Genomic DNA, 125678 nt, shown 5'->3' with positions numbered 1-125678 from the left:
CACCAAAGAGCTTGTAAAATGAACACGTGCTAGCTTTTAAAAGCATGGAAGCGTCTCTTAAACTAGTAGGCCTAAACATGTACTATGCAAAATCTCTAAATCATTCAATAAGCGATGTGTATATCCAAATTTGAATATTAGAAAAAAAGTAATCACTTTTCCACACTATTTGGGTTGAAAAAAATCTCTTTGAAGCATAGAGTCGAAGGTGGAATCGTCTAAGAAAAGGGCAAGCTTTTAGCTCATATGCCAACTTTGTGTGTATCAAACACTTCAAAAGGCATTATGCACCACTTACAATAATTTTTGAAAGTTATTTGGTCAAAAGGACATAGCAAGTGCCAATTACCAACCTAGAACTAATTGATTTTCATTATATCAATATCAAAAGTGTCCCATTTTGATTAGTTTTTTTCTCTTCAAAAGAATTTGTTTGTTTGTTTGTTTGTGTGTGTGTGTGTGTGTGTGGGTGTGTGTGTGTGTGTGTGTGTGAGAGAGAGAGAGAGAGAGAGAGCAAATAGATGAAACTCACACTAGATCTATAAGCAACGCTCATGTGTACAATGAAATGGTACATATAGAAAACCCAAGGATTGATGACTCTATTGCTTTGGTTAAAGATAAGGAGCTTCCACAGAGTGGGCTCCCCCAAGTATATGCCTTGCATGGGTGAGAAATTAACCAACATTCCCTCGTTTAGCTCATGGGTAAAGTGAATCCTTTGAGATCACACCTTTTGGGAAAAGAGGATTGCCTAAAATGATAAAAAGGGAAGGAACATCGAACAAGGAACAAGGAACAAAACTAGCATGGTCTAATAGATTCAGTAGTGATGCACATCAATATGATTAGAGGTAATCATGCATGGTTCAGAGACTAAACTAAAGCAAGTATATCTCACAAGCATGTGCGCTTGATATAGAGGTTGAGCCTTACATGATCTTTATGCTTTGACTTAGAGGCTAACTAACATTTCCACGTACAAAAAAACCCTTGAGGAAAAAAACAGCAAAATCGTTTCTTTACAACGAAGGTAGTCTTACCTCAAGAAATAGACATGGGCATTGTCTAAGTTGACTTTACTTGCCATATTTACAAGTCAAAGGTGGTAATTTTGTGAGAAGGAGCCTTTAATTTATTAAGAAAATGCTAGTAAAAACTAAATTTCTTGGATTCTAGAGTTAAGTTGATTGGTTCCCAAATTAGTTCTTTAGAGGAAGCTTTAAACCTTGTTGGATCCATTTTTTATACCTATTCTTGTTCATCCAACTCTTTAATTGTGGTGCCATAGCTCAAGGTGTGAGGAGAGGAGTCGTCCCAATTTGACAGCAATAGCTATCTCATTGTATCATCGCCTTATATGCCAGGGCACTACTAATATATTGCAAGCTCAATACTTTTTCTCACCTATAGCACTTATGGAAACAACTGCTTGCAATATCTAGTGTTAAATATGTGAGCCTTGGTTGAAGATGTAGGAGAATTGTTTAGTGGTGCATGAAATTTGGGATGACATAATGGTGTAGATAGTAAAATATTGGACAATAGACAAGGCATCATAGAAACTTTTAGCTAGATATAATCTATTGTGAAAAGGAAATGGTTAATTATTTACCATGAGATAGCATTAATATAGTACTAGTAAAAGAATAAGAACCTCTTCTTGGAATAATTGGATGAAATTTAGATGCCTCAATGAGATCCTTGGATATGTGGCAATATATACAAAAAAGATTTTGGAAAGGCAAGAATAGAGGATGACCTATGTATGGTAGCACAATGAAATGAGAGTATGTGGTTTGTGTGTGTGTGTGTGTGTTGTCAAGAGATAGAGAAGGAGAGAGCTTGAGCTCTTGCAAGCACACACACGTGCACACACACACACACACACACACACAAAGATGGAGGCAAAAGACTATACTTCTTCTTCTTCACAAACTCAAGATAAGAGGTCTACAAAACATAAGAAAAACTACAACATAAAAGAGGAACTAGTACAATGGTCTAGTATAAACCGCTAGTGCGTGACGTGAGTAGATAAGTGTGCCATCACTCCGGTAGGTAGACCAAATCAGTGTAGTCCAACTGTAATATCACTGGCGAAGATATGTGTATCCACCAAGGTGCGCCAGTGATGATGACTGTCGATGGTAGTCATATATGAGTCGTACATGTCAAGCTTGACATAACACTCCCCCTCAAGCTCAACGCCATCTCTTGTATGCCAAGCATCACTCAAAACCACCGTAGCTTTGCTGCTCCAAGGGCCTTCATGAAAATATCTCCAACCTGCTCATCCGTCGCCAGGTGCTCCAAGTCGATGTCGTTTTCTAAGACCCTCTCTTTGCTGAAGTGATAGTCCACCTCAATGTGCTTTGTCTTGGAATGAAACACTGGGTTTCATGCCGACTGTATGATGCTAAGGTTGTCACAATAAATAACAACCGGCGTCTGTACCTGTACTCCAAAGTCGTGAAGTAGAATCCCAACCATGCTACCTCACATGCCGCCACTGCAGCACCCTTGTACTATGCCTCTGTACTTGAAAGAGCAATCGTAGGTTGCGTCTTGCTGCTCCATGTGATAGCAACACTCCCAAGTGAGAACATGAATCTGTTGGTAGAACTACGATCGTACGTACTACTAGCCCAATCCGCATCTGTGTAGCCATAGAGCTACAACTCCACATTTGCCCTATTACAGAGTGCATAATCCAACGTAGCACTCACATAGTTCAAAGTGCACCTCATTGCATCCAAGTGTGGTTTCCTGGGAGATTGCATAAACTAACTTACCAATCCAACTGTGTAGCTCAAGTCTGGATGTGAGATAGTCAAGTAGATAAAGCTCCCCACAATCTTCCTGTACATGGTAGCATTAACAAGCACTTGACCTGCATCATTTCTCTACTTCAAATTCTAATCTAAGGACATTTCAATTGGCTTACAATTAGCCATACCATACTTTTTTAACATATCCAAAGCATATTGCCTTTGTGATAGCCATACACCTTCTTCTGTGCGAATAATTTCAATGCCCAAAAAATACCTCAAGTCTCCCAAGTCTTTCATGTCAAACTCCTGCATCAGTAGAGCCTTCACACCCTCTACTTCATGCACATTATCACCTCCAACAATCAAATCATCCACATAGATACATATTACCACAATTCCTGCCTCGTTCTTCCACACATACAATGAATGGTCTGCATCAGACATCTCAAAGCCCAATGAAATGAGCAATGCCACAATCCTCTCATACCAAGCTCTAGGTGCTTGCTTCAACCCATACGATGCTTTCTTTAACATGCATACAAGGTCCCGTAGCTTCATATTTGCATAACCTTGTGGCTGCTCCATATACACAGTTTCCTCCAAGTCTCCATTCAAAAATGCATTTTTTACATCCATTTGTTCAACACCCATTTTAATGCGGCAGCCACTGCAATAAACACACGAGCGGTAGCCATCTTAGCTACGGGCTAAACGTCTCCTCATAATCAATCCCATAAGTTTGGGCATAACCTTTGGCCACAAGTCTAGCCTTGTACCTACTGATACTACCATTAGCAATATGCTCTCTTTTGTAAACCCACTTACATCCAATTGCCTTCTTATCCTTTGGTAATGGCACCCATTCCCATGTTCCATTTGCATCAAGTACAACTATTTCTTCATCCATAGCTTGCCGCCATTTTTCATCCTTAACAGCATCCTCAAAACATGTGGGTTCTACTTTCTCTGTAATCTTCGCCATAAATGCACAATGACGAGCCACATAACTGTCATAAGTCAATCTGTGCACATGATTTCTTTCTCTTTCTGACCTACGTGGTCTAGGATAACTTCCAGGTGCCCTATTCCCTACTTGCATTCTTCTTGCACTTGAGTCTTCAGAGAGGGTATGCCAAACTCCTCATCCAAACTCTGCTCAGAACCACTGTTATCGCCATCATCATAACCAGCACTCGAAGTTGGAAAGGTAGGGGCATCTTTGAGTTTTTCCTTTCCTTGCCTTGATACATTTGAAGAATTTGCAAGACTCACTTTTTCACGTAACTTGCCGCTCCATGGACTCTCACCATGACTTGCACTAGAAGAACCTTGCGGCCCACTTAAGACTTGTCGCTGTGCACTTGTATTTCTGCAGCCACATTCTTTCTCCCCAACTCATCTTTTACATCAGCATATCAACTTGCCATTTCATTAAAAATGACATCCTTGCTCACCCTCACTTTACCCGTGACAAGATTGTAACACTTGTACCCTTTTTGCTCAAGGGAATAGCCAACAAACACGCATTTTTTTGCTTTTGGATCAAGCTTATCTCCTAGCTCATCGGGCACATGCACATAAGCAATACATCCAAACACTTTAAAATATGATACATCTGGTTTTTCACCATTGAACTTTTCTTCAGGTGTCATATCATGTATTGCAGCAGTAGGGATCTTGTTCATAATGTAGACACCTATAGCAACAGCCTCAACCCAATAACAACGAGGCATGTTCTTCTCATTCATCAATGCTCTAGCCACTTCTACAATATGCCTGTTCTTTTGCTCAGCAACACCATTTTGCTGCGGAGTATACATGCATGAAAACTGCTTCTAAATTCCATGCTTTTTCAAAAAACCATTGAATTCATTGGAGAAGTATTCCCCCCCTCCATCTGATCTCAGGCACTTCACATGTTTTCCAGTTTGTTTTTCAACCATAACTTTGAAATTCTGAAAATGCATAAACACCTCATCTTTTTGCTTCATGAAGTAAACCCATACCTTCCTTTTATAGTCGTCAATGAAACTCACATAATATCTACATCCACCCATCGATGCAGTTTTTGTCGGACCCCATACATTTGTATGCACTAAATCCAATGCATTCATGCTTATCATGAGAAAAGGATGCCTTTGCCTGCTTTCCAAATTGACAAACTTCACATACTTTCTGCATTTTAGCAACTCAAAACATAGGTAAACTTGTAACCATCTCTTTAGTCTGCATCATTTTCAGCCTTCGCAAATTTACATGACCAATACATTGTTGGACGCATTTTTGACACCCCGTTTTTTGTAAATTTGTACATAAGGAAATGACACCCAATGTCAAAAGGGTGTGTGGGATTTTGTTTTGTGGGTTTTTGAGCTTGCTTTAGCAAGCACATGTACATGCACGGAAAGTCACTAGCATAGCGCCAATTGTCAGGTTACTGTATGTGTCCGTTAGTGAGTTTTTTTGAAGCGAGATTTGTCTTTAACTAAAACTCATAAAAAAACTAATAAAAGGTTCAGCCAAAGTCAAGAAATTTGCAAGTTTTAGCTCGTTGTGCCTCCTTGATGGTATTTGATGCAGCTTTTGCACTCGCCTTGCCTTCTCTACGTGTAGTCGTATTGGGATAGCTCTCTGTTCGCGTCAATTTTTCATGTAGCGGCATGTGGATTCAATTTTGGTAATATTCATATTTATTTCCAGTCATTTGTGCCCCAATCGGAGTTGTGCTCTTCAGGTTACGACTAGTTCTCTGCAGGGTTATAGCTATGGCAGTTTATTGATGATAAATTGTGTGCATGCATATTGGGAGGGCATGTATCTATGAATTGTGGAGTTGATGTTGAAATTGTGGGTTTGTGATGTTCAATTGTGAAATGGGAGGCCCTTGTACTCATATGCATTGGTCTGCATGTGTTGTAAATTTATGCTTTGACAGGGTTTTGCTCCTATGTGCTATGGTCCTTTGGGTGGGTGTGTGTTTGTAAATTCCCAAGGGAGCACATGCGTTTTGGTTGGGGTTTACTAACATTGGTTTTGGTTTATTTTTTGGTGTTGAGGTCGAAGTTTGAACGCTCTTGGGCTATAAAGCTATAGAGGTGTCCCACTTTTGCTTTTGCCCTGGTGCCCGCCACCGAGGAATTGCTTCAGGCTACCTTCAATTTACAGGTTTTGAAAGACATGGCATTTAGTTTTCTGGAGTTTAGTGGGAAATCAAATGAAAGTGCCAAAGGTTTCATTGAGCGAATGGAGTTTGCTTGCCTTCTTACTGACAAGCAAGACCCAGCATTGGTGCTGCGAATCTTCTACTTCTATTTGAAGGGAGATATTAGGGAATGGTTGGAAGGCTACGAAAACGAGTTACAATCAGCCCAACCTCCTCAAGTTATGACATATGAAATGGTAAGACATGCTTTTCTTACACACTTTCAATAGGTATAAGACCCACAAAAGGTATTGCAGTCTATTCAAGGCTTGGTACAAGGTGAAGGCCAAACCATAGAAGACTTTGTGAGGGCATTCAATGCGTTATGGACTAAGTGGTGTACATATTTGGGGACTAAAATTCCTCCATCATGCTAAAGAAGAATAGTTTTCTTGCAAGTCTGCGAAGTAGTTTGTGCTTGAAGGTAGAGATTAAGCAGTGAAGGACCTTTGAGGGGGCAATTGAAATTGCAAAGAATAAAGAGTGGAAAGCGAAGCGTCTTCATCAACTTGGAATCAATGTCGAGTCATAGGTTGAAGTGAAATCTTAGTGTGCATATGATGGGAGGTGGAAGAGGTCCAATATATGGATATGGTTGTGGCTATGGAAGCAACGAGGGGTTTGCAAGTGGTAGAGGAAGAGGCATGCCTGGAAGAGGGAATATCTTTCAATGTTACAACTGTCGTGAATGGGGTCATAAAAGCCCTCAATGTGACAAGCCAAAAAGAATGGGTTGTGACATGTTTCCTCTTCCTTCACAAATTCCTTCCCGAGCTCAAGATTATGGTATTGAGATTAAAGGGGAAGCAAGACGAAGTGGTTTGACAACTGAAGAGAAGGGCAAAACAAAGGTGGTAAACATAATCCGTTTGGAGAAGAAAGAGGATGATTTGGGAGCTATGGTTATGCCTGTAGGTAAGAGGGTTACAAGAGATCATGACATGAGTGATGCAAATCCTAGCCATAAAAGAGGGAAACAAGTTGAAACACGCACATGTAAAGAGAAGAAGAAGAGAAAACCCAAGGAACATTATAATGCATCCAACTTTCCTTCGGGAGAAGGGAAACCAAATTATAGTTCAAGGGTTGATTTGGTGAGTAGAATTGTTGATGTTACCTTTGGGCAACTCATGGAGATGTGTCCTAAGCTAAAGAGGCAATGGAAGTATGTAGTCAACCCCATGAAGAAGGAGCCTGCAAGGGGGTCTGTGGCCTGTCTTTCAATAAGGTACCTGATACATGCCCTGCTATGGATGCATGGCATAAGAGAAAGTGCATTGGAGAGGCATATATTAATGGAGGTGCACATGTATGTGTTATTGCTCAAGCTTGTGTATCAAAGTTGGGACTCAACATGGTGAAGAATTCAGGTTTTTGCATAAAGCTTTCCAACCAATCAAGGATGAAGTGCTTGGGAGTTATAAGGACTTGGAGGTGGATTTATTTGATGTTAAAGTGCTGGTCAATTGTCATGTTATGCCTGGAGGTATTGGTGCTTTCTGTCTCATCCTTGGAAGACCATGGTTACAGGCAACCAAAACTGTACAAGATTGGGGACATGGTACCATCACTCTCTACAATAGAAGGGTGATAAGAAGAGGTTTGACATAGCTAGCAAGCAATCTTTGGATGCTGATTTTGATGAGAAAAATGATAAATAAGAGTACTCAAGTGAAGAAGAAGACAATGGGGATGATGATAGTGAGGTGAAAGATATCAACGATAGTGATCTAGATGTTTCCTCCTTGTTTCTTAAAGAAGAAGATCATGATGAGAAACAAAGATTTCTTGGCCTTATGGAAAATGAGGATATCTCTGGTCCTTATGAGAAAATTGAAGAGCTGATGCAGCCCAAAGTTCAACCTAATGTCAAATAGGAGCTGATACAAGGTATGTTGTCTCCCTTGAGAAGTCATGAGAAGGGTGAGTACCTATGCATGATACAACAATTTCCCAATTTATTCATCACTTCTTATGAGGAAATTAGAGGCTTCAAAGGAGAGGAAATCCACATTCCAATCAAGAAAGGATCTCAGCCCATACGCCAAAAGCTAAGGAGAATGGGACAGGTACAACTTTATGCTTCAAAGGAAGAGGTAAACAACCTTCTCAAAGCAGGTTTCATATATCCTGTGAGTACTACAAAATGGGTGTGCCTTGTTGTTGTCACACCCAAGAAGGATGGAAAGTGGAGGATATGTGTTGATTTTAAGCTTCTAAACGTAGCCATGAAGAGAGATCCATACCCTCTTTCTTTCATAGATGGTATACTTGATTCTATTGCAGGGCATAGAGGTATACTGTATGTGATGGATTCTTTGGATATTTTCAACTCACCTTGGCTTTAGAAGATCAAAAGAAGACCACATTTATCACACCATGGGGGTGCTTTTGTTATTGTGTGCTTCCTTTTGGTCTTATGAATGGTTGTGCGTGGTACGAAAAGCACGTCAATAAGGTGTTCTCTCCCTTTCTTGGCAAGTTAGTGAAGGATCTTATTGATTATTTTTGTGTTTATAGCTCTAGAAAGAATCATTGTGTAAAGCTTGGGATGGCATGGAAGAAATATGATGAAAGTGGAGGTCAACTCAACCCAAAGAAGTGTCATCTAACCAAGAGTGAAGTTTTTGGGGCATATGACCTGAGAGAATGGGATTGAAGTGGATCCTGACAAAGTGAAGGCTTTGGTGCTCCTCCCATCACCTAAGGATACAAAGAAACTTGCCTACTTTTATTCAAAAGGTAAAGTATATGTCAAGGTTCATTCCTTTGTCCTCTCAACTTATTTATCCTCCACAGCAAGTAGCAAGGTTGGATCCTCTACAATGTTACACTCACATGTCCCTCGGGTAGTTTTGATGTGAACCGTTTTCCTATACACGGGCACTTTTTACTCTAGTGCTGGCTAGAGGTTTTTTCCCTATGTAACCACATATACACACTATATGCATGTGTGGTGGTACTCACACTTGAACTCTTCATAACAAAGTGAGGGAGCTTCAAGCTATCAAGCTTCTTGTTGTGTGTGTGTGCATCTACGGGTGTGTGTGTGTGTGTGCGCGTCTATAGCTTCCCTCACTCCCTTCTTCACCCAAGAATGGTATCAGAGCAGGCTCTTTAGCTCCCACAAGCATTCTCCTTCCTCCATACCTCATATTAGGTTTTGTAGGAGGTGCAGCCTCGAGACAGCTAGTCACTATTTTGCTCGCCACGAGTGCTCCGGGTGTCCGTTTTGCTCAACCTAGGACTCAAAACAAAGCTAAGAACAAGTACTACGCAACAATATCACGAATCAGCATTTTTGGACACATTAAGGCTTTGTTGTAACAGCATTTATAGGTTTGCATATTTTCTGCAGGTTTTGGCGAGAGTGCATTTCTTGCCAATTTATTGCTCGTGGGTGCTATGGCAAGCAACAATGACTTGTTTGGCATGATTCAAGCTGAGGATAAGCTTGATGGGACCAATTATCCGATGTGTTCTTACATGATGAAACATGTGTTTGTTGCAAAGCAACTATGGAACATTGTGGCGGATGTAGACAAGAGACATGGCAGTTCTACTTCTACTATTACAGATGCAAGTAGCTCTTCAACAGTTGTTTCTTCATCTTCTCCACCTACACAGGATTAGCTTAGATAGGATGGAAAGGATGCCCAAGCACATGCTTTGATTACTCTTTCCGTGAAGCGTCATATTGTTTCGCACATTCGGTCTTGCACTTCATCCAAGCAAGCTTGGGATGTACTTGCTTCTTTGTATGCCGGGTGCAATGAAGTCCGTGTGGCTTACTTGAGGAAGCAACTTGAGAAAATGCATATAGTTGAAGGTGAGTCCGTTGATGTGTATGTTACAAAGATTAAGGATTTGAAAGAGCAATTGGCAAACATAGATGAGATTATCTCGGACAATTCTCTCATCTCCACTTTGCTTAAAGGGTTGCCAGATTCTTTTCAAAGCTTTGCTACTACTCTTCGTTTGGTTGCAAAAGGAAATCCCAACATGTATACTTTTGATGAGGTTGTGTCACTTCTCTTACAAGAAGAGAAATCTAGAATGAATAGAAGTGGTTTGATTGAGGGAACTCAAGCACTTGCTATCTCTCAAAGAGGTAAAAGCAAGTCCGGACCAGCTTTGGGCACATAAAAAACAGAGCCCCAAACTCCCTCTTCCACTAGTTCTTCTAGTGATGGTGATTCACAAAAAAAGAAGAGATGCAAGTATTGCCGGAAGTCGGGACATATCATTGAGGAATGTAGAAAGCTTGCAAAGCGTAATGATAAGAAGAAGCAATCGTGCATGTCTATCATTGAGAGCACGAGTAATGCAAAGGATGATGAAACAAATCTTGCTCAAGATGTTTGGACTTGTGTTGTTACATGTACATATGATTCTTCATTACATTCTACATGTATGACAGTGCGTGAGGCTGATCTTGATTGGTACTTTGATAGTGGTGCTTCCAAGCACATAACATCATGTAAGAAGTTTTTTGTGTCCTTGCAAGATGCACCAAAGAGGGCATGTTGTTTGCGCAAATAATGCCTCTTACCCTATCATTGGAGTTGGGAACATAAAGCTTACGGTTGCAAATGGGGGTGTTGTGACTCTCAAGAACGCCTTGTATGTGCCAGGCATAAAGAAGAACTTGCTTTCAGTTCCTACCATTGCCTCTTCGGGTCTTCATGTACATTTTGTGGATGCCAAATGTATGGTTCATGACTTCAGCAATGGTGATGTTATTGTTATGTCTGGGACGTTATGCAATGGCTTGTATCGCATGGATACTTATGAGAGACATGCATCAAATGCCTTGCTTGTTCGTACTCCTTCTATGGCTGAAACGGAGTTATAGCATGCACGTTTTGGTCATTTAAACTTCAATAGCTTGCTCTATTTACAAAAGCGTGATATGGTTGTTGGTTTGCCCACACTTGGCTCCATTGAGAAGCATGATTGTGAAGGTTGTATACTTGGCAAAATGCATTGTGCCTCTTTTCCGAAGGATGGTTCTATTCATGCTACAAAAAAATTACAGCTTGTACACAGTGATGTATGTGGTCCTGTGAAGACTCCATCTTTTGGAAAATATGTATATTTTGTTACCTTCATAGATGATGCTACTCGCCATACTTGGGTGTATCCATTGAAAACAAAGAATGAAGTTTTTGCATGCTTTAAAAGCTTTGTGACTATGGCTGAAAATTTCAGTGGCAACAAACTTATTACTCTTTGCACAGATCGTCGTGGGGAATATATGTCGCATGAGTTTAATGTTTTTCTTCGTGACAAAGATATTATGCATCAATGTACTTTGCCATATACACCTTAGCAAAATGGTGTTGCCGAGCGTAAGAATCGTATTCTCTTGGAAATGGCACATTGTATGGTTACAGGAAAGCAGCTTCTTGATAAGTTTTGGATGGAAGCGCTCATGTGTCCAAACTATGTTTTGAATAGATGTCCCACTAAAGCTTTGAGAGTTGTTACACCTTATGAGGCTTGGAACGGTCAAAAGCCAATGGTGAGCCATATGCGTGTGTTTGATTGTTTGGCATATGCTCTTGTGCCTTCACAACAACGTCACAAACTGCAAGACAAGTCTATAAAATATATCTTTGTGGGGTATAGTGCTGAAAGTAAAGGTTATCGTTTGTATCATCCATTAACGAACCAGATTGTTGTAAGTCGTGATGTGGTATTTGCTAAAAATTCAGCCCATCCCTTGCTTGAATGTAAAACGTATCCAACTATTGGGTCACAAGATATGTTTGATACACTTATGTCTTTGTTTCAAAGTGGTACATTGGATAATGACCATGTAGAGCAGCCAAATGAGGTTCAAAGAGCTGAAAATTTACATCCAAACATGGCTGAAAATAAGCATGAAGTTCAGCCCATTGATGATGTACAAGTTGATCATGAATTACATAAGGAACGCACTTCTATCAGGGATGCACAAGCAATGCCAAGATGGCTGAAGCAAACTTTACAAGATAGTAAGTTGAGTGCTCCTTTGCGTGGTAGAACAAGATCATCTACTCGCCATGTATCGAGTGATTTTGTGGATGTAGCTCTTATTGCAACAACATGTAATGAAGAACCACTATCTTTTGAAGATGCATCTAAAAATTAGGAGTGGATGGCTGCTATGCAATCCGAATTGGATTCGATTTCCAAGAATGGTACCTGGGAGTTATGTGACTTACCTAAAGGTAAGCATGCAATCGGAACTAAGAGGGTTTACAAAGTTAAGCAAAAGTCTAATGGTAGTATTGAATGCTACAAAGCGAGACTTGTTGCAAAAGGTTATGCGCAACAATATGGTATTGACTATGAGGAGACTTTTGTGCCTACTTCACGCATGACTACCATTCGTACTGTGGTTACATTGGCTACTCATCGTGGTTGGAAACTGCATCAATCGGATGTGATAACTGCATTTTTGAATGGTGACTTACATGAAGAGGTTTATGTCAAACAACCTCCTAGTTTTGCCATTAAAGGTCAGGAGCATAAAGTATTATCGCTTGCGAAAGGCTTTGTATGGACTTAAGCAAGCATCATGTGCATGGTATGAGAAAATGCATCGGCACTTGATTGCTCTTGGTTTCCAATGTAGTCCAATTGAGAACACACTTTATGTACACAAAGATGGCAATGACTTGATTGTGCTTGTTCTTTATGTTGATGATATGATTTTGACTGGGTCATGTGAGCTGAAAATTGAGGAACTAAAGGCTAATTTGCAACAAGCCTTCGAGATCAAAAATCTTGGTCATTTGAGCTATTATTTTGGTATCTAGTTTGTTTTCGTTGAGGGGGGTATTATCATGCATCAAGAAAAATACATTGAGAAGCTGCTTCATCGTTTTTGTTTTGAGGATTGCAAGTCCATTTCAACTCCTGTTGAGACAGGATTCACATTCTCAATTGAGGATTGTAATGATGCATTTGACACTTCTCTCTACTAACAAGCTGTGGGATGCTTAATTTATGTATGCAACACTCGGCTAGACATACAATATGTTGTTTCCCAATTGAGCAGGTTTATGCATAGCCCCGGCACTAAGCATTGGCAAGCTGTGAAGCGTGTCTTTAGATACCTCAAAGGCACTATGAACTTTGATCTCTTCTATGGTAGAGATAATCAGCCATGCTTGCATGCATTTACAGATAGTGATTGGTCTGGTTGTTATGATACACGAGTGTCCACTAGTGGCAATTGCTTTCTTCTTGGAAAATCATGCATATCATGGTTGAGTAAGAAGCAACCAACTGTGGCCACATCCAGTTGTGAGGCTGAGTACAGGGCAACAACATTCACGGCTACGGTGAGTGTGTATGGATCAGACGTCTCTTGATGGATCTATGCATGAAGCCACATAAGTCTACGACCATTTTCACTGACAGTCAGAGTGCATTGGCATTTGCGAGGAATCCAATGTTTCATGCTCGCACAAAACACATTACATTATCACTATGTCAGAGAGCGGCTACATGCAAGAGTTGTTGATTTGGCGTATGTACCTACACAAGACAATGTGGTAGACTTGTTCACCAAAGCTCTTCCAAGGGAAAAGTTTGAAGCTTTTTGCAAAGCTTTAGGCTTGTTACCATGTGGGGCTGATCTGTCACCTCCTTGTACATGTTCACATCATTCACTCCAGGGGGGTTTGTTACACTCACGTGTCCCTCGAGTAGTTTTGATGTGAACCGTTTCCCTATACACGGGCACTTTTTACTCTAGTGGTGGCTAGAGGTTTTTTGCCCGTATAACCACATATACACACTATACGCATGTGTGGTGGTACGTTGTACTTAGGGAGACTCGTATCTTTCTCTCATACTCACACTTGAACTCTTTATAACAAAGTGAGGGAGCTTCAAGCTATCAAGCTTCTTGCTGTGTGTGTGCATCTACGAGTGTGTGTGTGCGCGTCTATAGCTTCCCTCACTCCCTTCTTCACCCAACATACAATGGACAAATGAATGTGAAGAGGTTTTTCAAGGTATCAAAGAGGTTCTTGGTTCTCTTCCTACTATGCAAGCTCCTTACTGGGATAAGGAGCTTCATGTGAATCCATCAGTAGGTGAGGATGCTATTGGAGTTATGCTTCTTCAACGAGGTAATAACTCCCACTACATGAAGCCTATCTATTGTGCTAGCAGGGTGAAGCTAGAGGTTGGAAGAGGCTATATTGAGGTGGATATCATCATGGTGAGTGTGACTTATTCATGTAGAAAGTTTAGGCACTACCTTCTCCCCAAACCATTCACATTTCTCACTAGCTACACTCTTCTACCTCAATTGGTGAATAACCCTACTTTTTCAAAGAGGCTCATGAAGTGGATTGTGAGCTACAAGAATTCCAATTCTCTTTTCTTGTTGAGGAGAGTACAAGGGCTATGTTGGCTGATTTTCTTACTTATAAGAAAATCCCTCTTCTTCTTAAGAAGGATATGGTGAAGAAGCAACACATGGAAGCTCCTGACATAGACAATGCCTATCTATTGTTTTTTGATGTCTCTTACATGAAAGCGCATGGTGAAGCTTCAGAAGGTGTTTTAATTTATGATCCTCAAGGTGCTTTGGTAACTAAAAGGAGTTTGAAGCTTACATCACAAAGCAACAATGAAGTTGAGTATGCTACTTTAGAGAAAGGGCTCAACCTTTGCCTTGAGCTTGGCATTCATCGTGTGAGGGTAAGAGGTGATGCCCTTTTGGTGGTTAAGAAAGTACTTGGGGTGTGGAAAAGTAAGAACCCAGGCTGAAAAATATGTGCTTTCAAGTGAAGAATCTGCTTAAGTGTTTTGAAGCTTGGAGTTCAAGCATGTGGATAGGTCTCAAAATGAAAAAGCACATGGTGCAGCACAAGCTTCAATTGGCCAATTGTATGTGATAAGGGCTGATTCTTCTCTTTATTTGGGAAGGGAAGCTTTGGAGAGGGAGGAAGAGTTTCTACAAACAGGTATGCTTCCATCAGAGTTGGAGAAATCAAAGAAGTATGCCTTTCTTCGTTGGTCCAAAAGGTATGTTCTACTTGGTGATGCCTTATATATGAAGGGGGTTGATCTTGTGATGAGAAAGTGACTTGGAAAGAGAAAATTTACAAAATTTTAGAGTATAATCATGAGGGTTCTTGTCGTGTTCACTTTGCTTCAAAGGTCACTTTGCATAAAGTATTGCAGGAGGGGTATGTGTGACCAAGCATTCAACTGATGTTCATCATTGGTTCAAGTCTTGTAAAGAGTGCCACAGAATGGAAAATAGGATTCTCAAATAAAAAATTAGAGGCACCATTGTGGCTTATGATGTGTTTGAGAAGTGGAGAATTGATGCAGTAGGTCCTCTACCTATGACAGCTAGAGGCAAATGTTACATACTTACTGTTGTTGATTATCTATCCAGGTGGACCGAAGTCAAAGCTGTTAAGAAAATCATGAGTAAAGATGTTTCCTTATTTGTATATGAAGATATTTTTTGAAAATTTGGCATGCCATTGGAGTTACTTTCTAACAAGGGTACAGGTTTCAGGGGAGAGCTGGTGGATTATCTATGTGAGAAGCTTCATGTGCATCGCAGGTTTACTACTCCCATATCATCCCCAATGCAATGGAATGAATGAGAGGTTTAATGGAGAGCTCATAAGGAGGCTTACAAAGATAACAAGAAACAATGTGAAGACTTGGGATTTAGAGCTACCTTGTGCTCTATGGGCTTATAAGACTGCCATCAAATCAGGTACTGGTTTCTCTCCCTTCCGTCTAGTTTTTGGCAAAGTGGCTTTTGAAGAGAGCCTAATGATGCAGTCAAGGAGAGGCTTCTATATTTGCAATGTGTACAATTAGACAGGTTGCTAGATTTTGAGCATTATGAACAGGTCAGGTCTTGAAGAACAATCAAGCAATGACAAATGAGAAGGTGAAGGACAAAGACATCAAGAAGGGTGACATGGTGATTCGTTACAATAGTAAGCTTGATAGCACTTTTAAAAAGAAGTGTCAAATCAAATGGCAAGGTCCTTTCTTGGTCTTAAATAGGTTTCCAAATGGCACATATCAGCTTGCTGACTTGGATGTTACCCCACATAAAGCACGTGTGAATGGCTACAGGTTGAAGAATTATATTGCAAGGTTGATGACTATGACTGAGGATGAGACTTATTTTGAAGAATTTTTTGGTCATGTGGCTAAGGATAAAGATAAAATGAATACTTCCTCATGTGGTTTACAGGATCTCTTTTTTGCTGTTGATCATGAATGATCTAGGAGACTGGGGTGTGGAAACTATGTTGGGCACATTTTTGACACCCCGGTTTTTGTAAATTTGTACATAAGGACATGAAGTCCAATGTCAAAAGGGTGTGTGCGATTTTGTTTTGTGGGTTTTTTAGGTTGCTTTAGAAAGCACATGTACATGCAGGGCAAGTCACTAGCATAGCGCCAGCTGTTGGGTTATGTGCCCGTTAGTGAGTTTTTTGAAGTGAGACTTGTCTATAACTAAAATCATAAAAAAACTAAAAAAAATTTCAGAAAAATTTCAAAAATTTGAAGATTTTAGCTCGGTATGTCTCCTTGATGGTTTCTAATGCAGTTTTTACCCTCGCCTTGCCTTCTCTACGTGTAGTCGTATTGGAACAGCTCTCTGTTTGCGTCAATTTTGCATGTAGCGGCATGTGGATTCAATTTTGGTCATCTTCAGCTTTCTTGCCATCCATTTTTCAAAATTTCTTCCAAGATTTAAAGTGTCCGAATTGGAGTTGTGCTCTTCAAGTTACGACTAGTTCTCTGCAGGGTTATGGCTATGGCAGCCTAGTGGTGGCAAATTGTGTGCAGACAGATTGGGAAGGCATGTATCTATGAATTGTGGAGTTGATGTTGAAATTGTGGGTTTGCGATGTTCAATTGTAAAATGGGAGGCTCTTATCTTCATATGCATTGGTCGATGTGTGTTGTAAATCCATGCTTTGACACGGTTTTCCTCCTATGTGCTATGGTCCTTTGGGTGGGTGTGTGCTTATAAATTCCCAAGGGAGCACATGCCTTTTGGTTGGGGTTTACTTAGAGTGGTTTTGGTATACTTTTTGGTGTTGTGGTCAAAGTTTGAACGCTCTTGGGCTATAAAGCTATAGAGGTGTCCCACTTTAGCTTTTGCCCAACAAAGTTTGTGCCAAATCTCGATATTTGGAACAACATCTACACCTCGTGCAAACATGGTAGGATTCACTTCAGACACATTTATATCCAAAGTAAACATTATGTCCACTTTCTTTCCTTGCGTAACCAGCCTTCTATCCTTCTTATGCTCTTTGACAAAGACCATGGGAGTTAAACCTGTAAACCCTGCTAAACCAACGGAAACCAGGTTCTTTGTAATGTTGGGTGTATATAGTACATTAGCCAAGTACTTCACTATACAATCTGTCGTAGACAATGGCACATTTCCTGTATGCATAATAGGATTTGCAGTATCATCCCCATTTTCTACATAGCCAGGACTTTGTAAAGTCTGCATTTTCTTAAACCATTCACCATGGATGGTCATGTGATTCGATGCACCAGAATCCACAGACCAGACATTATCACTGGATTTTTCCACCTTTTCTAACATAGTATTCAGCATGTGTTGCACAACAAATAGCCTCTCGGGATCATCTGCATTCTTGCTAGTAATTGTATGATTGTTTTGTTGCCTCCTATCTGGAGAATCATGTTCAAAGTGACCATGTCTTCCACAACCCCAACATACTATATTTCCGTGTTGACCAGCATTATTGTGCTACGCATTTTTGTGACCTCTTGGACTCCCCCTGCCTCGAAAGTTTCCTTGACCACCACTTGTTTTTTTACCATGATTGTTGTTCTAGTGTTGTGCTTGGTTGTTCCCTCTTCCTCGACCTCGTCTACAACCTATACCACGTTCTCTTCCTCTTCCTCTTCCTCTATTGTTGAAAAGAACCTGTTCAGTATTGTTTCCACCCTACATAGAGGAGTCTTCCTCAAGTTCCTTCTCTTCCACAATCAATAAGGACACTAAATCTGTAAACGAGGGATGCCAGTTCTCTCTAAGATGGATGCCACTTTTAAACTATTTGTACTCAGGACCCAAACCTCATAGACAGACTTCTACTTTATCATCATCATCAACTACAACACCAATTGATGCAAGTGACTCACATATGTTCTTTATCTTCAACAAATAGTCATTGATGGACATGCTTTTCTTCTGCACAATATTTAACTTAGTCTTCAACTGCAGCTTCCTTGCCTTTGTGTTGGTCAAATCCAATGACAGCAAAGTATCCAAGCCTCCTTAGGAGATTGAGCATCCTGTATATGCCCAATCATAATGTCTTGTACACTGACAAAAAGCCAATACATGACCTCATAAGCTCCCTGCTTCTTCCAATCTTTAAATGTATTAATTTGCGCAGCACTCGCACCTTCCTCTGGTAGTAGTGGTGCTACCTCATGCTCTTCATCAATGTAGTCCGAATAACCTTTGCCCATAAGGAAATTGGTCACTCATAACTTCCAAGCATGGAATTTGTTCTTGTCCACCCTCTCACTGACAACCTAGTTAAGCCCATTGTTAGCAGCAAGCTAACACAGATACCATTTTTCGGAGTTCTCATTGTAAAAACACTTATTATTTTAATAAATTGGGAATATTGTAACTCCTAATTTTTGGATAAACCTTGTAATTGATGAGCCGGGGCTACAAGCTTCCAGATTGTATCAACCTGTCATTACCCATCTTTGGTAGAACTCCCAGATTATTAGTTTTGACCACCAAAACCTTGGCTAAGGTATAAAAGCCAATTTTTGTAAGTTATTATTAAGTTTTGGATAATGAAATACATAGCGTGAGCTAACGACGCTCACTCCTCTCCTTCTCACGCTTCCTACTCCCTCCCCAATTGTCACATTGCAATCGCGTTTGTTGCATTGCAACTGTAGATAAGAGCTCTATGCATTGACGTAAGCACATCACAGTAATTTGTAGCTTTTGGCGTCGCCGACCCATGGCCTAATTTCATCATAACTAGGAATTTACACTTCGAAATCAAAAACTAAGTATAAGCGAGGTATTGGGGCATCATTGCTAAGCATTTACATGCATTCTGGGTTGAAAACGACTAGGTCAAAAATCCACTGCTATTAATAATCACGATTTTGGCACTTGACCTAAAGTGGGGTTTAAGACCATAAGCATATTTGCGTCTTTTGCTATGTAGAGGTAGCTTGGAAGTAATCGTCTGTCAAGTGCCTTTAGGACTGTAGGATTGTAGGATTAGAGTAGGATTTTGAGAATGATTGATAGACGAGACAAGTCTTAAGATCAATGCGCAGAAAATCATAAAAGACAAGAAAACGAGTGTTTGTGGACACTTTTCACAACCCCATTGCATGAGAATGTAGGAGTACGGTAAGTAGGATCTAAGGTAGATTTCAGAACATTTCTCTCTCTAAAAGAATCATTGTGAGTTATTATTGGAAGTTGCAAAATTTCAGGTCTATGACTAAAAATAGCACGAAAAGACTCCAAACCACTCAATCCGACTGGAGAGTAAGCTTAAAAGTTGTCTGAACCAGTGGGTAAGCTCAAGGACACTTTGAGGTAAAAATTTCAAGAGTTTGTCAAAACTCAGATTATTTACTTTCTCTTGACATTTTAGGCCAAATTAAGTTTTTGACTTGATTCATAGGCTTGAAATAACTCATAAAAGGATTGTCCTTGAAAAAATTACAAAAATTGGTTCATTTCAAGCCTGAAGTTAATAATCGTATTATTAACTTTCAACTCAGATTTGATCAAGGTTCATACTATTGACTCATTGCATGTGTACAAATAACTTATGTAGAGGCACAAAAGATTTGGATCACCAAACTGGCAAAAAACTGAGTAAAAACTAAAGTTTGTACTGACTTTCTGAATCTTGAGTGTAAATTGGAAAAAAGTTTGTCCAAACTTGTTGAAATTTGATTCATAGGCTTATATTGATGTGATAAATATGTGTTTATGCTCAGTTGATCAAAAAGATGTAAAAAGTTACCAGAAGTAAATAATCGTGATTATTTACATCTGTCCCATTTTTCACCTTTTTTGACCAAGTTGGCATACCACTAGCTTTATTAATAAGTCCACAAACCAAATTTGGTAAGATTTGGATCATTGGATTGAAAATTGTGACCAAATTTGCAAAGTTAGTCTGCGGACAGAAAATTGATGACCATTTGACCAAAACTTGTCCAAATTTGTTGAAACTTGGCTAGGGACCTTAAGTTGAAGTGCTTAACAGATCTGTGTCAAAGTTGGGACAAAAATTCGCAAAAATATAGCTGGAGTAAATAATCACTATTATTTGCATCTGCTTCAAAACTTGGAAATTTTGCAAATTTGAGTATACCACAAGGTCAAGCATATCAAGTAGACCCCACAAATCAATTTTGGTGAAATTTGGATCACAAAAGTGAGACTTAAGCCAGATTCTTGAAATCAGGATCTGTGGACACAAAACAATTGATAAACTTGAACAGAATTTGTCCAAACTTGTTGAAAATTGTCCAGGGACTTTAACAGGTTGTATACTTGCCAAACCAAGCCAAAAAGTGCAAAAAACTGACAGAAGTAAATAATCATGATTATTTACTACTGCTACACAAGAACACCAATTTTGGCTTTTGAACTTGTATAGTGTTCGACCAACATAATACAAAGCCACCGTGAAATTTTGAGTTCAATCGGATCCAAATTGGTACATGTTCACTTAGTTTCTAAGTTGCAGATTAATCCTTTGATTTTTTACCAAAGTCAATTGCTGACTCCCATAGCTCGACTTGAAGTGATACACATAGACCAATCATGACAGTTAGCAAAAACTATACTGTCTTTATAAAAGAATAGCTAATTTGATCAAATTTGTACAGGAATCAGGTTGCAGACGAGGAATCGTAGCTTGATAGAAAGTTGCAATCAAATCAAGTGGAAATTGACAACAAGTCAATTCAAAGGTAAGTACTCTATCCAGGGCTTCATAAGTCTATATGAACCTTAGATTTGGTCGTGTACTAGGAAATCAGGGAATACTCGGAGAAACCTCCAGCAGAGTATCCACCAAAGAAAGCGTGAATCAAGGCAATTCCTTGCACACTATTCTTGCTGAAGAAGTCTCAGACACTTTTTCAGATTCAACATCTGAAATGTCTTCTTACTTGACTCACTCGGAAACCAGAACGACAATGCGCTGTAAGAATACTCTCATTTTATAAAACTAATCGCCATGGAGCTCAGGTTTACCTGGATCCTAACGAAGAGTATGCTATTCGCATTGATGACCATGGTATTGAGTTCGAAGAAGAAATCAGGGCAAACAAAGAAGGAAAAACGTACATGGACAGAAACGGAACTCAATATTTACAAGTCAAAAACCCTGACGTAATAGACAAATGGGGGTTAGAAGTAAACACCATAATCCCAGATATGTCAGCAAAAGAAGGACCACCAACTTTAGAATTTGAGGGATACGATCAAGTAGATTTGAAGCCTTTGAAACGGCTTAGTACAGATAATCCTAGGATCGAAGTCTATTGTTGGGAGGATAGAAACATAAAAGATCTTTTGTGGACTTCGCATGCCAAATCAGGACAACTAACGGCCATGAAGATCATCTAAATCTTCAAGATCAAAGATAAGGGATCAATAGACCTACCAACCTACCTATTTAGGGATTGTTATAACAACAACTTTGTTATGATGACTCCTGAGGAGGTAGAACAAACCAAACATCAAGGGTATTCTATAAGCGATTGGATATTGGGACAAGGACCAAAAACAATTCCAAGAGATGAACACCATGAGAGATCATCTGAGAATAATGTTAAGAAACCAGAAACCACCTCATCACAAAGAAAACCGGGTGACACTAAGGCTAGTCCAGGGCTACATGAGTCACTATTTCCAACAGACTGCTTTGAAGGACTCGGAACATGACCAACTGCCAGGAGACCGAGAGTTGAATCAAACAAACGCGTTAGACCAGCTGATTTTTAGAAATGGGTCAAAAACCACTTAGCAAGCTTTAAGCAAGTGCTAAGAGCAGAGTGTATATTCGATTTTCATACTCAATTCGAGGGGTTTGAAAAGCATTGACATGGTTCTAAAACATTCCACTAAGGTCAATCATGGACTTAAACACATTAGCTCAAGGATTTGTAGTTGCTTGTTCTAAAACGGGGATCAAACATAATATGGTAGCTCAAATCTACAGATTTAAACAAAAACATGGTGAGTCTGTTAGGGATTGTGCAACTCGAATGAAACAATACATTGCCAGATGCCCAGGGCTAGAGATACCTTCAGAAGAACGACTCGTATCTTTGTTTCTAGAGGGACTGCTAAACAAAGAACTTCATGCTATACTCTATAACAAGAAGCATACAACCTTAGAAGAGTGTGTGAGAGATGCTATTGACTTAGGAGACAATTGTGATATTTTCAATGAAGAAGATGTCCCTAAGGATAACCAAAGTGAGAAAACAACATTCCACTAAACCAGCACAAGTGGGAACGGCTATTGCAGCACCGCTTTCAGCCATAGAAGACATGCTCAAAAGGATGAACGACATGATGAACAACATGCAAAAAGCACCTATGCGAGGACCAGGACAAGGGAAACCTCAACAGGGATAACCAATTAGGCCACAAAAATGGTGTGCAATCGAGAGTAAATGGACCAACCATGAGACCAATGAGTGCTACTTTCGATCAAAGTATGGTGGGAATGTTCAGTACGTGCCTATGAGTCCACAAGGACAACCCATGTACAAATATCAACCTAATATGGCCAAACTCAAAGACCACCGATGGGTATGGAAAGACCTCAACCCGTGTTGGGACGACAGCCTCCATATCCAGGACATAATGCAGTGCCTGTCAAGTACATACATCAAGAGGGAGATATAGAGGAACAATCATTAGTGTCTGTTACACCCTATGCGGAACCTAGTCCATCTACAGTAATGGTAGAGGGAGATTGGTATAATTCACATCCACCACCAATGGAGGAACCTGTGACTTATGCTCCACCAGAGTTCGTACCAATGTATTATGTAGCTAATCCAGGTGTCAGACCTCCCATGGTAAGACCCATGATTAAGCCAAGAATGGGAAACTGTCATAACTGTGGCGCAGATGATCATTGGAAAAATGAATGCCCATAACCTGACAAAAACCTCAAGCCAGTTGAAGCTTATTGCATACAATGTTGCAAAAAGGGAGGACACTTTTCGGAAGATTGTCCTAAAAATCCTTTAAACAATGATAAAACAATAGTAAACATAGTCCAAGTGATACCTAGTAGCTTATCTGAGAGTGAACCAATTGTTCCAATCAAGGTAATCACTAGAGCCCAGGCAAAGAAAAAGAAACACAACTCCTCTGATGATTTGGAAAATACAAAAGTTTCCTCTCAAAGGATCAAAACAAGCAGAAGCAAAAGATATGAAATGAGAAAACAAAAACAACATGCTAAAATCGAGGAGAAATCATAAAATCTATTCCAGGAAAAGGTGAAAGAAACTGGAAGCAAAATCAAAGAAACAACCGTGAAATCTGGAGGATCAATTTTGGTTGATAAAATTTTTGAGCCTATTAATGCAGCCTTGGAAGCTTATCAAGCGGGACTTAAAGCAGGCCAAAACATGGAAAACAAATGAAAAAACTATCCCTCTCCAGACATGGAAGCAGCTAAGCTTGAAGCTTATTAAAATTTGGTAAGAATCACGAAAGAAATGCTGGAAAAACAAAAACCCAAGCTTGAAAGTATCGCAAAACCTGAGGAGCTTGTGGTAAGAGACACTAAAGAAAAATCCAAAGTGGTGGTAGAGCCCCACCTTGAAACAAAACAACCAGAACTTATAGTTCCAGACAACGAAGATGCCTTAGACGGAACTCCATTCGTGGAGGAAGACTGGCCAGGACACTTATGTGAAAAAGTTAGAGAGATCAATGATGGGAGCCTAACTCTAAAGTCAGCTCCTATAGAGGAAGTTTGGTTAGACAACCTACCTCCTGATATGAACATGGATGTACAATCCTTGTACGGGGATTACGGATCTGAAGCTTCAGATATGTCTAAACCATTGACCTTGAAAACATTACCCTCTTACTTAGGAGATAACGAAGATGAATCCATAGTATGTAAGACCACTAGTAAAAAGAGCTGAACAGACCCTAGAAGTAGACAACATTCATTCAATCATGTCTACACCCATCCAATGCACTCTTAGTTTTAAAGAATTGTTAAAAATTAGACCGTATTTATGGAATGACCTACAGAAAACCCTAGAGAAGTTGGGGATAACAGGGCTCATCGCAAAAATTTTAAAAAATTGAAACATGAAATGGACAACAAAGAGATTCTATCTGTTCCAATGAACAAAGTCAGAGAATACTATGAAGGGAAAGAAGGAAACACCACCCTTCCATTGAAATATAATGACATTGAAACCATGGAAATACTGGATAGTGTAGCAGGCATAGCCATAGCCACGAAAGTAGTATGGGAATCCTGGGGACAACCAGCCATTAGACAAACTCAAATGAAATTGCAATTGGCTGACGGACACATTGAGAGACCATTAGGGTTGCTTGAAAAAGTGATAGTCAATTCCTGTGAGATTGAATATCAATACACTTTTGCCATAGTAGACTTTGAAAAAAAACTCAATTACGAAATCATATTGGGAAGACCTTTCATGCGACAGGTACAACTCATCCAAGATTAGAGAGACAACTATCTGTACTTGAAGCAAGTGGGATCTATAACAAGGGTTAATTTGAAAGATCACACTTATAGAGATGTCTTGAAAACACCCATACAAAGTTTGATTTAGTTTCTTCGGTTGAAACTAAGCTTCCATCCTGGTTAAACAAAGATACTCCTATTTGGATATGTGGAGCTTCATAAAACGGGAGCTTAAAACGAGAAGAATGTATCTTAGAAAGGGATTGCATAGACGAAGCCTATGTACTTGAACCCTTTTCAGAACATTTGTTTGAGCCATTTGAGTGGACTCAAATTTTAGCGACAATGGATGTGTATGTGAATACGTCTAGATGCCTACTCAATTTTGCAATGAGGACAGCTATGATATAATTCCCATCCAAATGATTTCAACCCTCAACATTGAACATGAAATTGAGGAACCCAAGGACTTGATGAAAGCTCAACAAGTCTTTCTAGACCTCTACTACGATGCAACAGATGAGTTAGATAGACACTCAGCTACCTTAGAAAATTTGGGGTCAGAAAAAGAACATGTAAGAGCTAAGTTACTCATGAAAGGAGGGGAGGATTTTTTTTTTGACTTTCCTAACTATAAATCGAGAAGAAAAAAATGGTATAGATGAAAAAGAGACACCAAAAACGTGAAAGCTAGACCTATGCCATCAATCTCCAGCAGAACACAATTCCTGATGCAGATAGATGCACATGATTGTGTCAAGGACAAAATCACTAGTAGATATCCTTCAAACAAAAATCCAGAAATGTCAAAAACATCGAGAAAAACAAAGAAGGATACTCAAGCAAAGCCAAACAAATAGGACAAGAAGCCAACCATGACACGAGTTGAGCAGAAAAAGAAGTATCAAGAGTTGAAAAAAGCTCTAAAGGAGATATATATGATCGAAATGGAAGCCACAGAAGAGGATGGTAAGGATGTAACGAGTGTTCCATCCGATTACAAAAAGTATACTCTCCAAGATCGAAAAATCATAGTTGAACAACCTGTTAGGGAATTACGAAAACAGGGTGAGTCCTACGAAGGGCCTGAGAACGTGAAAAAGATATACTTGGCTAAACCAGGGAAAGAACCCAGGCCTGCCTACATTGCAAATGACCTAACAGAGGAAGAAGAAGAGCTTTTGCTAATCTTGCTAAAAGAATACCGAGATATCTTCGCTTGGTCTTACAAGGATCTCAAGGGTGTTGATCCAGAAATCTATCAACATACCATATCCATGAGAGATGATGCGAAACCAAGTAGACAAAGGCCATACACATATAATGAAACATTTGTCATGAAAATCAAAGAAGAGATTGAGAAACTAAAGGAAGCCAAATTCATTTACGAAATTGAACACAAAGATTGGGTGTCTCCAATTGTGCTAGTACCCAAGAAGAATGAAAAATTACGAGTGTGTGGCAATCTCAAAAAAGTGAATGCAGCTACCAATACAAACAACTTTCCTCCTCCAATCACTGAGCATGTTTTAGAAGGAGTTGCAAGAAAAGAAGCTTATAGTTTCTTAGACGGCTTTTCGGGATACAATCAACTTTTGGTTCACCCAAAAGATTAGCATAAAATTGCTTTTGCGATGAAATGGGGTATTTTTACCTATTGGGTTATGCCTTTTGGGTTAACTAATGCTCCAGCCTCCTTTCAAAGATTGATGAGCCATGCTTTTAAAGAATACCTGAGAAAATTCTTGGAAGTGTATATGGATGATCTATGCGTATATTCATCAATTCGGGCTGATCATTTTGAACACCTCAAAAAGGTGTTCAAAAAATGTAGACTTTATAGGATTTTCTTAAATCCTGAAAAGTGCACATTCATGGGTAGACAAGGAAAAATTGTTGGACATATAGTGTCTAAAAACGGCATAGCTACTGATATGGAGAAAATTCATGTCATTGCTGATTTGCCTAGACCAACAACAGTCAAGGGGGTACAAGCCTTCATGGGACATTGTGGATATTACAGACGGTTCATCTACATGTACGTTATAATTGCAAAACCCATGTATAGCTTGATTACACACTTCGAGTGGACCAAGGCATGTGAAGAATCCTTCATGAAGCTTAAGCAAGCTCTCACCTCAGCTCCAATATTGAAAGCACTAGATTGGAATAAGATATTCCACATACATGTAGATGCTTTGAATTTTGCTATCGGTTGTATACTAGCTCAACCAGGAGACGGAAAAATTGACTTTCCTATTTCTTATGCTAGCCGACAGTTGCACATGGTAGTAAAAAATTACACTACCATTGAAAGAGAAGGGTTAGGAATGATCTATGCCATTAAAAAGTATAGACATTACCTATTAGCCAACAAGTTAGTGTTCTTTGTAGACCACCAAGCTTTGTTGTATTTGGTCAACAAGCCATGCAGCACAGGAAGAACAGTGAGATGGTTCATCATTCTTCTGGAATTTGATTTCACTGTGGTTGTAAAAAAGGGTACTATACATCAAAGAGCAAATCATTTGTCAAGGATTGTTTCAAGAGAATCACCTAAAGGGGTAGATGATGATCTACCAGATGCCTATTTGTTCTCCGTGGAAATGATACCTCGATGGTCGGAAAACATGGTATCATTGATGACAATAGCTCAAGTGGATTCACAAATACCACTTCCTATTACAGTCAGATTAATCGAGCAATTGGCTATGTATCAGTTACTAGCTGGTAGGCTATACAAAAGAAATCGAGATGGAATAATACTCTTATGCATTAATCCTGAAGAGAAAAACCAGTACCTTATTCAAGCACATATTACCATAGTAGGAGTTCACTTTGCGGAAGACCAAACTATGCTACGAATTTTGAGACTTGGAGTTTTTTGGCCAACTATGAGGAGTGATGTTAGTTCTTTTGTAAAGAATTGTCCTTAATGTCAAAAACAAACACCCATACTGCATGTAACCTTGTTTCAAATGTCACATGTTCCTAAGTGGAGTAACTATCTAGTTACTTACTTATCAAGCTGAACATTTTCTGAGGATATGAGTAAACATCGTCAACAATCAATTGAAAATGAAGCAGGAGACTATGCTCTTATTGGGAACCAATTGTATTGGAGAGGTAAAGGTCAACATTTGCGTCTTTGTGCAAATGAAGAAGAGTATATTCCGATTATAGAACAAGCACATGCTGGATTAGCTAGAGGTTACTTTTCTAGTGAGACCACCGCAAGAGCAATCTTAATGGCAGGCATATGGTGGCCAACACTTTTTGCAGATGCCAAAGAATATGTTCAAAGCTCTGATGCTTGTCAACAAGCAGAAATGCCAACACGTGTAGATAGCATGCCCTTAAGACCAATGATGGGAACTAGAGCTTTTGCAAAGTGGGATATAGATTTTGTTGGGCCAATATAGCCACCTGCTTATAGAACCAAAGCTCAATATATCATTGTAGCTACGGACTATTTGACCAAGTCGGCCGAGGCTAAAGTAACTCAAAAGAATGATGCCAGAACCACTACCGCATTCTTATATGAGTATGTATTCACGAGATATGGACTGCCAATAGAAATTGTCAGTGATCGGGGAACTCATTTCCTCAATGAGGTAATCGAGTATTTGCTTGATGAGTTTATGGTCATCCATAACAAACCAGCTCCCTATCACCCACAAGCAAACGAACAAGCTGAGCATACGAATAAAATACTTAGCTCGGTATTGACTAAAGTGGTTAGTTCAGGAAGGACAGACTGGAAAATGAATCTCCATGTAGCTCTATGGGCTTATCGAGTTTCATTCAAAACAGCTTTAAATGCTACACCCTTAACCTTGTTTATGGTCTTGATGCCATACTGCCAATAGAATTTTTGTTGCCGACACTAAGAGTAGCTAAAAATCTTGAGTGTACTGGACATAAATTGTCAGACTTGAAGATTTAGAAAAGATAGATGAGCAAAGGCTAACTGCCGTAGCTCACATCTATGCACAAAAGCGGAAACAAAAACAGTTTTTTGATTCCCATCTAATAACAAAAACCTTCAAGAAAAGGGACTTAGTTTTAGTCTATTCCCTTAAGCAACACATTCCCAAGTTTAAGAAAAAAGAAAACGGATCGTTTATCATTGAAGATGTATCTCCAAGTGGAGTAGTAAAGTTGTCCACCCTAAATGGTGAACCAATGGCTAATTGGATTAGTGGATGATGTTTAAAGAAATAAAATTTGCCGCTAACCAATGAATTACTAGAAAGAATGCATGCAGCCAAGCAAAGGAGGATTAAACGACAGTAGGTTATTGATGAAGCCCAAGAGGAAGCTCGGCTTCGGGTACTCAAACAGAAAGCTGCTCTCAGGAATTAACAAATACTGATTCCCATCAACACTCTAGAAATAGATGACGGACAATGGAAAATGCCTAAAGATGCAGTTTCAACAGATGATGAATGTTCAGACGGAATGGACCTACACATCAAAGTACAGCTCAACAATCATAGCACAAATGCTTTGGTCGACACGTGAGCTAGAGAAAATGCAGTCAGTTATTCCACGTACAAGCAAGCAACAAGTCAGTCGTTGACAGCAGGAATAACGACAATCAAAGGATGCAACAAGAATCCAAAACCAACATTGGGAGTAGTCAACTTGAATGAGATAGTACATGGATGTTCATGTCCTCATCAGTTTGTGTGCTTACCAGATGAACACATGAATGAGACGATGATTCTTGAAATTCCCTGGATGCGGATATACAAAGCAGTACCAGATTGGGATATAAATTAGCTCAAGCTATCACCTAAAGGCGGGCAACTCATTGTTCCAATTGCACCAAGCAAGGAGGAATGGAAAGGAAGCAATCAGCAGACCAAACCACGAAGTAATCAATCTTCTCCATCCTCTCGACAAGCAAATGCTACAAGTAGCATGCAAGGAGTCAGGCAAATTTGGATACCAAAAGCACAGCTTAAGGACAAGCCGATTCAAATCTGGGTGCCCAAAACATCACCAATAAAACCAAAGAAGGTTCCAAGGGTCAAAACACAGAGACGAGATTCTCCGGGGTGGAAGGGCAATATGTAATTAAGGGCAATGTTTGAAGAGGGAGGAAAAAGTTCGATGTTAACGTGTGATTTTTTACAAAATTACCTAATAATGCCCGTATAATTCATCATCAAGGGAAAATTCACTGATAATATCTTCTCGATGAGTGTAAATAGTGTATATACTATCAAAAAATCATGAAAAATAGTCCTTTTTTGTTATTTTTCATCATTTTTCTCGATAGTAAGACTTAAAAATGGAGAAATCCAACAAAAAACAATAAAGCTGTGTTTCTCAATGGATTTTCTTAATTATTGGATTTTCACTTTGCTTTTTTAGCGCATTTTGTTATTTTAAATAAACAGGTCAAAGATTAATAATAAATAGCAAAGGAGCTCAGATGGAAAAATGGAAGACACATTGGTATCAAAAAGACAAGGTAGACAAGCACGAAAATTTTCAATGAAATCGAAAGATGAAAGCGGGAAGCCTAAATTAGGCGGCTAGACCTACTTTTGCAAAATTCTTGCAGAATGAGCTACAGGAATCCGATCGGGGAAATTTTTGAGTTTAACATAGATTTCAGTTCTTTTTTACAGATGCCAGAATTTGGATCTGACTCCACAGACAGCTTGCCGTTGAGGTCTATATACAATGTATATGATTGGTTTCGTGAAATCAATCAAGCAAAGCCCTTGAAAAGCAAAAAACGATTCGAAGGCTACAAAGCGTCAAATTCGACATACGAGGTCAAACTCACTCCAAATGAGCCAAAATTGGATGAGTTGCTTCACAACTATGTTGTGGACAATTCCAAAGCCTCACAAGTGACAAACCAACTCAACAAGCAGTATAGTCATAGAAATCAGAGACTTCAGAGTCGACAAAGCACAAAGTGATGTCGACAAAACCAAACTTTACCAAATTCAATTTAGGACTTGTTTTAGGTGTATAGAATGTGTTGAGGTCAAAAATTTTAAGTTTTGCAAGAAAATTATGACTGCTATAAATAATCGCAATTATTTACTTTTGTACTATTTTTGCTTGGAAATTGTATTATCACCTCACCTATCATGTGTACACACCTATTACATGCCAAAAATCAAGTATGAACCAAAATGAGCACCTATAACTTGGAAAATTGCCCAAAAACGCAAAGAAGGCTTTGCAAGTCAATTTTTGAGTTATGGACCACAATTCTTGATCCAAATCACCTCATATCACATACACAGGGCCTACACAATGCGTAGAACCAAGTTGTATCAAAATATGTTGATACTGGTAGAAAAGTTAATAATTGCGATTATTTACTTTCTAGCCAAAATGAGGAATTTTGCTATTTTGCCATCATACATTCAAAGTACATAATGTGTTAATCCCACTAGCCAGGTTTGAACCAATTTGGAGCTCAAAATCTCAAATTTGCTTTATATCTACTGTTTCAGAGACCTAAAGCCAAATCTGGTACCGTTTTCACCCTGTGCATCCAAATGAGCCCATATTCACTCAAAGCATGTATTTGGTACATACTTCAAGCTTGTGATGCCAAGTTTACAAAAAGTTGGAGAAATTACTCAACTGTAAATAATCGCAATTATTTACTTTGGTTGCAAATTTTTGTTTGGACTTTACAATTTTGTTCCTTGCATGTTTTTATGCATCTATGCTTGTTCAAAAATTGATTTGAAGCAAATTGGACCAAAATTGTCAGCGTTTTAGACTAAAGGACATTTCAAAGAAAAATCCGTCAAATCTGCTAACTTTGACACTCTATTCACTAAATAGGAGCCATGCAAGCAGCAAAGAGGACCAAGAAGAAGCTCAACCAGAAAGAAAAGTTGCAAGAACTACCAGCATACCAACTGGACCTCGATTCAGTCAAAACCGCCAAGGCAACCTATCTTTCAAAAGAACAGCTTGAAGAGCATCACACCACAGTGTTCACTGGCAGATTCAAGAGTGAGGAGGGACATTAGGTAGAGTTGCAACTCCTACCAAAAGAAGTGTATGATGTCGCTGCAAAGCCCAAAACCAAAGAAGCCAACCGACGGCTAGGACTCAGAGACTTTTATGAACAAGAGCCATGTGGAGTGGACTTCCAAAAAGCTTACGAGCTTTTGTCCATGATCAAGGAAGATGGAACTGTGCAGATTTCTGACCCACAAGGGAGTAAAGTTGAAGTGGTGATCACAGAGGAAATAGTGGCAGAAGCACTCACATTGTTCACATAAGGAATGACAATGAGGGCAAGGGATAGGAAGACGGTTGAAACTTTTACAAAAAAAACCATCGCAGCCACCTTTGTAGACCTTATTCACAAACAGGTTGAAGAGCCAGCTAGGTTATACCACCAACACTTCCGTTTCCTTGCTAAGAGGCCGCCAAGGTATAAAACGCCAAACCATGCGGTTGCCACCGCCTTCACGCAAGTCCTCAAGTCAACAACCAGGCAACCGATTGACCATGCACAATATGTCTGACCACTTTGAAAGGAATAAAGAAAGAAGGAAATATCACATACCTAGGTGCACCAGAGGTGTTGACAAGAATTGCATACCATGCCATCGGCATGGCCGACAACCTACCACCTGTCCCAGATCAAAACACTTGGATAGTGTCAGCTCAACCATCTCCTCGAGCTACAAGATCTGCCAAGAGATCCTACAAGTCTGATGAAGAATCGACTAAGAGCTCGCCAGAACGGCAAAGCAGTGATAGCTCAGATAATGAAGAAAAAAAAAGAACGACACGAGGAAATGAAGAGAAAAGCTGTGGCAGCACACCAGGAAGAGCCTATTCAAAAGCAAGCCTGGTTTGAAAGAGAGAAACACTCATACCAATGCAGCCGTCAAGCGCAAGGAAAGGACCCAAAAAAGTGGGTGCCTATTGGGCTTAAAGGGCCTAGAACCAAGCATCACACTAGGAAGCAGTTTAAAGATCCCACAAAATCCTTGGAAAAGATGTACAAAGATGCAGAAGATTTGAAGCTACAGAAAGCCCAAGAAGCGGGGAGAAAAGCGAAAGAGGTGGCAGAACATCAAGAGCAAGCAGAGGAAGCCACTACACAAGGAGAAGAACAACATGCTCAAGGTGATGCGTCTCCCCGTATCTCTTCTCCTGTCTTTGAACACCAAGATCACCCAATGCCGAGTCCACCACCATTACTGGCAGTTAGAACCACAACAACTGAGCCAACAAAAGAAGTAGAACCTAAACAGGAAAAAGCAGCTGAACTTACACAAGAATCTGAACAACAAGAAGCAGCGGAAATAGCACAACAAGCAGCTATCTCTACTCAATATGCTACACAACAAGCAGCTATCTCTACTCTATATGCTACTCAAGAGTAGCATATAGAGAAAGAGCTAGAGTCAGAAAAGACAGCCAGAAGAGGACACCGCAAAGTTTGAGCACATCTAGCTACGTTCACTCCTGGAAGCACCCATTCAAACTCTTCTTGCACAACATATTGTTTCCCATGCATCTATCTGTGCCAGCATATACAATGTCCCATCATTGGACATTTGCATTAGACACGATTTGTGTTCCACCCATGCACTTACACAACAAAATGACGATGACGAAGTGGTAACAGGTTTCATGAGCATTTTCTCAACAACAATGACTCTGACTTCAAGCTATTAACACTTATCCAATGTATATCCAGTCAATAATAGTAGCCATACGGCCGTAAGTACTTTAACTCAACAAAACTCCGTTACATCAAAACATAAGTACATATAGCCTCACATTTAATTGTGACTAAAGGCATTTTTTTTCCCACTGAGTTTTTCCCTTTAGTCCTATCCAGGTATCCAAGACCTTCATTTTTTAATATACGCCGCATTTTATTTTTACTATTTTATTTTTCTTATAGAAACACAGAAAAGCAGACCAACGACATCCCCAAACAACTACATGCTCATCAACTAGAAGATCAAAGGGGAACGGCCTAGAAAATTTTCAAAAAGGCTTCAAGATTACAGGTACACATGCAGGATGACACCCAAAGAACAAACAATACATAGCTGCCAAGATAATGACTTGATGCAACAACAAACCTCACTCAACCTATTCACTCTACAACAACCAATCGGAGGGGGAGAGCTATGGCTTCAACTACACTACATGTACAAGAAAAAGGTAACTCTACAACATACAAAGCATCTAATAGAAGCAACTGCAACAACAAAAGCTTCAACCAACACCACAACATGAAGCACTCGTCAAGGCCACTGCAGACATAAGGTCTTGTCGGGGACAACAAGACTTCGGAGGGGGAGAGTGTTGACAGGTCAACCTTTCAACAACGCTTCCACAAAGATTCTCTAAAGATTCCCAATAAAGATGCTAATGAAGTGATGAAGACGAAGACGGATGTTGTAATGTGAAGATACAGGCTCATGGACATCATCGAATATCCCGTTATTATTATTTTGAGCCATTACGGCCACTTTTGAATGTTTACGGGAACTTCATATTTTAAGTCGGCAATTGTATTTTGGCCACAGATGCTTGTTGGATGAGCAAAGACAGCTCATGGTGTTGTAATTAAGCTCTATAGAAGCCTAGGGACAAATAAGGTCATTTTGGTCGGACATTAGGTTTTCTAAGGCTTAGTATATAAGCCAAAACCTAAAGCTTTGTAAGGGGACTTCTAATAATCTGATCTACTGTTTGTGAGTGAGCGTACTGTGTACGAGAGAGAGTGAGAGCTTCTTCTTGACGCTACACGCGTACCAGTGGTTAGAATCGAGTGCGTAGAAGTGTAGCGTGTTGCCCCGACGAGAGCTACGCGCCAATACCTACATTGTGCGCGTACGGTCCGGTTTTGCGAGCTCCATCTACGAGCTTCATCTGGTGATTCGGTGAGCATACATTGTTCGTTTCTGCATTTCAGCATATCCACGTGTTCGCATTGAGTAGAGCTACACATTAGGCACTTTAGTTTTTGGAAATGACGACCTGCAAATTTTGGCCAGACATCCTACGCGATTTTGCACCGGGTGTTTTGGGTTGATATTTTGGTTCATGGACCTTAGGGAGAGCGACCTATTGGTGTTAGTAGGGTCTCCTTCAAGTTCTATGGCGTTTCGAGACTATTTGATGGGTGTTTGGCTCTCGTAAGCGTTGTAGGAAATCTCTTCTTAAGCACTCTTGAAGGCTGTAAGCTTAGACATTGGGTAGAAACCTCTATAGGAATTAGTCAAGAGTCGGTCGAGTAGAGGTTGACACCCTTTGCTTGCTTCCATGCGCCTGCGGATCAAGCTCCGTCCTCAGTTGACATTATATGTTAGGTGAGTTCTCGCTATGCTGATGTCCGTCGCGGCGTATCCGTCCAACAAGAATAGGAGACATGTGTATCACATGCACATAGAGCTCTTACGAGAGTATGAACCCCTCTGCAAGAAAAAAAAATAGAAGACACTTTCTGAAGCTTCAAAGGAGAACTTAAGATCACAAGGCATGAAAAATGTGGACCTTTGGCTGGACGGTAGAATGTATCCAAAACATCCCGTCACAAACTCCAATCCACCTTTTAAGGATATTACATCGTTAGTGAACTATGTCGGAGATAGCCACCATGGCTTGTATGGCTACACTAAGCAGTTGACTGCAAGAAATGACGTTCTGCAACAAGAGAGAGATATTGTATACAGCGAGAATGTCCGCTTACACCAAAAAAGTGTGCAATGTGCTCGACAGGTTGCAAGCAGCAAGGAGACCATCTAGGAGCTTACACAACAACCCAGAGAAAAAAAACGACGGTAGGTCTTTGCCAAAGAGAAAGAAAACTAAGAGACATCGAGGACTTGAAAGTTGGCTCGGGGGAATCAAGAAAAGAGTGTAAGCCATCAAGTGAGTGCATCTATCCTTCTTAGGCTAATATTTATAAACTCTCACATCTCTTACTACTAACATGCTAGATCTTTGCTTCACCCTGACAAGGAAGTGGAGTGTAGCACAACCACCTCCTTGGCCCATTACGGGCTCATATTCAATCACAAAAACGTAGCTAACCTCTTGGATGATAAGCGCTATGGTAAGATCATTGCTAAACAGCTTGACAGCCATGACCTAAGTCACTGCTGATCAAGTCCTCCTCATCCTAGAGAGCTAGCCGTTATGGATAAGAAATGGTTTGAGAAATGGATCCAAGATGAGATGACCTATTGCAGTGCTCCATAACACCTCAGGATCGACCCGACCTACTGCCCAATCCCAAGATGGTGATTCTAGGAAACATACTACACATGGAGGAGTAGAAGGTCTTTTGTTTTGAACTACCTGGTAATCTCCAAGCCTACCAACAACAACAGACCAACATAGGCCTAGATGATCCATATTCTAAAGGTAGTGATCACTATGATGAGAGATGTGCCAAACCTCACCTGCCAGATGTTGTGCAAGATTGCAAAGATGATCCGTACATGCATCCAAGCATTCGAAGATATTGACGCGGCAGAACACCAGTGGTAGGTGTTCCTCGAAGGCACCTAGGGCATCAACTAGAACCAACCAAAGCCCCCTCAAGGAATCTGATCATTGGGATGTATGCCAAGCTGATGTTCCTCATGTCTCATTACATGCAGACCTTTAAGGAAACATTCATGACAGGGTTCTTCGAGATGGATTCTAGCATCTTCAACCCTCTTAAAAAGGATTTGTTGGCCATGCACATATCATATCAAAGCACATTGATGAACAATCCATTCAAAGATTTGTCAGTCCAGGTTGACATTATTGCCAAAGCCACCAAATTCATTACGATTACAAAGACCCTTGAAAAACAATAGGTTGACTACTAAAGAGCAGCAAGACTTGCACGAGGATGTGAAATGGCTAAAAGGGGGAAGTATTTGGTCAATGCAGCTAATGGGTGCCCTCCTAGACGACCACACCTTGCCCAAGCTCCAAAATTTTGATATAGTCTATTCTATTTTTTTGGAAAAGCCTTGTAAAAGAGTCTGTATGATTCTGAGCCAACAATGTTGTACACTCAAAGTTGTGTTCTTTTTTCATGAGCCCAAAGCTATGTAAGTTGGCCACTGGCCATATAAAATTCCCTAGGTATAAAGCTCAAAATACCCATAGTCTGAAAAATGGTAACTTTATCCTAAGTTTTGAAGAGATTTTGTACGTACAATTATGACCGACTACTCTACAACAATTTGTCATCGATTTTTCTCAAGATCTGGCAATCAGAATTCGCACTGTGTTCCTTGTCTCTTGCTCTTTCATTTAAGTATAATCATTTCCAATTTTGTTGTGGCTTTCAACTATGTGTCTATGAACTATTTTGCATATATGAGTGCCTAAATGGTTGTGTTTTGACATTCTGACCATTGGAGAGTGTTGCTAAACCTTAGGGCAACCAATCTAGATTGTTTTGTTGTAGTGTTTTTGAACTGGATGGAATGCCCCTTTTCTCTTTCTTAGATTAGCATCCAATACACCATTAGAGATTTTGGAAGATTTGAGTGGGTGTGCTAAGAGCACAACCTACTTGAATTTTGCATTGGAATCATCAAATCAAGCTTAAGGGTTATCTACATTTCCTGGCCTTATTATTAATTATTTGAGAAGTTAAATAGCAAATTGAAGCCATACAAGGTGTAACCTATATCACCGGGCCATTGATGGTTTACTTATTCATGTCCTCTCCCAAAAAGAGAATCATGTTGATTACTTACATTCTCATTGTCTCAGAAAGCAATGAGCAAGCTAGCACGCTCGATGGTGGAGCTTCAAGCTTTGCAAATCATTTAAGCAAAGGATGTAATTGAGCAAGCTTAAATGAGCTAATGCACTCTCATTCAAGTGATCTTGCAAAACTGTCACATTGATTGTTTTTGGATGTGACATCATTTATCAACCTCCACTTGGCCGATATATAATGGCATTTGTTTTCATGCTTGCGTTTTTGTTTGTTGTTGTGTTTTTTATTGTAGCCGATGTTGTTCAGGGGTTGTTCCTCCAAAAGTATATTATGGCATTTGGTTTCTAGTTTTGTATTTAGCTATTGACCTTTCTAACCTTAATTAAAGTTGGCATATTGGTGTGACTTCATGCCAATAGGACGGCTTCATGTGCAGATGCCCCTGGAGAGGGGCTCAGGAACCCAAAGACTTCATTATCATAATGTTTACCCTTGCAGAGCAATTAAGCAATGCTTATTCATAACAACAGCTACATCTCTCCAAGTCTACAGTTTTTGAAACTTCTACCATTACGTGCCATCTTTTGTGTTCAACAACATTCTACTCATAGCAATCTTGCTAACAACACACAACTCTTTGAAGACATTGCTACTATTGGGATGATGTGAAATCCTCATAAAAAGAAGACAATGGAGCCACTAGAGTAATAGATAGACGTCTTAAAGAGGGGTGCAAGGGGTCGAAGAGAAATAATGTTTTCTTGCCTAGAATTTGCACATGCTAGGTTCTCTCTCTCTCTCTCTCTCTCTCTCTCTCTCTCTCTCTCTCTCTCTCTCTCTCTCTCTCTCTCTCTCTCTCTCTCTCTCTCTCTCTCTCTCTCTCTCTCTCTCTCTCTCTCTCTCTCTCTCTCTCTCTCTCTCTCCCCCCCCCCCCCCCCCCCTCCCCCACCCATTATGGTAGGATTTTAATGTTTGTCTCTCATAGCACAGCTAATAAACAATGCCAGATCTAAGAAGCTTGCTGATGCAATCCGAAACCCTTTCAAAAGAGCATACTACTAAGCTCAATGCTTATCCCATCTATGCTTCACAATCTGGTTGCATAGAGCTAACAAGTATGACCCAAGGACTATTTTTGTCTCCTTTATTCTCCCTCTAAATCAACACTCTATCTTTCTACTATAGAAGCACCTCCACTACTTGGATGCAATCCTTGCATTTGATCTCCAAGTATGCCACAAGTAATCACCTTTATATCTTATGCTTGCCCTTGTCAAATTTGGTAGCAATGTTAGCAACTTTCAAATTTGATTTCAATTGTCATGTGTCTCGGCTCTAGTCAATTTGCACAAAAGTGGTAGAAGTTTGCAGCATTAACAACACAGTAATTCTTCAATAGCTACATCTATCTTAAAATTTGGCTCCCTAAGAATTTTTTGCAAACTTTTAGAAAATTTTCCAAAGGAGATTGGATTAGCTTACGAACAAGTAAGATTTTTCAAGACAAGGAGCCATTATGAAGCTAAGAGCTGGAGTAATATCTACTACTGTAAAACATCCATTACATTGTTCATCCATATCTTCCAGTGTGGTCATGTCCTAAGAAGGGGATGTGGCTAGCACATAGAGGGACCATATGACATTGCTCTACAAGACTGACCCCCTACGGGGTGAGCTTGAGCATAAGAATTATTAGGCCTATAGGTATTGTTGTCCAACTTCATTGGAGCACAACAAGTGGAGCATGAACCGCACCAACTTACCAACACACTCCTATCGGAGGGGAGCTATAGCACAAACGAGTCCTTATGCGAATGGGTACACTGTCTTGTTTTGTAAATTAGATGTGCGTGAACTATGTCTGAAGTTTGTGTGAGCTCGATGTGAATGCAATATGAACTAGGAGAGGTTTATGCTCTTGAGGTTTATAATATTAACTCAAAGTGAGCTCGATGTGAACTCGGTGGATGTTGGATTGACAATATACAAGAGCCTTGCTGTACACAATTGAGTGTGCATGGAATTAGTTTGGAGTCTTGGTTGTACGCATGGCGACATCCAAGCTAGTCTAAAATGTAACCTAAATAGCACTCGTACCCCACAAGGGAACAATGGTCAATTGCCTATGATAAAAGTGAATCAAATTGCCAATATAAACAAGTGATAAACTCATGAGGCATGCCCTTCAGAAGATCATAGAAGGTAAAGACCACCATTGCAATCTTTGAAAAAAATGAAGCAACATTATATAAGACATGCTAACAATGACTATACTTCCAAAATTGTAATCTTACCAAAGATGAAACAACATCATAAAAGACATACAATAACAATCTCTATTACAAAAAGCAGGTATTCACATCTCAAAAAAGTAGGATGGCGTGTTGTGACACAATTAGGGAGAAGAAAGGTAGTGAAATCTAACAGGAAGAGGAAGAGCGACAAGGGGCATGGCAATCATCAGAGGTTGGCACTTGGACAACGTGGGAGAAAAGGAAAGCTCACAAGGGGTTGCGCATGAAGGAGAGAGTGCCACAAAGCAATGAGATAGAAGGGGGTTCTGATAACGTTGATTGGGAGGTGGGTATGTTTATAATGGAAGTGGTGAGCATGGCATGAAGGCTTTGGTGGGGAAAGATTGAGGGAAAATGAGGTCCGTAATGTATGGACTAGTATTTGGATGAAGTGGTATTGAGGGGTGCTATTACATAACACCAAAGAAAGGTGAACAAGCAGTCCAAGAGGCAGCAAACTAATAAGATCTCTTGAGAGAACTGATGAGAGAGATGAGAAAAGAGGGTGCTAAAGTTGAAGGAGGCTGAGGACAGCTGGGAGAGATCAAGATCTTGGTATGCAACAATCGTAGGGGAGTGGGAGAGCCCCCATCATTTGCTTGGGGTGAGAAGAGAACTACAGGCTACGGATCTAAAAATGTTAAAGAGCAGAAGAATCCGCAATCGAGGGGAGCTGCCCTGTACTACGTTGCAAGAGGTCAGAAGGGATTAGTGCCATCAGTAGAGGGTCCTGAAGGAGCCCCTAGTTGAGGCAAATTAAAGATAGGAGTTGTTGTTCATGCAAAGGGTTGGTGAGAAGAAGAGTTCGAGGAGAATCCACATGTCTAAGTTGCACGGGGTCTTTAATGACCCCCGAGCGGTGGGATCAACGGAGGGGGTGGTTGAAGGGGGAGAATCTCGAGGGCGATGAATAGCAATGAAAAAGTCAGCGCCAGGTGTATGGAATGGGATTTAAACCCAGACGACTATTGCGAGAGGCTGGTGATCTAACCACACACATGCGCGTCCAAATGGGAAAAACAAAAACATATAAGATAAAGACAAATGTTGAAAAGTAAACTATGACCTAAAAAATAAACTCGGACAAATCCAACGGTTGAGCACCTTTTTTATTTTCGTGTCTCACTTCTCATGCGTCGATCCCACCACTCCCACATCCTTCAATACCCCTTGTTACTTAGTCTTGAGGGAGTAGAAGCTATAGGAACTAGCCCTACCTATAAATAACCTACTTCTATTTTTAAGAAAATCATTAATTTTTTTGGAGATTCTCCAATGTTTGAGTGTCCCCAATATCTTGGAAACCCCCGTGTGGTGCGCTCTTGCTGGACTCCGCCGACTAATGTCTCCTGCAACTTGGCCCCCATCCTCAGTACCCTACCGTCGTGTCCGATTGCCTTTGCTAGGCCAACATGAGCAACAAGTGATGTGGTCAGGTGATGGAGTTGGCTCCTGAAGTAGCTTAGCTTCATAGAAGGTCCTGCGCTACCCCTAAAAGCAACCAGATAAGCAAGGAGGGGGGGAGAGAGAGAGAGAGAGAGAGAGAGAGAGAGAGAGAGAGAGAGAGAGAGAGAGAGAAAGGAAAAATTACCAAATTACCCCAGTAATTTATGGAAATTCCCAAAATACCCCTCAAATTTCAAAAATTCCCAATGTACCCCTCATATTTGGTCAAAATTTCTCATAATGCCCTTCAATTTTGCCAAAACTCCCAAATTAACATCACAAACATCTCTAGAAACAATTCTTTTTGCAACTTTTCATAGGAAGATTGCTTCTCCTCAATAAAAGATGATAGAACCAGAATTTTACATGGTATTGAGGGCTCTTCACATGAAAATCGATCATCATTTTTGAACAAAGATGCATCTATTTGTGAGCTCATGATTCAAATTTTTTGTCTAAAGCATACATTTAAATCATCATAAACATTAGATTGGGGTAAATCCATCCCAAAATGTTGCAAGGGTATTTTGGGAATTTTTGAAATTTGAGGGGTATATTGAGAATTCACACAAATTATAGGGGTATTTGGGTAATTTTTCCTTTCTTTTTTACAAATTGGCACGTAGTAATTTACTCGATGAGCTGCACTAAAGACATATATATTTTTATAGATGCTTTTCATTTTTCCATGATTAAGTGCCCAATAGGTGATACCCATTTGGAAAACAAAAAGAGTGAAGAATCTTCCAAAATTCTTCAATCAGTAGGAGGCCTCATTTGTTTTCATTTGGGTAAGTTCTCTCTGCCTACAACGCGTGGTGCAGTCCCAGAAGACATACCTTCGTAATACATCTCTCTCTCTCTCTCTCTCTCTCTCTCTCTCTCTCTCTCTCTCTCTCTCTCTCTCTCTCTCTCTCTCTCTCTCTCTCTCTCTCTCTCTCTCTCTCTCACACACACACACACACACACACACACACACACACACACACACACACACACACACACACATAAAAGTCTGGATGTGAGAATTTTTTCCTATTTTAGAGGATTGCTTAGCTCACAATTACATGGTATTATTTCTTTTGGCCAGCCATGGTTCTTTTTTTCATGACCACACATGTAGGTCATTTTTTGGTTTTACATTATGTTGGCCTCACTATTAGTAGCAGTATTGTATGGCTCTGTAGAGTCAAGATCAAAACATGAAATTTCACTTGCCTGCTCATGTATGCACGATGCGCTAGATCTGTAAGTTGTGAATTTCGACCTATTTTGGAGGTCATCTGCTAGCAGTACACATGGCCCATTTATGGCAAAACGTCTTCCAACGAATGATTGGCTGAGGAGGAGCGGCAGAGCTGCATTTGGTTGTTACGAGCAGTAGTTTACTCTCAGCCTCTGATCCGTCAATCCTATATAAAGGTGAGGGTCTCCCTCACTTAGCAGGCTCGTATATACTCTCTTGGTAGTTGTTGTGGTGAGGAAGAGTTGTCTAAGTGATTGTACTCTGAGTGTGTGACACTATGGCTAAAGGGAAAGAAAAGCAACAAGCTTTGGAGGTCCATTCTCTGGCTTCTTCTTCTCAGGTGGAGTTCTTTCGCTTGATGGGCTAAGTTTTGAAAGTAGTACTTCTTTGCTTGGTAATTGGGAACTTATGGACATTTCTAAATGTGTTGTGATGTGTTTATGGCATGGGTCTGCTTGGGATTTGGATGGGCAACTCTGGTCTTGATAGGTTTTTTTATGATTAAATGAATATGGTGCGGATAACCACATTAAGGGGCTGTAAATTATATCTGCTTGTTATGGTTCTTTGAGAATTGGATCGGTGATGGCTTGGTATGTAAAACATCTCAAAGGCTTGTTTGATAAACATGCATGAAGGAATATTTTTTGGTGAAAACCTGGTACTTGTGTTGGTCGTATCAGTTAAGGGCTAAATTGTTTTTCATTGGGATGGGATGCTAAGCTGACTCAATTTGGATGAGTACCTTTGCTGGTATGCAGATGTGATTATTCTTTTGGCTTCCTTTTGGGCTGGCATGGTTATACTCTAAATTCCTTAATGCCTTTTTGGGTTTTGACCTGAGACAAAATCGGATTTTGACCTAAGACAGTTATTGTGAATTAGATTGGTGAGTTGCTTGGTATTCTCACTGGTTTGTTTGATAACAAGCATAAAAGAGTCAGTCGAGAAAACTTGCCTTCATGAGTAAATTGCTGATCTGTTCTATTTGAGCTAAGTCGTTTTTTCGAGGGATGCATTGGGTTGATAGGTTGTGTTAATTCCTTTCGCTTTTGTTGGTATGCTAATGAAACCACTCTTTTTACTTCCTACTAGACCGGCATGGGTTTACACTAAACTTCTTAGCTACAATAAGTCTCGACCTAATGCTAACTTCACCTGGCATAAGGCACTGCAACCATTAGCTGTTGATATGGGGCTGCTTTTGGTTTGTATTGATAACCATGTAATTATCCTTCTTGTTTAGAAGATATAGCTCAGCATAGGGCTTTCTTGGCTGATGTTGTATACATTAGCAAAAATAGTTTTTATTTATGGTTGTCTAAAATAATTATGCTAACTTATGACTTTTCGAAACAGTGAATGACATGGCTGGATAGATATGGTTACCGGATCTTAGCACAACTCTTATATAAAACTCCTGATTTTTATATTTTTCTGGTCATTCTCGACATAGACAATATGTATCTCTCTTTTTTTGCTTTCTACTAGTGCTTTCTACTAGACAGGCATGGGTTTACACTAAACTTCTTAGCTACAATAAGTCTCGACCTAATGCTAACTTCACCTGGTATAAGGCACCAAAACCATTTATCTTGCTGATATGGGGCTGCTTTTGGTTTGTATTGATAACCAGGTAAGTATCCTTCTTGTTTAGCAGATATAGCTCACTATAGGGCTTCTTGGCTAATGATGTATACATTAGCAAATGTAGCTGTTATTTATGTCTAATGGAATTCTGGTAACTTATGACACCTCGAAATAGTGGATGACATGGCTAGATGGATATAGTTACCGGCTCTTAGCAGGACTCTTATAGAATTAACTATTTTGTATTTTTGACTATAAAACTCCTGGTTTTTTCATTTTTCTGGTTATTCTTGACATAGATAATATGTGTGGGAACATAGACATGATTATTGTTTGTAGGTGTACTTTATCCCTTGGTTTCCTTTTTTATAAGGAGTAAGATGGAATAACTTGGTAGGACCAGACTAAGGGTAAATTTTTATTTTATTTTATTTATAAACTAGTTTGATGATTCCTTACTGTCTTGGCATGTTACTGTAGCATGTTTTGATTACTTCAAATAGCATCTGAGTAGTAAGAATCTGGGGTTCCTTAAAAGTTTGATGAAATCTGGCCATTTAGTGGCTAGTGTCGCTCACGCTTATGGCAAAACTTGTCAGGGTTCTCTTATATACAGGAGTATGTCTTTGTCTGGTTGTTAATAATGCGAGAAATGATTTGTCTATTGTTGTCAGGCTATACAAAGTTATAGGATGACTGCTCGGATGAGTACTATAGTAGATCCTATCAAGAGGGCACAGATCTTGGAAAATCTTAAAGCGGACAGGGCAAAATATGTGGCTTCTTTTGCGGCTAACAACATGGCGTGGTCGAGGAAGAGAGCCTATCTTAATAGAACCTACAAGAATAAGGAGATAAACTATAAAGACCCTTAACATAAATTCAGTCTAATAACAATCATTGGTAGTTTGTAGGCTATTGAAGTTTTTATGATGTTGTAATTGGCTACCAAAGTCTCTTAAAGTTTATCTTTCAGTGATAAGTTTACTTGCACAAAAAACAGTTGTATCTTTGTGACATAGATAAGAACTAGGATGCACGTGCATCACTTGCATACAAAGCCAATGCTAAGAGAATGTTTCTATGGGTGCAATTGAGGGCTACTCTCTTTGGTTCAGCTTTTTGGTTGCTTTACTGTTTGGAAGATTGGCTACTGGTTCGAAGTTTGTTCTATCTTTGGGATGGTGACTTGTACCAACCTCATGTTATTCATTTGTACAAAATCATGCTATCTAAGTTTTTTTTGTATAAAAAACCTTGTATTTATCTGGGTACCTTGGTCTTTGAACATGTATATGTTCGTCTATGTAGGTAATATAAGTAAATAACTAAAACACACACAAATTGCACTTAGATCCAATTTTACCATTGGGTCAGGACCAGGCTCCCAATATTGTGCTAGGTCAGGTTATTCCAGTGATATAGTCAGTCTGAGCTAGGAGGGGCTAGCCTCACACGGTCATTATGAATGTGTTCTGACCAGTTGAAGGTTGAGGTAGCTACCAGAATATTACAGTACATCATTAGCCTTATAGTTTGTTTTAGATTCTACCTTTTATAATATTTCCTTTCAATTTTTTGGGACATTTCTAACTACGCCTCCTTCATGCAATTTCCTTGTATCAGGGACTGCATTTGTCAATGGAGCCGCTTTCATGGGCTTCACTTTTGGTTCTTAGATGCATTCAAGATGCGGAAGCATCTGCTCTCATTGTGGCCTCGTTTAGTAATCGTACTACCTCCCTGATTCACACAGTCTCCTTTGACAAATGGGTCAAAACTTTGGTTGTTTTGGTTAAAAACTGTAAGGAGGGTGTCTCAATTATTACCGACATTATTGTTAATATCCCAACTATCTCTAAAGCTCATAAAGAGGACTTGGCTAAGTTCTCCTCTGATGGTGTTGAGCTTGCTAACCTTCTCAGAAAGCAATGTGGGCTCAGCCTGAGTTTTGTCATGGCCCCGACTATTTCAATTCTCCCACCTACCAGCAGTCTTTTTTGTTCAACATGTATTTTTTGGATTCCAAAAAGTATAGCTCTAATGCAAGTCTTTATGTGAGAACCAAAGGTCTCATGGAATTCAGTAAAAACAAGGATGACTATTATGCAAAATCAATTTGGAATATTTATAGACCGTATCTCAAGTGTGCTTGCAAATTTCTTGACCCTAAAGCGTCATGTGAGTCTAGCATTACATAGTATTATTTCTTTTGGCTGGCCATGGTTCTTTTTTTCATGACCACACATGTAGGATTTTTTGGTTTTACATTATGTTGGCCTCACTATTAGTAGCATTATCGTATGGCTCTGTAGAGTTAAGGTCGAAACAGGAAATTTCACTTGCCTGCACATGTATGCGCAATGAGATGGATTTGCAAGTTGTGGATTCCGCCCTATTCTGGAGGTCATCTGTTGGCAGTACACATGGCCCCATTTATGGCAAAACGTCTTCCAACTAATGATTGGTCGAGGATGAGCGAAGGAGCTGCATTCGGTTGTTACAAGCAGTAGTTTACTCTCAACCTGATCCGTCAATCCTATATAAAGGTGAGGGTCTACCTCACTTAGCAAGCTCGTATATACTCTGTTGGTAGCTATTGTAGTGAGGAAGAGTTGTCTAAGTGATTGTACTCTGAGTGTGTGACACTATGGCTAAAGGGAAAGAAAAGCAACAAGCTTTGGAGGTCCATTCTCTGGCTTCTTCTTCTCAGGTGGAGTTCTTTGGCTTGATGGGCTAAGTTTTGAAAGTAATACTTCTTTGCTTGGTAATTGGGAACTTATGGACATTTCTAAATGTGTTATGATGTGTTTATGGCATGGGTCTGCTTGCGGATTGGATGGTCGACTCTGGTCTTGATAGGTTCTATTATGAATAAATGAATATGGTGCATATTACCACATTAAGGGGCTGGAAAGTATATCTGTTTGTTATGGTTCTTTGAGAATTGGATCGGTGATGGCTTGGTATGTAAAACATCTCAAAGGCTTGTTTGATAAACATGCATGAAGGAATATTTTTTGGTGAAAACCTGGTACTTGTGTTGGTCGTATCAGTTTAGGGCTAAATTGTTTTTCATTGGGATGGTATGCTAACCTGATTCGGTTTGGATGAGTATCTTTGCTGGTATGCACATGTGATCATTCTTTTGGCTTCCTCCTAGGCTGGCATGGTTATACTCTAAATTCCTTAGCGCCTTTTTGGGTTTTGACCTGAGGCAAAATTGGATTTCAACCTAAGACGGTTATTATGAATTAGATTGGTGGGTTGCTTGGTATTCTCACTGGTCTGTTTGATAACAAGCATGAACGACTCAGTCGAGAAAACTTGCCTTCATGAATAAAGTGCTGAGTCATTTTTTTAAAGGGATGCCTTGGGTTGATAGGCTGTGCAAATTCCTTTTGGGTGAGTACCTTTTGCTGGTATGCTAATGAAACCATTCTCTTTACTTCCTACTAGACTGGCATGGGTTTACACTAAACTCCTTAGCTACAATGTCTCGACCTAATGCTAATTTCACCTGGCAAAAGGCACCAACACCATTAGCTGCTGATATGGGGCTGCTTTTGGTTTGTATTGATAACCAGGTAATTATCCTTCTTGTTTAGTAGATATAGCTCAGCATAGGGATTTCTTGGCTGATGTTGTATACATTAACAAAAATAATTGTTATTTACGGTTGTCTAAAAGAATTTTGCTAACGTATGACTCCTCAAAACAGTGAATGACTTGGCTGGATAGATATTGTTACCGGCTCCTAGTAGGACTCACTTGGTATAAGGCACCAAAACCATTTTTGTTGCTAATATGGGGCTGCTTTTGGTTTGTATTGATAACCAGGTAAGTATCCTTCTTGTTTAGCAGATATAGCTCAACATAGGGCTTCTTGGCTGATGCTGTATACATTAGCAAATATAGTTGTTATTTACGGTTGTCTAATGGAATTCTGCTAACTTATGACACCTTGAAACAGTGGATGACATGGTTGGATGTATATGGTTACCAACTCTTAGCAGGACTCTTATAGAATTAGCTATTTTCTATTTTCGAGTATAAAACTCCTGGTTTTTTTTTTTGTTTGGTTATTCTCGACATGGACAATATGTGTGGGAACATAGACATGATCTATTGTTTGTAGGTGTACTTTATCCTCTGGTTTCCTTTTCTATGAGGAGTAAGATGGAAGAACTTGGTAGGATAAGACTAAGGGTATATTTTTATTTTATTTTATTTATAAACGAGTTTGATGATTCCTTACTCTCTCAGCATGGTATTGTAGCATGTTTTGATTACTTCAAATAGCATTTGAGTAGTAAGACTCTCGGGTTCCTTAAAAGTTTGATGGGATCCAGCCATTTAGTGGCTGGTGTTGCTCACGATGATGGCAAAACCTGTCAGGGTTTTCTTATATACAAGAGTATGTATATGAAAGTTTCGTTGCTAATAATGCCAGAAATGATTTGTCTATTGTTATCAGGTTATACCAAGGTATAGGCTGGTTGCTCGGATGAGTACTATAGTCGATCCTATCAAGAGGGCACAGATCTTGGAAAATCTTAAAGCGGCTAGGGTAGAATATGTGGCTTCTTTTGCGGTTAAGAACATGGCGTGGTTGAGGAAGAGATCTTAATAGAACCTGCAAGAATAAGGAGATAAACTATAAAGACCCTTAACATAAATTGAGTCTAATGAGACAATCATTGGCAGTTTGTAGGCTGTTGAAGTTTTTATGATGTTGTAATTGGCTACCAAAGTCTCTTAAAGTTTATCTTTCAATGATAAGTTTACTTGCACAAAAAAAGTTGTACCTTTTTGACGTGGATAACAACTAGGGTGCCCATGCATCACCTACATATAGAGCCAATGCTAATAGAATGTTATGTTGTTTCTAAGGGTGCAGGTGAGGGATACTCTCTTTGGTTTAGCTTTTTGGTTGCTTTACTGTTTCGAAGATTGGCTGTTGGTTTGAAGTTTGTGAAGGAGTCTCTATCTTTTGGGATGGTGACTTGTACCAACGTGATGTTATTCATTAGTACAAGATCATGCTATCTAAGTTTGTTTTATATAATAATAAACCTTGTATTTCTCTGGGTACCTTGGTCTTTGAACATGTATATGTTTGTCTGTGGGTAATATAAGTAAATAACTTAAACACACAGAGAGAAGAGGCTCATCAAAATCTCTGGTTTCTAAAGGATCACAACCAAGCAGACATGTCTCTCACCCCTAAAATACGCAAGATCTCTCTCTCTCTCTCTCTCTCTCTCTCTCTCTCTCTCTCTCTCTCTCTCTCTCTCTCTCTCTCTCTCTCTCTCACTCTCACACACACACACACACACAAGATGCAAAAAGAAGCTTTGTGTTGTTTTCACCAAATGCAAAGGGAACCAACATGTTGCCTTGCGTTAGAGAATTCACAAGAATTGCTTATCACGGTTGACATGACTGTCTGAGGGGGTGCAAAGAGAGATAAATACAAGAACTAAGGTGCCGAATGCCTGCCATGAATTGTTTTTTGGATCTGCTTGCTTTCTAAATAGGCAGTCAACAGCCAGGCTTCAACAGGCGTAGGAGGCAGAGGCTAAAGGAGTCGGTAGCCATGCTTCAATAAGCGTAGTTCATCCTTACTAATGTGCATGCATGCATCTCTCTCTCTCTCTCTCTCTCTCTCTCTCTCTCTCTCTCTCTCTCTCTCTCTCTCTCTCTCTCTCTCTCTCTCTCTCTCTCTCTCTCTCTCACACACACACACACACACACACACACACACACACACACTAGATGAAAAAAGAAGATTTGTGCTGCTTTCACCAAATGCAAAGGGAACCAACATATTGCCTTGCGTTAGAGAATTCACAAGAAATTGCTTATCAGGGTCGACATGACTGTCTGAGGGGGTGCAAAGAGAGATAAATACAAGAACTAAGGTGTTGAATGCATGCCATGAATTGTTTTTTGGATCTGTTTGCTTTCTGAATAGGCAGTCGACAGACAGGCTTCAACAGGCATAGGAGGCAGAGGCTAAAGAAGTCGGTAGCCATGCTTCAATAAGCGCAGTTCATCCTTATGAATGTGCATGCATGCATCTCTCTCTCTCTCTCTCTCTCTCTCTCTCTCTCTCTCTCCCTGTGTGTGTGTGTGTGTGTGTGTGTGTGTGTGTGTGTGTGTGTGTGTGTGTGCAAGCATCCTATCTCTGTCATCTCTTGTTGCCCCTACCGTCTCTCGTTGTTATCATCACCATCGCTAAGGCTATATCATGACAATTCATGTAGCTGTTGATGTGGCCTTTTTAAAGCATTGCTAAGGTAAGGAAATCGTGCCAAAAATCTCCTCCACAGCTGTCTCTGCCACCATAATCATAGGAGTAGGCAATTGCTCACCCATAGGTAACTCCACCTATGGAGGGGTAAACCCTCACATCACCTGTATCTTGGCCATAGATTTTGTTGCGGGAGCGAATTACACCACACATAAAGTGCATGCAACACTACCTAGATCAACATAATGTCAATTGAGGACACATATGACACGATAGGCGCATGGAGGCAATCTCTTAGCTTGTTAGGCTGAGACCATCCCACACATACAACACTCTAGAAGGCCAACTAAACCACAATCAGGAATCTCACCGCTGTCAACTACACCACCCAACCCACATATAGACAAACGGAAGGAAACTCATCAAACCATGCTAGAATCATACGAAACTTAAAGAGGAGCTAGTAGGTAGAGAGCCAAAATGAGTACGTGCCCAATATATTTGCTTGTCTTTGTAATGAGTATTGTTTATCTCTTCCAACCAATCAAAACTATACTTTTTTTGAAAATAATCTCTTCTTTTTCATTAGCAAAAGGAGAGGCATCATTAAGGCCTTACCCCTTTGGGGCATGCCAAAAAATTGGTGGAACTATATGCAACAAATCGTGTTTCTGCTCTTGGCTATATAAACCGTTGATTTATTAGTTGTGGAGTCATCTGATCAAAGCTTTCTTTGTGTTTTATGATGAATGGTTCACAAAAATCCTACTCTTTTGAGGGAGAGAGGCAGCCCGATATTTGGTGGGTTCACAAATTTCACTTCCATTTTTTGCCCAAGCAGCTTTGAGTCAAGCCCTTGTAGCCACTTGTCTATGATCCTTGCAGCCATATGAAACCTCTCTTCGAATGGTAGGCCTACCCTAAGAGGGCTCCCCATAAACCCTGTAGGGGCAAAAGTGGAGGGCACTCAAAATGCACATCCGCGTCCCATACTCTCTCCTCCAATAGAGTGATTAGCGTGATGACTAGCACGTGAAAGCAATTTTTTCACTATGGGGTGCCTCAACCACCCCTCCATATCAATGAGGATACCTTTTAGAAGGGAAACATCCCATTATCAAATGTCAAGGAGTGAGCTTCCATCGATTGCTGTCATCACCCAAGGCTCTGAAAGCTCTGCACCTAAGGTAAGGGGGCCAATATAGTTGTTGCGACACCCTTTACAAGTGCTACTATGCCCCTATAATAGTCTAGGTAGGCTTCGATAACGCATAAGACACGTCGGTGGAGTGGCTGGCATGCCTCTCTCTTATCTCCCATGCCTATGGTTCACATTGTCTTTGCTTCTGGCTATTGGAATTCGGGTTGCAAAGAAACGCATACAGCTTGGAGAAGACAAAGAAGCTCAAGGCACACAACTGAGAGTATGTTACTTAGTGTGCAATGGAAAAGATAGATAGCCCTAGAGTGATAGGTGTATATACAAGGGGAGTAAGCCCAAAGATTTGCGAAAAGCTTCGAGCTTCTCACGAGACAATGCCTTTGTGAAAAGATCTGCAAGGTTGTCCTGTGTTGGCACATAAGCCAAGTTGATCTCTCTTGCAGAGAGCCTCTCCCTGACATAGTGGTAATGCACCTCAATGTGATTTGTGTGAGCATGAAAAACTGGGTTCCTCGCAACTGCCAATGTGCTCTGGCTGTCAATGTAGATAGTGTCATGTCCAACACCCAAATCAGCCATAAGGCGTCTGAACCATACACACTCAATCACAGCTGTGAAGACTGCCCTATACTCATCCTCACAACTAGAAGTGGCCACAGTAGGTTGCTTCTTGCTCAACCATGATATACATGAACTGCTAAGCATGAAACAAAAACCACTTGTGGACACTCGCGTGTCAAAACAACCAGCCCAATCTGAGGCCGAAAAAGCATGTAAGTCTGGCGGCAATGATCCCCCCTTGGGATAAAACAATCCAAGATGTAAAGTGCCACTAAGGTAGCGGAAAATCCTCTTGATAGCTTGCCAATGATTAGACCCTGGGCTATGCATAAATCTGCTGACCTGCGAGACTGCAAACTGAATATCCGGCCTCGTGTTGCATACATAAATGAGGCATCCAATAGCAGTTTGGTAAAGAGTGACATCTGCAGGATCACCACCATCATGAAGACTCACTTTTAAACCTGTTTCCATGGGAGTGGCAATAGGTTTGCAATCCTCAAGTTCAAACTTACATAGCAATGTCTCTATGTGACTTTTCTCACACAAGGCAATACCACCATCACACTGCTTAAACTATATGCTCAGGTAATGATGCAACAGCCCCAAATCTTTCATCTTGAAAGTAGCATTCAAATCAGCCTTAAATTCAGCAATATGTCTCTCATTTGGTCCACTGATCAGCAAATCATCTACATAAAGAACCACAATGAGAAGTACATCACCCTCACACTTTACATACAATGTGATTACTAATGGACTGTTACGAAAGCCTCGTTTGACCAAATGAGTGTCAACTTTCTCATGCCAAGCACGAGGAGATTGCTTCAACCCATACAAAGCCTTCTTACATCTGCATACTTTGTCCTCTTGTCCTTTCTTGACAAAACCGCGAGGTTGCGTTACATAAACTTCCTCAAATATGTCACCATTCAAGAAAGAAGTAACAATGTTTGATTGATGTACATCCCAACCAAAATGAGATGCCAATGCACATAGAAAACGCACAGTAGTCATACAACAAGTGGGAGAAAAAGTCTCTTTATAATCTATGCCTTTTTGTTGTGCATAACCCTTTGCAACAAGTCGAGCCTTATGGCGATCGATCTCACCATCTGGATTGCGTTTCAACTTGTAAACCCACTTCGTACCAATGGCCTTTTTGCCAGGAGGCAAATCACATAAAGTCCATGTGTCATTTTCTATAAGTGCATCATATTCTCATTGCATGGCAGCCATCCAATTTTCTGAATTCTGTGCTTCATCAAAAGATAGAGGTTCCTCAACATCATGTAAGCTAGACACAGCCAAAGCATAACAATCTGATGCATGAGATGCATGGCCAGAGCATGAACGAGTACGACTAGACAAAGTGCATCCAATTTACTCTCACGCAATGTATGCACCAGCCATTTTGGCATACCTTTAGCCTGCTCATTTCAGCCCTTTCCTCATCAAGTACATCATGTACATCTGCATCAGTAATAGGCTGATCTGTAACATTTTTGAAAACCCCCATAGGTTGTACATTTGCCTCATTGGAATTTACATTCAAACTTCCACCACTGAAAAGAGGCAACAGAGTATCATAAATGTCATGTGAGCTTACTTTAATGTCTCTAGTACATGACAACAAGGGCTGAATAGTCTCTTCCACAAACACTACATCCTGTGAAACCAAAATACGCTTTGTTTCCGGATGATACAACCTATAACCTTTGCTTTCAGCACTATAACCAACAAAAACACATTGACAACCTTATCATCCAATATTCTGCGTTGTGTTTGTGGCACCAAAGAATATGCCAAACAGCCAAAAACATGCATGTGCTCAATAAAAGGCTTTCTATCATGCCATGCTTCATATGGAGTAATAGACTGCAAAAACTTTCGTAGGACATCTGTTAAGTACATAAGTGGCACACATGATGGCCTCAAGCCAAAAAGAATGCGGCGAAGCTTGAATTTTGACCATACATTGTGCCATTTCCGTAAGTGACTTGCTTTTCCTCTTAGCAACACCATTTTGCTGAGGTGTATAAGGCACTGTACATTGGTGTTTTATCCCACGACTAGCCAGAAATGCATTAAATTCATGAGACATATACTTCCCCCCTCGATCGGAATTGAGGGTGCCCATAGTACATTTCGATACATTTTCAGCCATAGCCAGAAATTGTTTGAAGCACATAAATACTTCGGACTTCTCTTTAAGAGGAAATACCCATGCATGCCTGGAGTAATCATCAATGAAAGTCACGAAGTAAAGGTAATTGCCCAAGGACGGAGTTTGCATGGGCCCACAAACATCACTATGCACAAGCTGCAACCTACATGTGGCCCTAACTGAACCATCCTTTGGAAACTTCGAACGCTGCATCTTACCCAAAATACAGCCTTCACAAACATGTTTGACAGGTGCTTCAAGAGGCGGCAAACTGGCAAAATTTAGATGCCCAAAACGTGCATGCCACAGTTTTGCATTTGAAATAGCCCTTGAATCTGCAACTGCATTTGCAAAATTTTGTCCACACTTGTCATACAAAGTGAGCTTATACAACCCACGACACAAAAGGCCAGATGCAACAATTTCATCACCAAAATTGAGATCATGAACTATACATCTATCATCCACAAATTTGACTACAAGTCCAAGTCTAGCAAGTGTAGATATAGACAAAAGACTCTTCTTGATCCTAGGTACATAAAGTGCATCAACAAGTGTGAAAGAACTACCATTTGCAACAGTAAGCACAATCTTTCCAACCCCCTGAACCGGATAAGAGGCATTGTTGGCACAAGTGACTGAATTCCCAAGAGGGACAGACTCGAGAGAGGTGAACAATTCACGATGTGAGGTAATGTGCTTTGTAGCACCACTATCGAAATACCACACATGTGAATATGCAGCAAGTGACATGCATGCATTATGGACAACATGATTGTAAGTGCACTCTGCACTAAAAGCCCATTCTGTATCAACATTAGCATGACAGTCTCCTTTCACATAAGACTCAACAATGGCTGCATTTGTAGTGGAACCAGCATTTGCAGTGGAACCACCCTCTTTCTTCTTAGCCTCTTTGGACTTCAACTTAGGACACTGCTTGATCAAGTGATCATTAGCTTTACAATAATGGCAACACATCTTCTTTTTGCCCTTATCACCAGAATTTCCAGACGAATTGCTGCCAGAAGAAGCATTAGGAACAGAAGTTTTGCCACTCACAGCAGAACCATAAGAAGTGGCTGCATTATTGTTACCACCCTTTCTTTGAGAAGCAATAAAAGCCTGTTCAACTGCACGCTAGGCTAGTCCTATTTTTTCTGGAAAGTGACTCTTGCAACAACAATGTGCATAATGCATCAAACTTGACAACTTCAGGATTTCCTTGGGTCATCAGTCTCCAAGTACTAGCAAAAGTCTGGTATGAATTTGGTAAGGCATCAAGAACAGTCTACACAAGGGCATTGTCTGAAATGACTTCACCTGCAAAAATAAGTTGCTCATTGATATCCTTGACACCATCAAGGAAAGTGTCCATATCATCTTCCTCATGCATAATCTTTGATTCCAGCTCTTTACGCAGCAAAGCAATTTTAGCCTCATTACGACTTGCATAAAGACCAACCAAAATATCCCAAGCCTGTTTTGCAAATTTCGCTGAATGAATGTGAGGAGCAATGGTGAGCTTCATAAACAACGCAATCAATGCATGAGCCTGCACATCCTTTACATCCCAAAGAGCTTGTTCTACCGTAGGCAAAACAACTCTAATAGCAGTAATCCTTGCAGCAAGACCTGCAACATCCTCAACATCGCCTACATCCTGGGCGTACATCAATGCCCTGCACAATATTCCGAACGCCCTTCGATCCACAAGAACATGTTGTATCATGTACTCCCACATAGGGTAATTGTCCCCATCCAATCTGTCCTCAATAGCAAACATCTTGAACACATCTGTGTTATTGTTAGCCATGGAAAATGCTTGCACTTGATGTGAAAATTGCCCGAAATGAGGAGAAACTGAATGAGACCCGTGCTATATAACACAACCCACAGTAGACTGTATGGGACCTGTTATGCAGTATTTGGCACTGACAAAAATTTTGCACAAAATGACGAAATTGCCTGTGTAGACATGACTGTAGTGGAAACGGAGGCCGGAATGAGCCCGAATCAAAAATCTGAGCAGATTGAGCTCTACGAGCATGCCCGAAATTTTTGTCGACCTACGAACGCTTGCCAAAGCTCACTGAAATCGAAGAAAGTGAGTAGGCGTGTGCTGGAGCTGCTTGCAACTAAGCCCGAGAGGACGCAACCTGCTCTGATACCAATTGTTGGAATTAGGGTTGCAGAGAAATGCACACAGCTTGGAGAAGACAAAGGTAGCTCAAGGCACACAACTAAGAGTATGTTACTTAGTGTGCAATGGAAAAGATAGATAGCCCTAGAGTGATGGGCGTATTTTCAATGCACTGGGAAAAAACCTCCTAAAGAGGGAAAAAATGCCACGGTGGTCCTAGTGTGTTCACACACATCACTACCACATGTATATGATAACACTGGCCCCCGAGTGCATCATTATTTTTAGGGCTCGACTACTCGCTGAAGCTCCTCATTTCGTGACGATCAGAACACAAGAACTTTTTCTTGTCCAATGCAGCGCGCCTTGCAAAGCTAGTGAAGTATATGAAATTAGGTGAGATTGTTACGAGGCCTCAACCTCACTATTCTTTACTTGGTTGGCTTAAGGCCTTTTTTTCAAATGAGCCCCTAGGTGTGTCCACGTAGACCAGTTGCATAACGTTCGATTAGAAACCATAATTGTACGACTAACTTTTCGTTGCCTAGCTTTTTAACTCGCTTTTCAGAGTCAAGAGTATCGAATTTGATGCACCCGAGCAACAAGGAGTAGCACCAAAAACCGTGAGACGAGGGTGGACAAGTGTAGACACCCAACAAGGATCAACACAAACACCCTAGAATGCAAGGGAGGCCAACAATAGCCCTTGGCTGCCATCCATCAAGAGACATATTGGAAAAGCAGAGCATGTGTTGAAGAGTATGTTGTGACAACATCTAGCCACTGATCAATAGCCGCAAGCACTTGCTATCTGATAACAAAAGGCAACAACCGTCAAGGCCGCAAGATTTAGGAAGCGTAGGTAGAGCGATATTGTACACAGGACCTATGACAACAACAACATCAAAACACCTTTGACTCCTAGTGGAACAACACCAAGCAACATATGGCTGTACTCTTTGATCAATCCTATGTCGTTCAACTGCACCTTGAGTCCCAAGTGGCCTCTACAACGTGAGCTCCAGTTGCCCTTTGCAACCTGTATTGATTGCCACTATCCAAGAGCCACCATGCCCTAATTGACGCAACATCGCATGTTCCGACAAAGAGTTAGCAGAGTCCATCATCGATCTTTCTAGTCAAAAGCCTCAAAGTGAATGGCTCTAAGCTTCCTAAGTACTTCAACAAAAGTTTTCTCAAGAGCATTCATGATGTTCTTGCCCCTAAAAGCATGACTATTGACAAAGAGAACAATGCTAAAAAAGCCAGCAGGTCAATCAAGTAAACACATAATTAAGCATCGAGATTCAACCTTCCCTGGCTTTCTATCCTTAACGACAGAGGGAGAATCAAAGATGTGTGAAAGGAACTTGCACAACACAGAAGCAGTGGTGATGGTAGACATGATAGCAAGAGTGAATGCTATAGTCAAGACAATGTCATAAGTTGTAGAAAAGATGATGGAGATCGCAATAGACATGATTGACACAATGATGGAGATCATGCTAGTCATAGAAGTAAATCTATCCTTTCCATGAGGAAAATAGACCAGAAGACATGTCAAGATCTTTTATTGCGATGAAAAGAAGCTCATTGAATGAATGAGTAATTTAATCTCACTTGTATGAATCAACCTTCATAATTGTTCAAGCGAAACCACTACAAATAAGGTGAGTGCTCTATCTTGATGTATACATTGCACTAGTGCGTTAAAAAAAAAAAGAGAGTATTTGATTGTAACGTACCAATTACAAAATGATTTTCACATTTAAATATGTGTTGAAAATAATCTTTAATGTTCATCTTGATGTGTTATTTGCTATAAAAGTTCTGCAATAGTGTTGTATTATATCTTGAGGAAATAAATTGTCACGACAAGGCCAAGCAAGACGCTCTATCCTTCGTTCACAACGGCACCGGGTAGCCATAAAGTGTTCTCCAGCTCAGCAATCGGATTCCCATGAATTGCCTGGCCGGCCGACCGGCCGTCCGTCCCGTCCCTCCAGGAGAAAGCAGTAGCACGGCGCCACCTTGACGGAGCGCCCGTCGATCATGGGAGTTACGGAGTCCAAGCTGGCCTCCCATGGCCAGCAGCAGCAACCGTCGGTAAGTTCTTTTCCCTTTTCTGGCATCTCTTGCGACCATTTTCCGAAATCCTGGTTGCTTGCAGCCTTCGTCAGATGGTATCACAACCGTTGCCAACAGAACCCTGGAAACAGACCCCCTTCTGGAGAAACTGAAAGCGCTGGAGATTGTGAGCTCTCTCTCTCTCTCTCTCTCTCTCTATATATATATATATATCTATATATATATATATATATATAGATATATATATATATATATATATATATATATATATAGATATATATATATATATATATATCTATATATATATATATATATATATCTATATATATATATATATATATGCCACGATGTATGCGCTTCTATATGTACTTGTAGTGCTGGAATGTTTTGGCAACAAGTAGGTGAACCCTGCTCCATTTGATTGTGGCTACAATTTGATAAAAAACGTTAGATTGCACACTCGCAACAACAGTCAATCAGTGAGATTTTATGGGCTACACTGGCTGATCCAAGCGGATCTTTGCATTCAAGGACGGTAGATGGTTGAAGCTGATTCTATCCTTTTCAGAGAGGGACAAGAAACAAGGAGCACAGGGTCATAGATAGTTATACTTTTACTGCTCAATGCTTGTGCATGTAGCACACATATGTTCTCCCTGTTGTTGGGCACAAGGTCAAGAGAGCGTCAACATGTTTTGGGCTGGACAAATAGTTCGGAAAAAGTTCGATAGAGGGTCAACATCTTTTGGACTGTAAATTTTTTTCCCCCTTTTCCAGGCCACACCTTTGCTGAAGTCACCTCCCTCAGAAGTTGGGCTGAAAGACTTGCTTTTGAGGCATGTTCATAGCAGCGAACATGGTACATCTCAACACTCTTTTTGACCAGTTAGTCAGGCTTCACAATTTTTTTAAGGAAATTGTTTCCAACGGTTGGCTACTTCTATAGGGGCATTGGATCCTACTACGACGGCATCTTTGCTTACGTTGTACCATGAGTGGCAAAGAGTTACCTCTGAAAAGGTCAACAAGAATCAAGTGAGTTAGCAGTATTCTTCCACGTTTGTGACATTCTTGAAGACTAAGAATAAAGTTATGTAGATGTGATCAAGTGCACTTTTATGATATGTCCACCCTTTATGTCTATACTATTGGCTCATGATGCGGGTTTCACTTGTATTGATCTTGATGATCCTTTGGAATCCTGTTATTAAGTTGACATGCTGGACCAGTGTTAGAAAATATGCTAGTTGTTTTTTCTTCTTATTTGGATGAAGCTTTGGAGCATAGAGTTTTTGGAGGTTGCTATCTTCTTCCCTCTTTTTCCTTGGAGAGGTTGTATAGAAACTCTTTTCTCCTTATGACTCAAAACTAGTGAAGACCACAAAGATGGGCATGAGAAATTCTTTACCCTGAGTTTTATAGGCGTCACGTGTCAAAATGCAAAGCAAGAAGCATGAGTATAATATCACGAATGAGAGAAGAAAGAACAAAATTTGAGGGTCTTCTCCTTAGTTTTGTGCGTAGATCCATGGAGTGGGGGGCTTCTTTGTGGTTGTCTGGGCTTGTGAGGTTTGCCCTCCCTTGTAGAGTCAGGGACCTTGCGCTTAGAGTGCAGTGGCTGCCCTATGTATGGCATGTGACTCTTCATATTCTCTATTTATGAGTCGTGGGCATATTTTGGAGAGTCCGGCAGCCAGAAGACACTCCCTATATAGGAGGGGGGTTGTTCTAATGGGGGATATCTGGCTTCATTGTTTACTCTTTCAGTCTTGCTTAAAGGGGCTTGCAAGTTGCAGGGCTTGTCCATACTCTCTCACTTCTGTCTCTTTCTTGCACTTTCTCTCTTCATCGCTCTCCTCTGGCTGCAGTGCTTTCGCCTTCTACAAACTTTATTGCCTCTTCTTACACTTGGTGGGCAATTATACGTAGAGCATTTTGAGGCAAGAAGTCACCCTATGCGGATTTAAAAAGATTTTACAGATGACACTATTACTTATGCAGATGTACATGATGTACTTGATGAGAATTCAGGAAAGGGCAAATAATACAAGTATGCCAAAATGGGTAGTGCAGACTTTGATAGTAAATTGTGTGAGAGTGCACGTGTCGGAAGCGTGAGAGAGGAGGAGAAGAAGAAGAAGAGAGTTTTAACGTTGTAGGAAACTATCCCAAGAGACCTTAAAGATCTAGCCAACGAGGAGAGTTGAACTCAAGACCTGTTATTCAAGAGAGAGAGAGAGCCAGTAGACCACAAACGCAATGTGTAGGTAAAGGGGCGATTCCCCACTGACTGCCAGAGGAAGAGAACCTCAGTACAACAGATGATGAAAGTGGACACCCCCCTAGCCCCATAAATAGGTGCCCAAGGGGAGGTAGGGCAAAGCCTGAAAAAACCCCCCACAACCCAACAAGAAAATGATGTATGGAAATATATGAGGGCGCCCGGACAAAGTGGGCACCGACCCCAAATTCGGGCGGCCGGACCAGGTACAACCTAGACTATGGGTGGCCAGCCCGGAGACATACTAGCCATACAAATATGCCCCAGACCTGTGAAGCAGCATAGTGGTGTAAGTCTAACACCCCCTCTCAGCACCTGATGCTGAACTGTGAAGCAGCAGAGTGGTGTAAGTCTAACACCCCCTCTCAGCACTTGATGCTGAACAAACTGCGTGAAGCTAAAAATGTGAGGCAAATGATGAAGATGTCTGCTGCAATGTCTACTGAAGGACAATACTCCGGCGAACTCCGCCAGTGTAGCAGCAGTCTGGGGTGTCACGACCGCCAAGAAATCTCCATGGTAAAGTGCCGTCACGAGCAGTGCAGCAAACTGCTATGTTCCGCCAATACTGGGTGAAGATACTGCTTGAAGGTGCGGAACTGAGTGTGAAAACAAATCCTTGTCGTGAAAGAAGTGCCAATAGACGTGCAAGTGCCTCCCCAATAGGATATGTGGTGTCTATAGTCAAACCGTCTGGAGAATATGGAAAAGCCCAGGAACCGTTATGAGCATGACCGGAAGCCTGTCAATGCATGAACCTGTAACCCAGAGTGGCCAGGTGGCTAAACTGTGTAAAACTCCAAGAAGGCCAGATGTAGCAATCTGCGCCGTAAACGTCCTCCGAATCAAGGAAAGCCAGACTACACAGTCTGCATTGTATAAGTTACCGTAAGCTGCAGCAGTCATTGATAGACCGCACGAGCCACCATTGGAGGATGTCCTGTCAGTAGGTAGGGTAATCCAAGATGAGGGGAAAGCCAGACTCAACAGTCTGTGCTGTGAAGAACCTTTGAGAAGAGGTTTGGTGAGACCAAGCTGTGCATTGTGATCATCCTGTAGTAGTAGGGAAGTTAGATTGAGCAGTCTGTACTGTCTTGCGTGTATCTCCTGCCTCCAATCCTTCGGTGTTAACCAAAACAGAATCCGCACCAACGCCACCAGACCGTATCTTGGTGTGGCTCTCAATGTGAATGAGCTGGGAGTGGCCTACTGTCCAGATCGGGGGATAAGTCTGTTGTAAGGTTACCGAGAGTGAGTGTAAGCAATTTTGAAGGTAGCAATCCAAATGATCAGGAGTGTAGAAGAGCAACCGCACTACCATCCAAGCCAAGCTTTTACAAAGCCAACCAGTATGACTTTCTCGAAGATAATTGCAAGAAAGTCCGAGAGTTTAAGGGAGGTGGCCACTCGATCAAGTTTGATTCTTTTTCAGGATACTCAGATGCTTTGAAGGCTTTGTCTTTTATACAGCAGTTTGACATCGCTTTCGCGGGAGGACGCTATTCAGAGCACTCCAAGATTTGGAGAGTTGCCTCTTACTTTAAGAGGAATGCTCGTACTTGGTGGTCCACGCTTCTTTTAAACAAGACTGCGCCAGTTAAATGGCTGAAATATAAGTAGCTTTTTATTTCTTCTTGGTTGACGCAAGAATATGAACGAGATGTACGAGCTGCGTGGAACCATCTACGGATGACCAAGAAAGATACAATCAATGCTTATTGTGAAAGATTCTGGAGCTCTTTTCTACCCGCCTCTTCATTCAAGAAGATCTCGTTCAGAGAACAGATTGAGCGGTTTACCTTGGGTCTACCTACAGAGATCCGAGATCACTGCTTGGAACAGAAGTCAGCTTCTATTCAGGAGTTGATGAGTCATGCGAAGCGGGGCTTTGCCATTCACTCTGGCAGTCTGACCTACCCCACAGATGAGGCCATGACACAACGAGCCGAACAAACTTTTGGGAATGAAAGTAGAAAGAAATAAGAGCAACCCAGAGAAAAAGGATGCACACCCAAGCTTACTCTTGAGGAGAGAGCTCGCTTCATCAGAGAGGGGAAGTGCTTTGGATGCGGGGAACATGGACATATCTCCGCGAAGTGCCCTAAAAAGGCACAGAAAGAACAGAATGATAAAGACGACGACAGGCCTGAGAGTTCGAGAGCTGCTGAGGAACGTGGCAGAAAAGGCAGATAGAAAAGTAGAACTGGTACCACATGGCGTGGAACCTGCACCGAATCTAATGAATGAAAGTACAAACTTTGCCGCTTTTGGGGCAAAGTGAAGGATCATGAAGCTCTTTTGAAGGAGCCAAGGCCAACTTCTTTTCACTTGGAATTGGCGGCTCGATTTGGAATTACGCCCGATAGACTAACGCCACAGGCGGAGGTAGTTCGACTGGCACCCGGATGGGATGTTGCCATTACACCGAGCATTGGCAAACTTCGTTTGCAATGACAGGGGTGTTCAGGGCACGCGAGTGACGTTCTACTCGGAATCCCTTGGTACCACCAAAACTATGCCGTGGTTGACTACCGGGCCGAGAAAGCGACTTTGACAAATGAAGGGCTCAGAGATTGTATTTGATGAACTTCAGTTTCTTTACTCATTCTTTTGGGAGAGAACTGAACGATGGATAAAGGTTGAATATGTTTTGACTTGAACAAAAGAACGCCAAGATTTTTCCCCACACTCATGCCGATTGCTTTTTAGAGGGCGTGAAGATCAGACCATTGACTTGATACCTGGAAGCACGTCACCGAACCGGCCACCTTACCGTGTGAGCCGAGTACAGATTGAAAAGATTATGAAGTGAAAGACCTCTTGGAAATGGGTCTTGTCCAGCCTGGTACTTCACCGTACTGCTCTCCACTGTTGTTGGATTTGAAGAAAGACGGATCTTGGAGAATGTGCATTGATTATAGAGCTCTCAACAAAATCACCATCAAGAACAGATTTTCGATTCCTAGGATCGATGATATACTCGACAGGTTACAGGGATCCTCGTGCTTTAGCAGGATTGACTTGAAGAGTGGATATCATCAGATCCGAATCGTGCCAGAAGACGTCTACAAGACAGCTTTTCGGACGACTTTTGGGTTATTTGAGTTTTGGGTGATGCCTTTTGGCTTAACCAATGCTCCTGCGACATTTAACCGGATGATGGACATGATTTTTCGAGAGCACAGGCTATTTGTTGGCACTTTCTTTCATGATATCATTGTTTTCTCCAAGAATGAGGCAGAACACAGCAATCATCTGCTTCAGAGATACACTTTTTGGGACACTTTGTCTCAACAACAGGAGTGCAAATGGATCCGGCCAAGATAGACACTATATGTGATTGGCGCGATTTGAGGAATGTCCATGAAGTTAGAAGCTTCTTGGGACTGTGTTCGTACTACAAGCGGTTCATACGAAAGTTTGCAGAGGTTGCTTCCCCTTTGCATACCTTGACACAGAAAGGAGTACCTTTTTTCGTGGGGACCCACAGAGGTGACTGCCTTTTGGACATTGAAAGTGAAATTGACTACGGGACCTATTTTGACTTTGCCGGACTTGCAAAAGTCATTTGAAGTATATTGTGATGCTTGTGGTCGTAGTCTGGGTACGGTCTTGATGCAAGAAGGCCATGTCATTGCTTATGAGAGCCGATTGTTCTCTAGGCCGGAGATGACAGCACAGATATATGAGAAAGAGCTTTTGGCAGTGATCCATGCTCTTACTCAGTGGCGGCACTACCTACTCGGAGCGGATTTTACTGTCTTTACAGACCATCAGAGTTTGCGCTACTTCTTGTCACAGAAGCAGCTTTCGGAAAAGCAGATGTGGTGGGCGAACATCTTGCCACAGTTTCACTTCCAGATTGTCCATGTGCAGGGACATAAGAATGTGGTGGCAGATGCTTTGTCTAGGAATCCGCTGGTTCTGGCTATTTCTGTGATACATCATAGGAGCTTCGAGGATATGGTCAATCAGTATGCCACAGATACAGATTTTGCAGATATTGTCACACGGATATGGGATGGGGAGACAGTAGCTGGATACTCCCTTTGGGAAGGCTACTTGATGAAAAAGACTATGTTGTGCATTACACAACCGTTGAGGGAAAAGGTTATGACTGAATGCCACTGTCCACCTTTTACGAGTTACCGCGGCATTGCTACCACCATGAAGGGAGTAGAGCGGTACTTCTTTGGGCCGAGACTCAAAAAGGATGTGGAAGAGTTTGTGCGCAGTTGCTTAGTATGCCAGAAGGTCAATTTTGATAGGCATAAGGCACAGGGATTGTTAAAGCCTTTACCCATACCCACCCGCCCCTGGAAAAGTATTGAAATGGATTTCATTTTTGATCTCCCGAGAACACAGAAAGATCACGATGATTTTCCGATTACATGGCACGTTTGAGACGATTGTCTTCGTCAGAGACCCCAAATTTATGAGTTTGTTTTGGAAGGCAATTTGGGAGAACATTGGCACGCAGTTGCAGTTCTTGTCATCGTTCCACTTGCAAACTGACGGGCAATTTGAGATTGCCAATTCAGTGATTTTATATTTATTCAAGTCTTGTATCTCGGATCAGAAGACTCAATGGAAAAAGAACTTACCTTTGGTGGAATTTTCCTACAATAACACGATACACTCTTCGACGGGGAAGACGCCATGTGAGATTGTTGAAAGTGCTGCGAAGGTTCCATCCTTCCTGAACACGGAAGATTAGATATTTGAAGCGGATGAATATTCGCGAGATTTGGATACGGCTTTTGCCAAGGTTCGCGAGACTTTGCAAGAGTCTCAAGAACGACAGAAAAAGGCAGCGGATCGCCATCGTCGCGACATGAAATTGAAGGAGGATGATTGGGTGCTCTTACGTTTTGAGAAGGCACGCCTATGAAAGAAAAAGGGAAAGGAGAGGCTTTTTCCAAAGCTTAGTATGCGATACTACGGACCTTTCCAGATCACTAACAAGATAAATGATGTCTCCTTCTGATTGAAACTGCCAGATACTTGGAGGATTCACAATGCATTGCATGTGAGTCTCTTGAAACCTGTTAAGGGTGATATGCCTGATGATGGGGAGCTTGATGAGCAACCCGAAGTGGAAGAAAACGAGGAGATCCTTGTTCTTGAACAGATTTTGGCACATAATGATACGAAGAAAGGTAAAGTTCGAAGGCGGTTCTTGGTTAAGTTCAAGAACTTTCCTGCATTTGATGCGAAGTGGATGGAGGAGGAGGAGGACCTAGCAAATACTCCTCGGATTGTGAAACTTTACCTCGATGTTTTGGTTTAGCATAGTCTACTCCAAACGGAACCCAGAAATTCGGCTTGGCAATAGGGGTTAGTCAATCGGACATCGATGAGGTCTCGATTGGACCTAGATGTGATTGCTAGCTACATTGCCGATAAATCATGGTCTAAGATCCGAATGAATGTTGAATGTCATGTGATGTCCTGTGATGTCGTGTGATGTGACTGTCGATTTTGTACATGTGCTAGATGTGTGTTCCTAGTACGTAGGTACTAACAGTCAGTGTCTGCTAAGACGGTTTATGGGTTTTGTCGGTTTTGCAGGCGTAATCGCGGTCGATTACAATGCTTTCAAGAGGGGGGTATGTCACAAAGTGATGACGTGGCGGACAACAAAAACCCTAATTTCTGCAAGAAACCTTAAAATTCTTGCAAACCCTAATTTCTGCCAGAAACCCTAATTTTCGAAAATCGCGGAGGCTAATTTTTTGTTTATAATGATGAGCGACGCGAATCTTGCTTTTTCTCCATGCCATGAGAAAGAGAGAGAACTTGCTTTAAAAAAAAAAAAAAGAGACTCTCTAAGAGAGAGAACTGATGCTTTTTATTTTTAAAAGCTTTTGGGGCTCTGCTTTTGGGCATCCCTTGTAACCTTTAAATTAGTGGTGAGGGCCTCACTTCTCAGAGCATCTGGACGCAGAGTCTGAGAGTGAAACCCTAACCGCTCTCTTGTACTTTGATGATTGATTAATACAAAAAGAAATACCGAAAGGGGCGCCAGTCTTCGGGGCCAATATCTCTAGGCACGGAACTCCGCCGGGCCAGTGCAAATCTATTGTGATTTGTGAATTGTTTGAAGTGGTTATTTGGTGCTGTCGTGATTGATTCTTGACTTGGAGTGTCCAAGTCTGTTACAGAATCCCATATGCCATGAGCATGGCCATATCTCGTGTGAACTCCTTTGATGAGTACATAGGTGTGTCCATAGCAAATCACAAGTCACCACCCCCTCTGGAGTATGCAACCGCCGAATGATAGCTGGAATGAATGGATCTCCCAAGAATCGTACGCCCGTAGATGATCAAGCCGATGTTGAAGATACTGTGTACTGCAACAGTCATCGAGAGACCGCATGGACCACCACCGGATGGTGTCCTTGGGGGAGGTAACTTCATCCTCTGTGAAAAACGCAAACCATGTGGCTGCTGTCCACCCAAAAACGCAACTGCGAGGTGATGAAAACACTGCTGTCCAGCGATTTTCAGTGTGCTCATACGCTCCCGGCGGAAAACAAAGCGGTGCACGGGGTCTGGGGAGGATGGTGAATCCTTGGCACAACCCCAGGTGGTCTGGAAACAGAGAAAACAGCAGGTGTATATGGCTGAAATCTGTAGCAGATGAAGAGGATACTGCCGGCAAGGCACCGGCTGCCAAGCCGGTGTGGAAGGCAAGATCCATGTGGGCAAAGCTGAGCGCTGCCCCCTCTGCTGCAAAAACGCAGCAAGGTGTAAAAAACGCAAGCTGTCCAAAAACGCAAGTGGATATGAGGGTTTTCCGGCGACGGAAATGTCCAGAAAGGTAGCGTGTGCTAGGCCTGATCAGCAAAAACACAGGTGGAGGAAGGTCCTCCGCGACGAAAAACTGCAAATTTCGTCGCTTGCCTGGCTCATGCAAAAACGCTGGCAGATCTGTTGGTTATTGCAAAAACGCTAGCTAATTTGATCTTGGGAGGAGTACCTGATGCGATGGTGAAGCGCTGATCCCATGGAGAGCCTGAAGCTGCTGATACCATGTGAGTGCGCGTGTGCGGAAGCGTGAGAGAGGAGAGAGAGAGAGACAGTAGACCACAAACGCAATGTGTAGGAAAGGGGTGATCAACCCCCCACTCACTGACTACCAGAGCAAGAGAACCTCAATACAACAGATGATGGAAGTGGGCCCCCCCTGGCCCCATAAATAGGTGCCCAAGGGGAGGTAGGGCAAAGCCTGAAAAAATCCCCAACAACCCAACAAGAAAATGATAGATGGAAATATATGAGGGCGCCCAGACAAAGTGAGCGGCCGGCCCCAAACTCGGGCGGCCGGACCAGGTACAACCTAGACTATGGGTGGCCAGCCCGGAGACATACTATCCGTACAAGTATGCCCTAGACCTGTGAAGTAGCAGAGTGGTGTAAGTCTAACAAATTGGATGCATTTCTTTCTAGTCGTACTTTTTTAGGGTTCTCAACATGCCTCTCATGCATTAGATTGTTTTGCTTTGGTTATTTCAAGTATGTGCAATGTGGAGGAACCTATTTTGTTTCGATGAGGTAGAAAATTTTGGCGACTTACAGTTGCTTTTTTGTAGGGGAGGAGCATTTCTCTCCAACGTTTTGCATCCTAGAGGAGGCTGCGGATGCTCTAAATGTTTGCATCCTGAAGAAGTGCCTTAAAGGTTCTTTTTTAAGCCAGGAATCAGAGTAATCTGCGTTTTTGGACATAGTGGTAGGAGGTCTTGGATTGGTATTTTGTCCGAGTGTTTTTGACACGACAAAGAGGTCTTGTACCTGCATTTTTCAGCGACTTACAGGAGGTTTGTGTTTTTAGCTGGCACCTTTTTGAAATCGCTGTGATTAGGTCCTGGCTAACAAAGATCTCTTCTTGAGAGGTTTGTTTGCTGCATTCTCAGCATTGATCACAATCCACACCTGTCCATGGCAAATATTCTCTCGTGTCTTCACATGGACTTGATATGTTGGAGAGCGATGGAGATTCTATTCTTTAGTACATTGTTTGAGATAATATGGTGGCTACAAATTGCGTTGGAATTGGAAGGTTTCTACATCAGGACGTGTTGTTGGAGACAGTTTCAGGGAATGGGCATTTTCAGGTATCTGTTCTTTGTTCCGTGTTTCATATGTGAGTATTTGAAACAGGGAATGGCATTTCATGGCTGTTGCCGTTCCCCATTCCCCGTTCCGATGTCCCGTTCCAAGTAACTATGGTTGGGGATGGTTGGATGCGGTACCTGTTCTCTTTGGAAAACGATGAATGATATGCTATCAAGATTTTGTTCAAATTATGCATCTAAAGCGAATGCCCAATGCAATCCTATTTATTTATTTTGTGATTTGTGTGGAGACAAGACCTGCAAGGTCCGGCAACAACAGGTGGAATCAACTTCAGGATGACGAGGTTATTCAAACATGCGTTGATTGGAATGTGAGTACTGTGAAGGCAATGTTTGCCATTCTTTGGGCACTCATGAAGGAAATTTCTCCTGTGGTATTGTAACGGGAGGGCACCACGTGCCAATGGAAAAGAACAGACAAAACAAACTTTAAGCAGTTCAAAACAACTGCTTTGAAAGAGATGCACGACACACGAGACACGGAGTGGCGGAATTCCACCTCAAGAGAGCACTGTTCCCAAATGATGGTGCCCCTTCCGGTATTTCTTTATATTGCTTGAACAATTTACCAACTCAGTGGCTCTGTTCTGCATCTGCCGACAATAGAATCCAGAAGAAGAAGAAGAAGAAGAAGAAGAAGAAGAAGAAGAAGAAGAAGAGTATTTTAACGTCGCAGGATAACTATCCCAAGAGACCTTAAAGATCTCTCCAGAGAGAGAGCCCACCGTAGGTAATCAAAGGCCCATGGCCATTCAAACGCAGTTACATGAAAAGCATCGAACTCAAAAGTATCAGATCTCCAAAATCTAGCGCTAAAGCAGCCAGCACTATTCGCGGAAATCCGTACACTGCCACATCTGCATGTCAACGCGTTTTGTGGGTGCTCGTACAGTCCGCCGCGTCAGCATGTTAGCGTGTTTTGTGGACGGTCCATTCAACAGTGCCACCTCATCAGCTTTTACGCCTAGTCTTTGTGTGTGTGTGCTGATCTTTAAGGCCCTGTCGGATGGGGTGCCATAAGCTGGAAAACCTTCATAATTAGGCCCACTTGGTAAAGACTTCTTCTTTTGCTTCTACTAGGGTTTAGGCCCCTCGGCCGGGATTTGCAAGTCGGTTAGGGTTAGGCTCAGGGAGCCCTAACCCAATTGGTCTTCAGTGGCTTGACATGTCAGCAGTTTGTGACATCCCCCCTTCCTAAAAGAGAGTAATCATCCGCAATTGCATTATATCTACAAAACAACTCAAGTTAGCTCAAAATATCCGAGGGTCATTCAGTTTTCTCATTCCATATTGGAGTTCTTGATATTATGGCGTAGCAAAATTAGCCATCACACCCAAACCGTGCTGATCTGTAACGGGTGTCTTGATGCACTAAAATTACTTACGGAGGCAATCTCACCCAATTAAGAATATTCAATGGTTGATACATCACAATGCAACACAAATTCTCACAGATGCATGCTACAAGACACAACAAATAGCGCCGTTGAGCACTCTTTCCAGACAAACAGTCTTAGGCATGAAGCTACTCAATGACATTAAAAGTTGTAAATCATTGAAAGTTGCATTAAAACTAGAATCAAGCAATTCTCAAATTGGCACCAAGACAGGTTTAAAATAGATACATTCCATTTCAAACAAATTTCAAACAGTTTTTTGTCAAACAAAGCTCAAAAGGTATCTAAATACAAAGCAATTAGAAAGTTCATTCAAGGTTTTGTTTTGGACAGTCGAACTTTGAGGACGAGTGGCTTGTCCTTCTGCATCATGGTGATTGTACGGTTTCGGATATGGAGTGTGGGTTCATTCTTGTCGTGCCAAGGCATGCGCAAGAGAGCATCGCAATTGCCCAACTTCATGATGTGGAAATCTGCTTTTCCCTGGTATCCTTGGATGGTCACCAAGAGAGCACCATTGAGCGGTACCACCTTCTCAATTTTCCCAATGGGTAGCTCCGCCTCAAGTTCTCCAACGTGTGAATCATAGTCACAATCCATTTGCTTGAGGAAGTGGGGATGGATGAAATTCTCAGTAGCTCCTGGGTCAAAAAATATTAGAGCTTTCAAGCCGTTGATTTTTCCATATGCTTTGCACAATTCATTAGAACTTTAAGATTAATGCCATAAATATCAAGGACAGGTCCAATGGCGAGTCTAGTTCTCTTAGTCGGAGGTGGCCCTGTGGGTCTATCTGCTCAGGATTGTCAGTATGCCCTGTCTGAAATTATTCAAAGCGTTGGCCTTCTTGTAACAGGGTGTCTTATTGACGCTGTGTCAAACGAGGCCTTTGAGGTTGACTTTCACGAGATTCGCAGGGATTGTCCGTTGTTGTCGAGAGTTTTGATTGTTCGCCGGAGTCTCCTCTGTAGTAAACTCGAGCTTCCCTTTCATAAGCTTGTAGCCAACCGTAGCATGGTCCATAAGCTCTTGCATTGTTGATACTTGTTTAGACAAGTGATGGTAGTCCAATGGTATATCAATCGCATTGGTCCCCTAAGGGAATCAACATGAAGAAAGACACCGGAAGGTAGACGTCGAGGAACCTTTGGTTGTAGTCTTCCATGGTCTTTGTGGCAAGCTGTTTCAAGTTCCCCATTCTAATAAAATCTGGACTTCAAATAGGGAGGTCATATAACTGCGTGCAAAAATAGTCTTGAAAGCTTTCCAAGTCCTTGGAGCATGCGGTTGTGTAGCGATTGAGCTCCATCATTGCATAGCAGTATTTTTGATAAATTGCGTAGCTTGAGAAACCTTTGATTCTTTAGTGTAGTTCCCCAAAGCATAGATATTGTCGAATTATTGGAGGAACTGGAAAGCTTTCTTCCGATCCTTCACTCTAGAAAAGTGAAAAAATTTGACTATCGTGCCGCCATCCTTGAAATCCTTTGGTTAATTGCTCCACCGTTGTACTCAGGTGGCTGTGGCGGTGGCGGTGGCAACGACGGTGGTAGAGGTGGTTGCACTGGATCAGGGTAGACGGTTGCACCACGTTCCTAAAGACTCCCCTTATAGGAACAAAGGCTGAGAGGGTTGTCGGTTGGAAGCTATTGTACTTTCTGGTGCCGGAGGAGGTGGTATCACCTAGGCATTAGACGAGGTAATATGTAGTTCATCAACTATTGAAAACTTTGCAACTTTGGGAGATTTTGCTGCGGATGCCGCGAAAGTATGTCGTGAAGCTCTTCGAGAAGAAACTTCAGGTACTCTGTAGAATCCAGAAATGCCATTGTGCTCTGTTTGTTCTTGGTAGGGCCGGTATGCTTTCAAAATAGCACACGACTTGACAAGGTTGGAGTGTCACAAAACGGGAGTGTACACGAGCACTTAGAAAATCTGAAAATTGTAATACTTTGCAAACATGAGAGAAGGGAGAAGATCGACACAGTATTGGGGACCAGAAGATGGGCTGGTCCCCCCCCGTTCAGAGTATTCTTTTATTCAGGGAGAATTCTTATACAAGCACGAGAACCCGAGGAAACCCCTCCGTTCTGTAACCTTAGACCCGAAGGTCGTGGTTTCCCGTAAAAGGGCTTGGGTGCAAGGTCGTTCCTTCCCGTAAGGGACTTAGGCGCGAAGCCGTACTTTCTCGTAAAGGGACTTAGGCGTAAAGCCGTACTTCCCGTGAAGGGCCTTCCTGTGAGACGGGAGATTCCTGCAAAACAAACCACACAGAGCAACAATTCTCAAAGCGTATCAACACCTTATACCTGTCGCTCCTTGCTTGGAGAATCGACCTCCGTACTCAGTCGTCACGCGAACACTTGCAGTTCCGTCGCCAGTCTCTGCTCCAGAATCCTAGCGCTAGTGCTTTTCTGCTGCTTCCGGCTCTCCCAAACTGAAACGCTGGCTACCCTTTTATAGGGTCTGACACCCGGCAGGAATAGGGGTCCAAAAGCAGAGCTTGGCGCTCCTAGAGAGAGGAGAGAGAGAGAGATCGCAAATCAGCCCCCTGCCTTGGTTTTAGCGCTGGTTTTCTTTATAAGGGCCTTGCTTGCTTTTTTTATTAATAAAGGGGCTGGTCACTTTAAAAATAAAGTGTGAACCTGTTCAAACTTTAAAAACTCACTCAGTTAGTTAAAATAATGCTACACGGACACATTCCATGCGTCCCCGGGTGCAGGACACGACACAGATGAAATGCAGACACAGACTCCTCGCGGAAAAACATCTGATCTCCCGTGACTCTTCCTGCTTTTCGTAAAAAGCTTCATTGGACCCATCTTTATTCTTGTGCTTGCGTTCTTACGCGTATTTTCTTACTCAGTTCGGATTTCCTCCTTAGCCTACGGGATGCCCCCTTACTGATGCACCCGTCACCCATCATGTGACGCATCAGAGGCATTCGTAACCCGGCCCTTTCCACCGAACTTACGGAAACTCCTTCGCGATGTTTACCGTCACCCATCAAATGACACATCAGAGTTGTCCGTTCTTGATGACAGTTCCTGTAGCTACAATCTTTTAACAGTTCTTAGTGCACATAATAAAATATCCTAAAAAGAGATTAATCATTAAAAATAAGAAAATAGTCCAATTAGCAACATCCCTCTGGCTTCTAAACAGTTGACCTCAACTGTAGTGCTTGGACATATATCTACAGTATCTCGGGATAAGCTGCTAGTTCCTCCTGCGTCATCCACTGAGCATCTAAATTCGAGTAGTTCTTAAACTTAACCAAATACTTCCGTGTTATCTTTCCGGATTTGAGAGACCGCTCCTGATGACTTACTATCTGCTCCGGTTGGAGTATTTCTTCTGTTTCTTCAACCTCAGGAGGTTCCTCAGCACTAGGCTGGCTTGGAGGCGGTCCCACATACGGCCGGAGTAAACTGACATGGAAAGCATTATGGATCTTCCAATTAGGCGGTAGCTCTAATCGGAAAGCGACATCATTCACTCGCTCAGTAATCTTAAACGGCCCATAATAACGGGTAGAAAGTTTTACCACTTTCCCCTTATGAGACGCTTGTTTCTTAAGTCTTGCCTTCTCAAACTTGAGTAAGACTAACTGTCCGACTGTTAAGTCTAGATTCCTTTTGTGCTTGTCTGCAGCTTTCTTATGCTTTTCCTGAGAGCGTAGGATAGCTCTCCTAACTTGCCCGTAGGCGGTGTCCAAATCCCAGACAAATTCATATGCTGCAAAGATCTTATCCTTAGTTAAAAGGATGGGTGGAAGCAAAGGCTTACCATAAAGAATCTCAAAAGGTGCTTTCCCCGTCGATGAGTGTATGGTATTGTTATACGCATACTCGACAAGAGGCAAATATTTCTCCCAGTCAGATTGCCGGTCTGACACAAGCTTTTAACATATCCAATACTGTGGAATTGGCTATCTCACTTTGCCCGTCCGTTTGAGGATGGTAGGCAGATGAAAAATTCAGCTTTGTACCAAGATTATCCATCAAGGCACGCCAAAAATTTCCTGTCATGCGAGGATCTCGATCACTCACAATAGACTTAGGCATTCCATGATGCTTAAAGATCTGTGCTAGAAAGACCCTAGCCATATGATCTGCTTTGATCGTTTTCTTGACTGGTATAAAGTGTGCTTGCTTGCTAAACCTGTCCACAATGGTCCAGATTGCGTCATTTCCAGTCTGAGTTCTAGGGAGGTCCATGATGAAGTCCATGGCAATACTTTCCCAAGGTTCATTAGGCACAGGCAAAGGTGTAGCAACCCAGGCGTCTTATGCCGATCATACTTCACTTTTTGGCAAACCAAGCATTCCCTGACATACTTATCAATGTCTGCTTTAAGGCTAGGCCAAAAGAAATATCTTTCCATTGCTAAGGTTGTAGGGAGAATACCCCGATGACCCGCATAAGGCGAAGCGTGTGCTTCATCCATGATCTTCTTTCTTAATGGTTCCGCCACACATATGGCCTGACGGTGGTAGAGATAACCGTCCCGAATGGAATAGGGAAACTCATTCTCTCCACGATGTAGCTTTCCCCAAATGGTGGAGAAGTCTGGATCATTCGGATACAAATCCGGTAGTGCTTCTAATTCTTGGTGATACACCGAAGTGATAGCGTTCACCCTTGGCCGCCTAGACAATGCGTCTGCGACTACATTCTTACTCCCAGCCGTGTGAAGGATCTGGAAGTGAAACATAGACAAAAAGTTTGCCCACCTCATCTGCTTCTCAGATAGTTTCCTTTGCGTAAGAAAATACCGCAAACTCTGGTGATCAGTCTTGATCACAAAATCTGCTCCTAGAAGATAGTGCTTCCAGTTGGATAAGGCGTGAATCACAGCCGAGAGTTCCTTTTCGTAGATTGATGCATGCAACTCTGCATCCTTAAGCCGTCTGCTTTCATAAGCCACTGCATGGCCTTCTTGGTTTAACACTGCTCCGATGCAATCGCCTGAAGCATCGCAGTGAACCTCAAATGGTTTCCTTAAGTCAGGCACTATCAAAATAGGTCCATGGCTTAGCAAGTATTTGAGCCGATCAAAAGCTCCTTGTTGTCTCGATCCCCATCTGAAAGGAATCTTCTTCTTTGTCAAATCATGAAGTGGTCCTGCTACATGAGCAAATCCTCGGACAAACCTTCGATAATACGAACATAATCCCAGGAAGCTACGTACATCATGTACCATAGTGGGAATAGGCCAATCTTCTACCACTCGGATCTTGGCAGGATCCATACTCACTTGATTGTGAGAGACTATATGGCCGAGATAGTGTATCTCTGAGAGAAAGAACTCGCTCTTCTTTGCATTCACATGCAACTCATGCTTTCGCAATTCTTGAAACACTAAGTCCAAGTGCTTCCGATGTTCCTCTTCTGACTTAGAGAAGATGAGTATGTCGTCAAAGAATACTCCCGTAAAAGCTCGATACGGGCTGAAAATGCGGTCCATCATGCGATTGAACGTCGCAGGAGCATTGGTCAAGCCGAAAGGCATTACCAAAAATTCATATATTCCAAAGGTCGTGCGGAAAGCAGTCTTATGGACATCCTCAGGGGCGATCCGTATCTGATGATACCCACTCTTGAAGTCTATGCGACTAAAAACACTTGCACCCTGCAACTTATCAAGTATATCATCAATCCGAGGGATCGGAAAGCGATTCTTGATCGTGATCTTGTTTAAAGACCTGTAGTCTATGCACATTCGAAACGTGCCATCTTTTTTCTGCACCAGTAGAACTGGAGAGCAGTAGGGTGAAGCACTGGGCCGTACTAACCCTTTCTCTAGAAGCTCGTTGACTTGCTTCAAAATTTCTTCTTGCTGAGCAAGACTTACCCGATAAGGGGGTTGATTGGGAGGCGAGCTACCCGGTATGAGATCTATGCGGTGATCTTCCAGGCGTACCGGAAGGAGTTCATCAGGAAGTGTTTCCGTGAAACAATCCTTGTACTTTTAAATAAATTGAAGACGCTTAATTTCCAGACTAGAGAGAGAGTCCCTACTAGTTTTATCCTTTGCAAAAATCAAGTAAGCAGAAACACACTTCTTCATTTCTTTCTTAATGGAGATATGGCTTACAATTGGGAACTGCCAATCTCCTGCATCAGCTTGAATCTTTATTTTCTTACCCCCATGATCAAAAGTGAGGGTCTTTTCCACATAATCGGGAATAGGTGTCATGTGAAAGTGCCATGGCATACCCAAGATGATATCACATCCCTCGATGGGTGCCATCAAAAATGATTCGCGGTCCTTGTACTCGCCAATCTGAAGATTGAGCTGTCCTTGCACGGGAGTTGCATTGGTTGTCAACCCCTCGAATGCCGATCCGGATGTAACCGGTGTGCCAAGCTGAGCCGGTGTAAGGCACAAACGTTCTACAGTTGAAGTTATCCGTGGATCCTTGATCATAAAGAATCAGTACTTGCTGGTTGTTCAAAGACCCCCAGCCCTTCAGAAGTTGACGCTTCCCTTTCTCTGTTTTTGTGTTTCCTTGTACATCTGGAATTGAGTTCGAGCTTGGTGGTGCGGGTTCCTTCCTTGCTTTCTCTTGCCTCGTAGAGGCTTGTTCTTGCCGTTGCTGCTTTAGCGGGCAATCCGGTTTCATATGTCCTTTCTCGCCACAGTAGAAGCATCTTCCTTCCTCTCTGAAAGTTTGAAGTTGAGTAGGAGAAAGATACTTAGTTCGCTTGCCAGTGCCCTCTGGCTTCTTAGAATGATCATCGTCTCTAGATGGAGGACGTTTTCTTCCTTGGCCCCCTTGGTCATCGTAGACCCCTCTTTGTCTTGCACGGTAAGTGCTATGCTCCATCTTTCTGGGTGTCCCAGTTGAGTGCAAATCCTCAGCAATGATTGTTGACTCCATCATCCTTTGAAGAGTATCATGCGGATACACCTTCATACTCTTTCGAAGCTACGGTTGGAGACCCGCTTCGAACTTTTTTTTCTTTTCCTCGTCGGCAATCTTCATGAAGGGAGTGACCTTCAGAAGAAACGACCAATACTTGTCCACACAAGTCGTTACTCTTTCATGTTCCTTCTGGGCAAGCTAGTCCCATTCCTTCCGTATGTCCTGCTCGAAGTCAGGTGGAAGAAATTGTTCATAAAATTCAGATTTGAAGCTCTCCCAATATCTGGCCTGAGAACCTTCCAGAATCTTGGCTAACCACCAATTACTTGCCGTTTCCTTGAGGTGCATCCCCATATGGCGTAATTTGGATTTTTCTGTGAAGTGCCCATTGGTAAAGGCAACTTCAAACTGTCTGATGAAGGACAGTGCTTTGGAGATGTCTCTCCGTCCGTTGTAGGTTTCGAACTTGATGTCCTTGTCGCCCGATTTGAAGACTCTCATGCGATGTTGAGACTTGCGACCATGCTTCTTGAATCGAGGCTTATCTTTAGGTTGATGTAGGGTAGTGGCAGTAGTAGCGGCTTCCTTCTTCTGACGAGATGATCGAGAGGTAGAAGTATAATCAGGAGAGTAAGATGGAGATGAGTTAGAGATGTCCTTGCTCTCGTCTAGCAAAGAGAGCGCTTTTTCCTGGCCTTTCTTTGAAGTAGGCCGTTCATTCCGATCCGAAGATCCTTTGTGCACCTCGGCACGTTCTTCTTCTCTTGCCTCCTGTGGTCTCACGTCAACAGTGTTGTCTGGATGCTTGGCTGCATCAGTTCCATTCTTTTTCTTCATTCCGCCCAAAAGCTTTTGGACGTCTGGCAACAGTAAGATTTGTTGCAACTCCGCAAGCTGAGCTTGCACTTGTTGAAGCTCCTCTTCAACGCTTCTCCCTTGGCTCGACATGGTTCTTTCCGTTCTTCCCGGAATCGTCCTTCTTTGCAGAGAAAGAGAGGAGTCTGAGCTCTGATACCACTGTCACAAAACGGGAGCGTACACGAGCACTTAGAAAATCTGAAAATTGTAATACTTTGCAAACATGAGAGAAGGGAGAAGATCGACACAGTATTGGGGACCAGAAGATGGGCTGGTCCCCCCCCGTTCAGAGTATTCTTTTATTCAGGGAGAATTCTTATACAAGCACGAGAACCCGAGGAAACCCCTCCGTTCTGTAACCTTAGACCCGAAGGTCGTGCTTTCCCGTAAAAGGGCTTGGGTGCAAGGCCGCTCCTTCCCGTAAGGGACTTAGGCGCGAAGCCGTACTTTCTCGTAAAGGGACTTAGGCGTAAAGCCGTACTTCCCGTGAAGGGCCTTCCCGTGAGACGGGAGATTCCTGCAAAACAAACCACACAGAGCAACAATTCTCAATGCGTATCAACACCTTATACCTGTCGCTCCTTGCTTGGAGAATCGACCTCCGTACTCAGTCGTCACGCGAACACTTGCAGTTCCGTCGCCAGTCTCTGCTCCAGAATCCTAGCGCTAGTGCTTTTCTGCTGCTTCCGGCTCTCCCAAACTGAAACGTTGGCTACCCTTTTATAGGGTCTGACACCCGGCAGGAATAGGGGTCCAAAAGCAGAGCTTGGCGCTCCTAGAGAGAGGAGAGAGAAAATCGCGTTTTCTAGAGAGAGGAGAGAGAAAATCGCGTTTTTCTAGAGAGAGGAGAGAGAGAGATCGCAAATCAGCCCCCTTCCTTGGTTTTAGCGCTAGTTTTCTTTATAAGGGCCTTGCTTGCTATTCTTATTAATAAAGGGGCTGGTCACTTTAAAAATAAAGTGTGAACCTGTTCAAACTTTAAAAACTCACTCAGTTAGTTAAAATAATGCTACACGGACACATTCCAGGCGTCCCCGGGTATAGGACACGACACAGATGAAATGCAGACACAGACTCCTCGCGGGAAAACATCTGTCCTCCCGCGACTCTTCCTGCTTTTCGTAAAAAGCTTCATTGAACCCATCTTTATTCTTGTGCTTGCGTTCTTACGCGTATTTTCTTACTCAGTTTGGATTTCCTCCTTAGTCTACGGGATGCCCCCTTACTGATGCACCCGTCGCCCATCATGTGACGCATCAGAGGCATTCGTAACCCGGCCCTTTCCACCGAACTTACGGAAACTCCTTCGCGATGTTTACCGTCACCCATCAAATGACACATCAGAGTTGTCCGTTCTTGATGACAGTTCCTGTAGCTACAATCTTTTAACAGTTCTTAGTGCACATAATAAAATATCCTAAAAAGAGATTAATCATTAAAAATAAGAAAATAGTCCAATTAGCAACATGGACAGTATGTCCGTATAGTACGGATCCGTTCTGAAGCCGGCCCGTGGGGCGGTAGGCGTTGGCTTTCACTCGAAATTCTTTACTTTAGACACACATAGAGCACTTTGCAAAAGTAACCTGTAACGGGGATTAACACCTAAGTACACACACGGCTCAGAAGCTAGAATGCTCCGAGCAAACGCCGACAACCTGTAGGCCCCAAAATTGGCACCCCTTTTGGTATTTCTTTATTCTTTAACAGAGGGAATAAAACTTGTGATCTCCTACGAGCTGCCTTGCACAATCCAGGCTAAGAAACACCTGTTCTGGTCCGATTTCGGCAGCATAATTGTATTAGGACGCTTCACAGTACGCAATAAATGACTTTCCCGACGCATACGGACACTTTGCAAAACCTGGCGAGAATCTGCAGCACGCTGAATTCTCTGTTTTCTGCCCCGAAAATGCACTAGATCACTTGTACAGCGGTCCCCTCGTGTCCCCGAACCTCCTGGGGGTATACTGGTTGGCCTAGAAGGTAGGGAAACACCACAATAAGGGTTACCCAGCCAGTATGTTCTATTTTGCAGATGAACCGAGCCTCCTTAAGCTTCTCAATCTCTTCCTTGATCTTTTTGGCAAATGTCTCAGTGTATGATCTATGTCTGTTGGGCTTAGGATCATCTCTCATACGGATAGTGTAATTACATATTGCAAGATCAACCCCCTTGAGGTTTTTATAGCACCAAGCAGAGACATCTCTAAACCCATTTACTTTGCGAACATAGCGGGTGAACATAATTGAAGATAACAACAAATACATAGCAATTAGTTAACTTGGCATGAACAATACTTTTGCAAGAGAGAGAATTTAGAGAACATGACAACAATTGAAGATCGGATTTATGTGGAGCCGGTCCCCCTCCAATAGGCATTTGTATTATGATTTCTCCCATTAAGAGAGACTTGTTACAATACATTCTTTGTGTTCCTTGTGACCTAGGATGGAAAGTAGGTACGGAAAATTGAGTAAGTTTGCATATAAGCAAACCTAGACTAGCACTAATTGGCAGAAGAGGCAGCAGGAGCACACGCTCAACAGACACCTTCTCAGCAGAACCCCCCAAGAGACCTAGCGTTTTTGGAGCAGATCCAGTACTTAGCGTTTTCAACACCAGATCAGCCACCGATTTGCACTTGCAGATTCCGGCGACAGCAAAACATGAGACCAGCCTAGCGTTTTGCATTTGCAAGACAAACGGCGACAGATTCCAGATTTTCAGCCCTAGCGTTTTTGCATCTGCATTCAACCCTAGCGTTTTGCAGATTCTCCGCGACGGAAACTCAAGGAACATCAGCGTTTTCAGTTTTCAGCCTTTAGACACCGCAGATCAAGTCCCGAACCTCGCATACCTCACCTTCCCGCAGCAGTTCCTCGCCGCAAGGTCAGTTTCCGCAAGGTTTACAGTTTCAACCCGGAAAACGCAGATTTCAGCATCTGCGTTTTCAGCGCGTCGTCGTCGCATCGTCATCATTGACATCGTCACCGACATAGAGTCAGAATTCAACAGATAGAAGATTTGCAGATTTCAGCCCTTAGAGTTTTCAGATTTCAGCCCATCTCGTCGTCGTCGACATCGTCGGCTAACTCCAAGCATTGTAGAGATTTGTGCAATCATAAGTAGACCGCTCTCGCCATAGAGAGTGGGGCCTTCGGAGGAGGGTTTTACAACGTCTCTGGTGTCGTATTCTCTTCTCTATCTCTCAGTCTCATGCACTTCCATTCACAGTGTCCATTCACTTTGTTTGTGTCCATTGCACTCTCTCACTAAAGGAACGGAAGGCTCTCCCTTCCGTAAGTAAAAGGAACCTTGAGCACAGTTCGGAGCACTCATCTTGAGCAAAGTTCAAACATTCATTCCGTTGCACCTTACATTGGTATCAGAGCTTTGGCAGTGTTCTGTATCACTCAAGGAAAGAACCACAAGAATTTTTTTTGCTTGTTGCGGTCGCACGAACCCAAGTTCGCTTGGGCGTGTCGATTCCTAATCTTGTTTTTGAAGAGTGATAGGAATCCCAAGAAAGAAGGGCTTGTCCAACCTCCCCTTGTGCCTCTTTTCACTCATTGAGAGCGGACAGTGCACATAGCGGCCGGCCAATCGACGTGAGATGGGAAAAAGCAACCTTGGTGTGAGCGCAAGGCCGCCAAGGGGTGCGCCCGCGGAAAAGAGCAGAACTCGGGTGAAGAGAAGATCCTTCTCAAACACAGATTGCAAGCGAAAGAAGAACCTCAAGAACCTCAAGAACCTCAAGAACCTCAAGACCCGCAAGAACCTCAAGAACTCAAGAACCCAAGAACCTCAAGACACCCAAGAACCCAAGTTCCTCGTGAACTTAAGAACCCAAGACCACAAGAACCCTCAAGAACCCACAAGAACCCACGACTTCAGAATGGTCATCACTCAAAGCGGAATGGATACTTCGCTTAGAGGCGATGAGCATGAGAGAGGCGAAGAAGAAATTTTCCCACCAGGAGGTTTTTTCGAACCTCCCCCTTCCCCATCTACGCCAAGGATTGCTTTGGACCATATGTTTATGGAAAGGAAGTTAGAACTTGAAGCAAGAAATGCAGAAAGAAAGGCAGAAATGGATAGCAGACACGCAGAAAGAAGAGCAGAAATGGAGCGTAAACACCAAGAAAGAATGGCAGCCGCCGTCAAAGAAAAGAGCGACCAACACATGAAAGAGTTCTTGCGACTCTTTTCTCAAGTGCAGGCACAAATGCAAGAGATTCGGGAAAAGGAGACTCTCTCAGTCTCTTCTTCTCCAAAGCATGATACACAGGATTTGCATGATGAGAAGCATGATGATTTGAATGATAATGATGAGCATGATGTTTTGGATGATAATGATAAGCATGATGATTTGAATGACAATGACAAGCATGATGATTTGCAAGATCAAGATGTGATTTCTCACAAGCATGATGATTTTCATGAAGATGATGTGATTGCTCACAAGGATGATGTGTTAGTAAATGCTTTTTCTAGCGAAGCTAACCTTGTTGCAGAGTTACAGTATTAAGCAACCAACTTCTTATCGGAATCATCAGCAACAGAAGCAACAGAAGAACATCAGCGATATCAAGATGGGCTGGCTTAGTGGCACATATATTCGACCCTAGTCGAGTACTCGATCGTGCATGCCGCGATGTTGGACAAGTTCCCCCTCGTGAGCCACGCCCTACATTTAAGTCTTTCTTGTCTGATGGTGGTACAATTGAAGATTTATTGATTCTTTCCTTGTGCAAGAGGATCCTTCAGAGGTCCAAGAGGCAACAACTCCCTCAACCTCCCCCTTCTCAATTGGAAGCCTTAATACCTGCTGAGAAAGCTGAAGGTTTAGAAGATTCCGGTTCTTGTGTGACAACAGATAAGCACATAACCCCTTCATCGACCGTGATCCAGGCAGGAAAATTCGCCTCGCCACCGCACTTGTAGAATACAATCCTTGTCTCTGAACAGATACCAAATGCAATGGTGAATGATAATTTTTTTCAAACTTGATGACACCAGTCCTTACGTTCAACGATATAAATGATAAATCAATGCAGACTCTTGCAGCACGACTTCAGTTGTTGCATTGAATCTTTGGACACAACTTGTTCCAGTGATAAACCTTTATAGATGGATATATCTCCAAACACTACTCTGTTTCAGTCTATGACATCCCTTCAGGAGGATTTTACTTTTTTCAGACAAACCAATGGAATACCTTACAGATTTCACGTGCTCGCTACTACTGCCCGCCCCCCTCCCTCTCTGCGCCATCGCTCTCCCCCCCCCCCCCCTTGCTGCCTCCCGTCCCCTGCCTCCCCTCGCTGTGCCGCCCTGCCTGCCCGCCTGCTCGTGCACGCAGCCTCTCCAGCCCACCCCTCCTGTCCCCGCTGGCAGCCGCTTGCTGCCCCGCCTCCCGCCGCCTCCCCGCTGGCAGCCGCTTGCTCCCGCCGCCTCCCTGCCAGCTCGTAGAGCCCCCCTTCTCACGCCGCCATCCCCCCCCCCCTTTTCCTCGCTTTGCTCTCTTTCTTCTTTCCCCCCCCCCCCCGTCTTCGTCAATCTTGAAGGACCTGCACTTGGCTCTGCATCTTTGTTACTTCAAGCAGTGCTCGGAGTGCTCAGTTTGCAGAGCGCCTTTGCCGACCGCTTCTTCGCCACAACAGTAGACACAGATGGAGGCTCCAGCTCCGCCTCAGAGGGACTCATCCGAAGCCCCCTCGCCCGACCCCGCTGAGCCCACCATTCGACTTGCTCTTTCGCCGACAGAGCAAGCGACCCTTGCCGCAGAGGTAGAGCGCTTGCAGGCGACTTCTGTCATCTGCAAGGTTCTCGGCACCCGTCCTAGCAGAGGAGAGCTGCGAGACCTTCTCCAGGCCCGCCTTCTTGCAGAGGTGGGCAAGATTTTGGATGTCCAGATCCTCGGACGAGGGTACTACCAGATTGAGTTCGAGACGTCCGAGATGGCCTCCAAGGTCATAGCTATGAGTCCAATGGCCATCCGAGCATCACGCGCCCACTTTCGACAGTGGCGACATGGTTTCGACCCGACTTCGGATGTGCTAGTAGAGGAGGCAAACATCCCCATCTCAGTCTGCTTTCCGGGTTTACGGAGGGAGTACCTTCCACTTCTTTCTAGGATTGGCTCCGCCATCGGGACTGTCCTGGAGACACCTCGTACGGCAGCATCAGTAGCTGCCAAGGCGGCTGGCATCCCTTCAGTTCGAGTTTTGGTCAGAGATACCCACACGCTCCCGAAGGTCATCCTTCTGCCTCGGGTGAGTGGGGGTTGGTTTAGACAGAGTGTGGAGTACTCGGGTCTTTCGAACCAGTGCTTCATTTGCAGACAGATGGGCCATCTAGGGAAGGCTTGTCCACGAAGGAGGCCACGTCCTGCACCTCAGCCTCAGCCCCAGCCTCAGTCCCAGCCTACCAAGGCTGGGCCGCAGCCACAGCCAGCGGCACAGCGCACAGATTCTGAGCCACCCTCCGAGCCTGGGGCTCCAGCGGAGGAGGGATGGCAGCAGGCCCGTGGCCGTCGACTCCAGGGGCCACAGCGGCAGCCTGGCACTCAGAGTGGCCCTCAGGTGCCTACTCAGTAGCATTGGGTTCCCACGGGGAACCGTTTTGGTCCTCTTGAGCAGGAGGAGCCCCCTACGCCAGCCTCCACTTCCGCTTCACCCTCGCCAGCCACCCCACCTTCAGATCTCTCCTCTTCCTCCTCATCCCCTCCCCCGCCCTTTGCTCCCGCCCACTCCCCTCCTCGCCCCCCTGTCTTTGTCGCCCCACCCCGCTTCGCTTCTCCTCCGCCTCCCCCAGCTCCTTCTCCCCCTCCTCCTGCTTCAGTGCCACAGTCGACTCAGGAGACTGGTCCCTCACCGGCGGCTAGGAGATCTCTTGGCAGCGCCTTTGCCACGAGTCGCCTAGCGAGAGAGGGTCAGCCCTTCTTGCGGCCCCCTCTGCAGATTCAGACTTCTTTCCTTGCAGCTATCCCTCGCGGTCTGACGAGCATTGACCTCCGACGCCGCTGGGATTTCTTCGATTACGGATTCACTCGCTTTCTCGGCGATTCCGCAGCAGACCACGAGGCAGCCTGCTTCAGGGTCCACGCTCTGTTCCTCGCCGCTAGGGGGACAGAGGCCTTGGACTCAGCAGTTGGTTTCTCCTTTCCCCTCTGTGGTCGGACCGAGACAGAGTGGTCCCTAGACTCAGTGGAGGGATGGTTGCATACACAGGTTCTCGAGTTCTCTCACCACATGGGAGAGCTTGGAGTTACAGATTTGCTGCAGACTTTGTGGCCACTGGCCAAGTTTGCGGTGACACCTCCAGACTCAGCAGGATGTAGGCACATTGTGGTGTACTTTTTTGCTGATACGCAGTGTTTACCTTGCTATGTATTCATTCATGAGGACTCCTGGACAGAGGAGGTTGCTTTACGCACGGCTCGTTCTGCATGGGCTTGGGCCAGGCACTCACTACAGGCTCGCCTATCTAGAGAACGCTCGGATGCGGATTACTCCCCATCCAAGCCTGCCTCGAAGATAGCCCGTCTTGCTGTTGCGGCAGCATCTGTTCTCTCTCGCTCCCCATGAGGATCGTCTCGTGGAACGTGCAGGGATTAGGTGGGCCCCAGTTTCAGCGACAGCGGGGCCGATTGCGTCAGGAGCTTCAGCGTTGCCTTGTGGGAGGAGAGATTGATCTCCTTATGCTTCAGGAGCACCATTTGTCTGAGAGCCGCATTCGGCGATGTGGTCAGATTTTGCGGGGACGTTATGATACCTTTTGGTCAGCTGCTTTTGGACCTGGAGGCATCCAGGGTGGGGTATGTATGACTATTGTGGACTCATTGCAGCAGGCCATTGTGGGCAGAGGGATTATTGTGCCAGGCAGGGCTCGATGGATTACTTTACAGGTTCAGGGTGGCCTTGTGGGCTTCCTGAACATCTATGCGCCCAATGTGGCGAGTGCTCGTGCAGAGTTTTGGTCACAGATTGTTGAGTCTTTGCCACAGGTTGACCATTGGTGTGTAGGAGGGGACTTCAACATGTTGGAGGACCCCTCGGACAGGATCGGAGGCAGCCATGCTACTGTACATGGAGTCGAGTTAGCAGCTTGGGAGAGATTGTGTATGACTTTGAGGGTCTCGGATACATGGCAGCATTCTGGCTTTGTGAGGCCTCCAGAGAGTCTTGCCTTCTCTAGATCGGACCGCAGAGTGGGAGGAGTGAATCTATCGCGGATAGATCGCTTCTACACTAGTGACCACTTCAGTGACTTGGGGGGATCAGTGGGCATCCTGGCAGGGACATCCTTCTCGGACCATGCACCAGTGATCCTCACAGTGGCAGACAGGCAGAGGAGTGGGAGCACGATGCTTCGCATCCCAGAGCGGGTCTTGCTGGACTCAGCACTCAGAGAGAGGGTAGAGGCTCTCTGGACAGAGGGTATGGACAGCCAGGCTCTACCTGCAGACAGAGTGGCCTTTGGCCTAGCTCAGCTTAGCCACTTTTTTCTCCAGGAGTCTTTGGCTCGACGGGCTGCAGCGAGAGAGGAGGAGCAGCGTCTCAGACGAGGCATTGCTTCACTACAGAGGATGCAGGAGCAGCATCCAGACAGTCCATGGTTGGAGGAGCAGTTACAGCAGGCTCGACAGGAGCTTGCTTGCACAGAGGAGAGGCGCCATGAGTTTGCCTTTCACCGACAAGCCTCTCAGTGGACTCAGGTGGGTGACAGAGTGACAGGTGCTTTTTTTGAGACAGTGGGACCTCGGCACTCGCATGCCAAGGTCAATCAGCTGAGGAGACCCGATGGGTCAGTTGTTTGTGAGCCCGAGGATATGCGTGCAGTTGCTATTGACTTTTACCGTGAGCTACTGTCGGCTGAGCCCTAGTCAGAGAGACAGGATGCATGCAGGGAGCAGGTTTGGGCGCAGATGCCTTGCCTTGTGACTGAGGAGATGCGCCAGAGGCTAGAGCTACCTCTTCAGCTTGAGGAGCTGCACACGGCTCTTAGGGCCCTCCCTCGTGGTAGCTGTCCAGGTGAGGATGGGCTGACTCCCAGCTTCTTCTTGGAGTATTGGGACCTGCTTGGCCCAGATCTTTGTAGTGCCTTTCAGTACATTCTGCACACAGGAGTGATGCCGGATAGCATGAGTGAGGGCCTGATTTACCTCATTCCGAAGGAGGGTGGCTCCTTGGATGAGATTCGACAGTGGCGCCCCATCACCATTCTCAACTCAGCCTACAAAATTCTTGCCAAGGCTCTGAGTTTGAGGATTCAGCCACTTTTGGAGAGCCTTATACATGGGACTCAGACAGGCTTTGTCAAGGAACGCAGTATCCTTGACAACATCTTCACTTTCTGGGAGGCTTCTGCCCTGGCACGGCTCCGTGGGGAGGACCTTGTGATTCTTCTTCTCGATTTTGAGAAGGCATACGATAGAGTTGACTGGGACTTTCTAGAGGGCACTCTACGCAGGATGGGCTTCTCAGATGCTTGGATCAGAGGGGTGTCAGCTTTGTACAGACAGGCTCACAGTCAGGTGCTTTTGGCAAGAGGTAGAGGTGAGCGCTTCATGCTCACACGATCGGTCAGACAGGGTTGTCCTCTTGCCCCCTTTCTCTTTCTATTCTATGCGGAGGCGATGAGCAGATTTTTGGTGTCTCAGCAGGTTGGTCTGAGGGGCCTTGCACTCCCTATACGGGGAGATGAGCTTCTGGCCGCTGAGTTTGCCGACGACTCAGCCTTGTACTTAGAGGGCCAGGAGGCCAATCTACACAGATGTGAGCAGGCTTTGGCGACCTTCTGCTGTGCATCGGGCGCACTGATCAACTGGAGAAAGATAGTGGCTTTCTCGGTTGGCAGTGCTCCTGTGCCAGATTGGATGCCAGGAGAGGGTTTCAGGTGGATTCCTCCAGGGACTGTAGTTCGGTACTTGGGTTGTCAGGTTGGTTTGGATTTGTCCCCCGAGCAGCAGATTGCTCCTCTTCTCCTGTCCATCAGGACAAAGCTGTTACATTGGAGCTCAGCACGACTATCGTTGGCTGGTAGAGTAGTAGTTGCCAACCAGGTGTTGTTGGCGACTATGTGGTACATCACTTCCTGCTGGATCTTCTCGAGTTCTTGCATCAGCCAGGTAGAGAGGCTGATCAGGAACTTCGTTTGGTCAGGTTGCGACACTCAGATTGCCCGAGCCAAGGTGGCTTGGTCGGTCATCACACTTCCTTGTTCTCAGGGAGGGCTTGGGATCATTGATCCAGCACAGCAGAGCAGAGCCCTTCTTGGGAAGTTCGTCGTCAGAGGACTTCTTCCAGGCGAGGAGCCTTGGAAGGAGTTCTTGCTGCAGAGGCTTCGTGCCAGGGTGCCTCAGTCAGGAGGCCCTTGGCAATCTTCGACCAAATGGATCTTTACAGAGCTGCGCCGAGTTGGTTTGAGCAAGAGACTGGAGGACCGATTCGCTGTGAGTTTGCTTCGTTCTTGGGAGCTCTTACGGTGTGGCCTAGAGCAGAGACAGCCGACGTGCATGGAGGAGCGCCTACGGCAGCCCCTCGTCTGGAACCCCATGGTTAGCACTCAGAGAGGCCACTTGGTTGGGAGTAGGCCTCATGTTTCTTGGGGTCCCATGGCAGCAGGTCCAGCGTGCTCTCTAGGTGACTGGCTAGAGTTCACAGGTTTGTAAGAGGAGGTGCAGGCTGTCCAGCTACAGGGCATGAGAGGGGTTCAGAGCATGTGTCAGGACATCTCAGAGTCAGTTCTAGCTGAGTGGCTCACGCCTCTCGAGATAGTAGCCCCCCGGTGGATGGGAGCCTTCACACGACTGGAGGTTCTCATTTCAGTCAGGGCTTGCTCAGAGACTGTCCCAGCCCTGTTCTTCGAGCTTCAGGGTGGGGGACGATTACAGCGAGTTGCAGTCGAGGCCCCGCATGTAGCAGAGTGCTGTTTCCAGAGGATCCGAGTTGTGGGCATCTGTGGGAGGACTTGCGTCATAGACCCTGACCCAACAGCTCTTGAGACTGGACATTGGAGGCTATGGGCTTGGGAGTGCTGTCCACTGGCACGAGTACAGTGGGATCCTGGTGAGTGGCTTTGGAGGGACCCCCTCTCTTCTGCAGACCGCCCAGGAGTTCCTTTCTTCAGTACACTGTTCGGCTTGGACGTCATATACTTGCAGCACAGAGAGAGGCCCGCCCCGCTGCAGCACGTCATTGGCAGGAGGAGGGCCTCACAGTTGAGTTCTTGGCAGCTTTTTGGCAGAGGATGTGGGACTCCAGACAGCCAAGGCGCGTCACTTTGTTCCAGTGGTTGGTTGCACACAGAGCCACAACAGTAGGGAGCTGGCTTGTGCATAGTGGTCTCTCGGCCGCATGTACAGCCTGTGACCAGTTGGTGGAGTGTCAGCGACACTGTCTTTGGGACTGTCCCTCGGCCCAGCAGGTGTGGCTACGTGTTCTGCGGCTGATGCCTGCCCTCTCCACGGCTCGACAATACACTTGGGGGACAACGGCTTGGTCCACCCTCACGGGCCCGGCACTTCAGTTTGAGCTATCTTCCACCAGCAGGATGATAGTGATACAGGGGGGGCGACCTACACTCCAGCCTGCTACAGACCTTACTCCACAGGAGTGGTGCGGTGAGAGAGATGAGTGGTTGGAGCTCATCAACGGCCTAGCTCTCTGGTTTATCTGGCGGTCCCGTTGTTTCCGCATCTTTGAGGCTCGCCCCGTGCCACCAACAGAGACTGTTCGTGACTTTTGGCTAGAGCTGATCCATACTCTCAGAGGATAGCTTGAGGGACTACAGGGCAGCTCCGACCGCATGCGGGAGCGCCGCGAGGCTTTCCTTCGACTCTGGCGCCCTGGGCCTTTCTTCACCATGGTCCAGGGGGTGCTCAGATGGCACTACTGTCCACCTGTGTGGCTTTTCCCTCCTCCCATCTCTTGATTTAGCCCCATTGCAGAAATGCTTTTTTTTCATTGGGAGAGTCTCCCCATCATGCTTGTTGTAGCCCTCTCTTGTAGAGGTGGATGTAGCCCTATGGGCAGTTTTCATTAACTAATAGAAGGATCTTTTTCTCGGAAAAAAAAATACCTTACAGATTTCCAACAAATGGTCATCACTCAACAAAAAACTCAAGTCAGTTTACCAATAGTTTCACTTGAAGCATATAAAGATTCAATCTCAAAGCTCGAAGTTACAAATGACTTTGACAAAAGTACTAATCAAGTTGCAGGTGTACTTTCGACAAAGATGAGACAAGTTGCAGATATGATCAGTTTTCAGTTTGGCAAAATAGTTATGGTCAATAACAATGCCATGACATGGGACTTAACAATTAGAGCTTTTGATGCAGAAGCAAGTAGAAATACATTTTCCTTCTTCCGGAGTTTCTTCTACTACCTTGGGCTTTATTTTAAATGGGAGGGAACGTCACAATTGTGACGTATTCTGTCTTGTATTACCTTCATCACTTGATTCTTTTGCGGATATGAAGATGCACTAGATCTGGGACCCCGATTCTCCAAAAAGGATGCGTCTCTTCGCCCAAGAGTCGCACCTGTTCAGCAAATAGCCATGCCTCTTCAACAAATGGATGCTCGAAGGGTCACGACTCTATATCAGAGGGATACGACTATTGGCCTAGAGTCATGTCTTTTGACCTATGGTCACGTCTTTTCATCGTGTCTCTTCAGTTTCTATATAAGGACACCCTTGTAACAGATTTCATTCATTCAATCAATCAAACACAGAGTCTTCTGAGTCTTGTCTCTGAAGTTTCTTAAGTCTTAATCATGACTTTAAGTACTTAATTAAGGATTAGTAACGAGAATCCTTACATCCACACCAAAATACGCAATCAATTGAGCACTACAGGACTAGAGAGGTTGGTTTACTGTAGAGCCAACATGAAGCTTGTGCGAGCCTACGATGCTTTGGGGACACCAAAGCAGGTAATCTGTGATTGTGTTCAGTGTTAACTCTTTGATTTTACTCTACGATCGAACTCTTTGTAACGGAGGTTCGGTTGGTTTTCCTATGAGTAGGTATATCCCACATAGGTGAAGATGGTGCCTGATCTTACTACAAAGGACATTGACTAGCAGACAAGAGATGAACAGGAGATTCTTCGGCTCCTTCATAGAGAGTGTGGATCGGTGTGTGACTAGATCACGAGCATGGGCATACAACATTCCACTCCAGGAGCGAGTTCTAGATCCAGATAGTGCACGGCGTGAGAGCATTCATAGAGGAAAGCTTCCTAGCCGCAAAGTAGGGGCCATGTAAATGAGGCCGTTCGTTTCTTTCACGCTACAAAGGAGGATCTTCAGGATGTTGCAGAGCAACCACAGGTGTCTATGATGGTGGAGCCAGAGTACGACGACGAGGGCAATGTCTCTCTCTCTCTCTCTCTCGTGCAATCTCTCTCTATCTCTACGCTTCCGTGATGTCGACTGTGACAACTTTACGTGGCCTACTTGCTTCGAGTGGTGTGTTACGGGTTTTAGGGTTAGGGTTTCTACGTCAAGGTCAAAGACGCAGTTGATCATTGCGTTTGTCAAGCCAGTCACATATTCTCTCTCTAGAAAGGTGATCTGTGGTAAACTCTAGCTTTCCCTTCATCAGTTTGTAGCCGACCACGGCATGGTCCATAAGCTCTTGCATGGTGGAGACTTGCTTGGAGAGACAATATTCTTGCAATGGTGTATCGCTCACATTGGGCCTGCAAGGGAACGGACCTAAAGAAGGACACACGAAGGTACACGTCGAGAAACCTTTGGTTATAGTCGTCCATGGTTTCGGTGGCAAGCATTTTAAGTTGCCCCCCTCTGCCAAAATCTGGACTTCAAAGAGAGAAGTCATGTAACTGCGTCCAAAGACTGTCTTGAAAGCTTGCCGGGTCCTTGGAGCATGCGGTTGTGTCACGACTAAACTCCACCACTGCATCGCAATATCTTTAAGAAATCCCGCTGCTCGATAAATCTTGGATTCTTATGTATAACTTCCCAAAGCATAAATGCTGTCAAATTGCTGTAGGAATTGCAATGCTTTCTTTTGATCTTTCACAAGACGGCACCACGTGCCAACGGAAAAGAACACTGCAAGTGAACGAGCGAAGCCAGTACACAGGAGTGCGCTTTTGCGTGTTTGGAGCGACGGGTATCAATTGTGAATTTTCCATACGAATTGTTGTTTCGTGTTTGTGCTTTTGTAGGTGCTCCATCATAGAGAAGAAGCAATAAGGCCTCGGCGTATGCTCAGAGGATTCCGTTTCGGAATCGGGAACTATATATAGTGCTTTTTCGCTCTAGGAACATAATGGAAACCATAATTGAGAGCTTGTCTCTTGGGAATTTCCCGCTTGGGAAGGAATTGACCATTGAATCGAAAGATCTAGAACGGAGGGGTCACTTCGATTCTTGTGCCTGTAAAAAGATTCTCCCTAATAAAGCTCTCTTTTGGGGGGGGGGGGGGGGGGGGGGGGGGGGGACCAACCCATCTTCTGGTCCCAAATGCCAAGGGCCTTTAAATTTGTGCGGAGGGCTCATTCTCTGGCATGCTTCAGTGTGAAGGTGCAGGGATTGGAGTATCGGTATTGTACTCAGTTGAAGCAATATGAAGAAATACCGAAAGGGGCGCCAATGTTTGGGGCCAATACTCTCTGGGGTCGAATTCGGCCACTCTGTCGCGTCTGCTCTCTCTCTCTCTCTCTCTCTCTCTCTCTCTCTCTCTCTCTCTCTCTCTTTCAATTCAATTGTTGTTGAAGTGCTAAAGGTCTATCGATTTGTTCTTTTCTGTTGGCACGGGGTGTCCGTCTCGTGACAGTGGTATGCACAGCTGTGATACCACACTCACGAGACGAGCACCACGTGCCAACGGAAAAGAACAGACTGAACAGACTTTTAGCACTTCTTCAACAATTGAAGAGAGAGAGAGAGAGAGAGAGAGAGAGAGAGAGAGAGAGAGAGAGAGAGAGAGAGAGAGTGGCGGAATTCCACCCTAGAGAGTATTGGCCCCAAACCTTGGCGTCTCTTTCGGTATTTCTTTATATTACTTGAACTCAGTACAATGCCCGTACTCGCGCTTTGCATCTTCACCCAGAAGAGTGCCAGAGGTTGATCCCTTTGCACATATTTAAAGGCCCTTGGCCTCAAAAGCAGTTACATGAAAAGCAGTAAACTCAAAAGCATATGGTCCAAAAGCATTGCAGCAAAAAGCTGCTAGCGCGTTTTACAAAAATCCGCACAGGCTGCCACGTCAGCACAGTCAGTGCGAATTGCAAAATTCCGTTCTGTTTGCCACGTCAACAGTCCAACGAAGAATTGGGAAATCTGTCAGAAGTGCCACGTTATCAGCTCTCCGCGCTTGTGTATGTGGGCTTGCTTTTGTTTTTAATGCCTTTCAATCACTTGGGCCCCATCGGACGGGGTCCCATAAGTTGGCGGGAACTTCTCTTTAAAAATAGGCCTCTCGGCAAGACTTTGCAAGTTGATAAAACTTCTTATGCTGCTTCTGCTTCTTCACTTAGGGTTTAGGCCCCTCAGCCGGGATCTAAAGGTTGGCTCCGTTCTTCAATGACTTGACACGTCAGCAGTTTGTGACATCGGAGCGCACAAGAATAATCAACAAGCTGAAAATAAATAAACTTTTAACTAAAAGAGTCGAGGGAGAAGATCGACATAGTATTTGGGACCAGAAGATGGGCTGGTCCCCCCCCTTAAAGAGAATCTTTACTAGGGAGAATCTTTTTACAAGCACAAGAACTGGAGTGACCCCTCCGTTCTAGATCTTCCGACTCGATGGTCAATTTCCTTCCCGTTCGAGAATTTCCCGAGAGATGAGCTCTCAAATCTGTTTCCATATGTTCCCAGAGCGTGAAGCTCTACAGATCATTCCCGATTTTGTTCCCGGAATCTCTGGGCATAGGCCGAGGCCTCGCTGCTCCTTCTCCGTGATGGAGTACTTGCAAAAGCACAAACATGAAACAAGAACGCGAATTGCGAATTCACAATTGGTACCTGCTGCTCCAAGTGAGGGAAACGAAACCTTGCGCACTGCCTTCGCTCGATCACTTGCAGGTTCCTGCCGGTACTTCTCCTTGCTACTAGCGCTGTAATTTCTGTCTGGTTGAGAGAGAGAAAGGTTTGCTTTTATAGGCTCCCGCACCTAGCAGGAATAACCGGTGTGGTGCCGGCCAAATTACGGGAGCAGGTAGCACTAGAGGGGAGGAGGGGGTTGTGACTGTTTTTGGCCAATGCAGATGGAGAGAGATCATTGTTTTTCAGCCAACGCTGGATTTTTTGATTAGCCATGCTTTATTTTTTTATGGGCTGCCCACTTAATAAGTGGGCAGCCTGTCACATTTTTAAAAAAAAAGTGAAGAAAACTCAATAAAACTGAGAGAGCTGAAAATTGATGCTATGCAATCACATTCCAGGCGTCCCCACGTGCAGTTCTCATGCACAGATGCAATGCAAACACAGATTCCTCGCGCGAAAGTGTTTGCTTTTCTCGGAAAACACTTAAAAATATTCTGCTTTTTAGGAAAAGCTTCTTAGAACCCATCTTCATTCTTGTGCTTGCATCTTTAGGCGTATTCCTTTTTCCAGTTCGGGTTTCCTGTCAGACCAACGGAATATTCCCTTTCCGATGCTCCCGTCACCCATCTCTTTGTGAGAGTGCGCGTGTGCGGAAGCGTGAGAGAGGAGAGAGAGAGAGGGAGAGAGAGTAGACACAAACGCCAGAGATGGTGAAGAGGGGGCGATCAGCCCACCATGACTACCATGAGTAGAAGACCCAATACAATCAGATTTGTGATCTCTGTGAGATGAGAGATGTGGAAGTGGGTACACCCCTGGCCCTATAAATAGGTGCCCAAGGGGAGGTAGGGCAAAGCTTGATAAAAATCCCCACAACCCAACAAAAAAATGATTAATGGAAATATATGTGGGCACCCGGACAAAGTGGGCGGCCGGACCAGGAGCAACCTAGGCTATGGGTGGCCAGCCCGGAGACATACTAGCCATACAAGTATGCCCTAGACCTGTGAAGCAGCAGAGTGGTGTAAGTCTAACACCCCCTCTCAGTACTTCATGCTGAACAAACCGCATGAAGCCGAAGATGTGAGGCAAATGATGAAGATGTAGCAGCAGTTTGGGGTGTCCCGACCGCCAAGAAATCTCCGTGGAAAGATGGCGTCACGAGTAGTGTAGCAAACTGCTGTACTCCGCCGATATAGGGTGAAGATACTGCGTGAAGGTCCCGAACTGAGTGTGAAAACAATTCCTTATTGTAAAAGAAGTGCCAATAAACCTGCAAGTGTCTTGCCCAATAGGATCTGTGGTGTCTGTAGTCAAACCGTCTGGAGAAAATGGAAAAGCCCAAGAACCGTCATGAAAATGACCGGAAGCCTGTCAATGCATGAAACTGCAACCCAAGGTGGCCAGGTGGCTAAGCTGTGTAAAACTCTAGGAAGGCCAGATGTAGTAATCTGCGCCGTTAACGTCCTCCAAATCAAGGAAAGCGAGACTAAGTAATCTGCATTGTAGAAGCTATCGTAAGCTGCAGCAGTCACCGAGAGACCGCACGGACCACCACTGGATGGTGTCCTGTCAGTAGGTAGGGTAATCCAAGATGAGGGGAAAGCCAGACTCAACAGTCTGCGCTGTGTACGACCTTTGAGAAGAGGTGTGGTCAGACCAAGCTGTCTGCACCGTGATGCCTGTATCTCCTGCCTCCAATCCTCCGATATCAACCAAAACAGAATCCACGCCAACAACGCCACTATCCGCATCTCGGTGTGGCTCTCAACGTGAATGAGCTGGGAGTGGCCTATTGCCCAGGTCGGCGGAAAAGTTTGTTGTAAGGTTACCAAGGGTGAGTGTAATAATTGGGAGTGTAGAAGAGCAACTGCACTACCATCCAAGCCAAGCTCCTGGTGACTCCGAATGTAGTCGCGTAATGATGACTGATCTCCCGCAGCTCGCGGCGGGTAAACTCTCCAAGAGAGTCCAAAGAACTGATGTCTCACTCCAGTTTGTAGATCCAAGCAATGAACCTATCTAAGAAGAGATCCAAGATCCTCTCCCTAAGTCCATGAAGATGCTCCTGTGTTAGCAAGTGATCTGACGTGTCGAGGTCAAGTGGTAAGTGTCTGTCCACCAAAGATGGTGGTGTCCTCTCTAGAATGTCGGTATCCCATATGCCATGAGCATGGCCATATCTCGTGTGAACTCCTCTGATGAGTGTGTAAGTGTGTCCATAGCAAACCACAAGTCACCACCCCCTCTGGAGTGCGCAACCGCCGAATGATGGCTGGAACGAATGGATCTCCCAAGGATCGTACGCCCGTAGATGATCAAGCCGATGTCAAAGATACCGTGTAGTGCAACAGTCACTGAGAGACCGCATGGACCACCACCGGATGGTGTCTTAGCAGGAAGTAACTTCATCGTTTGTGAAAAACACAAGCCATGTGGCTGCTGTCCACCCAAAAACGCAACTGCGAGGTGATGAAAACGCTGCTGTCCAGCGATTTTCAGCCTGCTCGTACGCTCCCGGCATGGTCCGGAGTGGTGCAGAGGAGTATGGGAAGGGTGGTGAATCACTGTCACTGCCCCAGATGGGCTGAAAACAGAGAAAACAGCAAGGGGTAATGGCTGAAATCTGATGAAGTTGGAGAGGATACTCGCCGGCAATGCGGCAGATGCAAAGCCGGGTAGGTGGTGGCGAGATCCAGGGTCCAGAAGCTGAGCGTTGCCCTCCTGCTGCAAAAACGCAGGTCAATTTGCAGTCCACTTTTGCTGCACTTTTTGGCACCAAAAGCCTTTTGTTTGCTGAAAAAACAAAGGCTTGATGGGTACCCTAGGTGCCGAACAACTTGTGGAAGGTGTCAACGACACAAAGTGACCAATAAAACCGCTGAAAATGGGCTGAAAACCCAAAAACGCAGATGAAGGTAAAAAACGCAAATGGATCTGGAGGGGTATTCTGCGACAAAGATGTCCAGAAATGGTAGTGCTAGCAGGGAAATCAGCAAGCAAACCACAAGTCACCACCCCCTCTGGAGTGCGCAACCGCCGAATGATGGCTGGAACGAATGGATCTCCCAAGGATCGTACGCCCGTAGATGATCAAGCCGATGTCAAAGATACCGTGTAGTGCAACAGTCACTGAGAGACCGCATGGACCACCACCGGATGGTGTCTTAGCAGGAAGTAACTTCATCGTTTGTGAAAAACACAAGCCATGTGGCTGCTGTCCACCCAAAAACGCAACTGCGAGGTGATGAAAACGCTGCTGTCCAGCGATTTTCAGCCTGCTCGTACGCTCCCGGCATGGTCCGGAGTGGTGCAGAGGAGTATGGGAAGGGTGGTGAATCACTGTCACTGCCCCAGATGGGCTGAAAACAGAGAAAACAGCAAGGGGTAATGGCTGAAATCTGATGAAGTTGGAGAGGATACTCGCCGGCAATGCGGCAGATGCAAAGCCGGGTAGGTGGTGGCGAGATCCAGGGTCCAGAAGCTGAGCGTTGCCCTCCTGCTGCAAAAACGCAGGTCAATTTGCAGTCCACTTTTGCTGCACTTTTTGGCACCAAAAGCCTTTTGTTTGCTGAAAAAACAAAGGCTTGATGGGTACCCTAGGTGCCGAACAACTTGTGGAAGGTGTCAACGACACAAAGTGACCAATAAAACCGCTGAAAATGGGCTGAAAACCCAAAAACGCAGATGAAGGTAAAAAACGCAAATGGATCTGGAGGGGTATTCTGCGACAAAGATGTCCAGAAATGGTAGTGCTAGCAGGGAAATCAGCAGATCTGATTTTTCTTGCAAAAAATGTAGGTTGAGGTGAGGTCCTCCGCGACAGAAATGGCTCTCGTTTCTACGCTTGCTTGGCTGATGTAAAAACACCGGCAGATCTGGCTCCAGTTGCAGAAAGGCTTGCTGATCTAGCCCTTGGGAGAAGAACCTGATGTGATGTAGCGCCTCAGAATAGGCAGAGACTGAAGCTGCTGATACTATGTACCCTGGCGACTGATACCATGTGCACTGGGCTCTGATACCATGTGAGAGTGCTCGTGTGCGGAAGCGTGAAAGAGGAGAGAGAGAGAGGGACAGATAGTAAACACAAACGCCAGAGATGGTGAAGAGGGGGCGATCAGCCCCCCATGACTACCATGAGCAGAAGACCCAATACAATCAGATGTGTGATCTCTGTGTGATGAGAGATGTGGGAAGTGGGTACCCCCTTGGCCCTATAAATAGGTGCCCAAGGGGAGGTAGGGCAAGGCTTGATAAAAATCCCCACAACCCAATAAAAAAATGATATATGGAAATATATGTGGGCGTCCGGACAAAGTGGGCAGCCGGCCCCAAACTCGGGCGGCCGGACTAGGAGCAACCTAGGCTATGGGTGGCCAGCTCAGAGACATACTAGCCATACAAGTATGCCCTAGACCTGTGAAGCAACAAAGTGGTGTAAGTCTAACACTCCTTATGCATTAGGAATATCCGTTTCTCGGTCTATCCTACCGAACTAATGGTACAACCCCTTCGTGATGCTTAATGCCACCCATCATATGACACATCAAGGTTGTCCAATCGTGATGGCTTTTTAATAATTTTAGTAGATGTAGCTCTATGGGGCAATGTGAGAGCATGGTTCATGATGCTCAAAGGAGTAGTTAAGCAAATGTTATCTACTTTTTCCATACAGAATTTGAGTGCAAAAGTTTGTACTTGAGAGTACACCAAGAGACTTCTATGTTTGATATATGTATGGTAGCATAATGCTACATTTTCGGAAGCATGTATATTTCTGATTCCCATCATAGAATATATATGATATCAAGAGATATCGGCATGTATTATTGGTGTCACGGGGACGTGGCAGCTGTTAACTATGTCACGAGGACGTGGCAACTGCTAACTTTAGTTGTTGGTTTCTTTCCAATGGGTTTTGTTTTATTTTTGAGACCCTCTTCTTGAAGTAGCAAACGGTCGGACATTGTATGGCCAATGTGAACGGTAGTTTCACCCGCAGACGGGAAGTGGTCGGCACTGGAATTCGTATAGTAAGAGGATGTCTAGGCTCAGAGCAAGATCATATAGGTCCCCTCGTCGCACTTAGCAAGTTGGTGGATACTAGGAAGTGAACTCAATAAAGGCATAAAGTCAAGGTGGGACTACCAACTGAAAATATCCGATAGTTGGGCCACATTGCATTTTTGGATGCGGTCCCAATGAGGATAGATGGCCAGATGACCACAGGGAGCCCAACGGAATCATTTCCTAAAATTTAGGGAACTGCTATTTTGGGCCACGAAATGTGTTCGCGTCATTACCTCCGGTATGACTAGGGAAACACTTTACAACTCTTCCGCAAAGTCAACTGGGTGACTAGTCGGGAGATTTTTAGGCGGCAACCCAGAAACGGGCAAAAGCTTGTAAACGCGCCAAGTGGCAATTTTTCATGAACTTGCCTCATGGAGAAAAAAGGGCGTTGATTTTAAAGGTGGGAGAGGCTTGATTTGGGTTTTTGTCACAAGTTAAGAGCTATGGAGTGCTTTCTTTCCCTCCCATGTACAGTGTGGTGCTAAGAGTGATGCCCTGCACGCTACACACTGCTCTCTCTCTCTCCCCTATGTGCAGTTATGTGATGCCCCACAAGAGGGCTCTTCATTTGACTGATGTACAGCTGTGTGGGTTCATGCTTTTGTGCTGAGGCAAGAGCCTCCTTGAGCAGGAACAGGGGTAGCTAGCTGCTGCTCCAAAGCAGGCACCGGTGAGGGTCATAACCTCACCGTACAGGTGCAAATTCAGCGCTGTGTATACGCAGAAAATTGACTGTTTTTCAGCCATACGGACGCCAGAACCTTTGGGAATCGTGCCCCACTGGCAGACAACAGTTCGGGGACTGTTTAGGGCTGGAAACAGGGCAAAAACCAGTAAATACAGCGACCTGAATTTACTGTTTTTGGGCAGGAATCAGAGGGTTTATGCCAATGCAAGTGAGATCCAGCAGGGGAATTGATTTCGCGCAAGTTTTGGGGTTGTTATGTTGCCGAAATTTGGCCAAATCAGGTAGTATCTAGTGTGATACAGGTAAAGGATTCCAAGGACCTTACTTTGTAATTTTCCCTCTCAAAGAATAAATGAATACCGAAACGGGCGCCAATTTTGGGGCCTACAGGTTGTCAGCGTCTGCTCGGGGCATTCTAGCTTCCGAGCTGTGTGTGTATTCGAGTTTTAATTCCCGTCGCAGGTTCTCTTTGCAAAGTGCTCTGTGTGTGTGTCTAAAGTAAAGAGTTTCGGGTGAAAGCCAACGCCTACTGCCTCACGGGGCGGTTTCAAGGTTCCATTGCCGGGACAAAATAGGAAACCTACACCGCGTACGGAGCTTGTTGAGGCTCAGGCCCAAGTACTAAATGCGACTTAGCAGGAAAGGGAACACTCGCATGTTGCGGAGTCAAGGGCTCCAAAACAGGTTCCTCCTGTGCTTGAAGAGGTGGCTAGAGCGCCTATTCAACAGGTAATGCGAGTTCAGCCCACCACCTTTCGGAGTCCGTATGCTGTTTTGAATGGACAAGGATTTGGATACCAAGCTATGCACCCAGTTTTTCCACCACCCACGGTACATCCTGGGTATTTCGAGGGTGGATCAGTGTTCCAAAGTATGGCTGGTTATGCGCTTGGAAGTCAGCCGTACATGCCAGGAACAGTGTTTGGGGGTATGCAAGGCATCATGCCAAGCCCCATGTAGGTCATTTTGGACAGCAGCCAGATATCGCACCGCTGACGCAAAATGTGAATGGCCAAGATGTGGCGATCATGCCTACTACAATGCCCATGTTGCAGACCATTCCATATGACAACTTGGGGGCACTAGAGAAGCCAAAAGCTTACAAAGAAGGTGGTGCAACTGTAAAGTTCAGTACTTTCAGTTGCTTTGAAGATAAAGTAAAGGCTCTTACTTTCCTCCAGCAGTTTGATACAGCTTATGCAGGAGGGAATTTTACAGAGGCCTCGAAAGTCAGGAAAGCTGCCACTTTCTTAAAGGACAATGCGCTTACATGGTGGACGACATTGTTAATGCAAGGGCAGGCACCCGCCACTTGGGTTTACTTCAAGCAAATGTTTGCATCTGCTTGGCTTTCAAGTGAATTTGAAGCCGACGTCATGACAGATTGGCACCAACTTACTTCAGCTTCATGCAAGAGCTTGCTGGAGGACAATCGGAGGTTTTGTAAAGCGCTACTCTCAGTGACCTCCTACAGATTTGTGCCACTGACAGAGCAGATAGAGAAGTATTGTTGTGGGCTGCCTAAAGGGCTTCGTGATTATCGTACCAAGAACAGAGTGGCTACCCTCACTCAGCTTATGGAAGTTGCGAACACTGGTCTTGCCTTGTTGAAAGGAGAGGACAGTGGGTTTTCGAGCAACGAGAAAGGAGGGCAGCCAAAGAAAAATTCAGCGAAGAAGCCCTTTGTGAAAACGGCTCCTGATGCGTCACAGGGGTCAGAAAAGGCCACCAAAGATAAGAATTCAGCCGGGACTTCTGGAGCACAGGCAAAGAAACAGAAAAGGAAGCCTTTTGTGTGCGAGTCGCTCGAGGAAAAGAAGGTCCTAATGGTTGAAAAGAAATGCTTTATATGCGAGCAGCTTGGTCACTTTGCTACGAATTGTCCACAAAGGAAACGACCAACTGACTCAGATGATAAAGAAGACCAGAAAGGCAAGAAGCCTAAACCCACGGCAGGTTTGGTGCCACATGGTGGGTGACAAGCTCAGTATAGATGCCAGTGAGTTATGCAAGACATGGGGTAAAGTTAGGGATCAGATGGCACTCATCTTCTTTGATCGAGGTGCCAAAGCCAACTTTATCTCACCAGAGTTAGCTATGAAGCTAGGCATTAGAGCTGAAGAGATGGGGTACACAGCAGAGGCAGGGTTGGCATGTCCTGGCTACTCAGAGTGTGCTACTCCCATTATTGGAAATCTGCGTCTGCATATTCAGTCGTATGTGGACACAGAAGAATTCTACATCATGCCGCTGGAAGGATGTGATGCCTTGTTGGGGATCCAGTGGATGTTCTGAGTGCATGGAGTCTTGGATGCCTACAACAAAAAGATCACTGTACAACATAGGGGCAAAACTCACATCTTGGATGTAAAGCTTAAAGGAGAGTCAGTCCCTATTGTATTTGCTTTTGCTGTCACTTCTGTAATAAAGAATCATCTTTCTGTGTACTTGATTTTTGTACGTGATGTCTCAGATAGTGATCATTCAAATTTATTTGTGTTAGATAAAGAAAGGTTAGCATTTTTGCAAAAGTTTAGTGACTGTTTTTCTGATTCATTACCTTTGCAATTGCCGCCAGAGAGACCTTAGGACCATCGGATAGATTTGGTGCCAGGGTGTAGCCCACCAAATAGACCTCCCTATAGGGTTAGCGCGGCGCAGCAGAAAGAGATTATGGTCCAGGTGAGGAGTTATTAGAGAAGGGGCTGATTCAGCCTAGTTCTTCACCCTTTTGCTCCCCAGTGCTCCTAGTGCAGAAGAAGGATGGCTCATGGCGCATGTGTATTGATTACCGTGCGTTGAATAAGAATACCATCAAGAATAGGTTTCCTATTCCTAGAATTGATGATATTCTCGATCGTTTAGAGGGTACTGCAATTTTCAGCAGGATAGACCTTAAGAGTGGGTACCATCAGATTCATATAAGGCCAGAGGATGTGCACAAGATTGCGTTTAGAATGACATTTGGTCTCTATGAGTTTTTAGTGATGCCGTTTGGGCTAACAAATGCTCCTGCCACGTTCAACAAAATGATGGAGCGGATTTTCTGCTCGCATCAATAGTTTGTTGGGACGTTCTTCGATGACATGATAGTGTATTCGAAGAATGAAGAGGAGCATAGGCGTCACTTGACCATTGTGTTCAAGGAGTTGCGCAGGAACAGGTTACTTGTCAATCCTAAGAAAAGTGAATTCTTCCTCGAAGAGATCCACTTTCTTGGCCCCATAATCTCAAAAGATTGTGTTAGAATGGATCTCGCAAAGGCCGAAGCTATCAAGACATGGCCATATTTGAAGACTGTGCGCGACGTTAGAAGCTTCTTGGGATCGTGTTCCTACCATAAAAGGTTTATCAAGAATTTTACAGAGATAGCATCGCCTCTTCACGCTTTGCAAAAGAAAGAGGTCACTTTCAGATGGACCCAAAAAGAGATTTCAGCTTTTAGTCTCTTAAAGGAAAAATTGACTTCAGATCCAGTTATTATTTTGCCAGATCTCAGGAAGTCATTTTGTGGTCCAGTGTGATGTGTGGCAGTAGCATCGGAGCAGTGCTAATGCAAGACGGACCGGTAGTAGCTTATGAAAGCCGAATGATGCAAGGGCCAGAGAGGACTATGCAAGTCTATGAGAAAGAGCTCTTGGCCGTGATTCATGCGCTTTCTAGCTGGAAGCACTACCTCTTAGGTGCTGATTTTTGTTTTCCAAACAGATCATCAGACCTTGCGATATTTCTTGACACAGTCAAAGTTATTCGAAAAGCATATACGATGGGCAAACATTCTTTCCATGTTCCACTTCCAGATTATGCATGTGGAAGGTAAGAAGAATGTTGTGGCTGATGCGTTATCAAGAAAGCCACAAATTTCACCTGTGTCAATTCCTTATCATCATGAGCTAGATGACATGAAGGAACAGTATACTGCTGATGAAGATTTTGCAAGGATCTTTGAACAGTTACAAGAGGGGCAACATCACGAGCACTACCTCCTCAGAGATGGTTTTATAATGATGCATGGCAGACTTTGTGTCACTAGGCCACTGCGACATAAGGTCATGGAAGAGAGTCATGTCCCACCTTATGCAGGGCATCGTGGCATTGATGCGACAGTTAAAGCGGTAGAGACATTCTTCTATTGGCCTACCTTGAGGAGAGATGTGGATGCCTTTGTGCGAGTGTGCATAGTTTGCCAAAAGGTCAAATTTGACGGGCAAAAGGCACCAGGGTTGTTATAACCACTGCTGATTCCGGATAAGCCATGAGAAAGCATTGCTATGGACTTTATCTTTGATCTTCCAAGAACGCCAACAGGGAATGATGGTATATGGACTATTATTTGTAGGTTCAACAAGCAGGCCCATTTTATCCTTGTCAGGAAGAAGATAAAATCTGATCAGATGGCACGCTTGTTCATGTACAATGTGTTTAAGTACCATGGTATGCCACAATCGATTATCACTGATCGTGATCCTCGCATGACCAGTTTGTTCTGGAGAAGATTGTTTGAGAACATGGGCACTACGCTCAAGTTCTCGTCTTTGTTTCATCCACAAACTGATGGACAGTCAGAAGAGGCTAATTCTACTGTCTTAGATCTGTTGAAATGCTATGTGTCAGATAATAAGGGGAAGTGGGAACAGTATTTGCCTATGCTTGAATATGCGTACAATAATACGGTGCATTCGTCTACTGGCAAAGCACCTTTTGAGATTGTTGAAGGCGGCAAAAAGGTTCCTCCCATTTTGCATGCAAAGGACAAGATCTTTGAGGTAGATCGATATGTCGAGAACATGGATGAGATGTATAAGAAAATTAAAGTTGCCTTGGAGAAGACTCAGGCAAAACACAAAAAGGCTGCTGATCATCACCGTCGTGAATTGCTGTTATCACTTGGTGATTGGTTCTGTTAAGGTTCGAAAAGGCAAGGTTAAAGAAAATGAAGGGCAAGGAACGGCTGTTTCCTAAGCTCAGTATGCGTTACTATGGGCCTTTTCAAGTGCTTGACAAGATCAGCGATGTGGCTTACAAGCTGAAATTGCCTGATGCATGGAAGATTCATAATGTGTTTCACGTGAGTCTTCTAAGACCCTTCGTGGGTGATGTGCCAGATGAGGATCAGCTAGAAGTTGAGGAACTTGATGAGATCCTGGTACCTGAGCAAGTTTTGGCACATAAGGACAGAAAAGTTGAAGGACAAGTTGCAAGACGCTATTTGGTGAAGTTCAAGAACTATCCGCCTATGGATGCAAAGTGGATGGAAGAGCATGAACTGTCAGAGTCACCAAATGTATTGCAGCTTTACCTTGAAGCCTTTGGGTTACCACCTACCTATGCCCCAACCCCAACGTGTGCAAAGGAGGGTAATGATGGAGCTAGTACATCAAATGTACATATGAATTTAGTGTAATAGATGGAGATGACAAAAGTATGAAGGTCTCATTAATTCATTTGTATCTATGTGTTACAACCTCTCTTGCGGATACATGCGATGATAAAAGAGTGTTAATAGCACAAGATCATTAGTGGCGTGTATTTATGGTATGCAATCGAGGACGTTTGCGATTTCAAGAGGGGGGTATGTCACCGGACGTGGCAGTTGTTAACTATGTCATGAGGACGTGGCAACTGCTAACTTTAGTTGTTGGTTTCTTTCCAATGGGTTTTGTTTTATTTTTGAGACCCTCTTCTTGAAGTAGCAAACGGTCGGACATTGTATGGCCAATGTGAACGGTAGTTTCATCCGCAGACGGGAAGTGGTCGGCACTGGAATTCGTATAGTAAGAGGATGTCTAGGCTCAGAGCAAGATCATATAGGTCCCCTCGTCGCACTTAGCAAGTTGGTGGATACTAGGAAATGAACTCAATAAAGGCATAAAGTCAAGGTGGGACTACCAACTGAAAATATCCGACAGTTGGGCCACATTGCATTTTTAGATGCGGTCCCAAGGATAGATGGTCAGATGACCAGAGGGAGCCCAACGGAATCATTTCCTAAAATTTAGGGAACTGCTATTTTGGGCCACGAAATGTGTTCGCGTCATTACCTCCGGTATGATTAGGGGAACACTTTCCAACTCTGCTGCGAAGTCAATTGGGCGACCAGTCGGGAGATTTTTAGGCGGCAACCCCGAAACGGGCAAAAGCTTGTAAACGCGCCAAGTGGCAATTTTTCATGAACTTGCCTCATGCTGAAAACAGGGTGCTGATTTTAAAGCAGGGAGAGGCTTGATTTGGGTTTTTGTCACAAGTTAAGAGCTATGGAGTGCTTTCTTTCCCTCCCATGTACAGTGTGGTGCTAGGAGTGATGCCCTGCACGCTACACACTGCTCTCTCTCTCTCCCCTATGTGCAGTTATGTGATGCCCCACAAGAGGGCTCTTCATTTGACTGATGTACAGCTGTGTGGGTTCATGCTTTTGTGCTGAGGCAAGAGCCTCCTTGAGCAGGAACAGGAGTAGCTAGCTGCTGCTCCAAAGCAGGCACCGGTGAGGGTCATAACCTCACCGTACAGGTGCAAATTCAGCGCTGTGTATACGCAGAAAATTGACTGTTTTTCAGCCATACGGACGCCAAAACCTTTGGGAATCGTGCCCCACTGGCAGACAACAGTTCGGGGACTGTTTAGGGCTGGAAACAGGGCAAAAACTAGTAAATACAGCGACCTGAATTTACTGTTTTTGGGCAGGAATCAGAGGGTTTATGCCAATGCAAGTGAGATCCAGCAAGGAAATTGATTTCGCGCAAGTTTTGGGGTTGTTATGCTGCCGAAATTTGGCCAAATCAGGTAGTATCTAGTGTGATACAGGTAAAGGATTCCCAAGACCTTACTTTGTAATTTTCCCTCTCAAAGAATAAAAAAATACCGAAAGGGGCGCCAATTTTGGGCCCTACAGGTTGTAGGCGTCTGCTCGGGGCATTCTAGCTTCCGAGCCGTGTGTGTATTCAAGTGTTAATTCCCGTCGCAGGTTCTCTTTGCAAAGTGCTCTGTGTGTGTGTGTGTCTAAAGTAAAGAATTTCGGGTGAAAGCCAACGCCTACCGCCCCACGTGCCGGTTTCAATTGGCATGCAAGCGAGGTCGCTTGCAATATTTCAAGGGTCAGGTATGTCACCAAGAGGTGTTTTTCCGTGTTTTTCCTGTTGCCTTCTCTACATGTGTATTGCATATTTCAATTTATTCATTTTTGCTTGTTTTCACTTGGTACCCTTGAAAAGGTGCAAGTGGACATTGCTTGGCTAGTGTGAAACTTCTAGAGTCAAATGGGTATCACACTTCGGGAATTTGGGTCAGTCAATCGGTGATTGGTCGAGCCGGTTAACGGTTCAATTGCACACATTTAAATATCCTAATTTCAATAAAAAGAAATTACTTGAGAAATTAAGAAAAAAAAAAGTCCATTCAGCAACATCCCTTTGGCTTCTAAACAGTTGTCCTCAACTGTAGTGCTTGTACATATCCTTCCAGTTTCGTGGGATAGAGTGCTAATTCTTGCTCGGTTGTCCCTTGAGCATCCAAAGTGTAATCTTTCCAGACTTAAGTGACTGGTCCTGATGATGGATGGTCTGCTCCAGTTGGAGTATCTCTTCTGTAGTTAGAGTGTAGGTCCTCAGCAATGATTGTTGACTTTATCATCCTCTGAAGGGTATTATGAGGATACACACCTTCACGCTCTTCCGAAGTTGTGGTAAGAGACCTGCTTCAAATTTTTGCATCTTTTCCTGTCGGAAATCTTCATGAAGGGAGTAACCTGTAGAAGAACCGGCCAATACTTGTCAACATATGTGGTTACTTTCTCATGTTCTCTTCGGGCGAGCCAATTCCATTCCTTCTGGATGTCCTTCTCGAAATTTGGTGGAAGGAATTGTTCATAAAATTCGGCTTTGAACTGAGTCCACGTTTTGGCTTGAGAGCCTTGGCTAACCACCATTTGCTTTCCTTCTCCTTGAGATACCTCCCAACTTGCCGCAACTTGGATTTTTGGGTGAAGTTCCCGTTGGCAAAAGCAACTTCGAACTGCCTGATGAAAGACAGTGCCTTGGAGATATCTCTCCATCCTGTATAGTTGTCAAACTTCACATCCGTGTGACCGGATTTGAAAACCCGCATCTTGCGGTCACGCCTGCAGTTATCCTTCTTGAACTCGGGCTTTTCTTTAGTATTACGTAGTGAAGTAGTAGGAGTTTTCTTCTTTGGAGAAGATTTAGATACTGTATGAGAAGTAGATGTAGTAGTATGGTCAAGAGAGTATGATGGAGAAGATAGAGACCCATCCTTGCTTTCGTTAAGCAGAGAAAGTTCTTTTTCCTGGCCCTTGCTCTTGGAAGGCCGTTTGTCCTCATCTGGAGATCCCTTGTGCGTTTCAGCACCTCTTTCCGCACCATCCTCCTGTGGGTTGCTTCCAGCAACAGGATTTTCTTGACGCCCATCGGCATCTGTTCCTTGCGGCTTCTTGATTCTGTCCAAAACGTTTTGGACAGCCGGCAACGAAATAAGTTGCTACAATTCCGCGAATTGAGCTCGCACTTGCTGAAGTTCCTCTTCAGTGCTTTTGCCTTGGCCTGACATGGTTCTTCCTGTTCCTCTCGGAATCGTCCTTCTTTGCAGAGAAAGAGAGGAATCCGAGCTTTGATACCACTGTCACATGCTTGGGCACCCCAAGTCGGGAATCTGGCACGACACACGAGATAATCACTGGAAATACTTCACAACTTTATTACACTTTAAACTTGAGTTGACACGGCCGTAGTTTCGTGTCCAGAGAGATTGGCCCCAAAGATTTGGCGCCCCTTTCGGTATTTCTTTTGTATTAATGCTTGAGCAAAGTACAACACCCGGAAGGGTCCTCTGCTCTCAGACTCTACGTCCGGATGCGCTGTCTGCTCTTTTATAGGACCGGTATGCTTTGAGAAAAGCACACGCCTGATGCTCTGATATCATTGTCACGAGACGGGCATCATGTGTCAACGGAAAAGAATAGACTGAACAGACCTTTAGCACTGCAACAACAACTGAACTGAAAGAGTGAGAGAGAGCACATGTGACACGGAGTGGCGGAATTCCACCACAGAGAGTACTGGCCCCAAACGTTGGTGCCCCTTTCGGTGTTTCTTTATATTGCTTCAATCAAGTACAATGCTGGCACTCCAATCCTTGCACCTTCACATTGAAGCATGCCAGAGAACGAGCCCTATGCACAAATTTAAAGGCCCTTGGCCTTGAGAAGCAGCTACATGAAAAGCATTCAAACTCAAAAGCAACTGGTTCCAAAAGCGCTAGCACCAAAAGTTGCCAGCGCGCTTTGCGGAAATCCGTACAGCTGCCACGTCAACATGTCAGCGCAAAGTTCGGGCGTTTGTACTAGCTGCCACATCATCAATTTTTACACTTACCTTTTTGTGTGTGTGATGGTCCAGCTTTATTTTAATGCCTTCATGTCACTTGGGCCCCATCGGACGGGGTCCCATAAGTTGGTGGGAACTCTTCTTTGGCCTCTCGGCAAGACTTCGCAAGTTGGTAAAACTTCTTATGATGCTTCTTCTTCTTCACTTAGGGTTTAGGCCCCTCAGCCGGGATCTGAAGGTTGGCTCCATTCTTCAGTGTCTTGACACGTCAGCAGCTTGTGACACCATCCGATTTTCCAGAATCGTGTGATGAGCTGTCATCTGGTTTCCTTGATTCATTCTCTTCACTGGCAGACTCTTGCCCTGTTGAGGTGGATACTATCCTGTTCGTAGGATAAGTCAAGTAGCCGGCATGCATTCCAAACCGTTGCTTAGCATGTCCCATAAGTCTCTGAATAGAGTCAGACTTCTGGTTTAGACAATAGTCTCAAATCTCTTTTGGCAAACCACTGCAAAACAACTTAATCTGGTCTCTTTGGCAAATGAGTATCCCAAAACCTTTGGCAGTAGTCATCCAATGTATCTTTCTTACTCATTCTCAATGATCTCAAATGGCGCCTTCCCCGTCGAAGAATGAACTGTGTTGTTGTAGGCAAACTCCACCAAGGGCAAATACTTTTCCCATTGAGTCTTCTGATACGAAATATAAGACTTCAACAAATCCAAAACCAATGAATTGGCTATCTCAAATTGCCCATTTGTCTGGGGGTGGAAGAGGACGAGAACTGCAACCGTGTACCAATGTTCTCCTAGATTGCCCTCCAAAACAAACTAGTAAACCGGGGATATCTGTCTGAAACAATGGACTTAGGCAGGCCATGTAATCGGAAAATCTGTGAGACGAATAGTTTCGCGAAATGATCTGGCTTAACTGTTTTCTTTACCAGAATGAAGTGGGCCTATTTATTGAATCTGTCGATGACTGTCCAAATGTCACCAGCGTGTGACTACTATCTATCCTTTTTGTTGATTTCTTTCTTATTATTTATTTACTTTCACTTTTTGGAAACACCCCTCGGGAAATCTAACGGCCCTGCATTGCATAGCTAGTGTGGAACTGTCCAGAGGGAGTCCAGGCCTGAGGACAAGAGAGCACTAAGGTTGGACAAAGACTATGGTTAGCCAAAGTGGGGTCATTGACTAGCCAAAGTGGAATCCTTTGCTACAGAGGCTACATTTCAGTTTTGGGTGTGGCTACAGTATACAAAGGGGGTCAGATGACCTAGAAAGATACAATGGCAGCATCTCCTAAAATTTAGGAAATTGCTATTTTGGGACCTGAAAATGTGTTTGCGTCATTACCTCCGGAATGACAAGGGGAACATTTTCTTACTCTACCGTGAAGTCAACTGGGCAACCGGTTGGGAGATTTTTAGGCGGCAACCCCGAAACGGGAAAATGCTTGTAAATGCGCCAAGTGGCACATTTTGGTGCACTTTCCAATGCAAGGAGGAGTTGGCGCTGAATTTAGAGAAGAAAGGCTGAGTTTTCAGCTTCTGTCACAGGTTAAGAGCTATGGAATGCTTCCTTCCCTTCCTATGTACAGTACGGTGCCAGGAGTGATGCCCTGCACGCTACGCACTGCCCTCTCTCTCCCCTATGGCAGTATGTTATGCCCCTCTAGTGGGCTTTTCAATTGACCAATGTACAGTTGTGTGGGTTCATGCGCGATTGCCGAGGCAAGAGCCTCTTGCACAGGTACTGGATTAGCTAGCGGCTAATCCCCCCGTAGGTACAGGTGAATTCGGAGAGGTTTCACGCCAGAAATCTCGTCCGATTCAAAGGGCAAGTAGCCCTACAGGTGCGGGAGCTCGAGGACTTGCTACGGATGCGACCGGCACGCGAAACGGAGCCCGAAACAGTAAATTACAGCCTGCTGTGTATTTTTGCAGGTTTAGGGTTTTGGCGCTAAACGGTCCCTAATACCCCCAGGAGGTTCGGGGACGCGAGGGGACCGTTGTACAGGTGATCTGGCGCATTTTCGGGGCTGAAAACAGAGAATTCAGCGTGCTGCAGATTCTTGCCAGGTTTTGCAAAGTGCCCGTATGCGTCGGGAAAGTCAGTCAATGCGTGGGAATACTGATTGTGAAGGGTCCTAGTACAATTATGTTGCCGAAATCGGGCCAGAACAGTTGAAATTCAGCCAAGTTTGTGCGGGGCAGCTTGTAGGGAACCACAACGTTTATTCCCTCTTTTGAACAATAAAGAAATACCGAAAGGGGCGCCTAAGTTAGGGGCCAATCTGGTGTCGGTCTACTTATACAGGTGCAATCTAGCAGCCTGTATCCCTCTCCCCTTTGTTGTGTCTTGAAAGTACAGGTAAAGTGGGCGACAAATTACATGGGTGAAAGCAAATAAGGTTTAAGTCTAAAGTCTACCGCCCTTTTTGAAAGTACGGGTCAGTTTCATGGTTCCATCGCCGGGATTAAATCACTTTTCCCCATAGAAGTGAGCCTTGGTCAGGTTGGCTTGAAGACACAGGGGATCATAGACCAGACACAGGAAATAGCAGTTATGGCTGACAGACCAGATGATGTGACTGAAGAGGCTTCTTCTCTTCGCAGGGTCAACACACATGAAGTGGGTGAGTCTTCAAGACCACCACAAACGGATGATGATATATTCAGGACCGAGTTGGCTACTGCTGTGGCTATGTTCACACAAGTAATGCAGAACCCGAGGTTTTTAGCCTTTCTGCAACCTCCTCTTCCGTCTCAGTAAGTTGGGTCAATGGATCATATTCAAAAGCCTGTTAAGGCTCGAGCAGAGGTGATTCATACTGCACAGTCAATGGAAACACCTGTACACTTGACGGAGAACATGCAGTCTCCACAACCTGTGCCTAAGGTGCAAGAACAGGTGGCTGAGATGCCAGTCTTTCAAGCTGTACCAGTTCAACCAGCCACTTTTCAACAGCCTATAGCTGGTTCTAATGGGCAGGGAAGCAACCTACAGGCTATGCAACAGGTCTTCCCACCACCTTCAGTACACCCTGGCTATTTTGGAGGTGGATCGGTATTCCAGAGCATGGCTGGTCATGCACCTGGAAATCAGTTTTACACGCTAGGAACAGTGTTTGGGGGTGTTCAAACGATGATGCCTAACCCCATGTATGGTGTCACGGGCATGCTACCAGGGTTTCAGAGCACTCAGGGCCAATTTTGGGATGCCACAGGCAAATTTTGGTATGGCTGGAATTACAAATCAGTAGCCAAATATGGCATTTCCAAGTCAACTTAATTGCGGTCAGGGAACACAAATGAACCCTAACAGTGTTCCCATGTTTTAGTCACTTCCATATGACAATTTAACGCCGCTAGAGAGGCCAACTCCATACAAAGAAGGTGGCAAAGGTGTGACTTTCACGACCTTTACAGGGTTTGATGACAGGAAGAAGGCTCTCTCATTCCTCCAGCAGTTTGACAAGGCCTATGCAGGGGGAAACTTTACAGAGGCTTCAAAGGTCCGCAAGGCAGCCACTTTCTTGACAGGGAATGCGGGACAATGGTGGACAACTTTATTGCTTCAAGGGCAAGCTCCGTCCACATGGATTTACTTCAAGCAGATTTTTGCAGCAGCATGGTTATCTGATGACTTTGAAGCAGATGTCATGACAGAATGGCACCAGCTTAATGCTGCTACTTGCAAGAATCTGGATGATTACAATCGGAAGTTTTGGAAAGCTCTACTTCCAGTAACTTCCTATAGGTTTGTGCCATTGACAGAACAGATTGAAAAATACTGTTGTGGCCTACCCAAAGGATTGAGAAAATACTGCACGAAGACCAAAGTCACTACTTTGACGCAGCTCATCGAGGTAGCAAACACTGGCAATGGTTTGCTCAAGGGAGAAGATTGTGAATTCAATACTGGCGTCAAGGAAGGATCAGCCAAGAAAAATTCAGCAAAGAAGTATGTTCCCAAGGAGGCTCCGAAAGTGACTCAGGAGCCAGCCAACGCAGGGAAGGACAAAGCTACGGCTGAATCAGAAAAGGGACCAGCGAAGAAATGGAAGACGTTTTCCTCGTAAGACGGAAGAGCAAAAGAAGGTCCTGAGGTCAGAGAACAAATGCTTCATCTGTGAGCAGCCTGGCCACATTGCTTACAATTGTCCTACAAAGAAAAGGCCAGTTGATTCTGAAGACAAGGAGGACAAGAAAGGAAAGAAGCCCATGGCTGGTCTAGTGCCAGATATGGTGGGCGACAAGCCAAATTCAGATGCAAGTGAGCTTTACAGAGCATGGGGAAAGGTCAGGGATCAAACAGTGTTTATCTTCTTTGATCCAGGTGCCAAAGCCAACTTCATTTCCCCAGAATTGGCTTCAAAGTTGGGAATCAAACCTGAAGAGATGGGGTATACATCAGAGGCAGGTTTGGCATGTCCTGGCCATACAGAGGCTGTGACACCCATCATTGGAAAGTTGCGCCTACATATCCAGTCCTATGTAGATGCTGAAGAATTTTACATCATGCCACTGGACGGATGTGATGTGTTGCTAGTTATTCCTTGGTTGTTTCGTGTACAGGGAATCATGGATGCCTACAACAAAAAGATCACTGTACAGAGTAGGGGAAAGACTCACATTCTGGATGTAAAGCTTAAAGGGGAGTCTATTCCCACTGTATCAGCTTCTGCTATTACTTCTGTAATGAAAAAGCATCTTTTTGCGTACTTGGTTTTTGCACGTGAAGTGTCAGATTGTGATGAATCAAATTTATCTGTGCTAGATAAAGAAAGGTCAATGTTTTACAACAGTATAGTGACTGTTTTTCCGATTCATTACAGTCTCAATTACCACCTGAGAGACCCGAGGACCATGCGATAGATTTGGTGCCAGGCAGTAGCCCACCAAATAAGCCTCCGGATTGGGTTAGTGCGGCTCAGTAGAAAGAGATAATGGGCCAAGTACAGGAGCTGTTAGAAAAGGGGCTGATTCAGCCCAATTCATCTCCATTCTGTTCTCCAGTGTTGTTGGTGCAGAAAAAGGATGGCTCATGGCATATGTGCATCGACTACCGTGCACTGAACAAGAATACCATCAAGAATAGGTTCCCTATACCTAGAATTGATGATATTCTAGACAAATTAGAAGGAGCAGCTATGTTTAGCAGGATAGATCTAAAGAGTGGGTACCATCAGATCCGCATTAGATAAGAGGATGTAGACTGCTTTTAGAACAACGTTTGGCCTTTACGAATTTTTAGTGATGCCCTTTGGTCTCACAAATGCTCTTGCTACGTTCAATAGGGTGATGGACAGAATTTTCCGTCCACACCAGCAGTTTGTTGGTACATTCTTTGATGACATGATAGTCTCCTCAAAGAATGAAGAGGAGCATAGGCATCACTTGGCCATTGTGTTCGAAGACCTACGCAGTCATAGGTTGGTCATCAATGCAAAGAAAAGTGAATTTTTTCTGGAAGAGATCCACTTTCTGGGACACATTGTCTCAAAGGATGGTGTCAGAATGGATCCTGCAAAAGTTGAAGCGATCAAGTCATGGCCAGATTTGAAGACGGTGCACGATGTCCGAAGCTTCTTGGGACTATGCTCCTATTACAAAAGGTTTATCCGCTGAGATTGCTTTACCTTTACATGCTCTTCAAAAGAAGGCAGTCACCTTTAGATGGACACAGAAAGAGATTTCAGCTTTTAATCTCTTAAAGGAAAAGATGACTTCAGATCCAGTCATTGTGTTGCCAGATCTTCAGAAGTCATTTGTGGTCCAGTGTGACGCCTGTGGTAGTAGCATTGGTGCAGTGCTAATGCAAGATGGCAGGGTAGTAGCCTATGAGAGTAGAATTTTGCAAGGGCCAGAGATGACCATGCAGGTCTATGAGAAAGAGTTACTGGCTGTGATTCATGCGCTCTTAAGTTGGAAACACTATCTGCTAGGTGCAGACTTTGTTGTCCAAACGGACCATCAGACCTTGCGATACTTCTTGACACAGGCAAAGTTATCTGAGAAGCATATGCGATGGGCAAATATCTTGTCCATGTTCCACTTTCAGATTGTGCATGTGGAAGGCAACAAGAAGAACGTTGTGGTTGATGCCTAGTCAAGGAAGCCACAAATTTCAGCTGTGTCAATTCCTTATCATCATGAACTTGATGATATGAGGGAACAGTATGAAAATGATGAAGATTTTGCAAGGGTCTTCGAACAGCTAATGCATGGACAACGTCATGAATACTATCCTCTCAAAGATGGGTTCATGATGATGCATGGCAGATTGTGTGTCACAAAGCCATTGCGACGCAAAGTTATGGAAGAGAGTCATGTCCCACCGTATGCAGGGCATCGTGGTATCGATGCTATAGTTAAAGCGGTTGAGACATTCTTCTACTGGCCTACATTGAGAAGAGATGTGGATGCCTTTGTGCGAGAATGCCTAATATGCCAAAAGGTCAAGTTTGATAGGCAAAAGGCACCAGGGTTATTGCAACCACTACCTATTCCAGATAAACCATGGGAAAGTATTGCTGTGGATTTTATCTTTGATCTTCCGAGAACGCAGACAGGAAACGATGGTATTTGGACCATTATTTGCAGATTCAGCAAACAGGCTCATTTTATTCCTGTCAGGAAGAAGATAAAACCAGATCAGATGGCACGCTTGTTTATGAGCAATATTTTCAAGTATCATGGCATGCCACAGTCAATTGTTAGCGACCGTGATCCACGCATGACAAGTTTGTTCTGGAGAGGCTTGTTTGAGAATATGGGCACAACGCTCAAATTCTCTTCGTCATTTCATCCTCAGACAGATGGGCAGTCAGAAGAGGCAAATTCTACTGTCCTAGATCTGCTAAAGTGCTATGTGTCAGAGCATAAAGGAAAGTGGGAGCAGTATTTGCCATTGGTGGGTATGCATACAATAATATAGTGCATTCATCAACTGGCAAGGCACCTTTTGAGATAGTTGAAGGTGGCAAGAAAGTTCCTCCCATACTGCATACAAAGGACAAGATATTTGAAGCAGATAAGTATGTTCAAGACATGGATGAAATGTACAAGAAGGTCAAAGTGGCCTTAGAAAAGACTCAGGCAAAGCAAAAGAAAGCAGTTGATCGTCACCGTCGTGAAGTGGTATATTCACTTGGTGATTGGGTGCTTTTGCGCTTTGAAAAGGCAAGGTTAAAGAAGATGAAGGGCAAGGAAAGACTGTTTCCAAAGCTCAGCATGCGTTACTATGGGCCTTTTCAAGTGTGCGACATAATTAGTGATGTTGCATATAGGCTGAAATTGCCTGACAGTTGGAAGATTCACAATGCGTTTCATGTGAGTCTTCTCAGACCCTATGTGGGTGATGTGCCAGAAGATATGCCAGCTGAAGATCAGCCGGAAGTCGAGGAACTTGACGAGATCTTGGTCCCGGAACAGATTTTGGTACATAAAGAAAGGAAAGTGAAAGGCAAGGTTGCTAGGCGTTACTTGGTAAAGTTCAGAAACTATCCACCAATGGATGCTAAGTGGATGGAAGAAGGTGAACTTGCAGAGTCACCAACTATGTTATCACTTTACCTGGAAGCCTTCGATTTGCAACCTACCTTAACCCCTTGAGTTTCAAAGCTACATGGATTGTCAGTGTGACAATGGCTTCTGAAACAAATGATGTACATGGTATTTAAAGTGAGCTCAAATGAAATACCTGTTACATGAATGTTAGAGCTGTACAGATTGTCAGTTTGGCAATTGCTCTTATGGAATGTCCAAAAGTTTGGTTAGTGCTATAGAAGTGAGTATTTCTTGTCAGTTTGTCAAGGATACAGTAATTGCTTCTATTAAAGAGTACATGTGTAACTGCATTCTTAAACTGTCGGGTCGAAATTGTTACGAGAGCCAATGTGTACTATAAGACAGTGGCAAAATGTGTGGCTACCATTTTGTCATTGGAAAGTTAGTGACTCAAAGCAATGGCAGAGTGCGAAGCTACCACTATGTCATTGGGACAGGGTTCACACGCAGGCAATACATGTGTCGACGAAGTGTTGAATACACCAGGGTTGACAATGAGCATGTATGTGTCGTACATGTGTCGACAGGTGTTGAATACATCAGTGTTGACTGTAAGCATGTACGACATAGATGCAAACGAGGACGTTTGAGATTTCAAGAGGGGGGTATGTCACCAGCGTGTGACTACTATCTATCCTTTTTGTTGATTTCTTTCTTATTATTTATTTACTTTCACTTTTTGGAAACACCCCTCGGGAAATCTAACTGCCCTGCATTGCATAGCTAGTGTGTAACTGTCCAGAGGGAGTCCAGGCCTGAGGGCAAGAGAGCACTAAGGTTGGACAAAGACTATGGTTAGCCAAAGTGGGGTCATTGACTAGCCAAAGTGGAATCCTTTGCTACAGAGGCTACATTTCAGTTTTGGGTGTGGCTACAGTGTACGAAGGGGGTCAGATGACCTAGAAAGATACAATGGCAGCATCTCCTAAAATTTAGGAAACTGCTATTTTGGGACCTGAAAATGTGTTTGCGTCATTACCTCCGGAATGACAAGGGGAACATTTTCTTACTCTACCGTGAAGTCAATTGGGCAACCGGTTGGGAGATTTTTAGGCGGCAACCCCGAAACGGGAAAATGCTTGTAAATGTGCCAAGTGGCACATTCTGGTGCACTTTCCAATGCAAGGAGGAGTTGGCGCTGAATTTAGAGAAGAAAGGCTGAGTTTTCAGCTTCTGTCACAGGTTAAGAGCTATGGAATGCTTCCTTTCCCTCCTATGTACAGTGCGGTGCCAGGAGTGATGCCCTGCACGCTACGCACTGCCCTCTCTCTCCCCTATGGCAGTATGTTATGCCCCTCTAGTGGGCTTTTCAATTGACCAATGTACAGTTGTGTGGGTTCATGCGCGATTGCCGAGGCAAGAGCCTCTTGCACAGGTACTGGATTAGCTAGCGGCTAATCCCCCGGTAGGTACAGGTGAATTCGGAGAGGTTTCACGCCAGAAATCTCGTCCGATTCAAAGGGCAAGTAGCCCTACAGGTGCGGGAGCTCGAGGACTTGCTACGGATGCGACCGGCACGCGAAACGGAGCCCGAAACAGTAAATTACAGCCTGCTGTGTATTTTTGCAGGTTTAGGGTTTTGGCCCTAAACGGTCCCTAATACCCCCAGGAGGTTCGGGGACGCGAGGGGACCGCTGTACAGGTGATCTGGCGTGTTTTCGGGGCTGAAAACAGAGAATTCAGCGTGCTGCAGATTCTCGCCAGGTTTTGCAAAGTGCCCGTATGCGTCGGGAAAGTCAGTCAATGCGTGGGAATATTGACTGTGAAGGGTCCTAGTACAGTTATGCTACCGAAATCGGGCCGGAACAGTTGAAATTCAGCCAAGTTTGTGCGGGGCAGCTTGTAGGGAACCACAACGTTTATTCCCTCTTTTGAACAACAAAGAAATACCGAAAGGGGCGCCTAAGTTAGGGGCCAATCTGGTGTCGGTCTACCTATACAGGTGCAATCTAGCAGCCTGTATCCCTCTCCTCTTTGTTGTGTCTTGAAAGTACAGGTAAAGTGGGCGACAAATTAAATGGGTGAAAGCAAATAAGGTTTAAGTCTAAAGTCTACCGCCCTTTTTGGAAGTACAGCCCGGTTTCACCAAATGCCATCCTAGCCACTTTGAGTCTTGGGAAGATCAAAAATAAAATCCATGGCAATGCTTTCCCAGGGACGGGAGGGTATGGGTAAAGACTGTAGAAATCTTGGTGCCTTATGCCTGTCAAACTTGGCCTTTTGGCATACTAAGCAATTGCGAATAAACTAGTCCACATCCTTTTTGAGCCTCGGCCAGTAAAAGTAATGCTCAACACCCTTCAAGGTGGCATCTATGCCGCGGTGGCCGGAAAAAGGTGTACAATGGAACTCTGTCAAAACCTTTTTCCTCAAAGGCTGTGTAGCACACATCGTTTTCCGCATCAAAATAGCCTTCCTGTATGGAATAGCCTACAACTGTCTCTCCACTTTGTATCCGGTGAAAGATATCTGTAAAATCAGGATCTATGGCATACTGATCTACCATATCCTCGAAGCTTCGATGATGTATCGTGGAAATAGCCAGAACCAAGGGCTTTCTAGACAACACATTTGCCACTAAATTCTTCTGTCCCTGAACATGGACTATCTAGAAATGAAACTGTGACACCTCATCTGCTTTTCCGAAAGCTGCTTCTGCGACAAGAAGTAGAGGAAACTTTGATGTTCCTTGAAGACGGTAAAGTCGGCTCCGAGTAGAAATTGTCGCCACTGAGTAAAAGCATGGATAACTGTGCAACCCGTTCAGGACGTGAAAACATCTTGCTCTCGTAAGCTATGACATGGCCTTCTTGCATCAAGACTGCTCCCAAACTGTGACCGCATGCATAACATTAAACGTCAAAGGGCTTTTGCAAGTATGGTAAAGCCATTGCAAGTCTGGTAAAGCCAATACTGGTGTTGTTGTCAACTTTTCCTTGAGAGTTTGAAAGGCTGCAATCTCTGACGGTCCCAAGTAAAAGGAACCCCTTTCTGAATCAACACATGCAAAGGAGATGCTATCTCTGCAAATTTTGAATAAACTGCCGATAATAGGAGCAAAAACCCAAAAAGCTTCGAACCTTATGAACATTCTTCAAATCAAGCCAATCACAAATGGTCTCAACTTTGGCCGGGTCCATCTTTACACCTTCTGCTGAGACGATGTGTCCTAGAAAATGTATCTCTCGTAAGAAAAACTTACTCTTTTTCGCATTTACAACCAGTTTATGTTGCCGTTGTGTCTGGAAAATTTGTAACAGATGGTGTCTGTGCTGTGCCTCACTCTTGGGAAGACGATGATGTCGTCAAAGTAAGTGGCCACAAATGACTGGTACACTCGAAAAATCCTATCCATCACACGTAGCCGGAGTATTGTAAGGCCAAATGGCATCACCGAATATTCATACAAACCAAAAGTTGTCTTGAAAGCTGTCTTGTAGATGTCTCCAGGAGCAATTCGGATCTGATGATAATCACTCTTCGGATCAATTCGGCTAAAGCAAGTAGAACCCTTAAGTTTGTTGAGTTTATCATCGATCCTCGGAATGGGGAATCTGTTCTGGTTCATTGTTTCTTCATTTTGGGCTCGGCTAACTCAGTAAGCTTGTCGGTTTGGTGGTGTACTGCCGGGATCTTTCGGATTTGTAGGAGGTAACTCTCCAGGTAAGCCTTCAGGGAAACAGTCAGCCGGAGCTTGTAGAAGTTCTTATTGTTCCTTTTCGAGGTCATACATATTTGACCTTTGATCATCATTCAGTTCTTTCAAGAAGATCGAATAAACAAAAAGATTGGATTTCATCAAGTGAGACGGACTCGCTTGCCCTTCTCATTCTTCAAGATGGCTTTCCCTGCCCTATAATCGACCATGACGTTGTTCTTGTGGAACCAGGGGATTCCTAGGAGGATGTCACACCCTTCCAAAGGCATGATGTAAAAGTCCTTGTGCCCTAAATACCCTTGACAATGCAAATGTAGTTTGCTAATGATAGGTGGCAACATCCTGTCCGGGTGCCGCTAGAACAGCCTCGGCGGCCCCATTTTCTCAGGCAAAATTCCAAGTAAGCCGCCAATTCGGTTAAATTGGTCTTGCACTTTTCCCCATGCTCTGCAAAGTTCGGTACTTTTGTTCATCTGATCAGGGTTGGTGGTCCCCACAAAATCTGGTACTAGTCCTGCTTTCGTCTTTCTTTTTCTTCCGCGCTCGGTTGCTGCTCTATAACTCTCTGGCTTATCTTTTGGTGGTCCTTCTCTGCCGAAAATTTGCCCCAATCTTCATTCTTTTCTTCATTTCTCGCGCCGGATTTCAACTTTTCTTTGCCTCCCCCCGAGAGATGTTATCTTAGTCAAATTCTTCGTGAGAACCCATGGGTAATTTGAGGTTCTTTATGGCTTATGCCTTGTAAGACAGAGCGATGAAGACGGGAGCGCGCCCGATGTGCGATGGACGAAGGGTGGGAATGGCTGGTAATCCCAGGGTCGGGACATGAAGATTCTTTCACACAAACCCGTGTGTGCTGCAAAAAGGATTGGATCCTCCGTAGAATAAGAATCTATCTCAGCTCTGATACCACTGTAATAGGCTTGGACACTCCAAGCGAGAAATCAATAGCAACAAACGAATAGAAACTTCAAAATCAGTAAACTGAGAGAGAGAGAGAGAGAGAGAGAGAGAGAGAGAGAGAGAGAGAGAGAGAGAGAGAGAGAGAGTCGACACGGCCCGGCGTAGTTCGGTGGCCAGAGGTATTGGCCCCAAAGTCTGGCACCCCTTTGGTATTTCTTTATCATTAATCATTGCAAAGTACAACCCCCGAGGGACCTCTGCTCTCAGACTTTGCGTCTAGATGCTCTACAGAGTGAGGCCTCAAGGGCTCTTATAAACAGTACAAGGGATGCCCAAAGCAGAGCCCCAAAAGCGATCACGTGAAAAGCTTCAAGTCCCAAAAGCAGCCAGCGCGTTTTGCAGAAATCCGTACAGCCGCCATGTCATCATGTCAGCGCAAATTGCGGGTGCCCGTATAGCCTGCCACGTCAGTGCTATTTGCGGAAATATGGCCTGCCTGCAATGTCAGCAGCTGCATGCTATTTTTTTATTAAATCCTTATGTCCCTCCTGGGACCCATCGGACGGACCTCCATAAGTTGGGACAACTTATAAAAAGAAGTCATTTATCCATCAACTGGACATGCCTGCAATGTCAGCAGCTGCATGCTATTTTTTTATTAAATCCTTATGTCCCTCCTGGGACCCATCGGACGGACCTCCATAAGTTGGGACAACTTATAAAAAGAAGTCATTTTATCCATCAACTGGACATGCCACGTCATCAGTTTGTGACAATTATAGAGAAGAATCCAAGCTTGCCCGAGTTGCTGGATTTCTCAAAGACAACGCTTTGCATTGGTGAACTGCTCTTATTGTAAAATCCATTGCTCCAAAAACATGGCAACAATTAAAGATTTCTTTTGCCAAAAGTCATCATAGTGAAGCCTTTGAGTCAAAAATTTTATTAGCTTGGAATCAATTAATGATTTATCCCACTGAAACCCTTGATGGTTATTTACAACCAAAAATTTGGAGAAGCTTAAATTTCCTGCTTCTATCGTCAAGGAGTGTACTTTGGCGGACTACTTTGACGTACTGTTGTGGAATCCCTTCTCCATTTCAGGAGGATTGCCTTCAGTCAAGTTTCGACAGTGCGAGAACTGATGGATCATGCCGCAGTTGGATACAAGATGATAAAGCAAGTGCTGTCAGGGCAAAACAAAAGGCGAGTGTCTTTTGCCTTCGACCCACTTTGATAAACGCCTTGAGAGTTTTTGACAACCCCATGCTTGAATGGCTACTAGCTGAAGTAAAGCAAGGCACCCCACATAGTTCATTCTAATCTGCAAGGCATGGCACAGATGGCCACGTCTCAAATATGCAGTGTTTTCTTCTTTAGAATTGTGGTATATTTGTGATCAATTTCCTCTCACAAAGCTTGAAAGTTCAAAATTAGGCCTTAGTTTCTGGTCATCAAGGCTTTAATGAAAGAGCTTGCTCTGCTGGAATCAATGAATGTCTACAGCATGCTCAAAGTTAATCTACACAGTTTGTTTTCAAAATGATTAGAAGCCATACTTGGTAATAGAAATGGTATGTCTAAATTTAGTGGTGGTTTTGCAGGAGGATTTGAGCAACAAGATTGAGGTAGTAGAAGCTTTAGCAATAAAGCTTCTACAGAGATTCAATTCCAGCCTTCGCCTAATGAAAGCAACTGCAATGGATCTAGAGGATGGTATACCTATTTGTGTAATTTTTCTGCGCATGTGTTTCATATCAAATCTAGCTGTTTGTTTCTCTCATACTGGTTTCGTCTTTTAGTGCATTCTATAAAGGTGGAGGTTAAAGAGATGAAGGACAGATTGAAGGATGTGCTTGTACATTATAATGCTTTAGTTACGAGCATAAATGAGGAAGGACCAGACTTTCTTAGAACTGATGCCAAACCTCTTTTAGTGGGTGACTTTCCTTGTAGCCAACTACAATAGTTGTTTTGGGTAGAGATCAGAATCGAATGAAGTCTGTATTTTACTCGTTTTTAAAAACAAGTTTTTCAAATTCAAAGCAAAATGATACTTTATAGTATCTGAGAGACAGGACTGTGATTGCAGCATTTGAGTTTTGTCTGACCCCCCTTTTTTGGTATCCGTGTACATCAATTAGGTGGGATTTTCTCATAAAAGAATGGGGTTTTTTAACAAATCATGTCTGAAAGTGTGTTCAGAAAGTTTATTTATACTTCTCGATTCGTCAAAGATGGCCTATTGTTGATCGTACTGCCTATGCCAGTGTTAGTGCAGAATCAGAATAGCAACGATATGGGACATGTAATGGAGAACAAAAGTGTGGATGTTTGGTGGTGGTTGGTTTTGTATTCTTGCATAAGACATGTTCTCAGTAGGTTAACATAATTTTGCATGCATACGTTTAGTTTTTTGAGCGATCGAGACTGTTAAAGTTAATGATGACAGATGTTGTCTACAGACATGAAGATTAATTTGAATCTACATTATAATGGAAGCTCCTATGCTTGAAATAGTGTTCTCTTGTTCCGAGTTTCACATACTGGTCATAATATATGCTCTCACACTTATATGACAACATAGATGTGTCCTTTGCCTTGGCGTGTGTTCCTTGTCGCTCTCATTTGTGGATTTATGTGGGGATTGTTTTGCGTTTAGCTCTACACTTATATGGCAATGTAAGTGTCCTTGGCCATTATATGCTCTCATTTGTGGTTATGTATGTGGATTGTTTTGCATTTAGCTGTACAGTCATATGGCAACTTAAAGGTGTCCTTCGCTGTGATTGTTTATGGTAAGTGGCGAGTGGGTCTCTCAAGGGATTAGTCATGGCCCTAAGAGTGTAGATAATTCTGAACTCTCGTAGTCCCAGAGGAAACTAGTGACAAAAGCGTCTGCCTTCGGTTTCTGGGTGCATAGTCCTGGTCGTTCTTCTTGTATATTTTTTTGGTGTATGAGGGGAGCGGCCGGGCGTGCCCTACCTGACTCCGAAAACAAAACAGTTGTTTATGGTTATGAAAACTAAATTATACATTGTATGTGGTAATTGGCAATCATACTTCCTTGACTTGGTGTGAGAAAGGAAAAATGAGTAACCTTTAGTCAAACAGCAAAAAAGAAATGAAGCACTCTTGCCATTTACCTTTGTACTCCCTACTCAGTATGTCCACCATCTAATATACTTGCATTCATTAATGCCAGCACCATAGCGTGTACAGATTAGAAAGTAAGAATGAGAAACCTCTACATGCTAGGCTACCGTACAATTGCATGCAAAAAGCTTCTTGCATGCAATTTTGGAACCCTCCAAGATTGCTACCGTGCACAGTCATAGGTTGAAACCATTTATATAAGAATGAGCTACCCTTCCACACATGGTATACTTACTTGAATTCCATGGCCTTTAGATGCTTTGCACTCTCATGATGAGATTGTTTGCCTAAATCATAACATAGTCCAATGTGACTATTTGATTGTATCATCCTATCCCTATCACATGCCATACTTCAAATGTTAATTTTTTGCATGCTACTCTGGATGACTCAACAGATCTAGTAGACCAGAAGAGGGTTGATTGGCGCTTTAGTAAAACAAAAGCTATTTGGTAGTAAGTAAGAGGAGAGGTCTTGGGGTACACATCGTTCTCAACATATCGTTTTTTCCTTTGGGTCTATCTGTATTGCATTTAAATTCAACAGATACTCCATTTATTTGAAGGTTTAGCAAGTGTTGACAACACTCTTTTATGTTCAGAAAAAATGCCATTTGGTGTTTGCCTATACCCCTCTATCGAGAGCACATCAACAAATTGTGTTTGATCAGAGAAAGCAGTCAATAAGAACGAAAATTTCTAGGTATTCTTGCAGTGATTGCCACTATGAATTCCAACGAATTGATCCCAAATTTTAAATTCCAATGTGTAAAAATGGCACCTCATCCTCCAATTGGATAAGAACTTGATGTATCCATGAAATTGTCAATGGATGTGGAAATCGTTGTATCTATGAGGAGTGAATTTTTGGCAAGCTTCCAATGTAGACCATATCCTAGAAAAATTGAAGCCATTTGAGATTAGAGCTCCAACTGTTGCTCCTTGTATTGCTTTTTGGAAACATAATAGAACATTTCTTTGTTCTTTCTCTAGGAGCTCCAACTTGGTTACCTTACCACTTAATTTTTTTTCCTTGATGTATTGTTGGAAAGAAATCCATTATCCTCGAATCAAGGAGATGGTCATCTGTATCCTCTACCTATTGCTTGTTTTGCTCATTCATATGAATGCACTTCGATAGGAGGATTCTTTTCTTATTAACAAACACAATAATAATTGCACTACTATGCTAGTCTTTATGTTATCTACTGAGTAGATATCATCTATCATTTGCAATTACTAATATGTTAACTAGTAGCCACGTGATATTTGACATGCTTTCGAATTCCGTTCAAATAAAAGCGTGCTAACACAGGTAG

At 43.5% G+C, this 125678-nt stretch overlaps 1 protein-coding gene across 2 annotated transcripts; it reads left to right on the top strand.

Annotated features, from left to right (window-relative positions):
* Positions 1-58180: 58180 nt before the first annotated feature.
* On the top strand, positions 58181-123270 carry LOC147417646 (uncharacterized). 2 transcript variants are annotated; one of them, XM_086506893.1, is made up of 7 exons: positions 58181-58402; positions 58467-58550; positions 59162-59243; positions 59331-59419; positions 122309-122410; positions 122809-122920; positions 123007-123270. In XM_086506893.1, exons 1-7 carry the CDS (start codon positions 58349-58351, stop codon positions 123171-123173), a joined length of 690 nt encoding a protein of 229 aa, XP_086363019.1. In that variant the 5' UTR covers positions 58181-58348; the 3' UTR covers positions 123174-123270. The 2 variants fall into 2 exon arrangements, with proteins under 2 accessions (XP_086363019.1, XP_086363020.1); XM_086506894.1 differs by lacking the exon at positions 122309-122410 and having other exon boundaries at positions 58187-58402.
* The last annotated feature ends 2408 nt before the right edge of the window (positions 123271-125678 follow it).

Source organism: Adiantum capillus-veneris, chromosome 30 (assembly GCF_014529385.1).
Source record: "Adiantum capillus-veneris isolate H3 chromosome 30, ASM1452938v2, whole genome shotgun sequence".
Classification (NCBI taxonomy): Eukaryota; Viridiplantae; Streptophyta; class Polypodiopsida; order Polypodiales; family Pteridaceae; genus Adiantum; species Adiantum capillus-veneris.
The sequence above is the reverse complement of the archived record's forward strand: the minus strand, read 5'-3'. Positions and strand labels throughout refer to the sequence as shown.

Excerpts from the sequence above, each read along its gene's own strand:
- LOC147417646 (XM_086506893.1), top strand. The coding sequence starts at position 58,349 with ATGGGAGTTACGGAGTCCAAGCTGGCCTCCCATGGCCAGCAGCAGCAA. Across the intron at positions 122,411-122,808 it reads CTGTCAGGGCAAAACAAAAG|GAGGATTTGAGCAACAAGAT; the intron begins GCGAGTGTCTTT and ends GTGGTTTTGCAG. Across the intron at positions 122,921-123,006 it reads TGCAATGGATCTAGAGGATG|TGCATTCTATAAAGGTGGAG; the intron begins GTATACCTATTT and ends TTCGTCTTTTAG.